The sequence below is a fragment of the Pongo pygmaeus genome, chromosome 2 (genome assembly GCF_028885625.2).
Source record: "Pongo pygmaeus isolate AG05252 chromosome 2, NHGRI_mPonPyg2-v2.0_pri, whole genome shotgun sequence".
Taxonomy (NCBI): Eukaryota; Metazoa; Chordata; class Mammalia; order Primates; family Hominidae; genus Pongo; species Pongo pygmaeus.
Window position 1 is genome coordinate 157,417,485 of NC_085930.1, and position 121,896 is coordinate 157,539,380.

General features: G+C 36.4%; 1 protein-coding gene and 1 pseudogene across 11 annotated transcripts; one reads left to right on the forward strand and one right to left on the reverse strand.

The window, feature by feature from the left end:
• Nucleotides 1-72,704: 72,704 nt before the first annotated feature.
• LOC129032937 (large ribosomal subunit protein eL38-like) lies at nt 72,705-72,932 on the reverse strand (annotated as a pseudogene).
• Nucleotides 72,933-74,202: 1,270 nt separating this feature from the next.
• AGTR1 (angiotensin II receptor type 1) lies at nt 74,203-120,348 on the forward strand. Of its 11 annotated transcripts, none has more exons than XM_063662319.1 (5): nt 74,464-74,745; nt 84,517-84,600; nt 113,980-114,161; nt 116,115-116,212; nt 117,139-120,348. In XM_063662319.1, the coding sequence occupies exon 5, from the start codon at nt 118,381-118,383 to the stop codon at nt 119,458-119,460; it is 1,080 nt and encodes a 359-aa protein (XP_063518389.1). In that variant the 5' UTR covers nt 74,464-74,745; nt 84,517-84,600; nt 113,980-114,161; nt 116,115-116,212; nt 117,139-118,380; the 3' UTR covers nt 119,461-120,348. The 11 variants fall into 11 exon arrangements, with proteins under 11 accessions (XP_054339114.1, XP_054339115.1, XP_063518392.1 ...); XM_054483141.1 differs by having other exon boundaries at nt 118,326-120,348; XM_063662320.1 differs by having other exon boundaries at nt 113,980-114,131.
• The last annotated feature ends 1,548 nt before the right edge of the window (nt 120,349-121,896 follow it).

The window sequence follows — 121,896 nt, forward strand, 5'->3', positions numbered from 1 at the left end:
CAGGAGTTCGAGACCAGCCGGACCAACATGGTGAAATCCTGTCTCTACTAAAAATACAAAAATTAGCCAGGCGTGGTGGCATGCACCTATAATCTCAGCTACTCGAGAGGCTGAGACAGGAGAATCATTTGAACCTGAGAGGTAGAGTTTGCAAAAACAAAACAAAACTGATCAACTGAACTACAGGAAAATTATTTCTTTTCAACAAAATGTCTTATTAAATGTGTGAATAAGCATGCCACAAAGATGGAAAAGGTAATAGTATATACAATTGACAAAGGACTTATATCTTGAATAATAAGTCCTACAAATTATAAGAAAAATATAATAAAATAGAAAAATGGTCAAACTACTGAACAGATACTTCACAGGAGGATATCTAAGTGGTCAATAAATATATTAACCTGGCCAACATAGTGAAACCCCATCTCTACTAAAAATACAAAAATTAGCCGGGCATGGTGGCACATGCCTGTAGTCCCAGCTATGCGGGAGGCCAAGGCAGGAGAATCACTCGAACTGAGAGGCAAAGGTTGCTGTGAGCCAAGATCACGCTACTGCACTCCAGCCTGGGCAACAATGCAAGACTCCATCTCTCTCTCTTGCTCCCTATATATATATATAGGGAGATATATATGTATATATAACATATATATATCATATATATGTATATGTTGTGCATATACATGTTAACATATATGTTATTATATATATATCATAACATATATATCTCTCCCTATATATACATATATGTAGGGAGATTAAAAGGAGTTAAAAGGTGCTCAGCTTCATAAGTTTTCAACAAAATACAAATACAAAATATGGTATCACTCTACACACAGAATGGGAGAAAAAAGACTAACAATACCAAATGATGTTGAAAATGTAGAACAACTGGAATTCTAACATTCTCCTAGTAAAAGTTGAAAGTGACGCCATTTTGAAAAACTGATAATATCAAGTGAAGCTGAATTAAAATATGTACAACTTTTTTTCCAAAAATTTCACTCTAGGTATAAGCCCAACAGAAAAAAGTACATATATTCATCAGAAAACATGTAAAATAATATTCATAGCAGCATTAATTCAATAATCAAAAACTGGAAACAATTCCAAATCCTATCAACAGTAACAGTGATTTAAAAAATAATAATAATTCATTTCAAGGCCATATAATGGATACAATACAAAATGCAAATGGGCAACTTCTACCAAGAACATGAAGATTCCACAAGCATATGTTGACTGAAAGCAGCCAGGCCCAAACACTATTATGCTAGCAAGGAAATTTGTCAAACATTCAAAATTATTTTGGAGTTAGATGCCAGAATAGTATCACTTTTGGGAGAAGGGAAGATGTATTATTGAATGGGGACATGAGAGCTTCTAGGGTGTTGATAGTGCTGTATTTCTTGGATTAGGTGGTACTTATATGGGTGAGTTCACTTTGTGATAGAGCTATATGTTTATATGTGTACTTTTTATATGCAGAAGTATGTTATACCTCAGTGAAAAAGTTTATTTTAAAAAATACTTACAACTTTTAAATGATATTTTTAAATATTTCTTCAATAACTGTTCCAAAGCAATCTAGAGTCTATGCTTTCTCAAGTTCATCATAATTTAAAAATAAATACTAGTTACATGTTCAGTGTTAACTTAGAATGGTTAGAACAGGTCAACAGTGGAAAAGAAATAAAATCCAATGTATATTAAAATATTAGTAAATAAAATAACAAACTTACATAATACACCTCAGCCTTGGTTGATTATTCCCAAAACACTTTACTGTATTAACTTGCTGGGAAAAAATACATATGTGATACACTCTACATAGGTAGGAAAACTCATGTATTAACAATCTGGACCTGGATTATTTCAATACATTTTTTTTACTTAAGAAAGAAACCATAAAGAAAATGTGTATAAGAAATTAAAAAATGAAAAAGAGTTGTACATTCAAATGAGGGATTAAAGCAATGCTATATGAAAATGAGGTATTTACATTTAAATTTCTATAAAATGTATCTACTAATGAAAGAAACATGAAAAAGAGTGACAATATGAGAATTGCTGAAAACAGAGCAATTTGAACATCAGGATTTAAGCATTTGTTTTGAAGCAGTCAGCACTAATATATTCCTTCATTCCTGATACGCAATGATACATGAGTTAAAATTTAATTACACCCACCACAAAAAATAAACAAGTTCAGATATAATTATTCTTTATCTGCAACCCCATTCAGAGCATTTGGTCTCAGTCTGCATTTAATATTTACAATACTCTTCAAATAGGGATATAGCCATAAAGTGCCCATTCTGTGTTCAAGATTTTGATGCTAAGTCAGGCAAGGTATGAATCCCTAGGGCAGGCAATGTAAGTGGTTAAAAAAAAAAATGAAAACAGAACTTGAATTCCTTCAAGCTGATTTACCCCACAGAAATATTTAGAATAGAAGGAAAAAATACCTTACATGGTGTCTGATTTTGTTTTATTTTTATTTATTTATTTTTTTTTTGCACTTGAGACTTTTTGTTTTGACTTGCCTTTTTTTAATTTATTTTTTGTGTTTATACAATTTAGAAATGAAGTTCAGCCTGCTGAGAACTGGTGTCCCATTTTCACGTTTTTGGTTTATTTCTCCAAGTTGCTTATATCTTTTACCAAAATCTAAATAAGTAATAAGTATCATCCATTCCCATATTTGGAAGAAAGGTGATAAATCTACGTGATTTCGAGTAGACTAAGCTTGGGGTTAATTCCCTAAAAAATTCCGGAACTTTCAAACTGTTAAATCTAGCATCAAGCTTCTTTGCAAATATTTACACAACTTCATTTTATTATGTTAAGGCCTTGTTTTAAAGCTCTTACTGATAAGTTTCTATTTGTTTTGGCATAAAATGTCCATATGTCCATATGGTGCTTAATGTGGTGAATTATTTTTCTCTTTAAACCACTTTTTCCTCCCTAAATCTTCTTAAACCTTAAACTGTGGTCCATGTTCACACTCAGCTGTTCCCAGGAAGTCTGGTGAATGCAATGCTAAATTTTCACTACCTCTTTGATGTTTTTCTTTATTTGCTTTATGTCATATATAACTTGTTTTACTAGAACATCTTGAACAGGAAGTGGACTGTCAGGACACTATTAAAAACGTGATGGTGTTGACAGGATATAAACAGGGAGATGAGAAGGAAGAAACAAGTAGCCAGGAGGAAAATATTAGATGACAGTAAAATTTAAATGATAACATAAAAGAAGTCAGCTCAGAATTTCTCTATCCCTGACATACTAACCCTAGTGCCTGGCACATAGTACGTATTCAGTAGTATAATTTGAAATCTGTTAATAATTCTCAGAGCAAACCATGGTGGAAAGACTAAGATCAAAAGGTAGTTTGGGGGACATATATTATTATATATTACATCATATATTATTACATGCTGTATATAATATATAACCTTGATATTCTGAGTCACTGTTTTTCATCAATAAAAACATGAAAACAATATCCACTAAAAACTTTCATGATGAAGATCAGAAGAAATAGTTTATGTGATGCATCCAGTAAGTACCAAGAACTAGTAGGCAATCAATAAATGGCTATGATTTCTTCTCAAACATTTATATACACACATATATAGCTATAATCAGATGTGTGGAAAACATAGAGGCCAAAATGAACTTTTAAAGAGGGAAAAAGTCATTCAAAGTTGTGATCATCTTGTTATAACTTGTTGCATGTCTACTGCTGACCAAGTTTCATAAGCATTTCCTGTTTTAAAATCAGCTTTCCAGTGACACAGGAGAAAGAGTAATGACTACGGCCGCCAATTGTTTCATCTAGACATCATGGAATATCAAATGGACCTTATATTGATAACCATTTTCTTTAAGGCTCAGGGAAATTCCCTTCTTAATTGTCACTTATTAAAAATAAGGACAATGATGTGGTCAAAAAATAGTGTTATTTATCCTCTTTAGAAACCTAATGATGGTTTATGTGTCTTAGAAGACTAATATTTAACTTGGCATCCTTGATAAACTAAAATAGATATAAAACAGGCCCTTTTTACACTTTAGTCAAGATTTTTGTCCTAAATCAATATGGCTGCGCCCATCAGGGTTTGACAGGATTGGTCCAGTCATTGTCATTACTGAGGCTGTCATCTCCAAAATTATGTGTGGACTCTGGGAATTTATGTCATTCCAGGAGACCAGGCAATGGACCTAATCCTTGCTGGTCATCACCTTCACTGCAACCTCATTTACAATTCAATAGCATTGTTACTTGCTGGTCCCTCACCGTATCTCCAGACAGATCACAGAGATGCCCTTGACACCTCTCCACAGCCGTGGCGAACTCTCACCAACTGCTCCTCAGCATCCTCCCAACAAATACACACAACTGTTTCCTCCATTTAGAAAATACATCTCCATTATCTCATAAAAACCACCCACCCCAAACTTTCCATTCTCCAATCTCTTTCCCTTCACCTCATCTTTTCCTCAGAAGTCCTGCTTTGAGCTTGTTCATTGCCTTTAAAATATAAAGCATCTTTAATTTCCCTTGGGACAAGGGGTCCAGGAACAAATTGTCAAGGCTGTATTCTAAAGGTGATATGTTGGGTAATGTGAAGGTCAGAAGGGAAATAATTACTTATTATTCATTCCATTTCTACTAGAAGCAAGACAAAGTAGAACTTAAAATCTCAGTAGGTAGTCCTTTCACATAAATAAATTTTAAGGAAAAGCAGTCTTCAGTAATGAGAAGAGAAGTCAGGCAAACCAGGGTTTAATCTCTAAGTCCATATGATCCACCAATTCCACTCCCACATATATATCCAAAGGAAATAAAAACATGTCTACACAAAAACTTGTGCACAAATGTTTATGACAGCATTATTCATAATATCTCCAAAATGGAAACAACCAAATTTCCATTCTGATGGATGTATAAACAAAATGTAGTATGTCCATATAATGGAATATTATTCAGCAATAAAAAGGAATGAAATACTTATGCATACTACAACATAGATGAACTTTGAAAACATATGCTAAGTAAAATAAGTCAGTCAAAAATACTACATGTTGTATGATCCCATTTATACAAAATGTCCAGAATAGGTAAACTGATAGAGACAGAAAGTAGCTTAGCTGCTTAGTGGGGTGGGGCGGGGGGAAGGTACAAGAAGGGAGGTGGAGGGGTGATCAGTTTAGGTGGGGGAAGAATGAGCATACCTGCTAATAAGTGTGGAGTTTCTTTGGGAGTTGATGAAAATGTTCTAAAATTACAGTGTGGTGTTGGTACAACCTTGCCAATATACTCAAAACCATTGAGTTGAACAATGTAAACGAATGAATTTTATGATATGCGATTTATATTTCAATAAAGCTATTTTAAAAACATTGAATGACTTTGGGCAAGTTACTTAACATCTAGAACTCTGTTTTCCCCTCTGAAAAATAAAGATACTACTACTTACTTCACAGGGTACCGTGAAGCTGTGTCTGGAAAGATACATGGATACATGGCATGGAGTACATGTTCAATCATTTTTCTTTTCTTTCTTTTTTTTTTTTTTTTTTTGAGACATAGTTTTGCTCAGTTACCCAGACTGGAGTGCAATGGTACAATCTCAGCTCACTGTAACCTCTGCCTCCAGGGTTCAAGCAATTATCATGCCTCAGCCTCCCGAGTAGTTGGGATTACAGGTGCCTGCCATCGTACCCAGCTAATTTTTTTTTATTTTTAATAGAGACTGGGTTTCATCAGGTTGGCCAGGCTGGTCTCGAACTCTTGACCTGAAGTCATCCTCCCGCCTTAGCCTCCCAAAGTGCTGGTATTACAGGCGTGAGCCACTGCGCCCGGCCCAATAATTTCTTTATCTTTCCTTCTATGTATTTCTGCCTTCCTACTTTTATTCAAATTGTTCAGGAACTCAATTTTCTGTTTAAGTGTGATAGAGGTATTCTCAGTTTCTCAGAGGTAGTAATAGGGTTTGCATTCATTAAGTCATAAAGGATCATGTTTCTTCTTATCTAGGGAGCCAAGATAAATTGTACTAAGAAGTAGAATATATTAGATAATACAAAATAATATAAAACACATAGAAACTTGTATTAGGGTACAAATCAGACACATGTGCCCCTACAGTTTAAAAATATATAGATAAATGTAATTGAGAGTATAGTATTACCATAATCAAGGACATGTAGATTAATGGAACACAAAAGAGTCCAGAAGTGGACATACACACATATATGATTAATTGACTTTGAACAGAGATGTCAAGGTAATTCAATAAAGAATGATAGTCTGTTCAAAAAATGACACTGGAAGAACTGGATATCCACAAGGAAAAAATGAACTTTGACACTTACCTCGAAACATGCATTTTTAAAAACTCAAAATGGATTATGTATCTAAATTTAAAAGCCAAAAATTATAAAACTTTTAGAAGAAAAAATGAGAAAATCTCCATGACTTTGAGTTAAGCAAGGAAGTCTTAGAAAATAAAAAGCACAAGCCATTTTTTAAAATGATAAATTGGACTTTACCAAAATTAAAAACTTTAACACTTCCAAAGGCACCATCAAGAAAACTAAAAGGTAAGCCCAAACTGCAAGAAAATATTCGTAATACATATATTTGACAAATACTTAGTATTCACAATTAATAAAGAACTCTTGAAACTCAATAGGAAGAAAACAACTCAAGTAGAAAGTGGGTATATGAAATGAGCTTGACACTAGTCATTCAAGAAACGCAAATTAAAACCATCATGTGATGCCACTGAAACTTTACTACAATGGCTAAAATTATAACAGACTGATAATACCAAGTGTTGACAAGGATATGGAGCAACTGATATTTCATATATTGTATTCAAAATGTAAAATTGTACAGTCACTTTGGAAAATGGTGTGGTGGTTTGTTATAAACTTACACTTTTACCATATGACTCAACAATCCCACTCCTAGGTATTTTCATGATACAAATGACAGTACATGTTCATATAAGAACTTGTACACAAATGTTCATGTAAGTTTTATTTGTAGTAGCCAAAAACCAAAAACAACTCAAATTCCATCACCAGGTAAATGGATAAACAAATGGTGGTATATCCATACAATGGAATATGGAATGGTTGAGTTTATGTGTCACTTTTGCTAGATATTTGGAAAAACATTATTCTAGATGTTTCTGTGAAGGTATTTTTTAGATGAAGTTAACATTTAAATCAGTACACTTTGAGTAAAGCAGTTTACATTCCATAATGTGGATGGGCCTCATCCAATCAGTAAAAGGCCTTAATAGAAAAGGACTGGAGGAAGGAGGTGCAGCAAGATGCCCAAATAGAACCCCCAACAATCACCATCCCCTATCCCTGCAGGAACACCAAATTAAACATCTATCCACACAAGAAAACACCTTCATAAGAACCAAAAATCAGGTGAGCAATCACAGTACCTGGTTTTAACATCATAGCAAGGAAAAAGGTGCTGAAGAAGGTAGGAAAGACAGTCTTTAATCACCTACACCAACCATCCTTAGTCTCCTGGCAGTGCCACATGGTATGGAGGGAGAATGTGTGTGCTTGTGGGAGGAAAAGCAAAGTGATTATGGGACTTTGCAATGGAATTCAGTGCAACCTGTCATAGCAGAAGGCAACAAAGGGCAAAATTCAGCTGGTGCCCATGGAGTGAGCATTTAGACCAGCCCTAACCAGAGGTGAATCATTTACCCTAGCGGTCAAAACTCTGAGTTCATCTAGCCCCACCACCATGGCTAAAATACTCTGGGTCCTAAATAAACTTGAAAAGCAATCTAGGCCACAAGGACTATAATTCCTGCACAAGTCCTGGTGCTGTGCTGGGCTTAGAGCCAGTGCACTTGGGATGTGCATGACCCAGTGAGACACCAGCTGGGGTAACCAAGGGAGTGCCTGCATCAACCCTTTCTTTTTTTTTTTTTTTTTTTTTTGAGACAGAGTCTCACTCTGTCACCCAGGCTGGAGTGCAGTGGCGCCATCTCAGCTCACGGCAACCTCCGCCTCCTGAGTTCAAGTGATTCTCCTGCCTCAGCCTCCTGAGTAGCTAGGATTATAGGCATGCACTACCACACCCGGCTAATTTTTGTATTTTTCGTAGAGACGGGGTTTCACCACGTTGATGAGGCTGGTCTCAAACTCCTGACCTCGTGATCCGCCCGACTTGGCCTCCCAAAATGCTGGGATTACAGGTGTGAGCCACCGTGCCTGGCCAGCTCCTGGAAATTTCTACACCCACTTTGGGCCAGAAGGGATTTCACCCCACCTGAAGGGAGGGACCCAGTCCTGCCAGAATTTACCACCTGCTGACTAAAGAGCCCTTGAGCCTTGAATAAACAACAGTGGTAGCCAGGCAGCTGTCTCCTCGAGCCTTGAGCAAGACCCAGTACTGCGTTGGCTTCCGATGTAACCTAGCAAATTCCCGGCTGTGGTGGCCACAGGAAAAGACTCCTTCTGCTTTTGCAGAGGAAACAGTAAAAAGGACTTTGTCTTACAACTTGAGGACCATCTCAGCCACAGTAAAGTGCCAAGTAGACTCCTAAAGTACCCAATTCCAGGACTTAACTCCTTGAGGTCATTTCTAGACCCACCTGAGGCTAGAAAGGAACTTGCTGCCCTGAAAGGAGAGACCCAGGCCTGGCGGGACTCACCACCTGCTGACTAAAGAGCACATGGACCTTTAATGAGCATCAGCAGTAGGCAGCCCTTAGTTGCCATGGAAATGGGGCAATGGTGACCACAGACAGAGACTCCTTCTGCTTAAGGAAAGGAGAGAAAAAATTATAGAGGACTTTGTCTTGTAGTCCAAGAACCAGCACAGCCACAGTCAAATAAAGCACCAAGCAAATTCCTAAAGATCCCAGTTGCAGACCCTAGCTCCTACATGGCATGTTTATACTCACTCTGGGCCAGAGGGAACTTGCTGCACTGAAAGGAAAGACCCAGTCCTGGCAGGATTCATCACCTGCTGACTAGCCCTTGGGCTTCGAATAAACATCAGCAGTAGCCAGTAAATAGTCATTAAAGGCCTTGGGCGATACTCAGTACTTTGCTAGGTTCAAGTGTAACCCAGTATAGTCCCAGCAGTGGTGGTCATGGGAGTGCTTGGAACTCCCCTCCCTCAACTCCAGGCAGCTCAGTATGGAAAGAGAGATTGTTTTTTCGGGGAGAAAGTAATGGAAGAGAACATGAGACTTTGCTTGATAACCCAGGCAATTCTCTCCAATCTTATCCAAGACCACCAGGGTGGTACATTTATGAGTCTGCAAAAGTCACAGCATTACTAGGCTTGGGGTGCCCTCTAAAGCATGTATGGCTGCAGTGACCAAAGACTTAGATCACAACACTAAATTCCCTTTTTAATACTTCACAAGAAAGATGGGTAAAACAAGCCCAGGTTGCAAAGATTAGAATAAATATCTAACTCTTCAATGCCCACACATTGATGAACATCCACAAGCGTCAAGATAATCCAGGAAAATGACATCACCAAATGAACTACATAAGGCACCAGTTACCAATACAGGAGAGACAAGAATATGTGCCTTTTCAGAGAGAGAATTCTGTTTTGAGAAAGCTTGATGGAAGCCAAAGTAACACAGAAAAGGAATTCAGAATCCTATCAAATAAATTTAACAAAGAGATTAAAATAATTTTTAAAAGTCAAGCATGAATTCTGGAGTTGACAAATGCAACTGACATACTGAAGAATGCATCAGAGTCTCTTAATAGCAGAATTGGTCAAGCAGAAAAAAGAATCAGTGAGCTTGAAGAAAGGCTGTTTAAAAATACACAGAGAAGAAAAAAGAACAAAAGAATAAAAAAGAATGAAGCACACCTACAGGGCATAGAAAATAGCCTCAAAGGGAAAGTCTAAGTGTTATTGTCCTTAAAGAGGAGGTAGAGAGAGAGGTCAAAGTAGAAAGTTTATTCAAAGGGATGATAATAGAGATCTTTCCCAACCTAGAGAAAGATACCAATATTCAAGTACAAGAAGGTTATAGAACACCAAGCAGATTGAACCCAATTAAGGCTACCTCAAGACACTTAATAATCAAATTCCCAAAGGAGAACAATGAAGAAAAGATCTGAAAAGCAGCAAGAGAAAAGAAACAAATAACATAAAAGGGAGCTCAAATAGATTTTCCAGGAGAGCAGACTTCTCAGTAAAAACCTTATAGGCTGGGAGAGAGTAGCATCATATATTTAAAATGCTGAAGGAAAAAACTTGTATCCTAGAATATTATATCCAGCAACAATATCCTTCAAACATGAAAGAGCAATAAAGACTTATCCAGACAAACAAAAGTTAAGAGATTTCACCAAAACCAGACCTATCCTACAAGAAATGCTAAAGTAAGTTTTTCCATTAGAAAGGAAAGGCTGTGAATGAGCAATAAGGCATCATCTGAAGGTATAAAACTCACTGATAACTGTAAATATGCAGACAAATACAGAAGATTATAACACTGTAATTGTCTTGTGTAAACTACTCATATATTGAGTAGAAAGACTAAAAGACAAACCTATCAAAAATAATAGCTACAACAAGTTTTTAAGACATAGACAGTGTAATAAGATATCAATAGAAACAACAAACAGTTAAAGGCAGGGGAGATGAAGTTAAAGTATAGAGTTTAATTAGTTTTCTCTCTAAAAGAGAGTTAGTTTTCTGCTTGTTTGTTTATTCGTTTCTTTGTTTTTGCAATCATAGTTAAGTTGTCATGAGTTTAAAATAATAGCTAATATGTTATATGCAAGACTGATGGTAACCTCAAATCTAAAAACCTACAACAGATACACAAAAATATATAAAACAAGAAATTAAAAGATGCTAGACAAAATCACTTTCACAAAAAGGAAGATAGGAAGGAAGAGGGAAAGAGAAGACTGCAAAACAACCAAAACACACATAACAAAATAGCAGTAGTAAGTCATTAGTTGTCAATAATAATAGTGAATGTAAATGGACTAAACTCTCCAATCAAAAGAAATAGAGTGGCTGAATGGATTTTAAAAAAAAAGACACAATAACCTTTTACCTACAAGAAACACATTTTACCTATAAAGACACACATATACTGAAAATAAAGGGATGGGAAAAGATATTCCATGTAAGTGGAAACCAAAAAGGAGCAGGAGCAGCTATATGTATATAGATAAAATAGATTTCAAAAAAAAGGTCACTATATGATGATAAAGTAGTCAAGAGGGTATTCAGCAATAGAATATAACAATTGTAAACACATGTGCACCCAACACTGGAACACCCGTATAGGTAAAGCATGTATTATTAGAGATAGAGAGACTATGTCCCAATATAATGATAGTTGTAGACTTCAACACCCCCACTTCCAGCGTTTGACAGATCATCCAGACGGAAATCCAACAAAGAAACATTGGACCTGATCCGCATTATAGACCAAATGGATCCAATAGATATTTACAGAACATTTCACCCAATGGCTACAAAATACACATTCTTCTCCTCAGCACATGGGTCATTCTCAAGAATGGAGCATATGTTAGGTCACAAAACAAATCTTAAAATATTCAAAAAACAGTTGAAATAATATCAAGCATTTTCTCTGACCACAGTGGAATAAAACTAAAAATCAATAACACAGGAATTTTGGAAACTATAAAAACAACAAACAAATGGAAATTAAACAATATGGTCCTGAATGACCAGTGGATCAATGAAGAAATTAACAAGAAAATTTAAAAATTTCTTGGAACAAATGAAAATGGAAACACAACATATCAAAACCTATGGAATACAGCAAAAGCAGTACCAAGAGAAAAGGTTATAAAAGCAAGCACCAACATCAAAAAAGTAGAAAAACTGCAAATAAACAACCTGATAATGCATCTTAAAGAACTAGAAAAGCAAGAGCAAACCAAACCCAAAATTAGTAGAAGATAAATTATAAAGATCAGAGCAGAAATATATAAAATTGAAATAAAAAAATACAGAAGATCAATAAAAAGTTGCTTTATTGAAAAGGTAAATGACATTGACAAACCTTTAGCCAGACAAAGAAAAAAAAAGAAAGAAGATCCAAATAAATAAAATGAGAGATGAAAAAGGAGACATTACACCAATGCTGCAGAACTTTAAAAGATCATTAGAGACTACTATGAGCAACTATGTGCCAATAAATTGGAAAGCCTAGAAAAAATGGGTAAATTTCTAGACACATACAAGCTACCAAGATTGAACCATGAAGAAATTCAAGCCTTGAACAGACTAATAACAAATAATGAGATAAAGCTATAGTAAAAAGACTCCCAGCAAAGGAAAGCCCAGACCCAATGGGCTTCTCTGCTGAATTCTACAAAACATTTAAAGAAAAACTAGTACCAATTACTCAAAGTATTCAAAAAAATAGAAGAAGAGGGAATATTTCCTAACACATTATGTAAGGCCAGTATTACCCTGATACCAAAACCAGGCAAAGATACATCAAAACAAGAAAACTACAGGCCAATATCTCTGAAGAACATTGCAAAAATACCCAACAAAATACTAGCAAACTGAATTCAACAACACATTGCAAAGATCATTCATCATGACCAACTAGGATTCATCCCAGAGATACAAGGATGGTTCAATATATGCAAATCAATCAACATGATACATCATATCAACAGAATGAAAGGCAAATCCATATGATCATCTCAATTGATGCTGAAAAAGCATTTGATAAAATTCCACATCCCTTCATGATAAAAACCCTCAAAAAACTGGGTACAGAAGAAACATACTTTAACACAATGAAATCTATATATGGCAAACCCACAGCTAGTATTGTACTCAACACAGAAAAACTGAAAGCCTTTCCTCTAAGATCTGGAACAAGATAAGTATGCCCAGTTTCACCATTGTTATTCAACATAGTACTGGAAGTCCTTCTTAGAGCAATCAGACAGAAGAAAGAAATAAAAGGCAAGTAAATTGGAAAGGAAGAAGTCAAATTTAGATGTGTGCAAATATGATCTTATGTTTGGAAAAACCTAAACACTCCATCAAAAAACTATTAGAACTGATAAATTCAGTAAAGTCGCAGGATACAAAATCAACATATAAAAACCAGTATCATTTCTATATGCCAACAGCTAATAATCTGAAAGAGAAATCAAGAAGGTAATTTCATTTATAAAAGCTACAAACAAAACAAAATATCTACTAGTAAACTTAACCAAAGAAGTGAAAGCTCTCTACAGTGAAAACTATAAAACACTGATAAAATAAATTGAAGATACACAAAAACATTGAAAAATATTTCATGTTCATGGATTGGAAGAATCAATATTGTTAAAATGTCCATATCACCCAAAGCAATACACAGATTCAATGCAATCCCTATCAAAATACCAATGATACTATTTGCAGAAATAGAAAAAATAATCCTAAAATTTATGTGGAGCCACAAAAGACCCAAAATACCCAAAGCCACCCTGAGCAAAAAGAACAAAAGTGGAGGAATCACATAACCTGACTTTAAATTATTCTACAGAGCTATTGTAACCAAAGCAGTGTTGTACTGGCATAAACATGGACACATAGACCAATGAAACAGAATAGAGGACACAGGAATAAATCTGTACATCTACAGTGAACTCATTTTCCACAAAGATGATAAGAACGTACACAGGGAAACAGACAGCCCCTTCAATAAACAGTGCTGGGGAAACTGGATATCCACATGCAGAAGAATGAAACTAGACCCCTATCTCTCACCATATACAAAAATCAAAAAAAAAAAATTAAAAACTTGACTATAAGATGTGAAACTAAGAAACTACTAAAAGAAAATGTTGGGCAATTCTCCAGGACATTGGTCTGGGCAAATATTTCTTGAGTAATAGCCCATAAGCACAGGCAACCAAAGCAAAAATGGACAAATGGGATCACATCAAATTAAAAAGCTTCTGGACAGCAAATGAAACAATCAATAAAGTGAAGAGACAACCCACAGAATGGGAGAAAATATTTGCAAACCATCCATCTGAAAACGGATTAATAACCAGAATATATAAGGAGCTCAAGCAACTCTATAGGAAAAAAAATCTAATAATCCAATTTAAAAATGGGTGAAAGATCTAAGCAGACATTTCTCAAAAGAAGACATACAAATGACAATTAGATACATAAAAATGTGCTCAACACCACTGATCATCAGAGAAATGCAAATCAAAACTACAATGAGATATCATCTCACCCTAGTTAAAATGGCTTTTATCCAAAAGACAGGCAATAATGAAACTGGCAAGGGTGTGGAGAAAGGAGAACCTTTATACAATGTTGGTGGGAATGTAAATTCTTACAGCCATTATGAAGAACAATATGGAGGTTCCTCAGAAAACTAAAAATAGAACTACCATATGATCCACAAATTCCATGGCTAGGTATATAATCAAAAGAAAGGAAATCAGTATATTGAAGCGGTACCTACATTCCCATGTTTATTTCATCACTATTCACAATAACCGAGATTTGGAATCAACTTAAGTGTCCATCAACAGATGAACGGATAAAGAAAATATGGTAAATATACACAATGGGGTATTATTCAGCAATAAAAAACAATGAGATCCTGTCATTTGCAACAACATGGATGGAACTGGAGGACATTATGTTAAGCCAAATAAGCCAGGCACAGAAAGACAAACTTCATTTCTTCTCACTCATTTGTGAGAGCTAAAAATTAGAACAAATGAACTCATGGAGATAGAGAGTGAAACGATGGTTACCAGAGGCTGGGAAATGTAGTGGGAAGGTGGGCGGGGGGAGTAAATGGGAAGGTTGATGCATACAAAATATAGTTAGATAAAATAAATAAGATCTAGTATTTGATAGCACAACAGGGTGACTACAGTTAGCAATAATCTGTTGTATGTTTTGGAATAACTAAGGGAGTACAACTGGAATGTTTGTAACACAAAGAAATAATGAATGTTTGAGGTGATGGATATTTCGTTTATCCTGATGTGATTATTACATGTTATAACCTGTATCAAAATATCTCAAGTACCTCATAAATATGTATGCCTACTATGTACCCATTAAAAACTAAAAATAAAAAAAAAGAGAAACATTGACCTCCCCTGAAAAGAGAATTCTGGCAGCAGACTACCTTCAGCATCAACTCTTCCTTCAGCCTGCCTGCCTACTCTGCAGATTGTGGACTTGGCAGCCTCCATGATCATAAGAAAAAATTCCTTAAAATAAACTTCTTCCTCTAGATAGACAGGGGTGATGGATGGGTGGATGGATGGATGGATGGATGGATGGATGGATGAATGAATGAATGGACAGATAAATTTGTTCTGTTTCTCTGGAGAACCCTAACTAATACAGGATACATTTCAGCAATTTAAAAGGATGAACCACAGAAACATACAAAGCTTTTTCTCTCAAAAACATTATGCTGAGCTAAAGAAGCGTACAAAAGGGAACTTATTGCATAATTCCATTGACAGCTGGCCCTCCACATCCATGGGTTCTGCAACTGCAAATTCAACCAAGTGTAGATTGAAAATATTCAAAACTAGTACAGCCACTATGGAAAACAGTGTGGAGATTCCTTAAAGAACAAAAAGTAGAACTACCATTTGATCCAGCAATCCTACTACTGGGTATCTACCCAGAGGAAAAGAAGTCATTATTCAAAAAAGATACTTGCACATGCATGTTTATAGCAGCATGATTCACAATTGCAAAATCATGGAACCTACCCAAATTCTCATCAATGAATGAGTGGATAAAGAAACTGTGGCATATATGTATGACGGAATACTACTCAGCAATAAAAATGGATGGATTAACAGCATTTGCAGTGACCTGGATAAGGTTAGAGACCACCATTCTAAGAGAAATAACTCAGGAATGGGAAACATTCACTGATATGTGGGAGCTAAGCTATGAGGACACAAAGGCATAAGAATGATACAATGGACTTTGGGGACTTGGGAAGAGTGGGAGGGGGACGAGGGATAAAAGACTACAAATATGGCACAGTGTATACTGCTCCAGTGATGGTGCACCAAAATCTCACAAAGCACCACTAAAGAACTTACTCATGTACCCAAATTCCACCTGTACCCCAATAACTTATGGAAAAATAAAAATAATAAAAAGAAAATATTCAAAAAGTGCTTAAAATAAAAATAACAATACAACAATAAAAAGTAATACAAATTTCAAAATACAATATAACAACTATTTACATAGCATTTTTCTGTATTAGGTATTATAAGTAATCTAGAGACAATTTTAAGTATAGGAAAGGATATGCACAGGTTGTGTGCAAATACTACTCTATTTTGTATAAGGGACTTGAACATTCACAGATTTTGGTATTCTTGGGGTGGAAGAGGGTGAATGGAGTTGGAGTCAGTCCCCCCAGATACCAGGGAACAACTGTATATAAAACTAGAAAAGACACAACTCATCTTTACTGATAGAAAGCAGATCAATGGTCACCTGTGGATGGAGGTAGGAGGCATCATTCACCAGGAATGGGCATAAGAAAACCTTTCAGAGTAAAATAATAATAACGTTCTACATCTTGCCTGTGGTAGTGGTTACAAAAGTGTATACATTTGTCTAAACTAATCAAACTGTATATTTTAAATTCATGGACTTTATTATATTTAAATAATACCTAAAAACAGAGAGGAAAAAAATACACCAATGCATTAAGATTAGATTTGACTACAGGCAATAGAAAATAGAAAAACAGTAAGTGGGACAATGTGGAGATGTTTTTCTTTCACATGTAAAAAGTGCAGAGTCCAAAGGTGTTGCAGGAACTCTACAGTTGTCCAAAACCTGGCTTTCCACTCCACCATCCCTAGATGAAGGATGTATCCTCATGGCCCAAGGAGCTCCAGCCATCACAGCTGCCTTTCAAGCAGCAAGATGGAGGAAGGGTGGAGACAGGGTCCAAAGGCAGGGTCAGATGTCTTATATTAAAGGTGCACCAAGGTTTCACCATCACTTCCACTTACGTCCTATCAGCCATCTCTTACTTGCATAGCCCCATCCAGCTAAAGAGTGAAGCTGTAAAATGTAAGTGTTTTGTTTTGTTTTGTTTTGTTTTGTTTTTAGCCATGGCATACTGGCCATATGCATGGCTAAAAAATGAAGATTTTAACAAAAGGAGAAACAAATTTCAGTATCAGGGGACAACTTCAATAATCACTGATTTAAACCAGGAACTCTTTAGAACAGGAATTCATAGTATCCTGAGACTCAGTTACAGAGCTTGGCAGATAATAAATGCTCAATAAATTTACAGTGAATGAGTGAATGAACTAACTGCATCTACGAGGGCAGCGAGGGTGTCTTCTTTCTCCCAAAAATTCAGCACAGAGAGTAAGAACTCCCTGGACACTTGGTTGGTTAATTTACGAGCTATTGTTTCTCAGTAGATGGGTTCCATTTATTTTATGTTCTTCATCATCTCTGAAATTTGTTTACTTGTCCTCATGTTGTTTCCTTCTCCGAAGCCATTTTAAAATAATTGCTCACATTTCTGATACTTTCATCCAATGACATTCAGCCCAGGAAACACAACTTTAACATGGTCTTTCTTTGGGAGATTATCCTTGTCACATTATCTTGTATTTCATATTAGGTTTGAATTCCTAAGAGTGTCAAATTAGTGTTCCTGGTAGGAGCGGAATAGAATCACATGAAATAGAAGCCTGTATTTGGTAGAATAATTCTATCATCTGACAAGTACAAACAGTACACCATATTTGGTTCATACCTTAGGAAAAAATTAATCAGTGCAAGTAAAATAGACTATTATTTTTATTTAATTATACTATTCTGTTTACAGTTCCAGTGAGAACAGTGACTAATGCCAAACTGCAATCGTATTGATTGGCACAAGTGATGATAAATTACATTTAATTTTAAATTTGGTTACCTGAAATTTCCCTTACTGCAAGCAAAATTAGTTTATTTTGGCAATACACAATATAACTGGGCATGCGAGTATAATGAATAATAATGAATTCTCAAAACACTCAAATGAGGATAACTGTATATAGGGTCATCAATTAATTTATAAGACATAGAGCTAGATGAGACTTGGAGACCAATCCCCAAGGACCTAATTTACCTCTTTATTTTAGAGATGAAACATCTGAGACTGATAGAGCTTACACATCTGGTTAGTGGCCAGTTTGTATTTTAGTCTGCTTCTTTATGCTGCAAAGAACAACCTCTCACTTGGCCAAGCTTAAGAAACAGGGTTATCAATGGAACATGTGTCATGATGGAAGAAACTGTCACATGTCCAGACCTCAGAGACACAGCACTGAAGAGGGGCTGGGACCAGAGAGAGCCAAGAACTCCAGCCGCAGGAGTTCCTGGAACTTTAGTATCCCAGCAGTATACATTATTCTTGGTGTCTGCTTCTCTTTGCCTAATACCAAATTCTCACCTCTCCTCTGTTTGTCTTACAGCCTTTTAGCCTTTGCTAACCGGTAATTTGTGCTTTCACATAAATTAGGCTTGTTGGGACTCTAGTAATCTCTCTTCACTTTCAGTACACATTATGGACTCTTTTTCTTCTACTTTTAAATTTAATTCTCCCCCCACAAGAAAAAAAAGTCTGGCTTCCCTAACTCATCTCTTTATACCAAATAATGTTCTGTGTCCTTGGCTCTCAAACATCCTTGGACAAGTTGCCCAGTGCTAACCCAATAAGCTGTGGCCAGGAGAAGGTTGATTCTCATGTACTCCCAACGGTGACCACCCATAACTGTTCTTGAATAGAGGTGTGGCCATGTCAGCATCCCTTTAGAGAAGACTTTGGGGCAGTTCAGGAGTTATTATTGTCATGACTAGTGAACAGAACAAGGGAAAGAACCCACAAAACCCAGTTTCCACTATACCACAGAGGGTCCTCTAGTGCTTGAACAGATATAAATGTTCTGATTTTAAACCCTTGCCAGATATAATTTATGACCATTAAAGATAAGCAAACTACTTGTAAGACAGCAGGCATCTCTAACAAGCCCAGAGAAAGGGACAAGTAACATTGGGCCTGTTAAGGATATGAAGTGGACAATCTCCATGGGGTAAGGCTTGTCAAGGCTGGTTGCTAAAATATTGAGTCATTCTGTACCAGCCGGTAAATAGCAGAAGTTACTGACCCTATAATTCTTAATGTCATTACTCTTATCCAGTGACAACCACAGTGGATTAATTGGGCCTAGAAGTAGGACTAGTAGACGAGATATCAACAGAGAGGTAGCAGGAAGGATAATACAATGCCCTTCTGCAACCTATAGCTGCCCAGCACTGACTAGGGTAACAAGCAGACATCAAGGTTGGTGGCACTGCTGATAGCACTGCTTGGGGGCGGAAGGGCTGATACCACCCATATGAGAACCATTGGCATCCACATATTACCTGCCTACATAATGAGTTTCAATTTATTAGGTTGGTGCAAAAGTAATTTGCCATTACTTCTAATGGCAAAAGCCACAATTACTTTTGCACCAACCTAATAATTGGGGAAGTTGTTGGAAGGGTTCAATGTCATTTCCTGTTTTAAATCATGGCCTAGATTGGGGCACTATTTAGCAAGGGAAGATGCATGCAACAAAAAAAATCACACCAATAATATCTAAAAATCAACAAAATTTTAGAACTCATTAGGAAAATTCATGAACAATTTGTGCTACTAAATAAATAATTTAATTTCCTTAGAGGATAAAAGAAATGTGTTTTTAATTATTGACATGTGTTGATTTATAATTAATTAATGGGAGGTATACCTCAAAGCACTTATCTTTTTATGTTAATATACTCTTCTAGAAAATATAGAACATTAACAAGGTGCAGCTTTTATACATTTCCTGAATGTGTGAATAGTTCCAGAAAAAGTCCTAGGATTAACTTTTATTCAATCAGCTTGCGTCACATATTCATCCCTGAACCAATCACTCTGCTCTAAGGGGTTGCTATGTTGATTGGTCGGGCCTGAGTCATTTGACCGCTCCAGAGCCAATGGATGAAGTCACTTCAGTACAACCATAGACTGAGATAATAGCAAAGGCATTCTTTTCCAAAGTATATTAGAATAGAAAATGGTTGTTGAGCAACAGATACACAACATAACTTTGCAAACAAACAAACAAAAAAAGCCTTTATTTATGTTGCAAGGAATGGGCATTTATCAGGCAATAGACCCATGTCATTGGTTTGTGACTACAGATGCCCTTAATGTTTAAAGCTGGAATCCATATATATATATATATCTCTGCACATTCACTACAAAATTCTTATCAATTACTACATAAACGCATAAAATTCACAAACTGGAAAGACCTCAAGTTCATTTGTTCCAAATCCCACGTCTTGCAATTAAGAAAGCTAATACACAGAGAGTCTGACTCATCAAAGTCACATACATCATGGCATGATAGAAATCCAGCTTCCTCCTTGCCTTTGAGTGAGTTAAATGGCATTACTGTGAACTCAAATGACTGTAATACAATGATGAGAACAGCAAGCGCCATTAGAAGGTACAAATAAAGTCCTCCGAGAATTCAAATATAGTAATTATCTTTGGCAAAAAGGCAGGCCATGCATTTCATCTAGATAGCTCAAACTTACACCGTTGGATGTGCAAACCTATTTTTTATATCATTTTATGTAAATTTTTGAAAACTATATTAAATTCTTCCTTGCCTTTTTAAAATAGCAACCACTGAACATAATTTGGTCTTTTTGATAACTACGCTATCATTATGAATCACTAGCACTGCATTATTATGTGAAATACATGCAGTTCTGAATCTGTTTTTTAATTTTCTGCTTCTTCCTTCCTTATCTATGAACTGTTACTTCATAGCTGCCAGTTTGCTTGCTTCTAACATTTTCTCTGACTTTCTAATGTGTTACTTTTAATCTACTTTGAGCTGGGAAACCAAGAAACCCACATTATTATGACCTCTGTTAAATAAAAATAAACAGTCTCTAAGTGAGAGCATATAAGCCTGTAAGAAGGAAAGTCCATGGCTTTAGTCTGGTGACACAGGAGCTATTTTGAGTACTAGAGGGCCTTTTCTGCTTGTTTCTGAGTTTGCATTCCAGGGAACAGAGGGTGCTGGGAGCCTGACCTCTGGTCAAGTAGGACATTACCATATATAAACATGATGGAGATTTACTAACAAGGGGTTTTACAAACGATACCAGATTACTGAGATTACCGCCATGCCAGGTCAGTGCGGATGGTGTGGCAACCAGCTCATGCAGAAACACCCTCCAGACACACTCTAGGAAAGCTCCTGGAATATTGCTCATGGTTTAAGCTTCTTTAGCTGTGGGCCTACAGCTGCTTTATCCCAGTTTCTGTTGGCAAGAACGTAACCCTAAGTCCTGGTTCCCTAAAGTGCTGAGTCACTCTGACAGTTTCTGAGGTTAAAATAAGGCATCCCTTCCCACCAGGAAGATCATCAAAAATGTGTGCAAATCCATATCATTGTTGTAAGCTCACAAGTCTTCAGGTCAGACCAAATTTTCAGCTCATCTTACCCAAAAGTGAGATTGCTGTTTAAACTCAGTATTCCTAGGCTTCATGAAAGAATGGAATCACAGCAAAAAATACAACACATTTCACTGGCTCTGGACTCTAACAGAAGGTTCAAAACCTTTGACACCTTATACAATTCCCTGTCAATTATTTGTGGAGACCTACAAGAGGTGCCTCAAAAATATGAATACTCCTATGGGGCGCCACAGTCTCTAACAAGCCATGATACTATTCTTCCGTTTTTCTCCAAGAACTAAACTTGACAACTGACGCCCCGTTGTTCAAGTAAGTATCATCCCTAGGTACTCAAGTGTTCACAGGATCCCTCAGCTCTGTGATCAGGGTACTTAGAAATGTGTGCCTGTTCCCACCCCACTCCTGCCCCACTATGGTAGAGACATCTCTAACGCAAAGCTGTGCTATTTGTGTCCCAATGATTTACAAAGCTTCCAGGTCAACAGGTCTCTCTTGTAGATGCTCAGATCTATATAGGATTCACCTATGGTTCAGGAGTAAGGATGCTTGAAACAAAAGTTAAAGCTGAGAGGCAGTCACTGTGTTCTATTTAAAAATAATTTCTTAATCATTTAATATATTGGTTCAGGTATCTTTTATTTTCAGGGTAAGTGCCTTCCAAGTACAATCCTAAGACCCTATGCCAAAAGGTTTCTGGTGAACTTGCCCCACTAATTTCTAATGTATTTCCCAAAATGTCTCAGAATTCAGTTGTGGTGGTTGGAAGGGGACAATGTATGTGAACTGAAATTCTGACAATCGATAATCTTCCCCCTCTCTTACTCTTCACCACCTAAGGTATCTACATTATAAATTTAAATTTAAATTTCATTCCTTCCTTTATTTATGTCAATTAAATAAATGATCATTATATTCAAGCAGCTTGACTTTTAAAAAAATTCCTTGATGAACTGATTTATAAAGAGACTAATTGCTCTTTAATAATTACAACAGGACTTGTAGGACTCTTCACTCCCTACTTTATTTCATGTGCAACTATTTTATGATTCATTTTCTAAAATGATCAGCCTCATGTATATGGTCCCCACTGCTTCTTTGAATCCCAAGTAGGCAAAAATAGCTATGTATATGATAAAAGAAAGATTTGTACCCTGGAGAAATGTATAAAAATTGTACACTGTAATTGTTTCATGTTTTCTAGAAGAGTACATTCCTATCAAAAAGATAAGTTCATTCGGATATAGTCCCCATTAATTTTCATGTTTTTCAAGCAGATACCATCATTTTCCCTGTTCTGGCTATGAGAAACAACATCCTTCCAGGAAGCTGCAGGGACTAGGTTAATAAAATAGCTGTGTCAAATGGTTAGCTGCCAAGATATCTCAGGGACTGAAATTCCTTTATAACAAAGTTGGAAATACATTGCAGGTACCCTCAGAATTTTGGCAACTGGACAGTCAAATATCAGAGGGTTTGGGGGAATATGGAAAAGGACATCTTCTCAGCCTGGATATGTGGCAAAGCCACACAGGTCTGACAGAGAACACAGAGCCCAATCCATTTGCTATTGAGTCCCTTGACACACTTCCATTTTGGAGAAGAAGTTGAGGGCCTGGAATAACTGAGCAAAGGCTGCACATACACTTGCATGGCATCCCAAGTGTAGCCTCATGTACACATACATGCTCACACTCATAGCATTTTACCATAATATTACCATTATATGCTTTCACGCATATGAATCTAAATGAGCGTGTTTCACTTGAAAAGAGAGAGACATTGGCCTTCTCCCTGTTTCTTTTCTTCCTCTACCTTCCCTTCCACATGCTCTTTCCACTCACTCTTCTTCTTCCTTCCCTACTTTTCCCTTCCCTGTCCCTTGCTTTCCCTTCAGGCATGCCTCCCATTTCCCCTTCTTCCACATTGCCTTATCACCATCTCCCTCTTTAGCTTCTTAGGGGCCTGTAAAGGCAACATCTTGAATATGTGGAAACAGTCTCTGGGCATCTTACAGTCATTCTATGGCTAATAAAAATTTATCTTGAAACTTAGGATGCTGTTGGAATAGCAGTATTATCACCTTGAGTCAAAGGTAGAACATGGAGAAGAAATTAGGTGTCCTGGTTTCCCCCAGGGCCTCCCAGTCTCCCCCAGACACTAGCTCACCTGCCTCCCTTAAGCTGTGCATCTCAAGCTTTCCCCAACCCAAAGGTAATTGCCTTCCCTGTGGACAGCATGGAGCCTCGGGAAGTGTTGCATTTTACAGTCCAAGTTATACCTGGTCCCAGAGCCAGGCTATGATTTCACACATTTCCATTATTGCTTTATCCCTGAGTCAACACAACATCTTTTTCATCACCTCTTGCTGTTTTAATCGGCATTTCAAGGAAGAGAGAGATGTATAGAGGGCTCCATTTGGAGAAAAGTTAATTTAGCTCAGTGTTGCCTGGGGTCAGGTGAGCCTAAAATGTTCATTTATCACCCGCATAAACTACTGAGATTATTCCACTGAAATATCTATCTGAATGTTTGAAAAATCTGTTAAGAATGAATCCTTGAACATCTGAACTCTGCGCCACTTCTCACATACACAAAAGGAATGCAAGATTTTTTTCTAAAGAATGCCGTTTTTGTTTCAGTTTTTCAGTCATTGAACTGCACGTTCTTTTATAGATCATTCTTATTTCTCTTCTGAGAATAGGAAAATGGGAGACACTTTAAGGGATTTTTTCAATTAAAATGAGTTGCAGAAAACTAAGAAATGTAACACTTCATTAGCAAGCATTTAATTCCCTAGCTTTTTATTTTTAAGGAAATTAAAAAACCGTATGCTCTCTGGTACCATTTGTGTTTTTCAATTGCCGTATACATTATAACCTAGAACAGAGAATTTTTTGATAAATATGAGGTATTAACAAAAGACTTCAACCAGAATTACTAACTGTGATTTCTGTCATTTAATGCCAATGAGTGTAAGTTGTTGTTTTTGCTTGATGAAGCACAAAGAATGATTAAAAAGCATATATTAGAAACTGCACACACTATGGATGTAATGCTTTAGTGTGCTGGCTTGAAATGGTGGATATCGAAGTATTATTCTGTGGTACTTCTAGTAAATAAAAATTTACAATAATGTTTATAATAATGCCCTCTATATTATAAAAGTGTACCCATTCATGAAACATTTTGCTTTAAAATGGCATTTTAAAGATTATAATATGATGCAGTAAATTCTAATGCATTCAAAATGGCAGGAGATAATTTTTTGATTAGTTGAGTGATTTCCTACATATTATATACATACTAGAAAATTTTATAGAATTCTATTCCAGTCAAAATACATTTTACTCTGTGAAACAACATTTAATCCTTTTATGATGATGCTTCAAAATTTATTTGAAGGTCTGGTAGTATGTGGGTTATTGCTACACACAGCCATTCCCATTGTACAATATGTGTGTTTACATTCTACCTACTGGGCATTAACGAAGTATGAACTGTTTGAATTTTGCATTAAGGAAAATTTAACACGAATTCAAATTTAACACAACTGAAAAAGCTGTCTTCGGCCTTTCAGACATCAAACCATTGTTGCAACATAAGGCATGTAAGAAACATCTCCACAAGAAGAACAAAAGCTAAATGTCAAAGACTAATATATTATCCTGGAACTAAATTAATACTGCCACATTCTCTTCTAAAGAGAACAATACAATCCCTATCCCTTTTTTTTGCTCCCTTTTCTTTCTTCTGGTCCTCAGAAGAGGACCAAAATTCTAGTATATTCTGTCTGCATTTTAATCTTTGAATGTGGCATGTCAACTTTATATATGGTATGATATTCACACATCTACGCACATAAAATCACTGTATGTGAACCAGCAAAACTCCTACACAAAGTAAGCCACTCATACCTGATTTCAAAGCCTTCCTAATCTGGTTCATTGAGACCTCTTTCTTTCTTTTTTTTTTTTTTTTTAAGACGGAGTCTTGCTCTGTCGCCCAGGCTGGAGTGCAGTGGTGCGATCTCGGCTCACTGTAAGCTCCACCTCCCGGGTTCACACCATTCTCCTGCCTCAGCCTCCCGAGTAGCTGGGACTACAGGCGCCTGGCACCACGCCCGGCTAATTTTTTGTGTTTCAAGTGAGGCTTTCAAAATTACTTTTAATTAAAAACAAAAAACAAAACAAAAACAGAGCTCCTTTCCAGATCTCATTAGTCACAGTTCAACTTTTTGTTTTCTTGTTTTCCTCTTTTCCTTCTCTCTTTCCTTCTTTTCTTTAATTGCCTGGAGAATTTCTACTTTCTATTGACTCAGTCAAAGTCCAGGACCACTGCTAAAGATTTTAAAATACACATCTAAAAGCAGTCACAGGTACCTTATTCAATGTTTCCTGCCTTTATTTCTTTTAAATAAAGTAGTTTCCATTTCACAAGTCTAAGCAAATATAATGAGCAATTTGTAAGAAAGGGGTGACAATTTAGAAGCAAAGTATATGCATTTTACATGCTGACTACAAAAAAAGATGGAAATTTAGTCAGAGCTCTTTATCTGCCACTTACTATTCTTAGAATAATGGCTGATAATGATAGAAATCACACTGCCTAACGGCACTATTAACATCTTCCATGTTAGCTCACACTCTATATATGAGGTCTTTTTGTAAATTTGGTAAGTTCTATATGGGTTTTCTATGCAAAAAGAAAGAAAGAAAAAAAAAAACAACACAACAATTTGGGGGCTAAATTTATGAGCCACAAACATTCACCAGCTTGCAAATTGCCCTTCATCTTTAGTCTTCTTTTGTTAAAACTAGAAGATCTTGACTTAGTATTCAATTTTTTTACCTAATCTATGAAATTTCTTATGAACCTAGAAAGTCATTGAGCAGTACAATAATCATCAGATGTATTTATCTTTCTAAGCCGATGTGAGGACAAGAAACAGGATGACAGTGATACATATGTCCTTTTAGAGGCGCAGTTTCTTAGACTCTGGGTATTAGTCATTCAGCATTGATGTGAATACATGTGCATTTTTATTAAAGATACAAGATATCATGAACAAAATGTCTTAAGTGAAAAGTGGGTTTTTTTGGTTGGGGGTAATTTTTGGAAGGACACAATTTATAGAAAGAACACCAATTGAAAAATTGAATCTACAATTAGTTACATAGCTGTTTTCCCTGACGAATATTTGTACCATTTATTTTGGCCAGTTTCTGATTTTTTTATGATGAATCATGGGCCTTTGCAGAAAAAAAAAATGCTGAGGTCTCTTGGCCAAGATGATTACAGCTGGAAAGAATGGATTCATTTCTTGAAGATGAAGAAGTTAAAACACAGTTGTCATAACTTGAATTTCAAAAAGGATCTGCTGCCTAAGAGATATGGCATTTTTTTGTTTGCTGCAGTTAAATGGTAAACACAAATAATTTGTAGTAGTGGTTCTCAATTTATTGTTTATAAACCATTCTTAATTTAAATCAACAGAATAAGTTCCAAGAGTGCATTTGTAACTGAGTTCTTGGGAGCTCAGTCATATTTTACTGTAGACAGAATGTTATGAATGTTGTTGAGGCAGCTAAACAAGACCACAAAACTGATTTCATATTGTCCATCATTTTGACGTATGTTTATCAAGCACCAATCAGGCACAATCTAATAAACAGGATGTTAATATAATAGATAAGGCCCCTCACCCCAAGAAGCATAGAATTTATAACAAGAATATCCAGTCTTTTCAACAGTCATCTATATGAATGACCAAACAAAAAACAAAAGTTCTGGAGATAATTCAAACTGAAGAAAAAGAAAGTCTCTAAACATGTACAATTAAGTATATTGACTATTTGTAATAATCTTCTGTCATTATAAAAATTGATCTAAGCTTGTTTGCATGACACCCACATAGTAGTGAAACAAGTAGATCTGCAGGCAGATATTTAGGTGCTGTGGGTTTTCCAAGGTTTGTGTTATCTTAGTTATTGGAGTGCATATATTTCAAAGAAGCTGAAATGTCAGCCTGCCAGGATGCCCCTGGTCTGCAGAGGAATCAGGGAACAGTGGGAGAAGAAGGGTTATAGTTAAAGCTTCCCATTCTTGACAATATTGGGGTTGCAAGGTAGTTGTGTTTTATGCAATGCATTCATGAATTCCTGAAAGTGTCCCTCATAATTCAAACTGGCATTATTCAAGATTAATTTTCCTAATGGAATAAGCGAAAACTACAGGGAATGCATCTGGCCTGCATAAATCTACATAAATACACAATATTTAGAGTGTATTTTTGCTTAATGTTGCTTTGTTTTCTCAACATTGCCTCTGATATTTTACAGAGTGCTGTCTCCTAAATTGTCACAGCCGGTAATCTGGCCTTCTGTGTAGTGTTTTATGACATCTAACTTTGGTTCCAAAGTTACTGACTTTCAGGTGAATTGTCTAGCACTAGTTCTAGCTTCACCACTTAGTGAATGCTCGTGATATTGCTAGAGGATATTTTTTAAAATTTCAAAGTATGGTAATTATGAAGCTAAAAGAACAGTAAAATACTGACTAGACCCCTCCCCCTAAGCAGTGCCCATCTATGTGAGACTGTGACATGGTTGGCAGCCATTTCTGTTTACCAGCTATAGGAACAGAAATAATATAGTTTGCAATTTGCTGGGCCTGAAAGCACTGAAATTGTACAAGTCCTGATTCTGTTGTTTTTTGGTTTGGGTTTTAATTTGGAGCATAGGAAAAAAAACTACTGATCTCTATTTCCAGCATAAATACAGATCATGAAAGCAGGGCTTCAGGTGCCTTTTGGTTGTAAGAAAGAGGTGGCAGAAAAGTTTCTACAGGGATGTCACTTGATTTCCAATTTGACATGGCAGTAAGATTTCATTAATTTTTTTAAGTCAGAACATTTTAAATTGTATCATAATTCAAATTCCAGGAGTCCTCACAGAGCAAGTACCCTATTCTAATCCCCATGGTATGGCCTGAGAAATGTGGGTTACACATTTGACTTCCTATGGGGAAAGGGTCGGTCAGAAGAAGAAAAAGGTTTGGGCTCTGAAGTCTGATGTGGTTTCAGCAAATGCTCTCACCCAGGCCTCTGCCCAGTGGGCTAGAACTGAGGCTGACTCTTACTACTGCAAGTCCAACGTGCCCAAAAACCTGGATCATATAAGGAAGTTAATGGGAACATCAGTCAACTGGATGATAAACATATACATTCAGCACCACCAGGTATAGTCTTTAAGAAGAAAGGTTTAAGAATCTCTTTACATAGGACCAGTTTAGCTTTCTTTGGAGAAAGTGCAATGTTCAAATTAGTATAATAAAAACATTGAATAAAGAGTATTTATAAAAATAATGAAAGTTTTGCAAAGGTGATTTCTAAAAAGAGGTATCCCTAGCAAGTACAGAATTATGACCTAAATTTTTGTGTCTTGATTGTGACTGGTGCTCTTTTTTTTTATCTCTGTTTCTATTTTCAGTAAGTCTTAAATGCTTACCATTTTGATACTGCACTCTTTTTCTAAGCTTTATCTTCTCTCTACTTGTGAAGTGGACAAACACACATTTCTTGACTTTGTATATGTAATCCCAGTGACATTTGTTAAAAAGTTGTTCACAATTCCCTCTACTTAAACTTGATGCTTTTATTAACATCTCTTGGAATTCTTCAGGGGCCTTATTGCTACAAAAACCTATGCAGAAATTTTGATGTGCCACTGTACCAAGACCCAGAGATTTTTTCTTGTTAAATGTTTTGCAGCATATGGCTACAGACAGAGCATTCCTTTTGAATTTAGTTTCTAGGATCATTACCTAACATCTCTATTTATAGTGAATTGCATATACAACTTATTTACATATGCACTTTCTGGTCAGCCAGTTCCCTCTGTTTTATTGTGTCCTTTATGCTTAGCATGCCCCACCACCATTTTATAATATGCAATTTGTACACTTTATCACATCAATTCATGTTTCATTTTACAAGCAACTGCTCTATTTATATATTTTAATAATCTTTAATGCTTCTTGTGAGTTTCTACAAGATGCTTTGATAAAGCACAAATTAAAATTTTAGCTGAATTTTTTTATCTCTTCAACATTTTCCATTTTGGCAAAAAAAAAATACAAAAATGTCTCCTGAAAATTGTTATCTTTGGGGCCTGTGACTCTTTTAACCCCTTTTAATGATGAGAGCATTTTTGGTAAATAACTCTCTTGGATTTTTGTCCAAGACACAGTGCTTTATATAGAATTTGCCACTGGCAAAAAGAATAACCATTGTATTTGGAACATGGCATTTATTATCTAAGTATGTTGGAATCCCAAGAAAATAAATTCCATAATCATTTGTAACGTTTTTGTGTAAAATTTTCTTACAAGATTATTGGTATTCAATTTTTCTTCTGTATTTTAAAATAGTTATAAATTATGTTTTGGCATTTTCCTGGTTTCAATCAAGTATAATTCCATAATGATATTGATTTCTGAGACTTAACCATCCTGACATTCTAAACCAGGCCACAAAAACAAAATTACAGATTTTCCCATTTCTAATTTTCATTGTTCTTATGTCCTCATTTTATTTCATGATTACATTCCTATGTTCTATAATTAAAAGGTAACACTGGGAGATCCTCATTAGACTGTGGACTCCTAGAGGGAAGAGACTCTTGTCTTATTTGTCTTTGTAACTCTGGTATGCTTTTGGAAAATAGTCCTGCTACTAATATATAACATATTTGTCAAATTGGCTTTCGAATGCATTAATATTTTTCTGTGACAGTTTTAGTGCATCTCTAATTTTCTATCAAATTCATTGCTACCTGCAGGTTCTTCTAATTCTGATCTCCTGTCACATTCTCCATTGTAAAAATCAAATATATTTTGCTATTTTAATTAAACTTTATTATGTGATATATGCTTAAAGTGGAAAAATTAGAAAATACAAAATCAAAATGTCCCTGAAATCCTCACCCAGAGCTAGTCATGATTAATATTTTAGTGAATATAATGCAAGTCTTTTCCTTTTGGGTACAAATACAACAATATATGTTAGCATTATTTTCAAAAATTGGGATCATATTACGTATTCCATTTTGAAACATCAATAAACATACAACTATAGCATCACTTTTAGTAATGGCATTTTGTTCCACTGTAACTATTCATATGATTTATTTTTTAAATGTTGTATACTGGCAGCCCATGTCTCAGAGCCCACAAATGCATCTGGTTTTTCCTACAGATAATTTTAAAACTTGACAAATTACCTTACAAAAAATGGGCTTGCAGTATCTTTCGATGAATCAAAACCTCTAGCAACATCTCCAGGTAGCAATCATCTGCTAGAGCTGCCTGCACAGTTTGCCTCACCTCCTACTTGCCACCATCTCTTTTGTCCCACACCCAGCCTACTTAACTAATTTCGATTACCTTTCATTTGATTCATTACCTTTGATTAAATAATTCCCTGTTTTGGAGAATTTTTCACTATTACAAAAGCCTTATGATGAATAGCCATTTGTATACATTTATCGTTGCATGTTCTTCTGATTTGTTTTTCTCATTACAATAAGTTCTTAGGAGTGTAACTGGAGGTTCAAACAGTATCTTAAGTGTTTTGATTCGTATCATAAGATTTCCATGCAAATGCATTAATATTTGTATGCTCCTCCCATTAGAGCCTGTGAGCATTTATTGGCACCTGCTAGCCCTCCTCCCCCTTGTCCTTGTGAGCTGTGCTAATTCAACTTATGTTTTATTGATCTAGAAAAAATGTTTTAAGTGATAATGCTCATTGTTGGCAAGTGTGTGGCAGAGGCAGAATATACTACACTTGCATAAGTCAGTACTTCTCTGGCAGATTGCCTGCATTATACGCATTTACATGTCTCACCTCTATTAGATTATATTTTCTAAAACATTGTTAGGGGTACAATTCTCAGCCCATTCATTTTTTATTAATAATCATACAAAACTATGCCACAGATTTTGTGCCTGCACTTCTGTTTCATTAATCTTTTCATATAACTGAGAAAAGTTAATGAAAAACGATAAGCTAAGCATAATTTACCATTTTAATCCCTTAACTTAAATCATATTGTGAAGGAAAATGTCACCAAAAACCTCTTCAACTGTTTATGTAAAAATCCAGTTTACACATTTTTGTCCTTTGAGGGAATAAATTACTAATTCTGTGGGTCATGCTGATGTCTACATATTCTAAGCTATTAAAATAGCCTGGCAATAGGAGAGAAGCTAGTGAAGGAAAAGGGTTGTAACCATTAGATTCCGACGTCTTAATATAATTTATGGGAAGCCCATAATTAAGCCCAATTCTGAATTGTCGCTTCTTTTTTTTTTTTTTTTCAATTTTTATTGTAGATTCGAGGGTACATGTGCACATTTGCTATGTGGGTAAATTGCACGTTGCAAAGATTTGGTGTGCAAATTATTTCATCATCCACCTACTGGGCCTAGTACCCAATAATAGATAGTTTTTCAACCCTCAACCTCCTACCACCCTCACCTGTCAAAAAGGCCCCGGTGCCCATGGTTGCCATGTGTACTTAATGTTAAGCTCCCACTTATAAGTGAGAACATGTGGTATTTGGTTTTCTGTTTCTACATTAATTCCCTTAAGTTAACGGTCTCCAGCTGCATCCATGTTGCTGCAAAGAACATAATGTCATCCTTTTTTATGGCTGCATAGTATTCCGTTGTGTATACGTACCATATTTTCTTTATCCAGTCTGCTGTTGATGGGCACCTATATTGAGTCCATGTCTTTGTTATTATGAATAGGGGTGTGATAAACATGCAAGTGTATGTGACTTTCTGGTAGAATAATTTGTTTTCTTTTTAATATGTACCCAGTAATGAGTTTGCTGGGACAAATGGTAGCTCTGTTTTTCCTTTGAGAAATTTCCTGCTTTCCACAGTGGCTGAACTAATTTACACCCTCACTAACAGTGTATAAGGAGTCCCTTTTTTCTGGAACCTTGCCAGCATCTGTTGTTTTTTGACTTTTTAATAATAACAATTCCGACTGGTGTGAGGTGGTATCTCATGGTGGTTTTGATTGCATTTCTTTCATGATTAGTGATGCTGAGCATTTTTTTCTTTTTTTTGAGATGGAGTCTCGCTCTGTCACAGGCTGGAGTGCAGTGGTACAGTCTCAGCTCACTGCAACCTCCGTCTCCCAGGTTCAAGCAATTCTCCTGCTTCAGCCTCCTGAATAGCTGGGACTACAGGTGCGCACCACCATGCCCAGCTAATTTTTGTATTTTTAGTAGAGATGGGGTTTCACCATGTTGGCCAGGATGGTCTCGATCTCTTGACCTCATGATCTTCCCACCTCAGCCTCCCAAAGTGCTGGGATTACAGGTGTGAGCCACCATGCCAGGCCTGAGCCACCACGCCCAGCCGAGCATTCTTTTATATGTTTGTTGGCCACATATGTGTCTTCTTTTGAGAATTGTCTGCTCATGTACTTTGCCCGTTTTTTAATGGGTTGTTTGGGGTATTTGGCTTTTTGATTTGTTTAGATTTCTTACAGATTCTGCATATTAGAACTTGTCAGATGTAGAATTTGCAAATATTTTCTCCCATTCTGTAGGTTGTCTGTTTACTCTGTTGTTAGTTTCCCTTGCTGCACAGCATGCTTTAGTTTTAGGTTTCATTTGTCTATTTTTGTTTTTGTTGGCAATTGCTTTTGAAGACATCTTGTCATGAAATATTTGTCAAGGCCTGTGTCCAAAATGGTATTTCCTAGGTTGTTTCCTAGGGCTTTTATAGTTTTAAGTCTTAGATTTAAGTCTTTAACCCACTACTAGCTGATTTTTGTATATGGTGAAAGGAAGTGGCCCGGTTTCAATCTTCTGCATATGCCTAACCAGTTATCTCAGAACCATTTATTGAATAGCATGTTATTTCTCCACTGCTTGTTATTGTGAATTTTCTCAAAGATCAGATGGTTGTAGGTATGTGGCTTTATTTCTGGGTCCTCTAACCCATTCCATTGGTCTATGTGTCTGTTTTTTGTTCCAGTACCATGCTGTTTTAGTTACTGTAGCCTTGTAGTATAGTTTTAGGTGGGGTAGTGTGATTCCTCTGGTGTTGTTCTGTTTGGTTAGATTGCTTTGGCTACTTGGCTCTTTTTTGGTTTGAAATGAATTTTAGAATTTTTTTTCTAATTCTGTGAAAAATGACATTGGTAGTTTTTTAGGAATAGTATAGAATTTGTACATTGCTTTGGGCAGTATGGCCTTATAACAATATTGATTCTTCCTATCCATGAGCGTGAAATGCTTTTCCATTTGTTTGTGTCATCTCTGCTTTCTTTCAGCAGTGTTTTATAATTCGTGCCATGGAGATCTTTCACCTCCCTATTTAGCTCTATTCCCAGATATTTTATTCTTTTTGTGGCTACTAAATTGTCACTTCTGAGGGAGTAGGAGCACAGAGATATTTTAATGTTTAATTTCACTTCTCATACTCACCTAGACTGATAGATGATGCTCAATATATATTTGTTGAATCTAATACATTAGATTAGAAACCAGTTCTCTTAAAAGTGAAAACTTTTCTTGTATTTTACCCAAATTTCCCCTCAATGACATTTGGGTATATACCTGCTCATGTGTCCAATCAATTCAGAATCTCATTATTCAAGAAAAGACCTCGGTTTTGTACTGTCAAAAGAAAAGATGTGTTTGAGATAATGTTCTTTAGTTTAAAAAAATTAAAGTTGTTACTAATTAATGTGTTCAAATCATTTTATCAGACATATGTGTATACAATATGATAGTATATAGTATATATATGTATATATATGCATTATCACTTAGGATATTTAGCTGCAGTATATTTTTAGCTTTGGAAGATAGGGCTACTTGTAAGAAATTGTGAGAACTAACAAATAAATGGCTCAAAATATCATACACATATGAAAATTCCTAAAGGGAGAAAACTCTCCATTGGCAAAATATGTCTTGGGGAAATTATGGTTTTTTCTTCCCCTATAAAATCTTTGAAGCCATGGAAAATTCCAAACAACAGGTGAGAAAACTAAAAAGTAGCCACTTTACTACCATAAGAAGATATTGATGAAAGGTAGTAACGTCAGCATACACTTCAACATTATCAGCAAGGAAACTTTTTTCCCAAGAAATAATAGAAATAGAGATGAACAAGGGTTATGTTATAAATCATAGTTTGAATTGTGAATTTTTTCAGGTGAATAGACTGAAGGGTAGAAGATGCTAAGCCATTTGCCATTTAATCCATTTCATTTAAAGGATCACTAGCTATATTTAATGACATCCAAAAATAAACTCTTCAGATGCTGAAATACTAGGCTGGGAAGGCAGGCAGGGGAAACAAGGTTATTCTGGCTTTATTTCATTTTCTTGAAGGGCAAAGGCAGCTTCTCATTCATAATAAGAAACTGACCTCAAACTGACAGAAGGTACAAAAAAAAAACAAACTATACCAGGTCTATGGAACTAGAGTTGACAATTGATATCTATCCACAATAGCAGCAAATTATTTCCTTCTACAGAAATTCAAGACAGAATCCCCACCTCTAATGAAGTTGGAAATTGTAATGGTTATTAATTCGTCTAACTAATGTGAAATTGTATCTAGCAAAGTACAAGCAGGGCAAGTACTTGATTTCAAGCAAACAGTTCTTAATGATTGCATAATACACACGTCAAAGGACCTGAGACTCAACAGGACTTATTTCATTGAACACTTTCAACACCTATTATAATTGGGCCTTTTTATTCAACAGTAGCTCAAGCATGTTAACATTGTCAAACTGCATAAAAACATTAAGTTCTGAAACTTTCTCCTTATATTTTTTTAACTTGAATTCGCATATGATTACCTTTTTTTTCTTTTTGATTTCAGGTACAAAAATATCCACATAGATATACCTGTCAAAAAGCTACCGTTAGCAATTAGGTAGCTACTACACAGTTGGATGGTTTAGCTAGAATCAGTATATGATATTTTTAAAACAATTTTTTTAATGAGATATGGCTGTCTCTCTTACAACACTCTGAATATCTCCTATTGCATTTTCTCCTTTCTAGAGCCCCTGTATTCTATCTACTGAAATCTCTGGCTTACTCATGTGGAACGCATCCAGCTTTATTGAGGTGGTAGCTGAATGTCAGAATCAGTAATTATCAGTGGGACACAAGATGGAGACATGACCTGCCAAAGAACATCATATTGTATCACCTATAGTACTTTGTCAAGGTGCAAATATGGAGGATCCTCACTGGAGATTTGGCATTGATTCCCCTGGCAAGGGTGCATGGGAGAGAACAGCACATCTTGCAGGTTGAAAATTAATTCCACTGCGAGTATGTGTCAATCCTTAGAAGTGTTGGTATCAAAAAAAAGTTGAGAACTACTCTTCTAAATCCCACCTAACCACCCAGAGATATGCTTACAGCTTTGTTTCTCTCCAAGCACTTGGCATATAAGTGCTTAGAAAGTACTGTTAAATAAACAAGTAAGTCAACGCATAAATAATTGAAAGTTTTCATATAATCTGAAAGTTTAAACATTTGCTTTACAGTCTAAAATTCCTGAAGTCATCATTGTGGAACAGATGATTTCACAATAAACACTGATCCTAAACAAAATAACATGAGATCTCCATCAGTGAAATAGTAAAATGAACATTAACTATTCGAAGTCTCAACTAAATGAGGACCCAATTTATTCAGACATCCTAACCTTGTTCCCCCAATAGCCATATCTCCCCTCTCCAAGAGGCCGCATTTGTGTACCTTCTCAAGCCATTGTTTCTTTGATGGACCCATACTTGCTCTGGAAAAATCAGGAGTTTCAGGAAGGGTGGAAAGGATAATGATCTTTCTACTATCCATGCTCCTTCTATCAGCCAACAGTTCCATTCACTTCCTCAGCCCTAATTTCAGACTTTAGTTAAACTGATCAGTGAGAAGTCAGCATGAGTAAAGGAATAAGTAGTTCCCCATGGCTGAGGCAGCTAGCTGATCCCCAAACTTGGTGCTCCTCCCTTCCATAATAGAAGTGGTTATTGAAAAGTTACTGTCAGCTAGGGTCTACATTTCCTGACTTTTCTTGCATTTAAGAATGGTCGATGTGACTAGTTCTTGCCGGTGGACTATCAACAGTAGTGAGATGTGTTGCTCCTGTGCTCATAAACGGAAGAGCCTTCTCCTCACCCCTGCTTTCCTCTTTTGCCAGCTGGATACCAGGGAGACAAAGTCTTAGAGAATAATGGAACCACAAAGTGGAAGAAATCTGGATAGAAGACTAGCACTCACCAGTCAGGAACACTACCACTGGTATTTTACATGAATAAGAAATGATGAATTCATGTCCTTTGTAGGGACATGGATGAAGCTGGAAACCATCATTCTCAGCAAACTATCACAAGGACAAAAAACCAAACACCACATGTTCTCACTCATAGGTGGTAATTGAACAATGAGAACACATGGACACAGGAAGGGGAACATCACACACCGGGGACTGTTGTGGAGTAGGGGCAGGGGGGAGGGATAGCATTAGGAGATACACCTAATGCTAAATGACGAGTTGATGGGTACAGCATAACAGCATGGCACATGTATACATATGTAACAAACCTGCACGTCATGCACATGTACCCTAAAACTTAAAGTATAATAATAATAAAATTTAAAAAAAAAGAAAGAAATTTGTGTTCTGTTAAGTCACTGAAATTTGAGGACGTATTTATGATAGTAGCAACAATTATACTAATGAGTACATTTCTCCACCTATTTACTTTATGCTCCAGTAATAATAACCTACACGCAATTTCCCGGCTCCACCAGGCAGTTTCATGCCTTCATGTGTTTGCACATGCTGATCCTTCATAATTCTTAATTTTCTCTACCTATTTTCTCTCCTTTCTGTCACTTTTTCCTTCACTGACTCTCACTAATCCTTAAAAACTCAGCTCCTAGGCTTCTGTGAAGCATTACTCTGCCAACAGGCTCCATTCCTGCCATGTACTTCCCTGGTCTGTACATAATTCCACTTTTGCATATGTCACAATATTTTAGGATTCTCAGTTTATAAATATGTCAACCTTACAACATACACATTTGTCATATTTCTACCCTCTAAAGCTTCCAACAGAGTGGTGATACATAAAAGATGATTTATGACTGTATGCTAGGTTCCTATCTCATTAGGATTTTATTTTAAATTAATCTGATCCATGGAGGATTAGAAACTAAGAGTCTGTTAACCATTGGAAGATGGTGAAGGCAATGAAAGAGAGGAATCCTGGTGTGTGTTGCTAATTACTCTAGAATAACAGCAATGCAAGCTTGCAAATCAAGCAAGGAAAACACGTGCACTTCTGTAGGTTAACAATTTCGGCAGAAGTTCAAAGGAAACAGAGATCCTGATGTAGGGGATGAGCCCAATTTTAAGTTTCAACATTTCAACATAAGACCTTTGGTTCAACATATGGCTCAACATAAGACTTTTATTGCATGTAGTATTTATATTTTAATATAAATGAATTTTGTTTTAAAGGACATGGTCTATTGTTTTTCAGAAATTTGGGAAGATTAAATGAGTTAATAGACTCTGGCACATAATGAGCATTGAATAAATGTTGGATAAATGCACTTATAAAATGATGTTCATGACCAAAATGATAAGTATTTTTTTAAACTGAGTCTATGTGGTTTAGTATCATAAGTGCTGACCCAGGTTTTTCATCCTTTATTCCTTTTTTTTTTTTAATACTGTACTTTATGCCAAATATTCCTGTCTTGAGGCAGGCTTGGAGGCTGGTATGGTATGTGGGAGTAGAAGATGAGATTCTGTGGGTAGAATCATAAGGCATTGGGAGGTGAGGGAGCTCGTTTACAAACTTCTCTGGGCCTTTCATTTGGTGCAAATTTGAGACAGGTTGTTTTTCAACTTAGAAAAAGAATCGCTCATTGAATTTTTCTTTTAAAATTATATTTTATTATATTTAAAATATATATTATATAAAATATTATATATTATATTTTATATATTATATTTAAAATTATATTTTATTCTGCCTACTGGTTTTACACTGGTCCCCATAAAATGTACATTACAAAAAATACAAACCTCATTTGATAAGCCTATTACCTGATATTCATGGCTGCCAGCTTTATTCTATTGAATTCAAATTTGCCTGTGGCAGTGCTTTGTATCTAATTTGTGACTTTTACAAGGTGAACCTTGCATCATTTTCCTTTGCCTCTGCTTTCATTTATCTAAATGAAAACAGTTTCTCTTAATGCATAGGTTTGCTTGATAAGCCATTAATACCACAGATGGGCCTTGAAATGCTCATAAAAAGAAGCATCAAAATAAATATTTATTGTTGTTTCACCCAGACATACAAACCTTGGATATCTTTAATATGGCTGGCTACTTGGTTTCTAGTTTAATAGAGCTTATTTACTTGATTTCATTTTCTCAAATAATTGCTATTTCTCTGAGGGTTATTTGAGGGGAAGAGGTGGTTGAAGGAGTGGAATGAATATTGAAATATGTGAGATGGAGGCTGACGGTACATTTAAGTTGATTAGAAGAAGACTGAAATGAAATGAGGGCCAAATGTTTTGCACGTAAATTCATGAACTTGTACAGAATTTATCAAACTCAGAAAAATATCTGTTAAACACAGCATTTCATAAACGCAGCTTAGGAAAAGACAAACAGAGCTCTTAGCTTACTAAATTTCACAGAGAATAATTCTCAAAGGGAAAAACAAATCATGAGGAGGCTTGTGGTATTTTCTTTAGCTTCTATATCCTTTATGATTGGTGCTCAGTATATTTTAAGTCATATTTATATTCCAAATGCCTCTATCATGTGATGAGCAATATTTGCTCAGCTTCAGAAATAATCTTTAAGAGCTATTTAAAACATAAATGTCATTAAACAACATGCAATAAAGTTTAAAATTCCTCTCTTGTTGGCAGAACCCTGTGAAGGGCGCTTAACTAGGCATATGGTCCCTGAGGGTCCAGAGCTCATGATGCGATGGAAAAAGACATAAGTCCTCATGTCAGGGACACAATGGAGGGAAGTCCGCCCACTGTGGACATCAGGGAAGCCTTCGTGGATGATATGGTAACTGAACCGGGTTTAAAGAATGTAGGCATTTATAGGAATTAATGAGCAAAAAGAGGTATAAGGAAAAGGATCTGGCAGAGGGAAAAACATTAACATGAGCATTTCTCAGGTGTGACAGAGCATAATGTGCAAGGAATATTACAGCTATTTCTGTATTACTGAACATTTTTTAACATCCTATTCTTGCTATCATTTAAAGAAATTATTTTTAGGAATTACATATTTTTAAGTATTAATTCTTTAGCTAAAGTTTTATTTAGCTAAACCATGATTTTTTTTAATACATGTAAGTTTGAGGATGAAAACAGGAAATGCTCTCTAATGTCCCTTGTTTCAAAAGGAAACTTACTACCTCTATACATGCTTATTTGTATTTGTTACATAAATACTAATGAGGTATCTAATCAATTGCAAAATCTATAAAAGAAAAAGGATCACAATTGAAAAATATCAATTTTTGTGATATTTTTGTATCAAAAAAGAATATCATATTCTTTTTTACAAATTGATCATAAAAGCTAAGAAAACTTTTTTCTTTGGAAGCATTTTGCTTGGCCTTCTGTAATTAAGAGAGAACTTTAGGTGAGACAAGAATCTTTATTAAGAGAGTGATGTCTTTAAAGAAAGTTATTTGAAGAGACCGTAAATAAAAGTAAATTTAATCTATTTAATCTTAGATTTAAGAAATCCCTGGTGCATCATTTGAGCCAAATGAAAATTACCTCCTATAGATTCCTCTAGATATTTCTCTGGAAATAGCATCTCCTAGGAACCAAAAAAGATACGACTAATATTGGGGAAGCGTATCCGTAATCTTTAGAGAATATGTAGTTTATATTTCCATGGAGTTTTCCTTTCTGATTATATAATATTTACTTGATAACAGAAGAAATTTATTCTTTATTTCTTCATTTTTAATCCATTGAATTTCAGGAATTATATGCATTTGGCATTTATTCCAATTCCTTAAAAGTGATTATATGTTTCTCTTCTAATTGGAGCTTCTTAAATTGAAGGAGTAAATAATTTACATTTTATCAGAAAAGTTGAATCTGCAGAGGATTCTAGTTTTATAGGTGGAATACAATGCTAGAAACAGCATTAATCTTGTACAAGAAGACTTCTAAAATCTCATTTATCTGGCCATAAAAATGTTGGGTGAGTTCAAAAATGTACAGAAAATTATTTTATAATGAACTGTAATTGGCAGTATGTTTAACAAACTTCAGTAACCTTGCCATATATATAGATATTGATTCCATAATTGAGTTGTGATCTCCTTGAGAGCAAGAACTACTGGTCTCATACCACCTCAGAAAACTGAGTTTTCCTCTAGAAAAATCCATATTTCCAATTTTTGTATTTGTCAGCACATGCTGGTTACTGTCCTTTTTTTTTTTAACTTGGAAAACAACATTTAGAGCATTAGCATTAATTAGATGACTAATACATATATTTGCAAATTCTCAAACATAGAACCTGTTTATTAAAAGAGAAACTAAGATATTCCAGAAGAAAGGACCCTGCAATGCCATGACAAATGTATGTTGCAGTGATTCTCTAAGTTCTCCCCCAAAGGAACTTACAGCCATTTACTCAGGCAAACTTACATGAAGGAAAGGGGAATACCCTGTTGGATATGGGGCACCAGTTAATGCTAACTGAGGCACCTAAAACACTATTACGGTCCCTCTGTTAAAGTATATATATATATATATATATGTGTGTCAAGTAGTAATTAGGTTTCTAGCTCATGTCTACCTCACAGACAGTCCTAGGATTCATCTTGTGATCATTTCCTCACTTCTCAAATAAATAATTGTAATGGATATACTAAGCATTGGTAGAGTCCTCACACTGGTACTTTGATAAATAAAATAAGAGTTATTATAGTAAGGTACAGCAAGTGGAAGCCTCTAAGACTACCTTTCTACTCCACCAACATAGTTAATCAAAAACAACATTGCAACTCAGAAGAATGGCAGAGATTAGTACCAACTTCAAGGATTTAAAAGATACAGGGATTGCATTCCCCTTAATATCACCATTTAATTCACCCATTTGGTTTTGAGAAAACTAGATATTTTGTGGCAAATTACAGTGGACTACCATAAACCTAACCAAATAGTAACTTCAAACACAGCCTCAGGTATATGATATCTAGCTACCGATACGGCAAATGCATTTTTCCATACCTGTTGGAAAAGAGAATTAGAAGTAATTTGCATTCGTTTGGAATGGACAGCAGTGCAAATTCATGGTTTTGCCCTAGATATATGTTAATTATCCTGCTCTCTGTCATAATATAGTCCAAAGGGACTTGTTTGATTTAATCATCCTGCAGAATATCACTTTGATCCACTATATTAATGAATCATGTTAATCAGACCTAATAGGCAATACACCAGCTCGATAGGTGTATAAGCAACCACACTGTTTTGCCACCCTTATAAAGAAGGTATCTTCTTTATAAAGCACAGGCATGAAGTTCAACAAAGAAGTCCCGACCCTTTGACTAGGCTCACAATCTGGTTGCCAACCATGTCACTTGCCTTATATCCCCCACATGACCTCCACCTGAGTAGTACCACACACCCTTTTCCTTATGCAATGCATTCGTCCTTCTTCTCCACTGAGTGACCTAGGACAATAATGGAATGCCCACATCCCTTGTTTCTTATGGTCTGAGTTACAAAGTTATTTGTGGGCAAGAGATTGGTGTTTCAGAAAACTTTTCATTCCCATATAGTCTACATCCAATCAACAGAACTGGCAGCACAGCTCCTCCACAACTCATCCTCATTTCAGACAACTCAGGAAGAAACTCTCAGGCAAACACTTCATTTATCCCTGCCCATCCAGAGATACTCACTCCTCTTGTCTAAGTTTTAATACGAGCTTCACATGCCTACCCTTCCTTCCCATCATCTCTGACTCACACATGTTCAGTTCCTCCACCCTGGAATTAGAAGTGCCCAGGGGAGAAAATTATTCCCCTCTCAATGCTCATGAGTTGTTTTTTTTAATTCATAGGATTTATCTCTAGTGCACTATTAATCTAAAACGTTGATTTGCCTTTCTAAGAAATAACACACATAGTTGAAATTCATTCTTACAAATGAAAAGGCCTGGCATTAGCTACTTTGTCTTTTATGTAACTTGCTTTATCTTCCACAGCATTCTCAAGTAAAAAGTGCAAATCTTAGTACAAAACTTAAAACACTTTAGTCGCTAGATATAAGAGCAGCAATTAACAGGGACCAGCTTGATCCCCTCTACCAAGAGTTTCTAGGAAACACGGTTAATCACAGGAGCAGCTGACTTCTCCTGAGAAGCCTGGTCCTTCTCTCCTCTCACCAGACAGCAGAAGACTGCTTGGAATACTTGTATGGGAAAGCACGATCAGCGAAAGCCTTTATGTCTCACATCTTTCCTGTGCTAATCCCCATGCTTCTCTGGACTTACACCTCCTCATCTACACCCCTACAGATTTACTCTTCCTCTCAGATCTCTCCGCTGTGCCCTCTGGAACCTCTGTGGAATCCACATTAAATAAGTTTTCCCGTGTCCTCAGCATCTTGCATCTTGACTGAATATTTCTCATGTTCTCATGTGGAAACTGGATTTTCTCATGGTACACCTCGTTCCATGTCTTCCCAGGGGAGATAGTGTCAGATCACTTCCCAGTGCCACTTCAAGACCTCTGCATCCCTCTCTAACTTGTGTAGCAAGCATCTGCCTCTTTGAAGTTTTCAGTCTCTTGGCAATATCCCCCACATTGCCATTTCTCTTGGAAAACAGCAGCACATTCTCATTGCATTTCCTCTCTGCCACAAGATCTGATATCATCCTGGGGGATATCAACATCCACCCAAACTGTCCAACACCCTGACCTCCTTCCTTGGTCTTCTCATTGTCAGGGAGCCATATGTCAATTCACTTTCAGCCACCCCTGGACTCTAAATATGCACCTCCAAAAATTAAATTCGAGTGTCCCACATTGTCACCACAGCCTTCTCTCTTGCCAGCTTTCTGCTGCAATTACTTCTTTTTCTGTTCCTTAACCTTCTGGGTCCTCCAGTGCCACACCCCTCCACTTCATTCCAAGCTGCCAATCCCTCCTAACTTCATCATTCCCTCTCAAGATTACCATCAATATTTCAGCTCTTCTGTAATCACCTGCCAATATTCTCAAGTCTTTTGAACATTCTCTTTCTGTAACATCTATGGAGCAAAAAATGAACTTTGTTTTTACTATTTAATTCCAATATTTAATTTGGGAAACAACATGGCATGTTAATCTTATGTGTTATTTTTTAATCTGCTAAGAGTTGATATTTTATTAATTTTTAGATTATTTTACCCACTTATTATGTATTAGAATTTTCTTAGCCCTATTTGATGTAAAGTATGATGGGATACTTGAAAATGTGGTATAGAGAAGAAGTCTTGCTGGGATGTCAGACAAGTATGATAGTTCATAGCCAGACTGCAAGTCTGGCTGAGGACTCTGAGCTATGTACTTCCCTTGCTCTCAACATGTGGGAAAGTAGCAGATTTTTAACTATACATTCATAATCTTTAATAAATGAAGCAGGGAAATGCAAGGATTGGGTGGGAGTCAGCTGCATGGGAAGTTTTCTGCATTGTTTCCCTACACTCACCCCTGCCAAGCCTTCATGATAGATGCGCCCATTTAGGGCCACCCCAAATGTTGATGTGGATTGCACCCTACAAAATGGCACCTGGCAAGGGAGTGAGAAGGGGTTTACGTTGAGTGTGCATTTTGTGCTCACTAAGCTGTGTGCTCTGGCTTAGAGGAGAAACTTTTTCTAATACCTGCAAAAGCATAATGTCAACTACAAGCACTTCTGTCCCATGCTCTCTAATTCTGAACCTCTAATTTAAATGTATTTAAGCCAAACTGATCCAGTTAAATCACCTGCTGACTTCCTTTTCTTTTCCCCCTCCTCTACCCCTTCCATTCCAGAAGAAAACTACCAAGAGAGGCAACCATATGTAGTGTCTGGAGTCAAGCATCTGAATTTTATCCCAGATCAACTACTTAAAGACTAGGACCTTGGACAAATTATTTGACCACTCTGAGCTTCAGCTTTCTTGTCTGCAAAATGGGTGGGTAATAAGTTTTTTGTAAAGATTAAATAAGATAAAGGTAGTGAAACATCCAGGACAGTGCCCAGCATATAGCAGGTACCCATTAAATATGTACGGACAGATAGTAGATAAGATGGATGGATGGATAGATGGATGGATGAAGGAAAACAAAGAGTTTGGGTATCTTCAGCCACTCTTTTCCTTTATGAAGTGACACATGATTTACATGACTGGAGTGATGGCACTGTAGAAGAGAATCCTAAGAAACCAACAAGGGAGAAATTTTTAATAAAAGGCCTTTATTTCTGGATTTTTTTCTATTTATTTTGCCTGATGACAGCAGGGCTTTATTACTGCAGAACAAGGAATGATTTGTATACTGGAGAATTTTCTGTCATTCAAATCTCTGAAACTTTACACATAAACTCAAAGACCTTATGCATGTTACGAATAAATTAAGCAAATTACTAGCATTGTAGGTGGTTTAATTTTACTGATAACTTATTTACACTGATAGCCTAGTTCTAAGAAAACACCACTTATCCAGTTTCCAAATACATACTGCAAGTACATGGAGAGAATAAACGGCGTGAATTAGTTTCAAGCAGAACATATCAAAAATACAAAAATGTGTTAAGTAATTTAAAAAAACTCCATATTTCACTGATGGCCATATTAACACTCTTATTTCTGTAAAGAACTTTTGCAATTGTTTTGTAATTAAATTTTAAGTGCTAACCAGGTATACATGATTAAACACTAAATTTAAACACAGCAAAGCAAGGTGACGGGATGACTTAGGAAGAAATTGAGTTAACTATAAAATAATTATTGCCATATTCAGATGCTACACTTTACTAGTCTCTCCTTCCCTACCACACACACACACACACACACACACACACAAATGCAGATACACATGCACACACTCATGCATGTGCCCACACTTGAGGAATGAAAGAAAAAATTATTGAAATACAGATTCCACTTTCTAAAATAATATACTGATATTATTATTTAAAATACGTTATCAGAGAAAAGAGAGTGAGTCCATTTCTATCAATGGCAGGCTGGTGTTTATTTAGTAAAAGCAGTCAAAACAAGGCATAGTGTTAAAAGCCCACAAAAAGCTATTAAACATATAAAAAGTAGACTAACTGTTTTTAAGAACCCTAAAATATCACAAGTAGAATTGAATCTCTCTTTTTAAAAAAACTGACAGGTCAATCACATTAAGACAGTAAAAAAGTCTCACAAGCAAAGATATCATTTCACAAGTAGTTATTGAGTATACATTACCACCATCATGTGTCAGATACAGTGCTATGTGCTGGGAACACATCAATGAGCAAACAAGTAAAATCCCTGCCATGAAGCTTATATTTTAGTGAGAGAAAATGTTTATCCGTTGCCTGGCTAACTCCTAAGCATTATGAAAACAAACAAACAAACAAATAAAAACACTGTATAACTCTGTTACAAAACTTTTGTTCCAACATTTTTTAGAGTTTCAAAAGGAGAAAAGGAATTTCTTTAAGAAACAAGAATAAATTGAAGTTTCTTAGAGACTTATAGAAAAATTGGGGAATTTATGTACTAATTTTATCTTACAGCAAAAAAAAAAAGACAATTTAGAAAGATCATTCCCAAAAACGACTTTCTGATTCCTTAGCCAAGCCAAGCTGTGCCTCATTTCTATGTAATCCCACCCATCTATTTATGTACCTTCAAACAAAAATTACTTATTGAACTCATACTATGTCCAAAGAATATTACTTGCCAAAAAGCCTAGTGTCTTGTGTGGGAAACAGAAAAATAGCTAGATATTTAAAGTACAATATGAAATGTCCCACAAGAAAGGCATAAAGATCCTGGCCAGTCTTAAACAATCAAAGAAAATCAACAAGGGATTCCTGAGCTGGGTATTAAAATTGATTAGGAGGTGAGAGTATGTGATAAATTGTTAATAATTATAGACATGGCTGGGCCTTAGGATGTTTTCATGGGAGTGGAGAGAGCTGCAGCTGAGAAGTTCACAGAGGATTAAGTTATGATAGTCTCCCTATTCCCTGCTGAGGATATTAGAGTTAACCCTGAAGTCTCTCAGGAAATGTTAAAGTAGAAAAGTCCCATGAAAAGGTTTACGTTGCAGAAAGCTCCATTTGGGGTAATGCAGAGAACAGATCTTCATCCACTCTAGGAATTTAATTTGAGGGAACGAAGGTAGCTCCAGAGCTGTATTCATTTCCTAGGGCTGCCATAACAAATTACCAAAAACTAGGTGGCTTAAAGTAACAGAAATTTACTATCTCGCCATTCTGGATGGTAGAAGCCCAAAGTCAATTATCAGTGCTATGCTCTTTATAAATGCTCTAGGAGAAAATCCTTTTTGCCTCTTCCTAGCTTGTGGTGGTTGCCAATAATCTTTGGTTTTCCTTGGTTTGCAGATGCATGATTCCAATCTCTGCCTCCTCTTCATATGGCATTCTTCCCGTGTATTTCCATCTTCATTTGGCATTCTCCTACCTACATCTGTGTTCAAATTTCTCTCTTCTTATAAGGACATAAGCCATTGGATTAAGGTACACCCTAATCTAGTATAAATTAACTTGATTACACCTACAAAAGATCCTATTTCCATATAAGGCTATATTCTGAGGTTCTAGGTGAGTATGAATTTGGTAGGGACATAATTCCATCCTGTACAGGAGCTATTGTGATAGCCTAGTCAGAAGATGAGAATGGAATAAAACTGAGATAGTGACAGGGGAAACAAATTAACTCAAAATAATTTTAAAAAGTATAATCAATTGGGTTTAAGGACTCACTGGATATGTAGTGTAGCAACTAGTTGCACTGATGGCTCCAATTATTGGTCGTCCTATACCCACTCCCTTTGACCTATAATTTTATTGGTTTATTTTCCCCTGATATAGATCATGCAGCTTCCTTTGGCCAATAGGGCTTGAAGGTTTGGCATAAGCAGAGACTTTTAAAGACTTTGTAATGTTTCTATTTCCTCTTCTGGAACCCTGCCACCTCCATGAGAATAAGCCCACACTAGCCTGCTGGAGGATGAGAGAGCACACACAACAGAGCCTGCTTTTCCCATCTGAAACTATCGCAGACCAACTTATAGCAAACCAATCTACAAACGTCTAAGAAAGCCCAGCTAAGATCAGCTGACCCAAAGCTGACAGATGTATGAGTGACCTCAGCCACAATCAGAAGTACCTCCCAACTGATACATAAACTCATGAAAAATAAATGCTTAATGGGATAGTTTGTCACACAGCAATAGACAATTGACACATGAAGAATAAGGGAGGAGAAAGAATCAAAGATAACTTCCACTGGTTTGCATAACTAGGTATATAGCATAAACATAAGAGAAAAAGTAGAAACCCTGTGTTTTTAGTAGAGATGGGGTTTCACCGTGTTAGCCAGAATGGTCTCAATCTCCTGAATTCGTGATCCACCTGCCTCGGTCTCCCAAAATGCTGCTCGGGAAGCTGAGGCAGGAGAATCGCTTGAACCTGGGAGGCAGAGGTTGCAGTGAGCTGAGATCGCGCCACTGCACTCCAGCCTGGGCGACTGAGCGAGACTCCATCTCAAAAAAAAAAAAAAAAAAAAAGAAACTATTCTGTGTTTTTACTAATATTATGTTCTCTTTTGGAATGTTATACTCCCCTGATCTTACATATCTAGGTATAAATGGTTCAGAAACAACTTTAATATTGCCCTTTTCAATAAGCTTTGTCTGGTACTCACCCAAACTAATCTCTCACTCTCCTTAACATTCTTGCTAAGTTATTATGACACATCTCACTCCCGCAACCATCAAAACATTTCTCTGCCCCCTATTTAGACTATAATTCTTCCAAAGAATCCCTCACTCTTGGTGCCGAATTCTGTATCGGTCAGAGTTCAATAAGAGAAGCAGAAGCACTAGGAGACATATATAATTTATTACATAATTTGACCTTACGTAATTGCAGGGTTTGGTATAAAATTTTCTGGAAAGCTGTTATCTTCATATCTGATGTTGGAGCTTAAAGTCTACAGGGCAAGAGATCAAGAAGGGACAAAGAGTATAAAATGTGGAAGAGAAAGGATAAGCTATAACTCACATGGTCAAACTGGAACCCACAAGGACAGACTGGAACTCAATCAGGCTCTTACTACTTCTGCCTTCAGTGATGTGAGTGCCTTGCAAAAAAAAGCTGGTGCTCTTCATCATGGAAATAAACACACACCTGCACACCTGGCCAAGGAGTAGAGGAAGCTAAAAGAGGGTTCATAGGAAGGTGGAGAACCTGCTGCCCTGGCTGCTGTCTCACACCAGCATCTAACAAAATGCTAATTTGTCAATAGCACCTGCGCTGGCCTTCTGCACATAAAAACAATATGATGGCTGCTTCTTTCCACCCCCCGAATCTCAAATAAAAGAAAAAAAAATCTCTTGCAGCCCAACCAACTGGAAACTTACAGTGCAGATAATTCTACTAAATGAACTTGAGCCTAGCCAAGTTAGCATATTATGAAAACCACCAAGTCCACCCCTTGTCAACATGGTGCCAATACACACCTTTAAACCACAATTAATTTCCAAATAAAGATGGTAAAGTCATGCTTCTTTCTTCCTTTCTTTCTTTTTTTAAGACAGAGTCTTGCTCGTAGCCCAGGCTGGAGTGCAATATCATGATCTTGGCTCACTGCAATCTTGACCTCTCAGGTTCAAGTGATTCTTCTGCCTCAGCCTCCCGAGTAGCTGGGATTAAAGGTGCCTGCCACCACGCCCGGCTAAATTTTTGTATTTTTAGTAGAGACACAGTTTCACCATGTTAGTCAGGCTGGTCTCAAACTCCTGACCTCAGGTGATCTGCCCGCCTCGGCCTCCCAAAGAGGTGGGATTACAGGCGTGAGCCACTGCGCCTGGCCAAGTCATGTTTCTTTCTAAAGTGATATGACCATCTCATGTGCAACTGAAAAGAGTATGCAAAGTTCCTTTTCCATCTTTGAGGAATGTTCATTCATCTCCTGATCATGGCAGGGTAAGAACTAGTCTTTCCCTAATCATTCAGCTTAAAAGTCCCAGCCCAAAGGTTCTCTCTCTTAAGAGTCTGCATTGGCATATGATACTGCTGTATTGCTGTGTGCTGCCCCAGAGTGTCAGGGCAATACCTCTGCAAGTGTCCTATCACTGCGAATTTTCTCAAATAAATATTCTTCTATAAGGGCTGATTGTGTATGCTGCAGGTCACTTCTTGTTTGCTCAACAATGTAGTTTTTAAAAATTAATGAATCATAATAAGTCAAGTATGAATTTAATTTTATTATTATTATTATTATACTTTAAGTTTTAGGGTACATGTGCATAACGTGCAGGTTAGTTACATATGTATACATGTGCCATGCTGGTGTGCTGCACCCATTAACTTGTCATTTAGCATTAGGTATATCTCCTAATGCTATCCCTCCCCCCTCCCCCCACCCCACAACAGTCCCCAGAGTGTGATGTTCCCCTTCCTGTGTCCATTTGTTCTCATTGTTCAATTCCCATCTATGAGTGAGAACATGCAGTGTTTGGTTTTTTGTCCTTGTGATAGTTTACTGAGAATGATGATTTCCAATATCATCCATGTCCCTACAAAGGACATGAACTCATCATTTTTTATGGCTGCATAGTATTCCATGGTGTATATATGCCACATTTTCTTAATCCAGTCTATCATTGTTGGACATTTGGGTTGGTTCCAAGTCTCTGCTATTGTGAATAGTGCCGCAATAAACATACGTGTGCATGTGTCTTTATAGCAGCATGATTTATAATCCTTTGGGTATATACCCAGTAATGGGATGGCTGGGTCAAATGGTATTTCTGTTCTAGATCCCTGAGGAATCGCCACACTGACTTCCACAATGGTTGAACTAGTTTACAGTCCCACCAACAGTGTAAAAGTGTTCCTATTTCTCCACATCCTCTCCAGCACCTGTTGTTTCCTGACTTTTTAATGATTGCCATTCTAACTGGTGTAAGATGGTATCTCATTGTCGTTTTGATTCGCATTTCTCTGATGGCCAGTGATGATGAGCATTTTTTATGAACATTGATGCAAAAATCCTCAATAAAATACTGGCAAACAGAATCCAGCAACACATCAAAAAGCTTATCCACCATGATCAAGTGGGCTTCATCCGTGGGATGCAAGGCTGGTTCAATATATGCAAATCAATAAATGTAATCCAGCATATAAACAGAACCAAAGACAAAAACCACATGATTATCTCAATAGATGCAGAAAAGGCCCTTGACAAAATTCAACAACCCTTCATGCTAAAAACTCTCAATAAATTAGGTATTGATGGGTCATATCTCAAAATAATAAGAGCTATCTATGACAAACCCACAGCCAATATCATACTGAATGGGCAAAACCTGGAAGCATTCCCTTTGAAACCTGACACAAGACAGGGATGCCCTCTCTCACCACTCCTATTCAACATAATGTTGGAAGTTCTGGCCAGGGCAATTAGGCAGGAGAAGGAAATAAAGGGTATTCAATTAGGAAAAGAGGAAGTCAAATTGTCACTGTTTGCAGATGACATGATTGTATATCTAGAAGACTCCATTGTCTCAGTCCAAAATCTCCTTAAGCTGATAATCAACTTCAGCAAAGTCTCAGGATACAAAATCAATGTACAAAAATCATAAGCATTCTTATACACCAATAACAAACAAACAGAGAGCCAAATCATGAGTGAACTCCCATTCACAATTGCTTCAAAGAGAATAAAATGCCTAGGAATCCAACTTACAAGGGAAGTGAAGGACCTCTTCAAGGAGAACTACAAACCACTGCTCAAGGAAATAAAAGAGGATACAAACAAATGGAAGAACATTCCATGCTCATGGGTAGGAAGAATCAATATCGTGAAAATGGCCATACTGCCCAAGGTAATTTACAGATTCAATGCCATCCCCATCAAGCTACCAATGACTTTCTTCACAGAATTGGAAAAAACTACTTTAAAGTTCATATGGAACCAAAAAAGAGCCCGCATCGCCAAGTCAATCCTAAGCCAAAAGAACAAAGCTGGAGGCATCACACTACCTCACTTCAAACTATACTACAAGGCTACAGTAACCAAAACAGCATGGTACTGGTACCAAAACAGAGATATAGATCAATGGAACAGAACAGAGCCCTCAGAAATAATGCCGCATATCTACAACTATCTGATCTTTGACAAACCTGAGAAAAACAAGCAATGGGGAAAGGATTCCCTATTTAATAAATGGTGCTGGGAAAACTGGCTAGCCATATGTAGAAAGCTGAAACTGGATCCCTTCCTTACACCTTAAACAAAAATTAATTCAAGATGGATTAAAGACTTAAACGTTAGACCTAAAACCATAAAAACCCTAGAAGAAACCTAGGCATTACCATTCAGAACATAGGCATGGGCAAGGACTTCATGTCTAAAACACCAAAAGCAATGGCAACAAAAGCCAAAATTGACAAATGGGATCTAATTAAACTAAAGAGCTTGTGCACAGCAAAAGCAACTACCATCAGAGTGAGCAGGCAACCTACAAAATGGGAGAAAATGTTCGCAACCTACTCATCTGACAAAGGGCTAATATCCAGAATCTACAATGAACTCCAACAAATTTACAAGAAAAAAACAAACAACCCCATCAAAAAGTGGGCAAAGGATATGAACAGACACTTCTCAAAAGAAGACATTTATGCAGCCAAAAGTATGAATTTAATTTAAAAAAAATTCCTAACATTGTGTTTAGGACAGCATTTTACATGACTGATTGCTGAAAATAGCCCAGGAGTTATATAATTTACCCCTAATTAATCTATGTTTCTATCAACTGAAAGACTATTTGTAATTCAAAAACCTGATATTTTCCTTTTTCTACAAATTGAATTTCTTTCTTCCTATTCAAGTATGCTTTTTGCCAAAAAAAAAAAAAAAAAACAAAGACAACTTACAGTGTTACACTTTAGAGACAGATTTACCAAGGGATCCAAAATTTTACTCATGTTTTAAAATCCTATTTATCTGTTTGTTATTGATTCTTATTTCCTTCTTTTTCACATTCAAAAGTAAAACTATTCTATTAATCTTGATATGTATAATTGCACTCTCTGAACACTGAACTCAGGCCAAAATATGTCAATTTTTTTCTCTGTGATTCTGGACATGGTGCACAGCTGGTAATAAAATGAGGAATTATCATTAAGACAAATAAGGTTATAATGGTCAGTTGAGCCAAGAGATGAGAAGAATTCTAAGTAAAGATAGTTCTTAGCCTGCTTTTTTAATTAGCTGTGTTCATTCTGAGGTCATTCCATGTGAATTTGTTTAATACACTTCCTCCTCACTTACTTTTACCAGTCTTTTATACATTTTAATGAATGGGATATTCAAGAATGATTTGACATTTTTTCTTTTCCTTAATGATTATCCTTATTACATCATATTATTAATTACACAATGTAAAACATATTGATTTTATAACATAAAATACTTCAATGTTATCAGTGGTGTTAAAAATATAGTGGTGCTATTTATTTAAATTAATTAATTTAAATAAATTTAAAACTCTGAGGAAAGTGCTGTTAATTTATCCATTTTATAAATGAGGAAATTGAGGCCTAAAAAGTAACTTGCCAATAAGAGGCAGAAACAATGTTACAACACAGACAGGATAATTCAAGAGTTGTTCTTAACTACTGTGTTCTACTATGTAATGATAACACTTTGCAATATATACTGCTTTACAGTTTACAAAACACTAACATATGATCTTCACACCAAAACCAAGAAAGAAATATATCCATTTTCAAACCTAAGTAGTAAGACTCAAATAACTTAAATAATCTTGCCAAAGTCAAACAGGTGAGACATGATAAATACAGGACAAGAACCCCAGTTTTCTCCTAACGTGTATTGTTTCTTTTGTATACTTTGATTCCTATAAAATGTTAAAATATCAACCTGTGAAGTGTATGGCAATAATAAAAATTCTTCTGTTTTTGTCAAATCACAGTTTCCTTTAAAGTATCCAGAATTTATTGGTTATATTCAGGTCATCTTTGTGTATGAAAGATATCTGTACTTTAATAATACATATGGATATCAGTTTGGAAATTATAATCTATATTATAAAAAATAGTGTATATTTTTCCAATTTATCATAATTCTTTGTCAACGTAGTTCATCATTTGAATATGAGCTGAGTAAGGGAGCACAGGATGAGGAGTAAGGTGACTTGACTTCTGGTCCTGTTTTGTCAGTAACAGGTGAATCGAGTGAGTCATTTAACTGCTCTGGTCTTCAATTTCCTCAGGTGTACAATAAGAGGGACCTCCAAGTTACAGCCCCATAGTCTAGGACAGTAATTATGTGCTTCACTGAGTCTGTGACAAGTAAAGAGAGAAAACTATACAAATTTTTATACAACAAAGAAGCTTTGAATAAGGTACTGATGAATTACAAACTGTCACATAGATGAGGGGCTTTTGCCTCCCCCAAAAGAGGGAGATGCATGTTGCTAATAATGCATTGAGCTCTTTCCATGTGCCAGATTCTGTGCAAAACATTTTTGTATGCACACTTTATTGTTACACAGCTCAAAGGCACCCCAAGAACATTAATAAATTTATCTGGAAATGTATAATGGGTACTACTAAACGTGTTCCTTATATTGCCAACCTTACTTATACTCCATTTTGTCTTTGGCATTACATCTTAGCACTGTTTTTTTCCATGATGTTAACTGGTTTCCAACTTGTATTTTTCCAAGTACTGAACACATTCAATTAAAATATAACCAAGGCTCAGGAAAGAGAGTGGTAGCAAAGATGCCAGAGTCAGCAATTATGTAACTTTTTAAAGATTAAGTGTATAAATTAAATACGTGTATATGTAATAGTGTGTATACATGTATGTACACACACAATAGACTCATTTCAAATTGTCAGAAATTTCAGATTTAAAAACTTTAAGCAACTAAATGTTAGTAGAACTAGAAAAGACAAAAATAATTATTTTTGAAAGTGTAAAAGATACTGCAATGTCAAAGTAATGCTGAGCATCTATTTGTACTGTGGTATGCATTAAAATCCATTACATTCTTTTTCATTTCCCTAGGTAAAAATGTTACTGCAATGTGTTGATACAAATTGTATTTAAATCTGTTTCCTTTATTTAAAAGCCTTATGTTTTGTGTTAAGAGAGGACAGTTGTAAAATTGTTAACTGTACATTAGTTTCATACAGATTTCAGAGGATATTAAGCAATATACACATCTTGATTGGGAATTAGCACCAAACACAGCATATTCCATAGGATTCCATCTTTACAATCTGTTTCATACTGCATGAAAAACACTAAAGCCAACAGCAATAGAATTGTTAGAATATTAAACGAAGCTTATATGATAATAAATACTTGGTCATTATGAAGAATTATAATGGATCTCTTCAAAGAATGAATAGCATTTGGCTTACTCAATAACAATATATGGTTTTTATTGAGTACCTACTATGTGCCAGGCATTGTTCTGAGAAATGTGAATATCACAATGCCCTTTACCTTAGAAATAACATGGCAAGACCAAAATTTGTTATATCATCCTAGATATATATTAAGGCTTACATTTTCAAAGAAAGCCAAATAAATACTTTGACAAAATCTTCACTACCTATATCTATCCAAGAGTAGTGTCTCTAAGGTCAATTCGATATACAGATACTTAGTTTTTTTCTTCCCTGCATAGGTGAACTTTAGGTTGTTTATGCTCATGCTTAACTATTTGATGCTTAGGTACATTTAGAAGTAATACAAATGGTCCCAGGGAGAGACTTTGTTATATTATTATCAAATTAAACTAAAACTGTCTTTGTTAATTATTCTTTAGTCATCTGGGCTGGAATATGACAAAATTAAAATACCCAAGACAAAAATAGGTTACCAAAAATACGTGTTTCCTTAATGTAGATTTAGGAGTTCACACCAAGCTTAGGGTCATCAAAAACAATGCTTATAAAAGCTAAGCTAGAATTACATATTTTTCTGAGCTCAATAGAGCAGGAAATCTGAGAGGTTGTGTATATTTTTCTCTCAAAGCTTAAAAATTTGAAAATACAGGTAGAACCTGTGGCCAATTGAAATGCTGAAATTTCTGGCTATTTCAGATATTAAGACTCTGTATTGGCCTTGTCATTACACTTATTGGTGTGGTGCCCTCTCTGCAGAAACTGGAACAAGAGAAAGTCAGATAAAATGCAGGGAAGTTTCACTGGCCTTGAAGAATAGTCCTTTAAACATATTTATAAAAGTGGAGTAAACTAAAAAACTCTGGAACATTTGAGATTTAGAAAACCATGAAAAATTTGACTAGTCACCAGCTTGCATACCAGGAATATGGGCTCAATTTTATGATCCTAGATTAATTCATATAATGCATACTTCAATTCACTTTCATGCACATCACCTAATATTCAATTACACTGACCAGTCTTTTGTACCTCTTTTTATATTTGGATGGATGTCTTCATTTTTAGCAATGCTCTTTTACTTAAACCTAAAATCAAATCTGACAACCATTCTGAAAATTTGAACAGTTATTGTACTTGAAAAAACATCTGCAACTTCTATTTAAAGAAAATTCAAAAACCAGGTATCAGTCAGGGTCTCATCAAGAAACAGAATTTACTCCAAATGAATTAAAGAAGACTTTAAAGGGAAACAAATAAGTGACAGTAAGTGCTTAGAGACTAGCAATAGTGGAAAGCCATGGCCACTCTTGCAACTGAAGGGACAAGGGGAAAAAATAGTAGTCCTGGAATCCAGCAAAAACTGAATCCATGGAGAATGGACTTCCCAGAAGGAACTAGAGTCATGAAGTAATGGATCTACTGTCAGTGCCTCAGTACAAAAACAGGGAGGAAGTCATTGAAAAATACCCCAACTGCTCTCCGGTCAGATATCCTCCCTGTGCATCCTATTAGCCAAATGCACTAGAACTAGAAGCCAAACCCAATCTCCCATTGGCCAAACACAACCAGAGGACAACCCTCAGTAGGCGTTAACCTGCCAAGGAATAAATAAAGCAGAACAGGGAAGGATAGACAATAGTTTGGGAGGTGTCGGGGTACGAATGGTGGTTAATCAGCATACCAGTATACCTAAGCACCCATTAAATTTAAGATAGAAATTGGGAATGTAAATAGAGTGTTTTTTGGAGTTCGTTAAGTGGCAACAGAATGGAAAGAAAAAGCATTTATTCCCTGAAAGAGTGACTGCTACTGAGTTGGTCAATTTAAAGCCTATGCTCCTAACATCACTTTAAAAATGTGTATAAAGTAGACACATATACAAGGATATTCATTCCAATAACATTTGTAATATCCAAAATGTCAACCCAAATGTCATGCAACATTGGTTGTATAATGGTGAGCATAGCTGCCTTCCAACTCAAATGTTTCTCCACAATGGAATAAATGCATGAGGTAGGTATGCTCATTCAATAAAATAACCTATCATAATAAAATTGAACAGCCTGGAACTATACACAACAACATGGAAAATCATTAACAACATTACATTGACCAAAAGAAGTAATATGGAAGCAAATACATTAACAGTATGGCTCTCTCTATATGAAGTTTAAAAACTTGTTTGGAATATATTCACACGCAGAAAAACTATAAAGTAAAACAAGGAAATAACTACCATACAAGTTAGAATAATGGTAACTTCTAAGGGGAATGGAGGGGAATTTGACAGAAAACTGACACATGGAGGCTTCTGAGATTCTGGCAATATTAATTTTTTTTTCTTACTTGGATGGTCTTTACATGGATGTTTGCTTTATAACTATTCAATACAATGTATGCTTATTTTGTATACTCTTCTATATCTGTGTCATATTTCACAATGAAAATGTTTTTAAAATTATTACTTGAGTTTCTGTTATTTGAAAAATTTGAATTTTACAATAAGGAGCCTTCTTGGTAATTAAATAGATAATCTCTTTCCAGGGAACTTTATGCTTTGAAATAATTTCCTGTGGCTTCTAATCTTTAATTATAGCACTCACCAGATACAATAAATTAGAAGGAAAGTCTAAAACATTTTGTTTCTGTAACCTCTTTGGAAAGGACATCTTAGGTGTATCTCCATTGAGGAAGACAATTTGTTTCAGAAACACATGTGCCATGCATTTGTTTTCAGAAGAAGAAGCAGCATAGAAAATATAATTGCATGGCTTTATCTCAGAAGCAAATAATTATAGTACAGAAAAATCATTAAATAACAATTAAAATAGCATCAGTGTGCCAAAAATACACATATATAATTGGCTTCTGGGTGACTTTGGACTCAGGGATGTAAGCGTAAGGGATCAAGTTAGTGATGAGAGACTGATACCCTCAGGGATCTCTATGGACAGAAAGTGAGTCTAGGGCAGGAGGGAAAAAACCAACTGAAATTAAATGGAAATTAAGTTAGGGTCTTAATTAGAGCTCTGAAATGATTTATGCACAGAATAATTTCATCTTCATATAACATTTTGACTCCCATTCCTTGAAATTTAGAAAAGTTCTGTCATATCTTGGCTTTGTTTTTTCTTTAATAAACAAGCATGTTGGAGACGTGACTTACAGGTAGTAAGAAATATTTAATAATTTGGGGTATTGAATACTATCCTTTTCTACCAATTTATTCTAAGTTGCTTTCTATTTTTATACAAAGTATGTTCTGGAACTGTACTATGGCTTCCTTCACCTGTCAAATTCCTTTTCCCAACATATTTTTCTCATAACCTAAAATGTTTCTATAAGCATTAGTTATGCTTGCGTGCTCGTTTATGTTTTTTTTTTTTTGAATGACTTTCCCTCGAGTCCCCTTGCCTTTCGTTGTTAGCACACACTAAAGGCTCTAGCCTTAAGTCCTTTAGTAATTTCTGCATTAGGCGGGTAGAGTGGCCAAGACACAAAGGAAACAGTTACTTCTCCTCCATCAGATTGGGTACCGTGGTCTCCAAACCCCTCAGGATAGATGGAAGCCCTAGTAAAATTCAAACTGCAGGTAGAATTTAGTTTTGAAACACCACTACTTGTACTCCCTTATTATTTTTAGATTACATCTCTACAATAGTCTTCAATTGTTTTGAAAATAGAGGCGAAAAGAGATGGAACTTAGATATGGTTAATATTAAAATTTCTTCAGCATGGATTAAATAAACCCTCTCCATTATGTTTCAACTATTTACAAACATCTCTAGGTTTTCAGCAAGTTTTTTTTCACCCTTGGAGTATTCTATTTGCCTACTCCCCTAATGGCTAGTGGCTAGAAAGGGCTGATCATGACAAGACAATTATCCTACAAATGACATCATTTGAGCAGGTCTCTGTGCACATGAGGAGGAATTACCTAAATACAGTGATGCAGCAAGAGTTGCAATTCAATTTTCCTGAGATCTTAACCATTAGAAGCCAAAAAGCCCATCTAATTATAAAAAAAATCAATAAACATTTATGTCAAACTTCAGAAATAAAAAACTACAGGGATATGACTCCACTTGTAACATAGCCTTTAAATCAAAAGATCTCTAAATACAAGTAAATAGATGAATATTTAATTCAAATCTTATTTAAAATATTACCACTAAACTCTCTTGCATGTTACAAACTTACTTAGAAGTAGGGAAAAAAGCAGAATATAATAAAAGGGGAATTTGAGCTAGAATTAGAGTACCTGGGTTACCAATCTACCGTCTGCTAACTAGATGTCTTTGAATACATTGAATTCTTCATCCTCTTTTTTTTATCTGTAAATTGTTGGTAGTAACATAAGACTTATCCGTCAAAGTGAATTACTTCACGGATGAAACTGAGTTCCTTTCAGCCATCTTAGAAGCTGTCTTAGAAGCACAATTCAGAATAGAGATCAAAGGAGAGAACAAGACGGCTTAGTACAACCTCAATCAAAAGACAAGGAGAACCAAAGGTAAACTGTCCAGCTGAATACAGAACCCTATGTCCTCCTACCTTCCATAGGATCTTGTTCTGCCAATGATCTCTTCTCTCCTAAACCTGTAATCTCTCTTCTTTTTCACATGGCTCTTTTATCTACAAAAATAAAAATAAAAAAAATAAAAAATAAAAGGCCAAATTACCTACATGCTGAAACAAATGAAACAAGAAAACCTTCCTCAGCATTGCTTTTCCCTTAAACTGTCACATTTGTCTTTTTCTCTCCTGTTAAACTTTTAAAAATCCCTACACTTATTCTATCAACTTCCTAATTATTCCAAAACCTAATAATACGAAAGCATTTCTGCCCCTTCACTCTACTGAAACCACTTTTGCTAGGTTATCAACTACTTCCTACTTGCAACATTCAAGTGATATTATTCAGACTCAAATGCTTGCATTTAACAGTTTACACCCTTCTTTTTCTTTAATCCACGGATTAGCAAACCACAGCCCACTCCTTGTTTTTGTATGGCCCGTGATCTTAGAACAGTTTTCACAATTTTAAATCGTTTAAAAACTAAAAAGAATAGTATTTTATGACATGTAAAAAGTATATGATATTGAAATTTCAGTGTCCACAAATTAAGTTTTTTGGAACACTGCCATACCTATTTACTTGTCTACAGCTGCTTCTGTACTACAGAAGCAGAGTTGCCTAGTTGCACTCTAGTTGCTGTAGAGACAGGATAGCCTGAAACATTTACTACCTGGTCTTTTACAGATTAAGTTTGCCACTGTAAACTTAAACTCCCTCCAGCCAAGGTTTCAGGATGCATTTCCTGGAAAAGTTCGTACTTCTCTGATAAGTCCTCCATGAGATGTTGTAAAGATTAAATAATCTAACATATACAAAGTACCTAAGACAGTATTGTCCCAAAGCTTATGTTTGAATCCATATTAGCTCTTTTGTCTGTTGACTCCTTCTCCTCTTCCTATGTCTGTGTTCCCCCAAAGGTTCCATTTCATTTTTTTGTTCTTTCTTTATTCCTTACACTCTTCTTATTAACTTTATTTCCTCCCGTAACCTCAAGCATCATCTCCATGCTGATGAATTCCACAGCTACATATTCAACCCAGATTTTGCCTTACCTGGATGTCTTTTTGAGAAAACAAACTAAGTGCATTCAAATTTAAACCCATCCTTCCCCATAAAATTTGCTTCTCAAAAAACAATCCCTGTTCTCAATTTTTAGTACTGCTATCCTCCCAAACTCTTAATGCAAAGACCTCTTCCTTTCTGTCTCTTTTTCACCCTCCATATCCAACCAGTCCATGAATCCTTTCTACCACATTTTAGAAGCTTGTCCCACCATCCACAAATTCACCACTTTAAGTTTACTTCATTTTGCTTCTGGAATGACTAACTCATCTATCTGCCAACAGTCTGGTCCTACTTGTATCTATCCTCTACATTTTCAATAGAATTGCCTTTCATCTTCCTATATAACAAACAGGATCACAGGACTCAATGCTTAATCATCTCTGTGACTCACACTGCCCACAGAAAGAATATAGTCCAAACACTTGAACCTAGCCTTTCACAATGCATTCATTCATTCATTCAACAAATAGTTATTATTTACTACATGCCAAGCTCTATGCCAGACTGTGGATAGGGCAGTGAACAAAATCAGCATGGTATCTGCTTACAGGGAGATTCCAAACCTGCAGAAGAGACCAATATTAAACAAAGAATCATTGCATTTTCCATCTACCCATATGGAAAAAGGTATACTTTCATAGTGTCATCTGCATGTGCAGTGACCTCTGTCTAGAATACCCTAACCTTCAAAGTAAGACTCAAATATTTACTCCTCTGGTATGGAAACTTTTCCCAATTTGTGGCTGTCAGAGTTAATTCTGGCCTTCTTTGGATTCTGTAAGAATATCTTAATTATTTAAACACAGTAGTATACATTCTTACTGCTCTTACTTCACTGGGTTGTGAACTTCTTATACTCACAGACTATGTCTTATTGATGCCCCATGTTAACTCAGTAATCATTATAGTTTATTTAATTACTGAATTATGTCTCTTCTGTGATTAAAGGACAAAAACCAGGTTAGATCTATGCTGTAATTAATAAAAAGCAATATTTGATAAAATAATAAAAAATACTTAAAGAGATAACATACGTTGCTCATAGATGAATAATAAAAAGTAGTAATTTTTGAATTTTTAAGTAATTAATTTTAATAACATGACTTTTACATTTATTTCATTCAGAAAAGCCAAATTATTTCCCAAAAAATGCATATTGGCTATTAATGCTTAATTTTTATCCACTAATTTTGTTTCTTATTTTAGTATGTTCAAAGTATATTTTAGTGAACTATAAATCTCTTTGCTAAGAAATATTTGAGAATATTATCCTCACAATAAGATATTTGTTTTGTATAAATAATATGTTTACATTTTGTAGATATTCAAGTCACAGACAATGCAGAAATAGAGAATGATGAATGGGCTGCAGAGTCAAGAAAATAATTGTAATAATAAGTAGTCTAATTTATAAGATGTGCCAAAGGGGAGATCCAGGAAATTACCAAGCAGTTAACATCAATACTAAGAAAGAAAAAGAACAAATAATAATAGAATTGATCAGGAAGTACTTAGGCAAGGACAATTTAATGAGCAACTAGCAGCATGAGTTCATGCAGAAAGATTACGGAATACAAACCAGACAGAAAGCGTGAGAACAAGCAGAGTCAGCCCAAGGAACCTGAATTTGTCTATTTTAAATTGCATCGATAGCCATGTGAAAAAGCATCATAAATTAAAATAATCCTGTGAGGTTCATTTATATAAAATTAACTTTTGGCTCATATACTACAAAAGACATTATTTTATTTAAAAACCTTCCTATTCAGAAGATACCTTCCAATCAAATGATGCCTCCACCACTGGACTCTGAGTGGTGCATATGAGTGCAACTGATAGTACTTAAATTATCTTAGCCCACCTCCCAAAAGATAGTTGCATAAATCTTGCTAATATGTGCTTTTCAAGCCAGCCAGATACGGCTGTCTTTGTGAGTGCCTCCAGCATGAAAACTAGTATAAATGAAGTCCTAAAAAGATGACAGCTATTAGCAATCCAGGGGCTATAGGTGGTGCAGCAAGTTTTACTTTTCTAAAGATAATTTGATTATGTGTAAGAGCTCAAAGCAAAGTCTTTAAAAGTATTTGGACTACAAAGTGAAGCTAAAGATTGTCTAAATGGGCCAGAGGAAACTTCACTTATTAAGGGCTGTCTCTAACATAATGGAGCTCAGGTCACCTATAAGCATCTACCCTCTAGAAAGACATGCCTATCACTTACTTATGAGAGAGGAACTTTCTGCTTGGATCAGGAATCATGCAGCTCAATCAGCAGAGGCAGGAGTGTGCCTTGGCCAACAGGGGCATTCTCAAGGTGGCCAGGTGCCAAAGAAGTGTTGGCCAAGTGGACAGTCTGCTATCGTGACCTCTATAGTGGGTAAAGGACAGCCAGCATAGTTGTGTGACTAATTTGTTTGACAACAAAGAAGGGGCCACCCCCCAAAACTGAAGCAAAATAAGAAATATGGTGGAAAATATTTGAGTTTTATTGTAATGACACCATGGAAATATAACTATAATTGGGACAGCCTGCCCTCCTTATTGTTCCTCAGTAGTTAAACTCAAACACAATTTTTCAAATGCCACCCATTTTTCTAAAACGTTTAATTTCAAGGTCTGTTGATTCTTTATATGGGCCAAAATATATAATCTTTATCATCTTAAATATCTCCCTTTTTCTTCCCTGATACTTCATTATTCAGCACCTTCATATATTACATAAAGCTTTCTTCTCTTAAAGTTAAATATTTAACTAATTGATACAACTCTTAGGTACATTAGTTCCTTTATACAGAGTATGATATATGTATTTGATGGTTATCAACAATGATGTTCATAAATTTAAAATACTCATATATAAAAACTGCCCTGTTGAGAATTTTATTTTGTAATGCTTTTCCTATCATCTATCAACATTTTTATTGGTGAATATAGTAATCTTGCTTTTTTTAGAAAGTGAAATTAATTTAATACAAAAGTGATACATCTTTATTTACTATATCTGCCTTCAGCTCTAATGTTAAAAATAGCTTTTTTCTGTTAGTTTTCTCCTCTTTCCTCATGAACATTTATGTAATTTTTAAAATTTTTAACTCATAGTTAAAGCAAAACATAATTTAGAATAATACATTTTACCCTTTTAGATTATTCTAATCCTCTACAAATTTTATCACATTTACCAGCTTTTGGATAATATTTAAAATAGCCTTCTGCCCTAATAAGTTTACAGAACCTTGCTAATGTTCATTCTCTATTTCTATAAATAAAGGTAATAAGAAATAGTAGAAATCCTGCCTGATTAATGATCTGTGAAGTTTATAACTTCGTTTTTTAAGAGGTTATATCTGTAAAAGGTAGAAAATAAGAGGGATAAAGTAGTTGTTTACTCACTCTACATATTCACTTCTAACAGTTTATTACATGGACAATTGAAATAAATCACTCAAGAAGTAGGTTTTCATTATAATACACAGAACTGTAAAACACAGTTATACTAGTGAGGCTATAAACATTATAAACATGCCCTAGTAAAGAATGTTCAACAATACTGTTTATTTTGTTTGTTGGTTTTTGTTTGTTTGTTTTTGTCGTATTCATCTCTTTCTCTATATCCTTGTAAAACTACTTAAAGCAGGGATATAAATTTTGATAAAGTGTATTGAGTAAGATAGATTCCTATCTTATCAAAAGGATTTCTTAGTGACAGTTCTATTTGCTTTACCTCATTTAATCCTCATTCACATTGAGTTAGGTGCTATTACTATCCACATTTTACTGATGATTAAACTGAAGCACAGAGATGTTAGTTCACACAACTAGAAAACAGGATATTGGAAATCTCTTATTTTAAGTGCCAGGAGATATCTAGATGTAAAGATATTTTCGTATCTTGGACAATTTTCATATCTTGACCAAGCTCCACTGATGCCTCTTGAGAGAAAGCAAAAACGACCCTAGGTCTCTGAACTCCTTGTTAACATTTCTTCCCATAAAATCATGCTACATTTTTATTTTCAAAAACAAGACGTAAGTTCAAAGGAGAAAGTAGTGACTTCTGGCAGATGTGATTAGGAAAATTAGGAAACTGGCATTTGATCTGAGTCTTTGAGGATAGGCAAGTTTTTCAAACAGTGAAGGCTGGAAGATAATCTAAACAATGGGTCAGCCTGGGCAAAAGGATGAAAGCAAAAAATTGAAGCGATGTGAAAGGTATCTCTGAGAGAATTCAGTAATATGGGTAAAAATTTTAAAAGCAGGGAAGAGCGATGGAAATTGGAATCAAAAATAAAGCTCTCCTTGTAAATTTAAAATTCATAAAGTTTAATGATATTCTTAGAAAAAAATTAAAACAAAGGAAATATAGAAAATATTCTTTTTTCATCATGAGTAATATAAGTAGACATTTGCATGAGTTCCCATTTATAATCTCCAGTGGCTGTATAATGAATTCATTTGTAAGCTACGTAGTAGCTTATAATACAATATTACATACAATAACATAATATGACCAGTCTAACCCTCTGCTTTCTCTGAGACCAAAAAAGGCCATAAAACATACAATGATAGGCTAGGTTAACTTTGCTGTCTGCCACAGTAGCCATCTCAAAAGCCTGGCTCGATTCCCTCAGCATCTCTTGACTATGATGGACTCCACTTAGAAAGAAACCTGAACATGAGGAATATTTACATACGTATATAACACCCTTTCTCACGTAAATACCAGCTGAAATTTTATGAAATGATAAAAAATTTGGGAGAACCAGTTGCATACTCAAAACCAGATACAGGCACACTTACAATGTTGAAGCCATTGGGCCTTCAAGTTTAGTGTCAGCAAAAGCTGTCAACAAAAATTCCCCTCAATGGTCCTTGCTTTCCAAACAGATCCTGTGTTAAGCTCCCTGCCCTCTTGTTCATTCTGCTTATTTTTTATAGTGATATAATTGTTAGATAAAATTTAGACAATATAACCAAGCAGAAAAAGAAAATGTAATTTCAAACTACCTATAATCCCTATATTCAGAAATAACCACTGTAAGGATTTTAGGAAATATACATCCAATCTTTTTCTATGTGTATGTGTGTTTGTGATGTTTTACATAATTTAGATAACAATTTACATATTGTTCTATAAACTGATTTTTCACTAATTATCACATCATGAACACTTCCCATATAATTAAATATCCGTTGCATTACTTTTAATGTTTAAGTTCTATTCTAGATGTATCATAATCAACCCTCTACTTGAGAGATATTAAGTTTGTTTCCAGTTATGTGCTATTATACATAGCAATGTAAATAACATCCTTGTACATAAATCTTTGCTCATATCCATTATTATTATTTAGAATAAATTCCTGGTTGATGAGGATATGCAACAATCCTACAAATACACACACACATATATGTGTGTGGGGGTATACATGTGTATATGTATATATACACACATATGTGTGTATATATACACGTGTATATACATATATATACATATATACGTGTGTGTGTGTGCGTGTGTGTGTGTGTGCATGAGAGTACGAACTTCTCTACATTCTCCACATTCAGCAAAAACTGAATTCTGGCATGATCATCTTTTCTTTTTAATCTTTGTCAATTTTATAGATGAATAATTGTACCTTGTTACTTTAAATTACGTTTTCATTAATAAAAAGAGTAAACTTTTTTCATGTTTATTATACGCTGCATTTCTTTTGCATGCCCTGTCGAGTTTTTTCTCCAGAATGATATTTTGAGTTGGGCCTTTGGTAGGTGATCTAGAATCTGATACCAGCCAAGCCCTGGCCTCAGCAGAATTGCGGTTCTGGGGTACTGTCTTTGCTCATCTAGCATTTCAACAGCCTGGCTTCCCTTGAGCTGTGTGTTCACACTTCCAGCTACACAGTGACAGCACCACCCAATCCTGCCTCACGTGGCACATAAAGAGAGGAGAGAGAGAAAGAAAAAGGCTGTACTTGAGTCCATACCATCAGGACTGCAATTATATCAAAATTTCAAACTTTTGATATTAGAAACAAATTAATCAGAAAGATACCAAGATGTTTTATCTCTTTTTAAAAAGTATCAAAAAGCCAGTATATTCCTGTTCTGGCTGCAAAATTGCATGCTTCTAAATGAAACCGGCTAGTATCCATTAAGCACTTACTATGTGCCAGACAGTGTCTGAAGCTTTCACATATACTCTTTTCCTTAGCCCTGACAAATGTTTAGGGAACATTATCGCCCTTTATATTAAAATCCATATCACAGGGGTAACTTGTCTAAGTGTACTGGGTGAACAATAGCAAAGTTGAACTTCAAATCCCTGCCTCAAGTCACAATTCTAAGGCACACCCTTTTGTGTAGGACCAACGTGTAACCACAGTAGAAAAGCCCAGGGTTTAAAACATACCATTACTCAGCCAATTCATTACAGTAGTAATGATACCATTGTTTTCTTCTCATCTGCTTGTTTCTGATGATATAATATCTCTGAGATCAAACCCCGCCCTTTCAAGAAGTTTTACCAACACAGTTGACTCTCTAATAAATTTACAGTCTTCAAAACTATACTGCGGTAATTTTTTTTTTTAATGAGTTGAGATGGAGTCTCACTCTGTCACCCAGGCTGGAGTGCAGTGGCACGATTTTGGCTCACTGCAACCTCTGCCTCTCAGGTTCAAGTGATTCTCCTGCCTCAGCCTCCTGAGTAGCTGAGACTACAGATGTGCGCCACCACGCCCAGCTAATTTTTTTTGTATTTTAGTAGAGACAGGGTTTCACCATGTTGGTCAAGATGGTCTTGATCTACTCACCTCGTGATCTGCCCGCCTCAGCCTCCCAAAGTGCTGGGATCACAGGCATGAGGCACCATGCCTGGCCTACTATGGTTATTTCTAAAACCAAGTTGGAATTTAGTACAGAAGTGACTATGGTTAGTGATTTTCAGCAGTAAATAGATTCAAAAATATAAAGATCCCCTGAATCTTAATACTCAGAGGAACATTTTCTATTTTCAATCACAGATTCTAGATTTTGGTTGTCACTCACTTCTGGCTTTTCTACAAAGGACTTGTGATAAATGGTTCCAAATATTTGTGACGGTATGAGGTAAGTCTCACAAAGAGTCCAATTTCAAAACTGATCAGAGAAATAAATGAATGCCTAGGACAAGCTTTACACCATATAGGAGAGTTGGATGTTCTGAGTCGCCTCTCAGTGCAGACCAGCAGTGACTTTTATCTCTGTTCCCTCATCATTTAGCATAGCATGAAATACAGAGAAGCTCAATAAACATCTGCTAAGTAAATAACCCAGGAGAGACAACTGAAAACTTTATACACAGGAAGATGTTACATAAAACAAAAAGAAACACTACCACTGTGGGTTCTTGACTGCTAGCAGGCATGTTAGGAAGGGGGATGTCACATCCAAGAAAGTGTTGTCTATTTAAAACGGAATACTCCAAGGCTTGGACATCAATGCTGAAAGGCAAGAAAAATGCCCAGAATCCTATAAAAAGTTCATAAAATCTCGCTGTAGCTTCATCCTTTCTCTATTTCCTGATTCCATCATGCCCTCTCTTCACTGTCAAGCTTCTTGGAAGGTTCATTCCTGCAGCCATCCCTGCCCTCCTTGTCAGTTCCCTACCACGCCACTTATCTCCTGATTCCAGTGCTCTTTCACTTATCAGGAGACTTTCACATCTAATTCCTGGTTACCCTGGTCTTGAATATAAGTGCAAATCTTTAAAAGCCATCAAAACCTGTGTATATCTTTTCTAGCCATTTAAACTAAAAACCAAGCATTCTCACCAAGAAAAGAATCAACAACAAAGTAAATACCTTGAAGCTCTCCAAAGGAGGCCCATCTCTCTTCCTATTATAATGGCTAGTGTGACATCTGTGCAAGGTTCTTCAGTAGATGAAGCCGATCAGCTGCCTCTTACAAGCTCAATGAACCCCTACCCCAAACCCCCAGTTATTTTTGTAAGTTCTCTGTATTCTGCCTTGACAGTGTCTCTCATCCTAATTTCACTGGTGTGGGTTTGTGTGTGTGTGTTAACCCTAGCCTGGTCCACTGTTATCCCTATTTCTAACATCTCCACACTCTAATCCACCTTACACATCATGCCTCTCCTCACTCATAAGCCTCAGCCACTCCTCAAGAACCAAATTAAGTTCAAACCTCTCTACAAACTTCTGAGCTCCACATTCATGATAATCCATCTTTCTAGCTCTTTCTACCACTCCCTCTTATAACAAATGTATGGCCTTTTATGCCAGAGAACCCGGACTTTTGTCTCTGCCTCTTACAAACCATGTAACCTTGGGTAACTTGCTTAATTTCTGTACCTTACCTCCCTCATCTGTAAAATCTGTAACTTTTATATACATATTTGATATAATGATTAATTAGGTTAATAGATATGAAGGGCTTAATAAGATGCCTGATGTATATAGCAAGCATCCAGTAAATGATAACTCATTATTAATTATGTACTCAGAGAAAATCAGTAACAATCTGTTCCCACACAAATGACACTTCGTTGCCATGGTACTTTTACATGGCTGTTTCCTTGTTCCTCAGTTCAAATAATGCTATCTATCCTTCAGGACCCATTTCAAACAACATTTCCTCCAAGATAGAGTCCGCATATGAACTAAAAGTCAGTCTTATATCAGAGCAATTTGTTTGCATTTGTGGGGATTCTTAACCCAGGAATACAGTGAACTGATAAGACAGAACCCTGTCGCAGAGGCACAATCTAGTGGAGAAGGGGATGCTAACCCTCCTGGGTCACCATACGCAGGACTCAGCAACCATGTCTTCCTCAGGTTTGCATTCTGAGAAAGTTCTCCTGCAGAAACCTACGCTTACTACATGCTTGGTTATATTTAAGTAAATTTGCCATTTTTAATTTAATGAAAATTCAAAACATGTAAGTCATTTCAACATATGGTATGTTGCTAAATAAAAACCTTTATTTTAAAAATAGGTTTCAATTAATAGTAATTTATATTATGTTCCTGATCCACAATGTTGTCTAGCACAGAGGTGTTAGCCATTGCATGAAAGATAGGAACTGAGCCCCTCTTCTCTCTTCAGAAACTTGGAAGCAAGAAAAAAAGTCAGACATTCATGTCTTTACTCATCTGCACAAATTTCATATTTTACCTTTTTAAAATAGCTTTATTTATATATACTCTACATACTATACAGTTCATCCATTTAAAGAATTAAATTAAGTTTATCCTAAAGCTGCTTCCTTACATATTTTAAATTTGGCCTAAAAGTTTCTCAGTATGTAGTGAACTGTAACCTAACTGGATGCTGAAAAGACTGTAACCTACTCTTGTGCCAATTACAGAGTTTCAGCATATCTAAGGTGGCCAGTTGTTCAAACTGTGTTCAAATAAGGCAAACGCCAAATTACAACCAATTCCATTTCTGTACCTCATTTTTGTCTTCTGTACATCACTTTCCTTTTTCTGCCCGTAAATCTTTTTCAACCACGAGGCAGTGCTGGAGTCTCTCTGAACCTATTGCAGTTCAGTGGCTGCCCGATTTGCACATCATTCTTTGCTCAATGAAGCACTGTTAAATTTAATTTGACTAGGTTTGTCTTTTAACAAAGATGTACAGTTCAATGCTTTTTTGTATGTTTTCAAAGTTGTGTAATGATCACCATAATCAAATGTACAATTTTTTATCACCGTCCAATTAGCAGACACTATCATTCCCTCCTACCCTTCCACTCTCAGCCTAGGCAACCAAAATTCTCTACAGTTATGTCACTCCTGAATATTTCATATAAATGAAATCATATAATATGTCTTCTTTTGTGACTGGCTTCTTTCACTTAGCACAAGGTTTTCAAGGCATTTCCATGTGTAACATGTATTTTATTCCCTTTTATTGCCAAACAATATCCTATGGTATGGAGAGATCACATTTTATCTATTTATCAGTTGATAGACATTTGACTTATTTCTGCTTTGGGGTTATTATGAATAATGCTGCTATGAATTTTCACGTCTACATTTTCGTGTGGATGTATGTTTTCATTTCTCATGAGTGTATACCTAGGAATGGAATTGCTGAGCCATATGGTAACTTTATGCTTAACATTTTGAAGAATTGCCACTGTTTTCCAAAATGGCTGCACTATTTTATATTCCCATCAACAATGTATGAGGGATCCAATTTCTCCACATTCTGGACAGCACTTGTTACTATCTGACTTTTTGATTATAGCTATCCTAGTAGGCATAAAATCATATCTAGTTGTTCCTTTGAGTTGCATTTTCCTGCTGGCTAATAATGTTGAGTTTTTTAATGTGTTTGTCTACCTTCTTTAGAGAAATGTATATTAAGATCCTTTGCCCATTTTTAATGTGTTTTTATTATCTTTGTATGTGTTTTATTATCTTTATATGTTCTGAACACAAGTCCTTATCAGGTATATAATTTGCAAATATCTTCGCACATTCTTGGCTTTTTCTTTTCACTTTCTTGATACCCTTGGAAGTACAGATGCTGTTAATATTGATGAAATCAAATTAATTTACCTACTTTTTCTTGTATTTCTTATGCTTTTGGAGTTGTATCTAAGATGGCTTTGCATAACCCAAGGTCACAAAGGTTTACTCCTACGTTTTCTATTTAGAGTTTTATAATTTTTCTCTTAAGCTTGGGTCTATGATCCATTTTGACTTAATTTTTACATGTGGTATTATGAGTCCAACTTCATTTTTCTGCACGCAGATATCCAATTATTCCAGTACCATTTGTTATAAAGATTACTCATTCTACATTTTTTCAACCCTTTTCAAAATCTAGTGGCTCATAAATGTAAGGGTTTAGTTTGTGGACACAACTCTGTTCCATTGATCTTTCTATCTATTCCTATGCCAGTACCACACTGTCTTGTTTATTGTAATTTTGTAGTAAATTTTGAAACTGGTAAGTTTGTTCTTTTTCAGAATTGTCTTGACTATTCTGGGTCCCTCGCACTGCCACATGTTTTTAGGATAACTCCATTCATTTCTGCAATAAAAGCTTGCTGGGTTTTGATAGAGATTTTGTTTAACCTGTAGATCATTTGAAGATTAATGCCATTGTAACGATATTAAATCTTCCAATCCAAGAACATGGAATGCCATTCCATTTATTTAGGTCTACTTTATTTCAACAATTTTTTTTGTTTGTTTTCAGAGTACAAGTTTTAGACCCTTTTGTTAATTTCTTAGGGTTTTTGTTTATGTTTTTGTTTTTGTTTTTTTGAGATGGGGTCTCACTCTGTCACCCAGGCTGGAGTGCAGTGGCACAATCTCAGCTCACTGCAACCTCCGCCTCCTGGGTTCAAGCAATTCTTCTGCCTCAGCCTCCTCCTCCTGAGTAGCTGGGACTACAGGCATGCACCACCATGCCTGGCTAATTTTTTTGTATTTTTAGTAGAGACGGGGTTTCACCATGTTGGCCAGCCTGGTCTCGAATCCCTGACCTCGTGATTCGCCCACCTCGGCCTCCCAAAGTGCTGATATTACAGGAGTGAGCCACTACGCCCGGCTATTTCTTAGTATTTTTACTCTTTCGATCTATAGTAAGTAAAATTGTTTTTATCTTTGAATTTTTAAATTTTTAACACAGTTCAAATCAGTGTGTCTGATTTCATCTCCTTCTCTAACAAACCAGGGTGCCACAACTGCTTCAGTTTCTCTGCCTTCTCTTTGTCTATGATGACTAATGTACGAAGGTATCTGCTGCATCAAACTTTAAACTTCACATTATCCTTATTTCTCTTGACCTTGACAGATCTGGCATCCTTTCACCTGGCTGTAAGCAGAAAGTCCTTGGTTTCCTTAACTTTTTGAGGCATGGCAGCATGTGAGGCAGGGAGAGGACACAGACCCACACAGCAAGTGGTGAGAAGCAAACAGTGGAATTGTTTTCTTAATTCCATTTGTTGATTGTTTATTGCTAGTGTATAGAAATACAACTGATTTTTGTATATTGATCTTGTATTCTAAAAACTTGCTCAACTTGTTTCTTAGTTCTAATAGTTAATTAATTGATTCCTTAGGGCGTTTTAATACAAGATCATGTCATCTACAAATAGAAATTGTTTTACTTTCTTTCTAATCTGGATGCCATTTATCTTTTTTTCTTGTCCAATTGCCCTCACTAGAACCTTTAGCACAAAGTTAAATAGAAATGGGAAGACGAGACATTTTGTCTTGTTCCTGATCTTAGACGTAAAAACGTTGTCTTCCGTTATTATGTGTGATATTAGTTTTTTCATAAATAAACTTTATAGTTTGAGGAAGTTTCTATTCCTAGTTTGTGGATTGTTAGCGTAAAAAAGTGTTGAATTTTGTCCAATAGTTTCTAAAATTTTTTTAGACAATCATGTAGGCTTTGTCCATTTTTTACTTCTTTAATTTTATTTTTATTGATACACAATAGATGTACACTTTTTAGGTACATGCAATAATTTAATTCTTTCATATAATTTGTAAAGATCAAATCAGTGCAATTGGGATATCCATCACCTTAAATATTTGTCTTTTCTTTATGCTAGAAATATTTAAATTATTTTCTCCTAGCTACTCTGAAATATACAATAGATTACTGTAAACTATAGTCGCCCTACTCACCTATCAAACATTAATTGATTTTTGGTAAACTAATCTAATCTTGCTTTCTGGCATCAACCTCACTTGACCATGGTGTATAGTCCCTTTCATCTGTTATTGGATTCAATTTGCCTTCATTTTGTTGAGAATTTTTATCTATACTCTTAAGAAATATTGATCTGTAGTCTCGTGATATCTTTATCTGTTTTTGTTATCAGGGTGATACTGGCCTCATAACATGGGTTGGGAGATCATCCTTACTCCTATTTTTTGGAAGAGTTTGTGACGAATTGATATTATTTCTTCTTTAAATATTTATTGGGTTTTTTAAATACATTTTTTTAAATGCAATTTGGGTAGCATGTCCAATAGGAACAAATGAGTGTCCACCCTTGAATTTCATAACCCTGGAATTAATCCATGTAATCTATGATCCACAACTGTATTACCAAAGTTCGAGTTACTCATAGGAAAGAGAAAGAAGTTCTCTAATTCGTCCTTAAAAGTTTTCCAAGTTCAGAAAAAAAAAAATGTTGAAGAACACGAGTCTCCGCAGGAAATGGTACTCCTGTACCCCCAGCTCGCTCTCCCTCACGACCCCTCGCTAGGCGGGGTTCGGGGCCAGGTGAACGCTGATCTGATAGTTGACACGGGACGACTGTGGCATCATCCTTGCTGCCGTCAGTATCCTGAGAGGGAGGAGGTTGGGCCGGGAGGGTCTCCCGGGGCGGGGCGGAGGAGGAGGGAATGCAAAACAGAGCCTCGTCCCCGGAACCCAAGAAGCAGCAACGCCCCTCACTATAAATTCGGAGCTGCCTCCTCGCCGATGATTCCAGCGCCTGACACCCAGGACCCCAAGCAGCAGCGAGTGTGACAGGACGTCTGGACCGGCGCGCCGCTAGCAGCTCTGCCAGGCCGCGGCGGTGATCGATAGGGAGCGGCTGGAGTGGACCCGGCGAGTGAGGGCGCACAGCCGGGACGCCGAGGCTGCGGGCGGGAGACCCGCACTAACGCAGCCGGCCCTCGGCGGGACGTGACGCAGAGTCCGGGGCGCGGGTGAGTCCACGCGGACCGCCAGGCATGCTTGGGGGACTTCAAGGGTGGGGTGCTAAGTTTCACGTTACGGTGTCCTAACTGCTGGCTCTATACTGGGAAGCTCTCGGGGACCAAGGAAAGAGCGACCATAGTTCTGGTCAGCGCCTGCCCCTGGAGCTGGCCACACTTTCCCAACTCAGGTGAGGGGCTTCTGGAACGGGAGGGAACAAGGTAGGTTTGTTTGCCACGTGCCTCGAAATTCTCAATCCATTTTAACCAAACTCTTCCGAGTGCAAGGAAGAAATCTACAGAAATAAGATGCAACTCCATAAACTTTCTTCCTGAGGCTTTTAGTTAACTCTTGTATTTTAGCCATCATCTGAGCGGGAAGCCCGTATGACTCTGCAAGGCGTTCGTTTAAAAGTTGTGCTACTTTTGAGGTGAAGTTAAGAGTGTCTCCATCCACGCCCTCTGCTTCCCAGACAGTGTCCCTGCACTGCTCACGTCCCTTTAGCTCTCTCCCTGCAAACCATAGCGGTGGGTCCTAGACACGGGACATCGCTCCAACCTGGGCCAAACTCTCCCACCCTCAGGGTTCCCGGATGTCCTTTGAATGATCAAACTGAGGAAGGAGAAGCAAGATGTCTCCACACCCCAATCCCTACAGCCTTAGCCAATGCATATGTGTAACTGAGACAGAATTTTAGCAAAAGGTCTTCTGCTTCCAGGACTAAACAGAGCCTCTGGCAGGCCACTGCCCGACACCCACCTCCATCCTCCAATTTTCTTAAATGTCCAGGTAAATATCTCCATAATGCCAGCTTGCTATAGTCTGCCGAAGACCTCAGCAATTCTTCCCCAAAGCGTCTCTTTCTGCACCGTTTTTTTCGGGCAACCATTTGTGATCTGGCTATTGAGCCCACCTGGGCCTCTTCTCTTTGTCTGCTGATAGCTTCGTTAAGTATTAAAAACCTACTCCCCCCACTCAGGAGCCCTCTCTTAATGAAAGTTTGGGTACTCACTTCCCCCAGGGATCAAATTTGGGACTTGGCTACATTTATTTCCTGTGTCATTCTGAGAAGAGAAAGTAATAGTAAGAGGCAAGAAATTTGGCACCCTATTGATCTATTTTATTACTTTTTTGAGCAACTTGTGCTTCCCGCTGAAGATGCTGCATCCCAACATGATTCTCTTATTAGTTACCACCTGAGGGTTTTGGATCTCCAGGTGTTTATTTCACATAGCATATGCTTTAACCCCCTTATAAGTCTTCTCTAAGGAAGAAACTGCCATACTTCTCTTGTCTTCTCTGGTGTTTCCCTAGCTATAAAGTCCCCACCTGCATAACCTGTCCTCAGGCTGTGATGTATTCCCGGGTGTCCTGGTACCTTCTCCTTCCTCTCCACCACCCTTCCTGACAGTGCAGGGGCAAGAAAGCATGGGGAGAAGGGAAATGGAAACTCCCACTTAATTTGCTGTGTGATAGTAAGAACATTATTTCACAACTCTGAACCTCAAGTCTCTGCCCATAAGGTCCCCTCCAGTGATATAATTCCTTAATTTCTTTTGTTTTTTTTGGTTATTGCTTTAAAATAAAAGTCTAAGCTTAAGGCTAGGTTATAGAAACTGCCCATCATAATTGCTAGGTCTCAACATTTGCTTAAGTTTTGTGATTCTTAGTTTCAAGTCTGTTACCCACTCTCTCTCCCCGCCACCTTTTTTTTCCCCTGACTTCATTGTTCTTTGTTCCCATCCTGAGGCCTTGATTTCTGGTTCTGCTCTTCTTTGACCTTAAACTGAATCAACTCTTCCATCATCCAACTCAGAAGAAAATTGGTTTTCTTCCACCGGTTCCACTGAGGCCAATGGAAGACTTGTCTTCCTTGTGATTTGCAAAATGTCTTTCAGTCACAGGTGCTGCGGCAGTGCTGCTGTCCCACAGCATTCTAAGCTTCAATCTTTCTCTCTCTTATCCTGGGTCAGTATTCAGAAAAGGACAGATTTGTGGGTTGTTCAGGTTTCTCACTTTTCTTTTTCTTCTTTCTAGTTTGGGGTATTTGTGTATATAATTTTGTTTTGGTTTTTTGTTCCTGCTGCTACTTACGACTACTGTTGTTATTTCAATTATGACTAATTAATACTAATGACTAGTTTTCCCCTATGCTAGAGGGAAAATAAGGAAGAAAAGTTTAATCTGCTACTTACCCAAAGCCCAGGTAAAATGCTCAGCTGAGAAGGAATTTAAAACTCATAGTTTAAATGCATGATGCATGTCTGCTGTCATTTTATCTGTGCTGCCACAGTGTCCGTTCCAGCAGATAACTGAGAGTTGCTGTATTTTGCTTTCAAATTTGTTAGAGGGACAAAAATAGTGACCCCTCACATTTACGTGTTTTGGCTGCTTAATGCGAGCTCCTGCTCTCTAGCCGCGTGCTTATTAGTTTACCTAGCCCTTTTTCTGCTCAGTCATGACTGGAGAATGCCAAAGAGTCTCCCAAGTAGGCTACCAAGTTAAGAATTGTGTTTAGAAGTTTGAAGTAAGTCCAAGTGTTGTAAAGATTAAAACGTTGTTTTGAAGATATGCTGTGTCAATAAACAAATATGGAGCCAGAGCAACACTGACAAATCAGCTTTCCAACACATAATGATTGGAAAATGCTATTATTTTTCTTCAAAATTGTCCTAATGTTTCTTTTTCAAAATTGCCTAAGATCATTGGATTATGTGGTTTGTGTTTCTTTTCACTGTAGGTGCTTGTTAAAGCAGTATACTCAATCTCTGATAAGCAACAGTAAATTTGATCGATTTGTATCCTAAATTTAGCTATCACTTTACATTTTGTTTTATTCATAATATGAACTTTAGCTTCTAAAAATCAGCTTTTTAATAGCTTAATATATAAAGCCATCTTAAATCAAGGAATATCTATAGGGACTTAAGGTAATATTCAACTAAATTGGCAAGTGACTACCATTATCCTATTAAAGCTCTAAAATACAATGTTTCAATCACAGAAAAAAAAATCTTATAATTTAAAGAACTATAAATTGCCAGATGTTTCCCTAGTTATTACGTTAGTGACAAATTAGACAACTGGAAATAGAAAACAGAGTATATGTTTAGAACAGTCATAAAAGGACCAGTGACTATTGCTGCTAGCTGTGGTTGTATTAACATTAAAATATTTGCTATCTGATTTTTCTTCTTTCTTATCAAAGCAGATGCTCACATGAGGAAAAAATTTCTTGCATATGAAAATCAAAATTGTCTTCCAAAATATTTAAGTAACAAAAAATTCATTATGTGGTATAAATGCTGTATGATTACATTATTCTTACAGTTAATTTAGAAGGGTTTGAATTTGTTTTTGTTTTGTTTATGTTTGTTTCTTCAATAGGTGCATTCTCTAACTGTCTTAAGTAGAAACAAATGTCTAGAATCTCTCAGGGATTATCAGTCTCCTTCCTATTACCAAGAATATTTTTATTGTATTGTTAATCTCACATGTAATTTTTTTTAACATTTAAAAGTTAGGAAAATGGGTAAAAAATGAGTGTGCCTTGTCTCCTATTATTACAATGTGCCTTCCTATTTCAAGTCCCAATTCTAGATTTTCTTAAAACTTAAAATCATAGAATTAATAATCTTTCAGTTTAAGTCAACTTTTATGTGATTTCTTGTCCACTTATACACACATCGATGCCTTCATCTTCACCAAATAATGTAGAAATTTTATTTAGATCAATGGATTTAAGTACTCTGTATGCTTAACTACAAAATAAGAATATTGAGAAATACACATATGATTGTGTACCTTTTTTTTTTGAGACAGAGTCTTGCTCTGTTGCCCAGGCTGGCGTGCAGTGTCATGATCTCGGCTCACTGCAACCTCTGCCTCCCAGGTTCAAATGATTTTCCTGCCTCAGCCTCCCTAGTAGCTGGGATTACAAGTGCATGCTGCCACACCCAGCTAATTTTTGTATTTTTAGTAGAGAAGAGGTTCGCCATGTTGGCGAGGCTGATCTCAAACTTCTGACCTCAAGTGATCTCCCTGCCTCGGCCTCCCAAAGTGCTGGGATTACAGACATGAGCCACCGCACCTGGCCTGATTGTGTACTTTTAAAGAGAATTTGTTGTTGCTAATTTGCTAAGTTTATTTAGATATTTTCTCATTCTATATTAGTTAAAGCTCCTCTTATCTACTTTGGAAAATGAAGAATTATGTCTATAAAATATATCAACAACAGTTGCAGATACTTACAGAGGAAATACTGTAGATCTGAGTGATATTAGGCCCTGAGGACACACGCCAAAGTATAAAAATCATCTTTGCCGTAGAGAGATAGTAGTCAAGCTAAGCACATATTTTGGCATGGTTCTCTAATAGTCTAATGTTAGTAGGGTGGGAAGCCATTTAAAAATGGCCCCTCCTTCCGTCCTGCCTTTCAGACCAGATGGAATGTCTAAAGTGGTCACACTGTTTGGTTCTGGCCACTTCTGTAATAACCACTGCTCCTTTCCCCTCCTTGTGAGATTATAACTCCTTTGATAGTATGGACCGCACCTAACGCACCCTTCTTTTCTTTTATTGAATGTTCCACGGAGTCACTTGCTTGCCTGTTTGTTGCTTATTTGTTTGTTTTGGCTGAAACTACAGAAAATGTTAAATACATTTTCAGACCCTTATATTTTAAAAAAGAAATGTTAAGAAATAGATAATTTTTCTAATCTCATTTAGATACACTGTCCTATTACACACAATGACAAATTTGATGCTTTTGTCTTGCTAATTGAAGAGCTAAGCATGAATACAGTTTTTCAGTCTACAGCAGCAATGACAAGGGTAAAGTGGAGAAAAGAGTAAGGAAAGAAAAAATTAAAAAGAATAAAATGTTGAAATATCAAATCGGTGGTTCTTAAGATGACAGAGGCAGGTAAGACGAGAATACTGGAATCACCCAGGGGGCATATGAAATCTGTACATTTCACCCACACTTTCTTTTCTCCCCCTGTCTTCATTCCCCCTGTTGAGACACATTGTATTACAAATTAGGAGGAAACCATCTAAAATTACCTCACTATCCCAGTTCCCATATTAGCATCATGAGTATCACCTGAGAGTTTGTTGGACCTGCAGAATCTCAGACCCTGTCCAGACCCATTGACTGCATAGGAATCTGCATTTTAGCAAGATCCTCAGGTAATTCAAATGCACATTAAGGGAAAAGAAATACAGTGTACTGTACCTGTGGCTTGTTTAGAATAATTATGAAGACGTGTTTTCTTGGCTCTTAACTAACATTTTTAATAGAGCTAATATTTATTGAGTACATAAACATGCCAAACACAATGTTCAGTCTTTCTTTAAATGTTTTTTTATTTAATCCTCACAACAACCCTGTGAGATAGTTACTGTTTTATCCTTATTTTATAGATTGGGATACCAAGTAATAATGAGATAAGTAGTTTACCCAAAAGCTGTAAGTGATACAGTCGAGATGTAAACATAAGAATTCTAATTTCATTGCCTGTCCTCTTAGCTGTTACCTACAGTGTCTGCTCTATACTGGGCTACCTACTTTTTAAGGCCAACTAATTATTTGAAAATTTATTTAAAGTTTTAATTTGAGATCAAAATCTCTTTCCCTCATAGATTTTTTTTTTTAAAAAAAGCAGACAAGATCGATTCCATTTTGGTCTAATGTTTTCCTGTCACCTTACCTTTAAGTGCAATAATGGGAAATTCTAGAAATTCCTTCTTTAACTGTTTGAAAAAACACCAAAACTATGACAGCCTGTCCAAATCCACTAAAATATATTTTTATATGCATGCTTTTTGTATATCAATTATATTTCAATAAAGCTTTTTAAAAAAATAGTAGATGACATACTTTTAAAAATTAACTTTTGAGCCCAGGTGTGGTGGCTCACACCTGTAATCCCAGCACTTTGGGAGGCCAAGGAGGGAGGATCACTTGAGGCCAGGAGTTTGAGACCAGCTGAGGCAACAAACTGAGACCCCCATCTCTACAAAAAATAAAAAATTACCAGAGCATGGTGGCGCACACCATGGGACTACAGGTCCCAACTACTCAGGAGGCTGAGTTGGGAGGATTGCTTGAGTCTGGGAGGTGAAGGCTGCAGTGAGCCGTGATCACACCATTGCACTCCAGCCTGGGCAACAGAGAAACACCCTGTCTCGAATAATAATAATAATAATAACAACTTTTGATATCTCTATTTTTTCCCATAAAAATCCAAAATTTTCTGTTTACTTTTTGGTGCTCTCATGCTATAAAGTAAATTCTCTCTTGGATTGAACAAGTTATTTTCTGTTTTCTACATACACATAGACTGTTCCGCATTCCAACTCAAATTACATATTACTTTTTCAGCTTTTAATAGAAATGCTTATTTACTACAAGCATGGTTTACAAAAATGTAGTAAAAAATAATTACTAACCAGTCAATGCTCAAGCAAGTGGTGATGTATTTTAAGCCAGTGACTCCCCAAATGATTCAGTCCCTGAACTATTTCACCCATTGCAGGTAGATTCTCTGGCATCCATCAGTTGGATCTGTCCAAATATCTCCTGTTTTGACAGGGGCTTATTGATGTTGGTCAAAAGACAGGTGTGTATGGGTTCCCTGGGATCATGTTTGAGGGGAAACCTGTGCCAACAGGACTGAGCAGCCACTTTTTCAATGGTATTGAGAAAATTTGTAGGAGATAAAATTTCACCAGCTGCTTGAATCTAGAACTGTAGATATTCAGGTAGCACTGACGTTACATCTAATTTGTAAGTTATGGGTTAGGGCAAAATCAATCCAGGGCTGCCATCATGACAAGTAGTGGAAGTTTGAGAGAAGGAGAAATACCCAAAAGATATCTTACACATAGCAGGCAGAGTTTCTTAGTACTAATAAAAAATAAAGTACCAGTGATCACCCTCTATAGCCCTTAAGAGTCTCCTGGTTTCATGAAGCCCCAATATTTGTGACTGTGGCTGAATGCAGTCTGCACAAGGTTTTCTTTTTAACAGTTGGAAAAAAATCTCACAGCATAGCATTTTTTTCTTTTTAACAGTTGGAAAAATTCTCGTAGCATAGCATTTTTTTCTAGTACATTTCATATACTTAACAACTTTATCAGCACATATACTTTCCTTCACACTTATAATTTTATCAGCACATATACTTTACTTTTTAACTCAAATTCTTCTTGCCATCAATTCAAATGCTCCTGCCCTTAGAATGAGAATTTTCCATTAACCCAGCTTTAATAATCTAACTCTCTTTCCCATTCAAATGATGTCACTTCATATAAAACACATTGTATCATGATGTCTCCCAGCCCTCAGTTACACACTTAATTGCTGCCACTTTATCGTGAATGAAAAAGAATTTGATGTGATTCCTGGGTAATGATTTCTTGAGTATGTCCTGGTCTGTTATCTACTGAGCTACCAGAATGGATTTTTGAGAGAACACACAACTATTCCTATTCCTTTTAATTTCCATTAACTTAAGCCATATGATAGAACATTACAGTTGTTATATATTTTATATGAATATAAAATGTAATATATAATTTATATATTTTAAAATATTTAGTGGCAAGGAAAGATAATAGTAAGTGAAAAAATCAGTTTATAACACATGAATCATAAGTGTGATCCCATGTATGTGTATACCTGGTAGATGCTTGTCAAGGTGCCATTAAGGTCTTGGGTTATTGGCATCTTAATGACATTCATTTAATTATGTTAGGATTGATTTGTTAGTAAAATCACTTACATATTTTTTAAATGCATGCTTACCTGTTGAGCCAATAAGAAAAATTAGGAAGAATATACAACAAATCTTAAGAGCTTTTGAGGATGATTTTTTTTCTTTCTTTCTTTCTTTTGTATGTACCTACAAAATTTTCTATAATGGATCTCTATTGATTTTACATTTTTTATTTTCTATTTGTCTTGGAATTTCTATTACTTTATTTATAATTCACTCTAGATTTTAGGTACTAGACAACTACTATTAACTCTCTGGAGAATGGTTTATAAATCTGACCCTTTCTGTCATTTTTTTTTTCTACGGTACACTAGTGTCTCACAGAGTCCACAGAATTCACAGTGTCATGATATTTTATAGAAGAAAGCATTTTATGGGAACTTTCTTTTGTTAATAGATCCTTCCAATGCTAACATTGTTTTATATAACAATGCTAAAGTTGGTATGCCTAAATGCTAAAGTTGGTGTGCTAAAGTTGGTTTAAAAATTAACCTATATACAATCTTCTTGAATAACTCAACTTTAAATAAAAATTCTTATTTAAAAAATCCTCCTATATATAATGAAAAATATTGATGAATTTGACTACATAAAAATAAATGCTTATACAGTAAAAAGTACCATAAACAAAGTTATCATCTAAACAAGAAACCTGGGAAAGCTATTTGCCAGCCATTACATGTAAAATTCCAGTTTCCTTAACATAACATGAGCTCTTTAATGTGAGAAACAATAAATAACCTAATTGAAACATGAGCAAAAGCCATGGCTGAGCAAACTAGTAGAAGAATTACTATGGAAACAATAAGAAAATGAAAAGAAGTTCAACCTCATTCATAATTAACGAAATGCAAGTCAAAACAAAGATATACCTTTTACTTACCAGATAAAGAAAAAATGATTTGATAAAACCCAGATTCTTGGTGTTATAAATCGGTATAACCTTAACAGAGGACATTTTGTGAATATCTATCAAAAACTTAGCATATACAAACAATTTGGTTCAACAGTCTGTTAGAATTTATTATACTGATACATTCATATAAGTACAAAAGTGCATATATGTAAATATTATTATTGAGACATTTTTTAGTAGCCAAAAGGAAAACTGAAAAAAAAGATTAAGGCTCATTAATAGCAGACTGGTTAAATAAACTATGTGTCAGTACAATGAATGAAATATTGTACAGCCATCAAAATGAATGAGGTAGATTTATATATGCTGATGTAGGAAATCTGCTAGCCATCATAAGTAAAATAAATAAGAAAATACTATGATGTACAAAAAGAAAAAACTATAGATATACATATTTATATACATGTGTATGCATTTTTTATGAATATACATATTTATATGCATGTGTATGCAAGTCCTAGAAGGAGACATAGGTAACTATTAGTAGTACCTCTGGGAAGTAGATGCAGAGAAAAGTAATAGAGGGTAAGGATATGTTTACTTTTATTTTACATCCTTCTGTAACTTGACATTTATACGACACATTAGCATTACTTCTGTGAAAAAGAAAAACAGAAAAGGTAATCTTTTAAAAAGGTATATTTTAAATTATGGTAAAATAAAATTTGCATAAGCTTTATACTAAGTAATAGAATCATTTAACCAAGTTTAGCTGTAGATTCACAAGTAAAAATCCAATCTATTTTCATATTCTTACATTTAGTAGCCATGTCTATAGAAAGAAATGGCTAGGAATGAGACTGCACTATTTTGCCCTAAAACATTCTTTTTCTCTTTGCCTAATGTGTATCTACAAGGGCATTGGGGAAGATGTTACCACAGGCAGGAAGATGATGAGATCCTGTGCCCACCACTTAATGCAGTCCAGCTCTATATAAGGAAAAATATGTTCTCGATGTGAACCAGACGGTTTCATTCCCTTCAAAAACATTCTTAAGATGCAGTGTTGAAGCTTACTCTGTAAATTAAAAAATAAAAACCTGACTATATTCAGTGAAACGCGTTAATCATTTTTTTCTTTTTAGGTTTGATATTTGACAAATTGATCTAAAATGGCTGGGTTTTTATCTGAATAACTCACTGATGCCATCCCAGAAAGTCGGCACCAGGTAAATGCCTTACATCTACAGCAGTGGGTCTGTCAGCAGTTTTCTCTAATGTGTCAGAGGTGGGGAGAGTGCAAAAACACACACACACCATTATCTTGTGAAAGAAGTAGAGGAAGCAGAAAGTAATGAAATCCCAGTGTTACCACATCCCCTCCAATATACAGATTAAGAGCATATGTATTTATATGGTTTTAAACATAAATAACATCAGAATTACTAAGCTATTTCCATTCATGTGCTGATAATGAATCATGTGAGGAAGTCCTTTGGCAAGGACTCCACATGGCCACAGGTGATTGCTTTGAGCAGTGTTCTTCCTGTGTAGGGCTTAAGAGGACCAGGAGGGAAATGACTGTACTCTCTTGTCAGCTACTTCCTGGGCGATTTGGGTTCTTTGATACCCCAGTGCTCACTTTCAGAAGTCTTAAGACCATAAACCTTAACAGTTGACCTTCTCACCTTCAGAAAACCCAAATGTCTCGGAGTTTCATTCCAACAAACTTCCACCTTCCTCCAATGATGAGATATAGGAAAAAAGACAATGTGAAATTGGAGATGGAGGTGCCCTCTTAGCCTCTTTACAGGCATGAGTCACATGGCAGGGCATTAAACTCTCTCACAACCTGTTGTGGAGCTCAGCAGGGTTAGCCAGGACTGCTTTGTCTATCTAACTCTTCTTACATGGGCCCATGTGATGTTTTTCATAACAAGAGTCCGGGATTTACCTAACTAATAAGATTTCTCCCGCCCGTCCTTACAAAAACTCAGTTCAAAGAACGAGCCCTCGGCTTCCCCTAGTCCCCTCCAGGGAAAATGAAGAGTAGCTTGTCCTATTCTGAATATGTTGTGCTCCCATTTTATCAAAGTAGAGGATAGATACGTAGGTGCTGGGTGGGTAGATAAATATTAGAGGGATGCTTCTTCTTTGCTGTAATAGATTGGCAAGTAGGAATCATTTTCTGGAAGGTACTCCACAGTGGTGGTATTAGAAAACTATTTAGAATGCCTTTAATCTTGGAGATAAAAATAGTAACGCTTTACAGAGTTCTGTCAATGGATATCTTTAGGGATGTTTTGTTTTGGGAGGTTTTTTTTCTGATTTTGTTTTTTCAGGTATAGCGAAGCTTGGGAATCTGGACTGTGGAGATTTTCCGCAAAAATCCAGCTCTGGAAAGAGTGTATTAAGATGCATATCCTAGGATGACACAAAGACAGTATACTTTATTTTACATCTTAAAAGTATTGAACAGAAGGAGTTTTGTCCATGATACCCCATCAGCCCACTAGCAGGAAAAGCAGGACACTTACCCAGGGGGTTCCTGCTGGAAATGATTCTTGGAATCAGCCTTCCTTCTACTGTATTTGGGAAGTCTTTGGTTTCTAACACTCACACATTTGTAGCAAAGCTTCCAAAATAACTATGATGTTTTGCTTAGGAATAACAAAACATGGAAGAAAACATTCTGTGAAATTTTCAACTTTTTCAAACCTTTAAGTTTCAGATGAATAAGCAAAACATACTTAATTCTAAGAAGCTATTTTTTGTTTGTCAAAGAACTGATGTTATACCAGTTCTAATATTAATTAGCAACTTTGCCCTGGTTTTCCTGTAAAATAATCTCCAAGGCCCTATCTCAATCTGTGGGCAGTATACTGAAATACAAAAAGTGTTCGCAAAAGGACCTTCTGAACTTTGCAATCTCCCTTTAAAACTTTTACCAACTTAAAACTACAGAACTCTGATCTCTTATTGATTTAAACCAGTGATGTGTAAACAGCACTTCAGAGCTTGTTTCACAGGACCAAAAAATTTACGCTGAAATCTACGCATGACAAATGGGAAAAACCTGATTAGCACATTTAAATGAATAAATAAAGAACCATATTCAATGGCTTAAAATTATGGACCTGCATCATCCATTATGGTAGTCATTTACTATATGTGACTATTTACATTTAAATATAAATTTATTAAAATTAAACTAAAAATTCAGCCCCTCTGTTGCATTACCCCCATCTCAAGTGCTCAGTAGACACATGTGGTTAGTGGACAGCACAGATTTAGAACATTTCTATCATAGGAAGTACTACTGGACAGTACTGCTGTAAACACATTTATTAATAATGCAGCAGACTTTAATGGCCATTTGGTAAGAAAGTTTTCTACTCTTTTAAACTTATTTGGGAAGTTTTTAATACTGTTGAAATTCCGATTTCCTCAGTGTTAGATTATCTAATATACAGCTCTCACAGACCACTTTTTGTTTTTCCTGTTTGTTTGCATATTAAAATACATAGGATTAAATGTTTCATGTGCTTTTCTAAAGTTGCACTTCTTGATTTCTTAAAATTGTGAAAAGAAGTACCCACAGTTATATTAAGAACTAAAATATATGGCTGTTGGCTTGGTTACCAACATTGCTGACAGCTCCAAGTAAGCAAAAGTAAAAAAGATGTAGGATCATTTTTAAAGGCCAATATTTTCTTCCTTACTCATTACCTTCTGTAAAATTCTGTAAGATTTTCCTTAGTTTTCCAATAATGATAAACATTTCTCCATTGCATAGACATAATTAATTGATTTTTAAAGCAGTTTGAAAGCCAAACAAAATAAGGGCTAGAATACTCCTTATTTTATTTTTTTAATAAAAATATACATATTAGAAGCCTATATTTTTATTTAAATTGTATGTCACTGATAAGGTTTGGATATTTGCCCCTCCAAATCTCATGTTGAAATGTGATCCCCTGTGTTGGAGGTGGGGCCTGGTGGGAGGTGTTTGGATCCTGCAGGCAGATCTCTCATGAATGGCTTGGTGCCCTCCCCGTGTTAATGAATGAGTTCTTGCTCTGAAACTGTGACACCTCCCCACTCTCTCTCTTGCTCTTGCTCTCGCCATGTGACATGCTGGTTCCCTATTACCTTCTGCCATGATTGTAAGCATCCTGTGGCCTCACCAGAAGCAGAAGCTAACACCATGCTTGCTTGTAAGCCTGCAGAACCAGGAGTCAGTTAAAGCTCTTTTCTTTGTAAATTACCCAGTTCAGGTATTCCTTTATAGCAACACAAGAATAGACTAACACAGTCACAGATAACAGTAGTTTTTCATTTTTCATCAATATAATGATCCTGCTGTATTCTTAAAGTTCTTAGTCACTATTTGTCACTAATATGATAACATTAATAAAATGTGAGTCTCAGTTACTTTCCAGTCACTTGTACCTAGCAGTTCAATTACATTTAGTTCCTGGACTAATGATCGTGTATTACATAAGGCAAAAAATTAAAAACAAATTTGTCTTTGAGTCATCAAAGCATCAAGGGTTTGAAATAGTCATATAACTAGCTGTGAAAAAGGGATATAAATATCCAGCTGATATTTCCTTTACACATTTAATAGTATCATTTTTCAATGAAAACATAAATAAAATAAGTTTGGAACCAGTTTTGAATTTTTAAATATTAATCTCGGAATCTTACTAACAGAAAACAAAAGCAAGATAAATGGTAGCCATTTGTGTCTGGGTTTTTTTTTTCAATAAGCAGAAATGAAGCTTGCTTTATGAAACATGTTTACTCCAAATAACCTACTATTCATACAATTCTCAGTACCATTCTTTCTTTTCTTAAATATTATAGCCAGATGTGCTTAGCACATAACTCTATAGAAAATAATAATTTAAATTAGATTTAGATATAGATAGACAGACAGGTGTTTTTGAGACAAAGTCTCACTTTGTCTTCTAGGCTAGAGTATAGTGGTATGATCATAGCTCACTGCAGCCTTAAACTCCTGGGCTCAAGCCATCCTCCTATCTCATCCTCCCAAGTATCTAGGACTACAGGCACATGCACCATGCCCATCTAATTTTTTTTTAATGTTTTGTAGAGATGTGGTCTTGCTACACTTCCTAGGTTGCTCATGAACCCCTAGCCTCAAGTGATCCTCCTGCCTCAGCCTCCCAAAGTGCTAAGATTACAGGCATGAACCACTGCCCCCAACCAATATTAATATTTTTAACAATTGAAAGAGCTCAAAGAAATTGCTTTTAAATTTAGAGGCCCTGTTTTGCTGACAGGAAAAGCTTTTAGTCGGAACCAAGAGTGCTGTTGTCTTTCCCTTCAATTAGTCATTCCTTTTAAGACTTTTAAGAAGATTTAAATGTATGAGTCATTTTTTAAATTCCACAAAGATCTAGTATATCTCAGAAATGTAATAATACAGTGCAGACACGGTGGAAAATAATTATTTATCTGAAACCGGGCCTTAATGCCTTTCCTGAATCTAAACAAATGTTCAACTCACCCAGAGAACTGGGACAACAGGAACAAGGTATTGCAAGTCCAAAATCCAATCCAAAGCAGCATTCTTCCTCCCCACCTCTAGGCAAGGCCAAAATACTTCTGCACACAGTATAGACACCAGAAAAAAACAGAGCCACTGTAGATGAAACCAGTCAGGGAGTAAGAGCTGTCTTTTGATCTAGAGCTTGCACCTTTGCTCCTCAGTAATACTCCCAGGTCAAAAAGGAAAAATAAGATGAGCAGTTTGCTGCCTCCTGGTCCCTCCAGCCTGGTCAGTGAACAGAGTGGGAAGATAAAACAGCCAAGTATCTTCCTTGACAATGCAAAGCAAGAAATCCAGTCTGCTTTGGGAAAGTGAAAGCAATGCAAATTCAGATTACTAATCATAAGAGCATCTCATGTGATATACAAAATTATTGTATAGCAGTAATGGGTCAGCCATATTTTATTCAACACTGAACCATTAATGCATGCTAGTCTTCCTTTCACTTACAGAATGTTTATCTATACATGACTAAACAAAGAAGGAGCGCTGGAAATGGTCCTGTGAAAAATACTGGCTCACAATGTATCAGCTGAGTTTGGGGCAACTGAGGTAGTAGGAAGCTCCCCCTGGACTTCTGCTAGAATTGAGATTTAAATAGATGGATGAATTAGACAAAACATAGTCTCTGAAAGAGTGAGAAATACAATATTCACCAATTAAGTAAAGGAAAAATCTACACTATGAATAAACAATAAATGTGGATAAATTTGAAAATTTGAATCTCAAACCCCTTAAGATAATGTGACAAATACAACAGACCTAATTTAACATCTTAAAGAGATCTGTGTGACCTATTTTGCAGCTTTATTTTCTTAGGACAATGCTTCAGTATCTTTAACTTTCATATTTAATCATTTTTTTTCTTTTTTGGTTTCTATGGTATCACCATCCATCAATCCATATTGGTTGGAGGGGGGGAATATATATATATATATGTATGTCTCCCAAGAGAAAGTAATTCTGCAATCTTCCTCAGCAATTCAGTCTAACAATTAAGAACCCTTAAGCTAAATAGAAAAATTCATTTCACAGGAAAGTTTTACTCAATATGTATAATTAGTTTTAGTTAACTTTATTAATGAAATGTCGCAAATCAATTAGGTTTGCAATAATCAGATGCTGAGGACCCAAGAGGAACCATTCCTCTCACAAGAGGGGAAGGTGATACACAATTTAGTTGGGAAGCAAATGTAATTAGATTTGATCAATTGAGTATTCCTGTCCTGATGTGGAGTCAGTCACATACCCAAGCCTGAGAATATATTTGAAAAGAGGTAGAAAAAAACCCAGTGTGACTTAGAAAATGTCCTTGTGGTCCTATTGGCCACAACTGGCAGCCAAAAAGGGCTTTGAAACCACAGGTAGACAGGTTTTGTTCAGACAGGGCTATGTTTCAAATTTCTCTTTCAAATCTGAATGGTTTTACGTAGGGCAATATATAAACTTTCCTATTTGTCACAGACTCTAGCACTCTTTAATGCCTTATACTAGGTGTTTCACACAGTTATTTAACTGCCCAAATCCCAATGGCCCTTCAGTTTGCAACTATCATGACCTAGAAGTTAGCTATTGAACAGTTATGAGGTACCTTAAAGTTTTTTCCCTTTGCCTCTAGAATAGGAATATCAAAGAAATGTCATGATGATAGGAATACTACTGAAAGAGGATATTAAACACTAGGTATTCCTACTTAGGGCTACAGTTTGCAGCAGATTCTATTGTGTTTCAGTCAATAAGTGTTTTTGGACACCTATATGCCAGACACTATTCTCAGCATTGAGCACAAAGTCATGAGCAAGGTAGACAAAAATGCTTGGCCTCATAGAACTTACATTCCAGTGCATAAAGATGAGAACAATCAAGTAAAATTTATAATATGTTGGATGGCATGGAAAATTGAAATAAAGTGGAAAGGAGGCTTCAGGTTTAAAAGAGTGTTTAGGGAAGGTCTCCTTAGGAAGAAGGAGGAAGCTATGTGGACATCTGGGAGAAGATCGCTCCAGGCAGAGGGTAGAGCAAATGCAAATTCCCTGAGGCAGCAACATGCTGGCATAGTCAAGGCACAGCGAGTATGCCAGGGTCTTCAGAAACCACAGAGAAGAGTGGATAACAAAAGTGAAATCAAGTATTGAAGAGTATGAACTGACAGAAACTAGAGACATATTTAGAATGGATGTCAGAACAGGAGAAATGGGTGGGATTTTAAAAGCTAAATGATTTAAAGACTTAAAATGCTCTGAAGTGTAGTGAAATGTTCCCAAAACTGCAGATTTTCCCAGGAAACCAGGTGCATAATTTAGTCATCAATGACTGGTTCTGTGGCAATGACTCTAGTAATTAGACACCTGCATTTTATGTCAGTTCCTTCTGGATACTCAACTACCTTATTTGGTGCTTTTGGTTTACTTCAAATATGCATTGCCTATCACTGACCTGTAATCCTGTGTCTCTGGGCCTGAAAATACAACTTTTCATGTAGTAGAGAATTAGGGCTGTGCAATATTGCCACTAGATTATTTTTAATGAAAGCTTTGCCCTTTTAGATAAATACAGCAATGTATTCAAACAAGTCCTAGGGATACCACTGAGTGCAAAATGTCATGTACTAGTTATTCCATTTAAATTATTTTATCTTCAAGTCTAATGAGAAAATTCTAAATAAAATTATATATTTGGGATTGTGTGTGTATCATCCATCCACATATAAGTAGGAATAAAATTATTTAATGGAAAATTTCAAATAGGCTAACTCTAAAAATGTACAGATAATCTGAATGAGAGAAAACTATCCTCACTTTGTGTTATTTTTCAGTGGTAACATTTTCTCATAATCCCCATGCTTTTTTCATGTCCTGCTATTCTTTAAGATTTCCTAATGAGGATTAGGGAATAGGCGTATTTAACAATCTGTGTTTGCAGGTTGGAAACAAGAAAATGAAGACTAATAGTTTCTCTCCTGCTAGTTTGATTTTCTACAGCTCCTCTCCTACCAGCTTAGGCAGAGGACTTAGTTACTATTTCCAACAGATGGGAGCCAAGGAAAAGACAAGCATCTGTGATGTCATGCCTCCCCCAAACAGGTAGCTGCCTCACCAGCCTCCATTAGAGACATCCCCCAGAGTAAGAAATAAGAAATAATCATGAGTAGAATGAGAAAAAAATGCAGCTTCCTTTATTTGAGAAAAACAATAGTAGCTCAATGCTGGGAAGTTCTGTGGCCTAAAGGGCTTTGAAAATAATGCAATTTCTGATAAAAATAAATTCCATTATTCTTGCTTATTGTCACTGTTTTAGTCAAATAAGATTTTAGCAAGCATATTTCAAATTGTTCTAAATCTAAGTAAATTGGTAATTAAATGCTATCATTAGAAAATATTTTAATATCAGAAAAATTGGACCATAAGAAAGTTAGTTTACCCTTGTATTCATATATACATGTGCTTTGTGCTAAAAATTGTTATTTAGTGAGAACCTGTGACTATATTAATTAATGTAATTTAATCTTCATATTTCTCTGACCGTTAGAGAGTTTGTGAGTTGGATAACTTTCAAACAACTAGTACCCTGATGGAAATCCAGAATTTTGTTAACCCAGATCACAGCTGTATACTTAAACAGTATGCAACAGTGGCACTTACCCCCAAACCGTATCCTGTCGAAATTTTTTTTAGCGAATTAAACTGAATTGTGTTCAGAGATCCACAGGTCCAAGCAACATTAGGGAAGGGGTAAGGTGGTCCTCAGCAAGGCCCTTTTCAGAGCACTCCACCAGTGCCCTTGTCCTCCTTGGCAGAGCTCCTCGGCTATACTCCCTTTCCTAGTCTCCCCTATCCCACAACGGAACCATACTTCTCTCATAGAAGCCCTGGTCTCACAGAACTAAAAAGGAGGCTCCTAGAAATGGGGTTGTGTTGAGTTGACAGAGATGTATGGCTCTTTAAACTGAAATATAATCCAAAGAGAACAAGATCTAGTAGAATTTCAGGTCCTAAGCCTGGTTAAATTTCAGGTCCTAAGGCTGGTTAATAGTACAAATACAGTTATTTATTTATAACTAGTGCAAGTACAGTTATTTATTTATAACTATACAGGAATTTATTTCCCAGTACCTTTAATATTACTAACATCCCATAAAACCAGCCATGTAAGGAACTAGAACATTTTGAGAATATGCAATACATAACCTTAAACAAGAAGTTTTCATTCCTAATTAAAAAAAAAAAAAACTAGTTCATCACAACTTCCTTCAAATCCTTCTGCCACTGATTTCTCTCCTGAAAAGAGATATTATACAGCATTTTAGAGAAAACAAACATCTCTAAGTCACAAGGAGTGGAATAATCAAAGTTGCATTTTAAGCAACATTATGGTTTTTTCTTTGAGTTCTCTGAATTTGAATAGTTTCTTAACCTTAGTTTTTTAACTGCTCTGAAAATGGTTTCTGTCCCTGGTGGACTCTTGTTTCAATGCAGTATTTTGTCTGGTAGAGTCACAGAGTTAAGCCATCATTCAGATCAGAAAAAATAAAAAATAAAAGAGATGAATTAATCTCAATGGCACAGTCTCCTTATTCAAAAAATAAAAATAAAAATGAATCTCAAGTCCAAGAATGAATCATCTTTGAGACTCTCCCAGGTGATCTAGTTTTAAGGGCAAAAATTTGGGGAAACTGTTGAGGGAGCAACTGGTGCCCAGTACTGTTTCACACACGTGGTTTTTCTTATCTATCGCTCACAACACTTAGACATAACTGGAATTATTGCCTTTGTATTGTTGTTGCCATTTTATAAAGGAAGACAGAAAGGATCAGAGAAAATAATAGTGAACATCTATTAATTGGACACTTACTGGTGTCAGGCACTGTGTCAGGCACTGCATTTTCTTATTTAATCCAACAAAAAACATAGGCTAAATTATCTTATTGGCTCCATTTTCTTTACAGAAACTGAGCCTAAATTTCCCAAATGGCTAACCAATGCCAGGGCCAGCAACTCAAATTTGGGAGTAATTCCGACACCTTGGTTCCAACCATTTTTCTCCCAGAAATAACCCACCAAATTCACCAGAGGCTAAGATCTTACTGTTACTGTTTAATTAACTGCTACAATTGCGGCATTTTAAAAAATATAAATGAGCACTGTGCTAGTATTTAATTATAGGTTTATACTGATACTGGGTGCAAGTATAAGCTAACATCATTTTGAATTATAGTAGAAGAGTCAGGAACTCTGAGAGGAATGTTCAGGATAGAATAAAGCAGATATTTTAATGTCACATTTCAGTGAGGAAAATTGTTAATTCATATGCCACCAGCCATCAGCAGATATGTAACAGGAAATGAAGAAAAACTTAACTACTTTAAATACTGTGGTCTGTAGTACAAATTATTGTGCCGTGAATTAGTTTCCTTCTGCTGTAGAATTGATCATTTTGATTATGTAGACAAGCAGTGTAAGACATTACTAAAATTATTCTTGAATCCTAGCTTTGAGATCTATATAAAACACTAGGCAATTTGCCTGCAAATACATAGAAAACAATTTTTAAAAGGATTGGGATGAGTTATTTTCCCCTCTGTTAAATATTAGCCTTTGAAATGAACCCAGCTGATCTGCCAAATAACACTTGGAAATTGTTGTGTTTTAATAAAGTGACAGACTGAGAGGGAAGCCACACTAGACGTCCTTATGCTTTTAGAGGCCTTACAAGGCAGGAACATTACGCAATAATGCCTTTTAAAAGAAGTGAGCTTCCTAGTATTACACCTTGCCTGGCAACAAATGTAGCCACTTACTGAAATGCAGGCGTAATTAGAATCTATGAAAATCTAGCATCAGAATCCCAAACCTCTATGCAATACTCAGTAAATTACAGCTTTTATGTCTGTAATATTTTCAACCATTCTACTTAAATATGTGAATACATGAGTGTGGAGTTCTTTAGGAGGCCTGCTCCATATGCTAGGGAAAGGTTTCATCATTTCTAATCAGGATGGCCCTGTAAATGGGATGCCTCATGTTCAGGTTTCTGGAAGGCTCAGAGCCTGGGCTTCTACTGGCAGAGGGTAGACCCAAATGGACTACTCTAGTGAAAAATCTCCAGGTGAACATGGAACGCAGTGAAAACCTGGGGTATCCAACTTGCAGTAGAGGCCACCAGCAAGTGTCACCTCTATTATAACTTTAACCAGGCAAGCTCAGTCTCATGTATTAGTTTATAAAATTGCAACAGAGCCTTCTAAGACTGAAAAGACATTAGTTTTTAAACCTATATAGTATGACCTAATTAAATGAAATTTTATTTTAAAGCCCTCATAAAAGTAGTAAAATTGGTGTTTTAAATAAACCAAATGGGAATTCAACCACTTTTTCTTTTGTTCCAATAGGAAAATAAATGCTCTAAAATTTGAAGTTAAAACATGGATTTTAAATATATTGAGATAAAAACTATTTTGCATAGGCATTTTGAAGAAAATAAATTGTTCTCGTGATTGTGATTGGCCATTGATTTCCGTGTTTAAGAATATGAAGTTAAAACATGGATTTTAAATATATTGAGATAAAAACTATTTTGCATAGGCATTTTGAAGAAAATAAATTGTTCTCGTGATTTGTGATTGGCCATTGATTTCCGTGTTTAAGAATATGAAGGTGCGCTCAGCTGTCTACTAGAAATAACAGGGGAGACTCAGTCTTGTTCCAAATGGAAGGGCTCCTATTCGGTTTTCGCCTTCATTTCTTAAAGTGTTGTGATTTTTTTATTCCCTGGTGTTATGTCTTGAGATTTTAAATCTTAAAACATGCAATTAGGTATTGAAGTTGAAAGCCGAAAGTCTCAGCCAGCTAGTAATGGTTTTTTAAAATAGGTAATACAGACCTCTAGTGGTTGAACAGTTTGAAAGCCTCTGCAAGAAAAGGAAATTGTGCAGAAAGTGCCTGCATTTTAAGGGGAAAAGTTAGTTAAAATTATTCAGATGATAAAATTCACATATTTCATAGAAAAAAAAAAAGCCAGAATGGGCTTCAAGGGAAGGTGGCACACTTCTCATCCTTTTAGATGTTCCTCAATTCCTCTAAATAAGCAAAAACTCTCTGGCCAAAGTCACAGCAAGAATTCTGGATCTGTATTATTTTTCTCTAAAAGATCTTGTGAACAGAGCTGCTAGATCTCTGTATTATGTGAAACATATATTTTTGTACACAGTTTTGCCTCACTGGGGCTTTGCTTCCTTTGTACTCCAGAGGCTCCCCGTGAAAACAATCTCCAGCCACCTCAACTTGCCTGTGCTGTTCTCAGGTTCTGTCTATGGGGAGCCACACTTCAGTGAGCTCAGCGATTGTATGGCTCTTTAGTCTACATGAGAGGGAAACTCCATGTGCCTCTAGACTAGTGCTTCTCAAACTCTAATGAACACCCAAGTCACCTGGGGAATCTGCTTAAAATGCAGATTCTGTCTCGGTCTGGGGTGGGGCCTGAGGCTGTCTTGTTCATAAACTCCCAGTTGATGCTAAAGCTGCCCATCCAGGGCCACCCGGAGCGGCAAGCCGGCTCCAGGACAGCTCTCTTTATTTTTTAGTTACATTTTTTGTTTTTACTCATTTCTTCTTTGTTTGCCCTTTTACTTTAATGACATCTGTTAAATTTTTAATATTTGGATCTGTAAAACATTTAAAGTTCTCTTTCACTTCACTATGTACAAGTATCTCTGGGAATCTGTTATTGAAGTTTTGAGAAGTTGATCTCACATTTTAAAATAGATTCAGTGTCATCTCTTTATCTTGAAAAGTTCATGATAGTTGTGAGCATCTCTCTAACCACTTGAAGCTATTGGGCACTTGTAGCTACAATTAAATATCTGATTAGCCATATTGGGAGAGTGGGTGAAAACAGGTTTTGTGCGTGTGGTAGATGTGTAGGAAGCTAAGGACCCAAAAAACAACCACCTCATAAAATCAAGCAGAACCTCACACACACACACACACACACACACACACACACACACACAGAGGTTCAAAGCATAAGTGTCAACAGATCAGAGGAAAACATGGGAGAATGTATTTTTTCATACCAAATCTATTAAAATTCCATCATCTAAATAACTTCCTATCATAGCATGTTGTCGACCTTATTTTTCAAATCCATAATTTTAGAACTTATGTCATGGGGTAGTCTAAAAGCCTCTTGCAAACTTTTAACATCTAGTTTCAAATCAAAAATAATATGTTAACAAGCTGTAGCATAGAGGGAGTACATAAATTATCATCATTGCCCTGCATGAATAGTAATTCACAGGTTTGGCTCAGACACAACTTAGATGAAATAATTAACTATGTACAGTACTTAATAGTATAAAAGTAATTAATCTAGCTGCCTCATACTGGTTTGGCCTAAATAAACATGCAATAAAAAAGCCATAGGATTTTATTATTTTTTTTACTCACGTTACTACTTTAGTATGTTGGAATTTTAATATGTCAGAAGAAAGATATCTTTGCATTAAAAAAATTTTTCTTTTCAAATGTTAATGTACTGATTATAACTAAGTGAATTCCATATATTTATAATTGTGGGCAGATGTTCTCAATTAATAGTTTTATTCATTCTACTTCACAGTTTAGTGAAAATGATTATTTTAAATTAAGGTGTAAATAAGAACAAATGAGATTTTTATTACTACAAATCACACAGAATTTGTTGGTGGTGCTACAATCCTGTGTAGGTATAGCTTTGGCAAAACATTTCAGATAAGCTTGTTTTTCCCCCATGGGTTCTGGGAGGAGGTGAGTTGTCTGTTTGTCCTATAAGGTCTTCACCAGCAGGTTCAGAAAGGTAAAAGGGCAAGGTCATTAATTGGCTAGAGGGCAACAAAGAAGGTAGTTATCCTTGTGTGGTCAAGAAAAAAGGGCTCAGGTGATCTTGCTCAGGAGAGAAAAGGTTCATTCAGCTCCAGTCCTTTTGGTAAAAGCCCACTCTCAGTGTATGAGTGTTCCTTTGCCTAATCATCTAGACTATAACATGTTTTCCCCTATATGACTCCATCGATTAATCATTGCAGTGTTATCCCCACTTCATAAATGGGCAAAGAGGAGGATGAGGCTGAGTAGTTCTTCCAAAATCAAGTAGCATGTAAGATGTAGGAGCAAAACTCAAACCCAGAGACTTCTGCTTCCAGCCAAGATGGAATAACAGGGACTAGATTTACCTCCCCACCTAAAACAATTTTAAAAACTGGACATACATATGAAACAATGGTTTTCAAGAGAGTGGACATCAGATAACAAAGGGCAGTGATCCCTGGAGGATAGGAAACAAATGACCTGGGATTTTCCCAGCCCACTGCCTGGAGGAAGTTTGCAGGCATGACACAGGGATGGTACACCCAGGCGGAACTCGGGGTCCTCCCTGAGTTAAGGACATGGAGCTGGGAGTCCAGAGAGGCCAAGGAGGCTAGAGTTCAGAGTACCAGAGAGTTGAGAGCTGCACAGAGAACCCAGAGATCTGCAAAGGGTACCCCTTGTGCTTCAGTGCATGTGGGTAAATAATCACCCAAACGTGTTAGAGAGAACAAGCCCCAGAGGTCATCAAGAGCTAGAAAATAGTTCCTATTTCCACCAGCCACAGTGGAAAGTCTCATAATTCATGGAGCATCAGGTAGCATACTCAGTAGGTTCTTGCCTCAGGAATGGGAAAAATTTAGCCCTAGACTAATTGCTGCTCTGGTCCCACCTAAGAAACCATAAAAGTCAGACTCAAAAGAATTAAATTATTTGCAAGTAACTCAACTGCTTTTCAGAAAACAACTGGAGAATTTTTGTAGGAATACAAAAGCATCCAATATCCAACAAAGTAAAATTCACAATGTTTAGCATCCATTATAAAATCACCAGGCATGCAAAGAAGATGGAAAGTACAACCCATAAAAAGAAAAAAAATGAATAGAAACAGACCCAGTCAGTAATGACACAGATGATAAGATTATTACACTATGACATTAAATGGTTATTGTGACTATTTCACATGTTCAAAATGCTTGATGGAAGTTTGAACATATTAAATAAAGACATGGGAGATATAAAAAAGACTGAAATTGAACTTCTAGAGATGAAAACTGCAATGTCTAAGATGAAAACTTAAACTGGGACTTCAGATGCTAAGACTACATTTGTTTCACATCCCCCACAACATTCTTCCCTGGATGCTGAGTTTCCTCCCAGCAGCTGAATACTTCATGCTTAATCCTTTCTTAATGCTGAACTCTCAGAAAAACTCCTTCATTCTAAGAAGAGGCGGGAGGGTGCCACTCTGTAGCCCCTTTCTCATCTCACTCTGGTCCCTGCTGGCCTGGAACAGATTCCACTCCCTTCATGCACTGATACTCCACTCTAGACTGAGCCCCCTCATGAGGTAGCCATCAAGCCATCCACAGTCATCAGCATGGCACCTTCTGAGTCAGTTACGAGAGTTTGCATCATCAGACCACCATTTTCCATCTCTGTTTTCTGACTCACTCCAAAACTCTAGTTAAAAATCATGAAATGTTATCTCTTCACATGAAATACAATTAATATGGAAGTCAGCATTTTTGCATCTCCCAACACTTCACATCCAAGGAGCTGTGTATGAAATCATGAACTATGTTCTTCCAGCCAACCAAGCAATTAACCAAAGTATACATGTCCATGTTGTCCTTGTACAGAGTTTGAAATATGCTCATGAGAATTAAACTATTTTTCAATAAATCTGAAAAATCAACTTGCTTGTCCAGGAACTTTTATTAGGGATAGAATCCCAAACAATGAATGTGCTAGCCAAGTGTTACTATTAATCAGAAATACTCCATATTCATCCAGGATTAATCCTGTGTAACTCCCTCAGTCAGTGTAGCAATGTGTTCTCTTCCTGTACTTTTTGTGTGTGTGTGTATTCCCAAATCTGCAGTGAATGTATTTAGGAAATACATTAGTATCAAAAATACAAATGTAGCCTTAAAACATAAATGTACAGATAATTTCATACTTGTAGCAAAGTTCACTTCAGAAACACTTGACAAGAACTATTCAAAAATAAATATTTTCAGTATTTATTTAAAATATTTTAAAATGTAAACTCCTCACCAGTCATCTAGCCAGGGCCACTGAGTGAGTGTGGCTCTACGAAATAGCTTCAGTCCCTTTCACTACTGATGACCTTTTGAACACAAGATAATATTTGTCGAGTAAATGTCAAAATAGTATAAGAATACCCAAATCGTGGATTCTATGCTGTATTCACTCACATAGAGACATCACTTTGGAGAACTTCAGAGCAGCACCAGCTCTAAGAGATGTAACGGTATGCTTTACAGGATAGAAAAACAAAAAGGGAAAAATAAGTTGCTAGCAAGAACAATGAGGGGTGGGGGTGAAGCTCAGGCTGCCATTCTGAAAGCTTCCTCAGACTGAGTCAGGCACATCTCACGAAGTGCAGACCGTGCAGGCTGGCTGTGTGAGATCAAGGGTACACAGTAGCCTCATCCCGTCACATCTCTGTGTTTTCCCGTAACCTCCAGCTATTCAGCCATGAATCGCTGAATGTAGAATGGAAGGGGGAATGTCTAACAAACAGAGACATACTTCAAGTCTTCAGTCTAGTTAAAACATTGGAATGAGGGTCTGCAACATCTTTTTGGGGCTTGGAGTCTTGTCTCAGTTCTAAAATGAGATGGTTGGCCTGGATCCTAAGTTTCAAATTGGCAGCCTTTTTAACTAAATCTAATCTGCAGAAGAGTTCTGTTAGGTTTCACAGTGTTGGGTTTTAAAATATATATATATTAGTTGAAAACATTTTAAAATAGGATCTTTCACATGAAATTTGAAATTTTAAGTTTATATTTTAAAGTTAGCTGTTTTCCCCCACCTCATTACAATTGGCACAATTGACTATAGCTGAGAAGTGACCCCATGGCCCCCCTCCAAGAAAGGGGGAGGGCCCTCCATTCACCACCATGTCCACTTCACCTATTTCTCCCAGCCTATATATGTATTTGAATATGTGAACCCTGGAATGCATAATGTCTAGGGACCATAACAACAATACAATGCTATGAATCTCTGACTTACAAGGAATCTCTTATGAATCTCTGACTTACAAGGAAAACAAAAGACTGTAGAGAATAGTAGTTCAACCACATTTTAGGTTAAAATAGACTTGACTTGGATAACCTGACAACCAAAACATCTTTGATAATATAGTAATTGTGTACGTTTACTGTACAAAGGGCATACATATACTTGTATTTCTCTGAAGAAGAAAATCAATAAATTTGACCCATAAATTTCTTTCTGTAGCAGACATTTTTGTGACTTCCTGACTCACAGGAGATAAAGCTACCCACCAAACCTAAATCAAAAGTCCATAAGTTGCAGAATGACTTTTTATGTAAAGAGAACATACTAGTTTCTGATAAGATATAAAGAAACCATGTAATTTATCTAGGGAATGGCTCTAAGCTAATCATTTACTTATTTATACAACTATAGCTACTGGAATAGACTGATGCCAAAAACATATTTTCTCTGAATTAGAATCTTTTTCATATCAAAATATCCAAAATTATTAGCATATTATGTTATTCTCACAAAGTCCTAATGAACTTCACAAATCTGCCTGCTCTATTCTGAGTACAAAAAATATTTAGCCTAATTTGTTTTTCCGTTATTTTATATAGTAATAAAGTAATACCAAAAGTGTTATTGCCAGGAATAATACAGTGTTGTATAATTATTAGAAAGTGAACTCATGAAATCCTATTAAAAAATAACAACTACCACATGTTAAGTCAGATAATTCACAGAAGAGACTTATGTGAATACTAGGGGAGCTGTAGGCAACAAAATTTCTCTCTGAATCCTGCATTTTGAAGGAAGTTTCTGTCATTTAATTAGTTGAGGTTTGATTCACCAACCAAAGGTCTATAGTGTGATATGTTTTCTTCCTCCAACATAAAGTTAACTTAAAGTCATCTGTACTTTATGTGTTTATTCTTTCACCCCCCAAAAGTAATTCTTTAAATTGCTTTATGGGATTAATAACAAATTATATCATTATATATTATTGTATTATTAGGGCTTCTAACTTTATTCTAATCAATTTATTGGCCATATATAATAATGCAACAAATTACATCTGTAAAGTAAAATTTTATGACGCAATTTACTTAGTATATGTATAAGTCTTATTCTGTTGCCCAGGCTGGAGTGCAGTGGCACGATCTTGGCTCACTGCAACCTTCGCCTCCTCGAAGGTTCAAGCGATTCTCCTGCCTCAGCCTCCCAAGTAGCTGGGATTACAGGCCTCCGCCACCATGCCCAGCTAATTTTTGTATTTTTATTAGAGACGGGGTTTCACCATGTTGGCCAGGCTGGTCTCAAACTCTTGACCTCAAGTGATCCACCCGCCTCAGCCTTCCAAAGTGCTGGGATTGCAGGCGTGAGCCACCACACCCGGCCGGAGACAGGTTCTCCCTGACCTGTGAGACTGCAAAGGTGGTGTTTCCTATGAGGCCAGCCAGATAATAGACTCTGCTAACATTAATTAAATTAATGTTCCTTTTTAAGATTCTAGGTGCTAAATATATATCTCTTGGTCTATAAATTAGCTTTGCACTTCAGCTATTTAGTAAACTTGTTTTTTATTGTATCTGGTGTATTCATACTGAATGGGTATAATATACTGTCTTTTGAAAAAATTATTTTATGCTCATAATCTCAAAACACTCTTCCAAGGGCAAGGTAGAGGCTTCATAGTATTAATATCATTTCCGTTTGTCAGATCAAAGTTCAATGAAGGTTTAATGATTTGTCCAAGATCTCAATTTCTAGAGAAGCAAAGAAGAATCTCCCAATTCTAGTTCTAAGTTTCTTTTTTCCCTTGCTAAATCCTTCAGTCAACTGATATTTTTTATTTTTTAGACGGAGTCTCATTCTGTTGCCCAGGCTGGAGTGCAGTGGTGTGATCTCAGCTCACTGCAACTTCCACCTCCTGGGTTCAAGCGATTCTCCTACATCAGCCTCCCGAGTAGATGGGATTACAGGTGCATGCCACCATGCCTGGCTAATTTTTGTATTTTTAGTAGAGATGGAGTTTCACCATGCTGGCCAGGCTGGTCTCGAGCTCCTGACCTTGTGGTCCGCCCACCTTGGCTTCCCAAAGTGCTGAGATTACAGGCGTGAGCCAACATGCCTGGCCTGCAGTCAACTGATTTATGTTCATCAACTTCTTAAGTTAAATTGCTCTTTAACTCATTGCCTTTGGTTTTATGTATTAAGATTCAGCATCAGCATTCATGGTATCTTTTCACTCTTAATTCTGAGTGTTTCCGTCTGACTGTTTTTTTAATTTTTGTACTTTATGGGCTTTTTCTTCATTTACCCCCAATTATCCAGGAAAGGCTGTGTGCCTCTTTTGGAAGCTCTGATGTTCTCAATGAAGAGACCTTTTAAATGACCTTGTTTGTCCCCCCACCGAGTTGCATATCACAACTTCAAATGTCTCACTAAAATGTTACCCATTTGGCATCAGTATACAGAAAAGGCTGCACTCTGAGATAAGAAAGAACAGTGGTGTTTTCATAGTAAGAGAATAGAGTTCTTAATGGGAAAGGGGAGAGTATAATTTCCACTGATTTAGCTGGTCTTTCAAACTTTATGATGCTTTTCTCCTTGAACTAGCCTATAAGAAATTTGTAGGGAAAATACCACAGGAATCAAATTTTGGGCATAGATGTCTATTAATATTGCTCCTTACAAAGCTTTTTCCCAGAATTGTTTCTCCGTGCCTACAAAAACTACTCCATGCCTTTATTAGTCAGAAAAGCAGTTTTGTAGAGAAGGCAAGTAACAGAGAATCAAGCTAAGTAAGTGAAACTCTGTGATTGTCAAACTTCCAGAAAGTAACATTTGTAACTAGGTATGGTATGTTTGTCCTCTCTCTTCTCTCTACTTGGTTTCTAATGAAAGCCTTGATTACATGTTATATTTAATGTACTGTTCCACAAAGAAGAAAAGGCCTAATGTGAATGCACCACTGAATTTACACTTAAATATTGCAGTCAGTTCAGACCAGAAGGATACAGATCGATGTCCTCTGATCCTGTCAGATTCCCCGAAGTGTCTATGGCAGCGATACCACAAGAGGGCAGGGTTTGACTTCCGGACTAGGTGGCTTCCTCCCTTCAGTGCGGACCTTGGGACCACGACAATAGCCATCAATCTCTTGAAACCCTAATGATGAATCTGAGCTCAAATTCCCTCTTCAGCTCTATCTGTGCAGAATCCTGAAGTTATTAAAAATGCTTACAGAAGGTAATTTCTAGAATGATCTAACACAGCAGATATTTAGTAAACTCCCTGTTTGAGAGCTCCTACTAAGCACCCAACACAGCTTTAGACTTCGGTTACCCAAAAGGATTTTATCTTTTGTGAGGGATCTGTAGTTTTCCCGGGACGACATAATGCATAAAACAAAAGCCTCCAATAAAATTCAGTATACAATTAATTTATTTCATAAAAGGTGAGAGATATAAATTATCAAAAGTTAAAACAAAAAGTAGGGACCAGAGCAGGGTTTTTCAATAGCAACTCTATTGACATTTTGGATTAGATAATTTTTTTGTGTGGGAGCCTGTCCCACGCATTGTAAAATGGTTAGCAGTATCACTAGTCTGCCTGCTAGATGCTAGTAATATCCCCCACACCTCCCTCTCCCACACTGGGAAAATCAAAAATGTCTCCAGACATTGCCAAATATCCCTGGAGTACAAAATCAGTCTAATTGAGAGGCACTAGACTGGAGTATAAAGAGATGACCACGCCAAAAAATAAAAATAATAATAATAGAGCCTTGAAACATTACTTACAGAATGTCAAAAATGTAAGGACCTGCTCTCTATTCCTGTTTCTTAACCTGAGCAATGGGAATAATGATGCCTTCCCTCATAGGTCTCTTGTAGAAATGAAAGCAATTAATGCAACACTTGGCACATAGTAAGCATCCAATGAATAATAAGTGATCAGTGTTACTATTGCTAATATTAAGCCACTATTATAAGTCCTTTCTGTTAATCAGCAGAAACAAAAAGAAGTATAAAATAATGGCACATTAAATAAACTTAAACACTTGTATGTCATTTTGTGCTAAAGTTATGAAGCTGAAAAGATTGAATTGACATTTTCCCCATTGATAGAAATCACTCAAAAACACTCCATCTTCCTTGTGAAAGCCAAAGGCCAGCAGTTTCCACATCCCCAGTATCTGATGAGTAGTTAATGATCCAGAAATAAACTGTTAGGTGCTTCAGGGAATTTCTACGTATAGAGAAGTTCCATATAAATATTTCTCCGAGAGGTGGATTTAGAATGATAATTCACTTTTACCCTCCGAATTTGATTTATAAGCTTCACCTATTTGGCGGGAGATAAGAACCAAAGTTAACTGAGGAGAAAAAAAATAAACAAATGATTTCAAGTGACCATGATCTTCAGCTGGAACCAGTAACCACAAAAATTTTGAAACTGCAAAGCAACTGGGCTGAAGAAGTTCAGCCAAAATTATTTGTTTATAAAAACTAGAGAGTGTCAGATATTTCTGTCACATTGGCTTATTTGAAATTTCTGCTGGCTCAAATGAAATTGTATTCTTCTATTTCATACTGTGGGGTTCCTTCCCTAACCACAATTGCTTTTGGATTGGAGACTTGTAACTCTGAGAACAAGAAGAGCCTCAGCTTAGCTAGCTGAAAGAACCAGAGGAGAGTTTTAATATCTCCTGAAGAAAGAAAAGCACTAACAGGGTTGTTATAGCAGTGTTCAGGATGAGTGGAGTCAACGTTGACAGTTTCTGACTTGAACAGTTTTGTTGCTGGTAATAAAAGCAGAAGTCACATGCTGAACGTGAAGGTGAGCAAAGGAGAACTTGCGATGGCAAAATTGAAAACAAGAGGAGATGATGGTCTTGGTGTGGCACAGGATGTTAAAAAAATTCTCCTGTCCTTAAGGAGTTACTGCTATATGAGTAATGTGCCACTTCCCTACATAGCCTTCTATGCAGAAATGCTATATTTCCACTTCACAACCCAGAAGGTGCATTTTATTTTACATTTAGAGGAGGAACAAACAATCAGAAGGCAAAAACTGGTGCATTATTTTATGCAATTCTCTTGGAAAGAGTTCATTTTTAACTTCTCAGACAGCACACAACTACTGGGAATATATTTTAATTTCAAATCTGATGTGTGACATCTGGTAACTCATTTATTGCTAATGAAGTTTTCACAGGAAGCAGCAGTCACCAGTAGCTCATCTTATTTTTCAGTTGGCAAAGTGTTGTTTACCTTTTATTGGCCTGGCATCGGTGTCTCTTATCACAGGATATTTAATTAGAAAACGCAAGTAGCCTAACATAGAAAAGAAATGGAGTGGTAGATAATAGTAGATAGAATGGTCTAAATATTTTTATTACAGTGATGTAATATCACTGTAATTTATGTTTAAAAATTATGTAATACTCAAAAGGAATTTTCAGAGCTGGCAAAACAGTCTGGTCCAAGCAGCCTTTCAGCAGTGCTTTTCAGCCTCCCCTCTCTGAGTCTTTCCACCCCTTACTGGTACTTTAGTTTCTTCCACTTCTAGCACCACGTGCAGTTTCCCAATTTCTCTACCCAAATTTGCTCTCAGGGAAAAAAAAATTAAATTAGTCATTTACACCACAGTGTGAACTTAATAACACCAACAAAAGTTCCAAAGCTCTAGGGTCTCATGGCACCTCCAGATCCATGATCTCATTCGGTGTTTCCAGCAATGTTTTGCACCAAACTGGACACATGCTTGCTACTTCATCATCCTCATCGTGAACATTATTATTATTATCAACATTTTCCAGATGAAGAAAATGAATCACAAGTCAAGTGACAGTCCAAAGGCTCCACAGCTCATAGGAGGTAAATCATGTGCTTAATTCAGAACTTTTGGCTCCCATCACTATGCTCTTCCCACTGTCTTAACTCTGGTTCTCACCTGAGCCATTGTGTTTCTTCTCAGGTAGATCTTAGTTCTCCCTGAGAAGGTATGAAGGTGGGTATTCCACCCTACCTGAATTATAGGAATTTCAGATATCTGTGAGCACCTGCAAAGGGGATTTTACTAGATGACATCCTGCTGGGCACAGTTTACGCCAGTCCTGAATGTGTAATAGAAATATGCAGTTTAATGAGTAAGTTTCTCATATGCAGGTTTTGATGCTTCATAAAGGTTAAATGAAAACATTTTAGCGGAGGGTACTTTTGTTGTTTGTTGGATTGGTTTTGCCTGTTAATCAGGATTATCAGCATTTAAGCCAGAGTTGCAAATTCAGTTGCCTACAGGGCAGTGCTTTTCAAATATTAGTGTGTATCAGAATTACCTGGAGGGCTCATTAAACACAGCTTGCTGAACCCCACCCACAGAGTTTCTGATTCAGTAGGTCTGTGGTGGGGCCAGAGATTTGCATCTCTAACAAATTTCTGGGTGATGCTGATGCTGTTGTTTCAGGGACCACACTTTCAGAACCATTGCTAGGGGGGCCAACTAGGGGACTTCTGTGAGTAAAAGCACCTACACTGTGCTTCCAGTACAGCTGCCAGCCCCAGTGTGATGAGCACTTGAAATATGGCTAGTGTAACTGAGGTGTCCTGGAAGCATACATTATACCCTGGGTTTTGAAGACATGGTACAAAAAATGTAAAATATCTTAATAATTTTATATGGATTACATGTTGAAATGACAATAGTTTGGATATATTGGATTAAATATTTTATCAAAATTAATTTTACCTGTTCCTTTTTACATGTCAAACTTTTTTTTTTTTTTATTATACTTTAGGTTTTATGGTACATGTGCACAATGTGCAGGTTAGTTACATATGTATACATGTGCCATGCTGGTGTGCTGCACCCACTAACTCGTCATCTAGCATTAGGTATATCTCCCAATGCTATCCTTCCCCCCTCCCCCCACCCCACAACAGTCCCCGAAGTGTGATGTTCCCCTTCCTGTGTCCATGTGTTCTCATTGTTCAATTCCCACCTATGAGTGAGAATATGCAGTGTTTGGTTTTTTGTTCTTGCGATAGTTTACTGAGAATGATGACTTCCAGTTTCATCCATGTCCCTACAAAGGACATGAACTCATCATTTTTTATGGCTGCATAGTATTCCATGGTGTATATGCGCCACATTTTCTTAATCCAGTCTATCATTGTTGGACATTTGGGTTGGTTCCAAGTCTTTGCTATTGTGAATAATGCCGCAATAAACATACGTGTGCATGTGTCTTTATAGCAACATGATTTATAGTCCTTTGGGTATATACCCAGTAATGGGATGGCTGGGTCAAATGGAATTTCTAGTTCTAGATCCCTGAGGAATCGCCACACTGACTTCCACAAGGGTTGAACTAGTTTACAGTCCCACCAACAGTGTAAAAGTGTTCCTATTTTTCCACATCCTCTCCAGCACCTGTTGTTTCCTGACTTTTTAATGATTGCCATTCTAACTGGTGTGAGATGTGATTTGCATTTCTCTGATGGCCAGTGATGGTGAGCATTTTTTCATGTGTTTTTTTGGCTGCATAAATGTCTTCTTTTGAGAAGTGTCTGTAAACTAAAGAGCTTCTGCACAGCAAAGGAAACTACCATCAGAGTGAACAGGCATCCTACAAAATGGGAGAAAATTTTTGCAACCTACTCATCTGACAAAGGGCTAATATCCAGAATCTACAATGAACTCCAACAAATTTACAAGAAAAAAACAAACAACCCCATCAAAAAGTGGTCAAACGTTTTTAATAGAAAAATTACAATTATATATGTCTCACTTTCTATTTCTTTTGGACAGCACTGAACTAAAGAACCAGAAAATAGAGGGGTGTATTAGTGAACTACAGAAAATTCAAGTCCCAAAAGCTGTAAATACTCTGAGGACCAAAGAAAATGTATACATTGTTCAGATTTGCCCTGAGGGGTCAGTTTGTACCCAAGCATTTGCTGCCACAAGTATTAAATGTAGAAGCAATCCAATATCTACTATTTTACTCTTCTTTCAGGGTTAATCAAGTGCCTTGTTATAATTCTTCAAACTAAAAGCATTATTATAATAATGAAAAATATTTCTGCTGAACTTCCGAATAACAAAATTTAGTAATATTTTGAAAGTCTGAGCTTTATTCATTTTACTTACCCTTGTATTATAGAACAATTATATTTTTAAAAATGCTTTTATGTCTTCCAAAGAACTTACTTTTTATTTTTAGCAGTCCATGAAATAGAAGTGAGAACAGGTGTTGGTATTCCCATTCTAAATATCTTGTAATATTTAAAGGAAAACAAAGTGAAAGATTAAATTGCCCATGTAAGATTGTGTTGCCGGTTACTGGCAGAGCAGACTCTTTGCCAGGACAGCAGTCCAGTGCTTTCTCTTCCAGGCTGTTCTCCTATTCCTCAATTTTTACAGCATTTTTATGTTAATAAATAAATAAATAAAAAGTAAAGAACTATAATGCATACAAAACTATGATGGAAGAAAAGGAAACTATGTGATAAAATCAAATAAACATGACCCTTATAGCTTTAGTTTTCTTAGAACAGAGGCCCTTTAACTCTTCAGAATGTTGAAACCTTCTCTTGAAGTACTCTTATAATACTCTGCCCTCACCTCTGTGTTTTTATCTGGGCAATTAGACCACATTAACTAATTGCTAAACTTTAAAAAGTTGTATTTTCTTACAAAGAATCTGAGAATAGGTTGATTTTCTATGTTATTTTAACAGTATCACATTGCGCCCCCCTCTTCACAGGACCATGTAATCTTGACTCTATAACTTCATGGCAAGCTTTTAATTTTGATTTTCAACCATGTTCCAAACTGTACTCTTTGACCTGGTAGTGTCAATAACATAAGGGATGTCTGAAAGGCTTACAGCCTTTGGCCATAAATGGAACGAAACAAACTAGTCCAGATAGGGCCCAAACTCATAACATTGACCTCATTAGTCTAAGACCACAACCAGCTATCCAAATGTGCCTGGGAAATATTTCTTTGAGTAATAGTTAATTTTTTAAAAGAAAGAAAAAAACCTGTGACTATGATAATCTTATGTTGAGTTTCTTTATTCATCTTGAGTAAACAGTAAATTTTTTCACTTTGTTGTTTCAATACAAAGAGTTCTTGTATTAATAATATAGAATATTATTAAATCAGTGTAGGATGAAAAATATTTAGATAGCTGATTTAACAATATGTGATAGCATTAATCAACAGCCTTGTTATAATTCTTGAAATTGTTATTATTCTACTTGTCAAGCAATTTTGCCCTTCTCGTCAAACGATGCATACCTGTTCAATGGAAGGATTATAAAAGTTCATGCTTCGGAAAATTTTTTTAAGAGTATAACCAACTCCCTGAGGATACAGGGGTCCAGGGAAGCTAAATGACTGCTTCAAGGTCTCCCAGCTAGTGAGTGGGAAAGCTAAAATTAGAACCTCAGTCTGCTCCCACATTTTCCACCAATTTGCAGACTATCATTAAAGAATATTTCCTCTGCAATCAGAATATTGAGCTATTTGGAAAAAATGTACAGTATATCAAATATTCTAGCTTCATTTAAAATTTATGGTTATGTGGCTTGTATAATGTTAAAAGCTTTAATCTAAAATGAATTGCCATGTGGCCAGTAACCCTAACATAAAACTCATAATACATATAAATTCTCTAATATTATCATAATTTCTTAAGGGTGCAAATTAATTAGTACCTCTTTTCCTGCCCAATAACTTTCCTCACACCCCTTAAAATGGAATTTGAAATGAGATAAACAGTTGCTGCTACTGAATTAAAGTTTCAAGGAAAAAAAGTGAGGTGGCTTCATAATACAAAATCTGTAGTTTTTTTCACAAGTTGGATGAAGCAATTGTTATTGACTAAGCCTACATTGGTGCTGCCCTTGTCTCTGTTGAAAAGAAAAGCTTGTGAGTAGTCTCCAAGAGCCGTATTATTAAAAATGATGTTTCCTCCCCATGATGGCTGAGATACTAATCCACTGAAATGTGGCGATAATTCTTGTGAGAAAATTCTATGAGTCTATAAGTCTGAAGAATTTAGAAGAGTGAGAGGACAGAGGTTCATTTACTCACAGGCCTTCTTCCAAGTTAGGTTTTATTTTCCTTTTCTCCTAGTCTCTGGAGTCTCCTCTCTCCAGACACCCTGGAAAGCCATTCACGGCCTTTCATATTTAACATAAGAGTATTTAATACTAACACCAGCATGTCGAAGGAAGATGTTTAAAGCATGTGAATTAGACTTGATCATATATGTTTCATTGGCACCTGTTTCTCTTTACTTTTTGGAATAAAATAAAAACAACAAAAGCAGCTAAGAACTTTGGATAGCGATGTGGGTGGGAGGGATTGGGATGCTCATCACAACTGAGTTGTTTAATTTATAGTAAGTAGGAACTTTTAGAGTTGAGAGAAGTTTAATTGTAGTTTAGTTTCATTATTAGACAGTAGTCTTAAACAATTCCCAAGAAGCTAAAATGTTGGATTAACATTTTACTTTCATTGTAATTCATATCCTAAGTATAAATTTTAATATAAATTATAAAGTTTCTGAATTTCCTTTCATAAAACTGGGTTCTTTGGGTTCTTAGTTATTTTGGATGAAACAAGGGGAGGGCTAGTTGGAAATGATGGAACATTTAACCACTGTCACCACAGTTAGTCACAATTGGTGCATGCAGAATTAATAAAGCAGCTTGCCTTGTTGTTATTTCTTGTGAGGTCAGATGACAGTGGATGATATTGACTTGGGAAGATGGCCAGAAGCCACTATTTACCATGTACATATATCAGAGAGCCATTTATTAAGTTTGAGGAGATTGGATCTTAAGTACTTAATTAGAATGACATTAATAATTTTAATAAAATGTTTTGCAATGAGAGAACTATTCACTCAGAAATTGCAGGGGTGAACAAAATCATCTCCAAAGAAATCATTTAACATGAAGTTAGGCTAGGATTAGCAACCAAGAGCATGGCTTTCTCCCATGCATCTGACTTAAAAGCAATACTTGTCTCTTGCCCCGTGGTGCCAGGTGTTCTGCCATGCTTCCCTCTTCATGGCTGCCAGGATTCCCGGTATAGAGGCAAATACAACCTGTAAAGGCTCAAACGCTCCATCAAAAGCCATGACTATAATCCAAAGCTATTAGGTTTAAGCAACTTATTTGGAAATTATCACCTTCAAATAACATGTAGGGCAACCTCAGTAGAGATGAAAAGGATGAAGCAGGCATGGAAACTGCCCTTCCTGCCTTAAATACAAAATGCCAGATCACAGCTCTGAATAAAAGTGAAGACCACATTGGGCCAGATCAGGACTAACACTAGATACACAGCTGAGATAAAGTTCCAATGACTTTGGCAGTGTGAAAGTCAGGACCACTAGGCACATGTACTGAAGGCAATTTAAGCTATGTTTTCTGATTAAAGCCAGGGACTGAAAAATCACTGCCTATTCATGATGAAAGACTAGAAAACTTCTGAAGACCAGACAGAGTTTGAGAGTGGTATAGATACTAATCTACTAAATACTGCAAATATATAGTATCTGCAAATATTTATATAAGGTTGAAAACTAAGCTCAGAAATGAGCATTAAAAACTCTTCCAGATCAAGGGAGTGCTGTACCCCCAAGCTGAAGTTGCATAGGCTACCATCATCCAGACACTCAGTCTTCCCAAGCAAGTTAATTCCCACCAAAAATGAACACAGTCAAAGATTACAAAACCTAAGCAGAAGTCCATTATCAAGAAACAGTGTCCACAGGTGCAATAAATAGAATTTATACCTGAGGAACTATAAATAGTAAAGCAATTGGGTAGGGGCTCTTAACAGACAGATATTCAAAATGTTAAGGAAAATAAAAGAAGAAGTAGATTTCGTAAAATAGGAACAGAGGGCTAAGAAATAAGAACAAGTAGATCTGAAAAAGAAAAGAGTAAAAACCCTAAAAATATTAGTGCCAATTTCTATGAGTCAATGAATTCACAAGTGAATACCTAACAGTTGTTTCCTGTGGCCTTACATGGCAGAGAGGGGCAGGGGAAGCAACATAGGAGCAGAAACAGTTGCTTTCTAAGTCTGAATTATAAAATAGGAACAATAAAGACAACGGTTTATTGAACAGAATGGTTTATTGAGCTGTCCACTATAAGCAAATGGCTTACAAACATTGGCCTACTCTTTTTGATGCTTGAGAGAGATACTTTGATAGAAGATTATTCCAAAATATAATTACTTGGTCTTTTAGTTCTCTCTTTATTATCATAGGAAACTACGGGGAATTTTTTTTTTCTTTAGATTGCAAACTAGTTTTAAAAAGAGCTTGTAATGAACAATTTAATTAGATTGGTTTTGGCTTGCCTAAAAGCTTAAGAAGGTATTAATATTGTAATCAAAAGTCTTGGGAAAGCATTCCTAGAATAAAAAAAGGAAAGAAAATCTTCATTCTTATGCTTTAAGAACCAGGAAAGCTGTCAAAGGATATAAGGTAACTCTTACAAAAGCAATTGTAAAATAAACGGGTTTGGCCACAATGAGCCAACACCTATGTTTGCCACAGACTTAGGTTCCCACCTGACTCACGGCAAATTTATTCAGCTGCTTAAGATTATTTTTTACTCATACTTCAAAAGAACAACAGCCTGGAATTTTTAGACTTTTAATGGCAATGGAAGGAACTTACCTATGATAAACATTTTTCTTTACTCTCATGCTTTCTTAACCCATGGCTGTTCTGAGTCAATGTTTGCCTTGCATTCAAAAAATAATAGTAAAGATTCAAGTAAAACATATTCATTAAGCATTATTTGAAAGATATACCAAGTGCTTTCACATTATCTCACTTTATTCCTACAAAGATCATGTGCAATAAATATCACTGTTCATGTTTCCTACAGATGAAAAAAAACTGAGGGTCATGTTCAGAGAAATTCGATGACTTACCCAGAGCCACACAGATTTGTACATGGCAAAGGAGGATTCCATTTCAAGTCTTTCAACCCCAAATTCATCTTCCTTCCCTAAGGGGAAATGGTGCTATGGAACTCATGTAAGCCACAGAGCTTGGATAAAAGGAATAGTAAGTCCAAAAATAGGAAAATTAGGAAGAGGTGGATCCTCCTATGTTTTTAATCAGGGTTCTATCTACCTATAACTCTTCTGGGAAAAGAAGCAGGATGTGACTGAAACATAGCTGCTTTCTAGATCTCACAAATCTGGCTTTTCTAGTCAATCACATCTCTCTCTCCTTCGGCTTCTCACCAAACCAGCATCCGTTCAGCTTCAAAGAAAAAAGAGCCCTACTGTTTCCCACTCATTTATCATCAATCTAAAGTAACTGCCAGTCACAAAAGTCCCATCTTTATTTCTTTCCTTAGAAACAAATTTCTCTAGGGAAGCTTATCAGTAGCAGAAGTGCAGACTGGGAAATGGCCTATGTCACCCTTCCATCTAGAAATGCCCAGTGCACATCCAGATCCCACACCCCCAAGAGCGTTGTGCAATATCTGTTAATTTATGAGAGCTATTTCCCATACATGATGCTGCAGGCATTAGTAAGGAGGGGAAAGTTCAAGTGATGACACCATCTCTACTCCACCTTGGCTGGTTTCCAGGTGCCATCTCCTGATCCTTCTCCCCACCCCCACTGCCCTCTCACCATCCTTCCCCCAAACCCCACACTCCCCACCAATCTGGGTCAGTGATAAACACAGAGTATTCCACATGCCTCTGATGTGATATAACATTCAACCCACTAAAGATAATACTGCCTTTAAGGCTCCTGTCCCCCTGGCTAGACTCAAACTGTGTAGAGGAGGAGAACTGTGACTTTATTCCCCTTGCATCCTGGACACCCACACATAGTAGATGTTCACTGAATATGTGATAAGTTGGTGAATACCCACTAAATGTGCTATTTGCATTGCTACTTCCTTGTGCCTCTTTCTACTGTTTCTATCGCCTAAAATTCTTCTCCCTTTTTCCTCCACCCTCGAGTAGGAAAAAATTTGTTTCCTTATTGGGCAGGGAGTCCTGGTTATTATACATTTATGTAAAATGTTCTTCTAATTGGTATATTCCATGCTATGTCCAGATTCTTTCAAGTGAATTCTCATTAAGGTAATAATACCTCACCGAAGTTTCCAGGGATGATCCCCTAGCTGTTCAAAGCTACCTTTTATATATTAAATACCAGTCAATATGAATCAGTGGTAACTGAAAAAAAGGCTGATAGCTTGTGCAGGAGTTGGAGTACAAAAGTATGCTTATAAATTGATCCTCACAAAGGCAGATTTTTTCCCACAGAAATTGTATTATGAATGCTAGTTATAGTTTGAGACTAGTTAATAAAATTCTACTCACTCCAAACATAGGATTAATGGAACCCACATGAGTTGTGTGCTGTCAAAGTCGAGTCAAGAGGAAAGAGAAGGAGGAGAAGAAACTTTCCTCCCTGTTCTCACAGCTCAGGGCACCCAAGGGATTCTAGACCGTAAAGTGTACTCCCTTCTATTTTTTACTGCCCTTATTCCCAAGCTGAACCAAATATTTACCTCTGCCCTCATTTTCAGTTATGGAGTTCACCCAGGCCCTTTTCAACCTTCGAGGTTCCTTAACCTTTACATTACTAATTCTTTTTCTAAGCAAAATCTAGCTGATCTCTACTAGATGGTTAAAGGATAGTAAATAGGTAAATTAATCCACATTAAGGCACAAATGACTGCTAGCCATAACCCTTAAATGACTAATTAATTTTTAATAAAGAATATGTGTTTATATAAATGAATTTATACTTCTAAGTTGGCATAAGTTCAGAAACAATAATAAGATGAACTGGAAAATCTACAAGGTATAGGGAAATCCTCTGGGTGAGGAAGAACTAGTCATACCTCCCTAAAAGCCTAGCGCTAGTTTCTGTTACATTATTTCTTCTTTTCATCTTCTGTTTTCTAAACCACAAGTTTCCAAAAGCACCAAGGAATTTTCTACCTGTTTATTTCATTTTGTTTTTGTTTCTGTTTTTTTGTCCAAGGTGAGGCCCAAGTTGACACTGAGTATTCTCTGTGAAACTCTGCAAGGAGCAACATGTGATTTCACAGAAATTAGTCTCGATACACTATTTTCATAGCTGTAAGTTCTATGCTGCTCACCCATTCATTTGTCCATTCGGTCACTCATTCATGAGACATTTATCATCTGCCTCCTGGAATGTACCAGAGCCTACACCAGTAAACAAGGAAACAAGTAAACACTAGTAAACTTTAAACAGGCTCTCCCCACAAGCAACTGACCAGTGGAGAAGACAGATATGTCAACAGGTGATTACAATAAAGTATCAAGGCTGGGTGCGGTGGCTCACACCTGTAATTCCAGTATTTTGGGAGGCCAAGGCGGGTGGATCACCTGAAGTCAGGAGTTTAAGAGCAGCCTGGCCAACATGGCAAAACCCCATCTCTACTAAAAATTAAAAAATTAGCTGGGCATGATGGTACACACTGGTAGTCCCAGCTACTACGGAAGCTGAGGCATGAGAATCACTTGAACCTAGGAAGTAGAGATCGCAGTGAGCCAAGATCGTACCACTGCACTCCAGCCTGGGCAACAGAGTGAGACTCTGTCTCAAAAAAAAAAAAAAAGTGTCAAACCTACATCCAAAATGTCAAAGTGCTCAAAAAAGTTGGGAAGGCTTTACCAAAGATGTGACCTTTAGGGTAGATAACCCCTGTTTGTGGATACTAATGTCCTGGTGAGTCAAAGAAGAAAAGGATGTACATTATATAAGCTGGATGCAAAAAGGAACAATAATGAGGACATGCAACCAAAAACTTACATAGGGAGAACAACTTTACTTAGGGAAGGCAAAGAGGCCACTTAAGAACTCCTTCACATGTGTTATCTCTTAAAAGTTGACTACTGGAGTAGTATCCCTTGCACAGCATCCCTTTGCACCAAAGTGAACACTACTCTAAGAACATGTGTTCAGCTCTCCTGAATGCCAAGCACAACCATGCTTGGCATGGCAGTGGTGTCTTATTTCTGCTCCTCTTTTTCCCCAGGGCATGCCGTTACAAGAGAATGCTCAGCCATGTTCATCTGGGGACCTGCTCCTGGTAGAGCAATAGGATCTGTGTGCCCAGCACCACTGCCCACCTAGCTGTCCTGTCCTGTGCCCAATGCTGACCTTCACCTCAGAGTGTGGCTGTACCACATTCGGTGATGTCACTCTCACTGAACCTTCAGCCTCCTTCCTGGGACTTCCTAATGGACTCTTATCCAGGGCAGAATGTGTTGATTTTCTAAATCACATAAATGAATAGCTTGACTGTTGATTATGTAGAAAATCAGAGCAAATATTTGCATGGCTTTGTGCAGCTCATTGCTAAGCATCTGATTCTCCCCAGAATTCTAAAAAACCTGCTGCTTTCCCAAGCCCTCAGTAAAGACATGCTTTCTTGATAATCCTGGCCAAACCTATTCATTTGACGTCTTTGTTACACAAATGGTTAACCACAGAGTTAACTTCAGAAATGGCTGGCAGGTATGAAGGTTAGAAGATTCATGCACTTTTGCTAGACTGAATTGGAAGTTAAAGAATAAGTAGTTACTGACTGCAGCAGCCTGGAAAACCATGGAAAAAAATCCTATTCCTCAAAGTCGAGCCCTACCTCCTATGCCTCTTAAATCAGTTGCCACAGTGACCAATTTCTCAGTCACCTAAAGGCAGCTATTCTGACCACTTAAGGGAGAATACTTATAATCTTTATACCTAAGTAAAGATTGTGAGAGGAAAGAAATGGTTTAAAGAATATGAATGTGTCACACTTCTGAGGTTAATGATAAATGAATTGGTCCTGCTTACCTCAGGAAAAACTTTCAAGTCTTTCTGAAAAACTAATTTAATTCAGTAGTATTTTCTAAATTTAGGTTATGTTTTTAATCAATTTGGAAACCAAGATTTACTTATGGAAAAAAAGGAAAATGACCTAGATAGGTTTATTCACATAGAACCCCAATTTCACTTCTCTGGATGATACCATTTTCTACAAAAGCAGTTATGTTCTAAAATTTAAATGTGCTTTCTTAGGCTTTATCAGTTCACAGTGTTTCCTTAAGAAATATGATCCAGTATTTTTTTCCTAAGACTAAAGTTGAGTTACTACATTTATGACTGAGAAATGAATGTTTGTTTGTTTGTTTACAACAAGAATTTTTTTTTTTACCATTTTATTTTTATTTTCCCCAGGTGCATTTGATATAGTGTTTGCAACAAATTCGACCCAGGCGATCAAAAGATCAAAATGATTCTCAACTCTTCTACCGAAGATGGTATTAAAAGAATCCAAGATGATTGTCCCAAAGCTGGAAGGCATAATTACATATTTGTCATGATTCCTACTTTATACAGTATCATCTTTGTGGTGGGAATATTTGGAAACAGCTTGGTGGTGATAGTCATTTACTTTTATATGAAGCTGAAGACTGTGGCCAGTGTTTTTCTTTTGAATTTAGCACTGGCTGACTTATGCTTTTTACTGACTTTGCCACTATGGGCTGTCTACACAGCTATGGAATACCGCTGGCCCTTTGGCAATTACCTATGTAAGATTGCTTCAGCCAGTGTCAGTTTCAACCTGTACGCTAGTGTGTTTCTACTCACGTGTCTCAGCATTGATCGATACCTGGCTATTGTTCACCCAATGAAGTCCCGCCTTCGACGCACAATGCTTGTAGCCAAAGTCACCTGCATCATCATTTGGCTGCTGGCAGGCTTAGCCAGTTTGCCAGCTATAATCCATCGAAATGTATTTTTCATTGAGAACACCAATATTACAGTTTGTGCTTTCCATTATGAGTCCCAAAATTCAACCCTCCCGATAGGGCTGGGCCTGACCAAAAATATACTGGGTTTCCTGTTTCCTTTTCTGATAATTCTTACAAGTTATACTCTTATTTGGAAGGCCTTAAAGAAGGCTTATGAAATTCAGAAGAACAAACCAAGAAATGATGATATTTTTAAGATAATTATGGCAATTGTGCTTTTCTTTTTCTTTTCCTGGATTCCCCACCAAATATTCACTTTTCTGGATGTATTGATTCAACTAGGCATCATACGTGACTGTAGAATTGCAGATATTGTGGACACGGCCATGCCTATCACCATTTGTATAGCTTATTTCAACAATTGCCTGAATCCTCTTTTTTATGGCTTTCTGGGGAAAAAATTTAAAAAATATTTTCTCCAGCTTCTAAAATATATTCCCCCAAAAGCCAAATCCCACTCAAACCTTTCAACAAAAATGAGCACGCTTTCCTACCGCCCCTCAGATAATGTAAGCTCATCCACCAAGAAGCCTGCACCGTGTTTTGAGGTTGAGTGACATGTTTGAAACCTGTCCATAAAGTAATTTTGTGAAAGAAGGAGCAAGAGAACATTCCTCTGCAGCACTTCACTACCAAATGAGCATTAGCTACTTTTCAGAATTGAAGGAGAAAGTGCATTATGTGGACTCAACCAACTTTTCTAAAGCTCTGAACAAAAGCTTTTCTTTCCCTTTGCAACAAGACAAAGCAAAGCCACATTTTGCATTAGACAGATGATGGCTGCTCGAAGAACAATGTCAGAAACTCGATGAATGTGTTGATTTGAGAAATTTTACTGACAGAAATGCAATCTCCCTAGTCTGCTTTTGTCCTGTTATTTTTTATTTCCACATAAAGGTATTTAGAATATATTAAATTGTTGGAGGAGCAACAGGAGATGAGAGTTCAAGATTGTTCGGTCCAATTTCCAAAGGGCAGTAAAGTTTTTGTGCCTGTTTTTAGCTATTAGCAACTGTGCCACACTTGCACCTGGTACTGCACATTTTGTACAAAGATTTGCTAAGCAGTAGTCGTCAAGTTTGAGATCTTTTTGTGAAATTCAACCTGTGTCTTGTAGGTTTACACTGCCAAAACAATGCCCGTAAGATGGCTTATTTGTATAATGGTGTTACTAAAGTCACATATAAAAGTTAAACTACTTGTAAAGGTGCTGCACTGGTCCCAAGTAGTAGTGTCTTCCTAGTATATTAGTTTGATTTAATATCTGAGAAGTGTAAATAGTTTGTGGTAAAAAGATTATATATCATAAAGTATGCCTTCCTGTTTTAAAAAAGTATATATTCTACACATATATGTATATGTATATCTATATCTCTAAACTGCTGTTAATTGATTAAAATCTGGCAAAGTTATATTTACTTTAAAATAAAATAATTTTATTACAATGTATTTATCTTCATTACTTAAAATAGATGCTAATTTATTTTAAAATAAGACTACCTTGAATGAGTATGAATATATTTTTATTTAAATTTTGATACAACTGATAGTTTAATATTATTGGTTATAGATTTTTTATCCTGACATTGAAAAGATAAAGAAAAAACATTTTGTTCTACAGCATGACATGGAATAAACACATCGTTTTGAATTTTTCAGTTTTTCACACAACAAAGAAGAAAATTAACTCTTGCTATAATGCTAGAGTAATACATTATTTTACGAGTAATTTAATAACAGAATTTTTCTAATTGTATACATTTATCATTGTAGGAAAGTTAGAAGATATAGAATAACATAAAAATAAAAGTCATGTTTAGCTTTCCCAGTCAAAAATCATTATTTTAACATTTGGGAACTTTATTTTCTACTTTTTCATTCATTATACCCACATATATGTGTCAATCCTGATATTGAAGTCATGATGTGTATAGTACTTTGTATACAGATTTTTTACTTAATGTCATAGCATAGTAGTTTCCTACCCAATTAAATATTTTTCTAAAACATTTTAATATTTGTGTAATACTACAAAATATGGACATACCCTGATATAGTTAACTAGTCACCAAATTGGAAAATTGAGCTTTTCCTGATTTTTTAGTATTATAAATTACACTGAGATGAGCATTCAAGTATGTGAATCTGAGAAATTTCCCATACTCCTAGAAGTGGTGCAACTAAAATACATGTATGAACATTTTTTAATAGTCTAACTACCTGTTATCAAATATTTCCCAGAAAACATAACAATTTACAATACCACCAACTAGGTATGAATAGATATCACCATAACCTCAGAATGGGGTATTCAGTAAATTTTTTTTTTTTTTTTGAGACAGGGTCTCACTCTGTCCCCCAGGCTGGAGTGCAGTGGTGTGATCTCAGCTCACTGCAACCTCCCACTGCTAGATTCAGGCAATCCTCCCACCTCAGCCTCCTGAATAGCTGGGACTACAGGCCTGCTCCACCACTCTTGGCTAATATATATATATTTTTTTATAGAGATGGAGGTCTCACTATACTCCCTAAGCTGGTCTCAAAACTCCTGGCCTGAAGTGTTCCTCCCACCTTGGCCTCCTAAAATGCTGGAATTACAGGCGTGAGCCACCACACCCAGCCTAAATGTAAGCAGGAAAGAGAGATTTACCATAAGGATCCAGCTGCCACATGCAAGGGCCAGGATGCAACTGTGCCTGAAAATTGTGCTTTAACATTTCTGCTCCCATTGGACAGTTGCTTCATTCTTCTATTTAAAGGATTTCAGTGCTCCTGAAGTTCATACAGGGCAAACTGAAGTGCTCATTCTGACCCAATAAACTGTGGCCAAACGGTTGGAGTTATGCGTAAAATAATTGATGGTTGCTCTGGGCAAGGGGGTGTCATCTCAGAGAGAGGCCTTGGCCACTGGGCAGAATTTCCACAAAGCAGACTATATTACTCTCACATTCCCAAATATAAAGTTTTTGTGAATAAATATGGTTCCATATGCC

Bases quoted from the DNA above. Each gene is read 5' to 3' on its own strand.
- AGTR1 (XM_054483139.2), top strand. From the start codon at position 118,381: ATGATTCTCAACTCTTCTACCGAAGATGGTATTAAAAGAATCCAAGAT.